Consider the following 128,620-nt stretch of genomic DNA (forward strand, 5'->3'; position numbering starts at 1 on the left):
CACAGGACAGGATTAGATACACAGCTCAGCAGACAGTATCACACTGGATAGGATTAGATACACAGCTCAGCAGACAGTATCACACAGGACAGGATTAGATACACAGCTCAGCAGACAGTATCACACAGGACAGGATTAGATACACAGCTCAGCAGACAGTATCACACAGGATAGGATTAGATACACAGCTCAGCAGGCAGTATCACACAGGAGAGGATTAGATACACAGCTCAGCAGACAGTATCACACTGGATAGGATTAGATACACAGCTCAGCAGACAGTATCACACAGGATAGGATTAGATACACAGCTCAGCAGGCAGTATCACACAGGAGAGGATTAGATACACAGCTCAGCAGACAGTATCACACAGGAGAGGATTAGATACACAGCTCAGCAGGCAGTATCACACAGGAGAGGATTAGATACACAGCTCAGCAGGCAGTATCACACAGGATAGGATTAGATACACAGCTCAGCAGACAGTATCACACAGGATAGGATTAGATACACAGCTCAGCAGACAGTATCACACAGGACAGGATTAGATACACGGCTCAGCAGCCAGTATCACACAGGATAGGATTAGATACACAGCTCAGCAGGGAGTATCACACATGATAGGATTAGATACACAGCTCAGCAGGCAGTATCACACAGGAGAGGATTAGATACACAGCTCAGCAGGCAGTATCACACAGGATAGGATTAGATACACAGCTCAGCAGACAGTATCACACAGGATAGGATTAGATACACAGCTCAGCAGGCAGTATCACACAGGAGAGGATTAGATACACAGCTCAGCAGGGAGTATCACACAGGATAGGATTAGATACACAGCTCAGCAGTCAGTATCACACAGGATAGGATTAGATACACAGCTCAGCAGGCAGTATCACACAGGAGAGGATTAGATACACAGCTCAGCAGGCAGTATCACACAGGAGAGGATTAGATACACAGCTCAGCAGACAGTATCACACAGGAGAGGATTAGATACACAGCTCAGCAGGCAGTATCACACAGGATAGAATTAGATACACAGCTCAGCATACAGTATCACACAGGATAGAATTAGATACACAGCTCAGCATACAGTATCACACAGGATAGGATTAGATACACACACCCTCCCCCCAGGATACAGAAGACAGACTCGTGTGTAGAGGTAACATAATCTCATGTTATTTCTAGATTTCTATAGAACAGATAAAATATTCACTTCTTATCAGTTACAAAATATTACAGGTGTCTGGGTGCTCGGTCTCGTGTCCTCACCCCCGGCGCGGATGAGTCTCTGGATCTGTGACGGGGAATGGGAACCTGTATTCCGGAGATTTCTATATAGAACAACAGTCAGGAGCGCGGGAGGAAGTCACAGAACATCACCTGATATATAGAAAGTGTAAAACATGGCAAATAATATACACAACCCTTCAAGGAGACCGCTCCCTGGACATCCCCTTTAAGAGGGACCATCACCTCCATGACTATTTTTCAATGCAATTTTCAATGGTCTCCTGTCCCATTGACAGACATGAGTTAAAGGGATATTGTACAGGTGGCAGTAGAACCACCCATGATACTTATCTACGGCTTTCATACAGTTTTCATTATTAAAATAGATTTATTTATTTATGTTTTTTCTAATTAAACACACAGAATTCATCAGATTTAAAAAAAAAAAATAAAATATTGCAGTACCACCTCCTGCCTACAGTACCACCTCCTGTTTGCGGAACGTAGATCGCTCCATAGAAAAGGCTGGAAACAGTGACACCTGCTGGCTAAAAAAAAATATTGGTTGTGTTTTAATATCTGAATATTTCCTTTAAATATGGAAACTTTTAGTTATTTCATGTGGATCCTTGATGTATATTGTAAAGTGGAAGGCCAGGATTGAAAAAACGTGGCTGGTTTCATCTAAAATCAACACAACGCATGTGTAATACTACAGCTTATCCCCCTTTACTTCAATGGGGCAGAGCTGCAATACCAGAAGCAAACTGCAGACTATGGTGGCGCTGTTTCCTGTAGTAGATGAGTGTAATGAGATACATAAACAGCCACAGTCACTGTTGTGGTGCACAACATATTCCCAGCTATTCTACAAGTGACTATAACCCTAAGGAAAAGTACTGACAACGCTCGTCTTAAGAGCCTAGTGATACAACAATACACTTGTGTTCAGAAAAAATAGACTTCTGTGAACTGTCGCTGCCATGGTAGCCCTTACAGTTAATGCTTTGATGGCGGGGGATTCACATCATGAGACATCAATGACTTAGGAAAACACTGTTTGGTTCATACCGAAGCTCATCAGTGAGGATAAGGCTCTTGATTTATCATCTAAGGTGCCATATAGCTCCTATAAATTACAGCATTCACCTTTAAGAGAGACTGTTCGGCTCATATCAGAGCTCATCAGTGATAAGGCTCTCAATTTATCAGGGAAAGTGACAAACAGCTCCTATAGACTACTGCGTTAACCTTTAAAAGAGACTGTTTGGTTCTTACTGGAACTCATCAGCGAAAAGTGGATTTTTGATTTAGCATGTAAAGCACAAGGCAATGACTAGTCTGCCTTCTAAATATCTATATTGTGGATTACCTATAAAAGATTTTTCCTTATTCAAAGAGTCTGTTTGGTCCTTACTAGTCCTCATTAGTGGGGATAGGTTTTTCAGTTCAGCTTCTAAAATCCTGTTTTTAGGTTATCTGTAGGAATGAAGATTCAATTCTATTGCCTAATGTCTATTGCAGACAGCACACTTCGGTACTAACTAGAGCTCATCAGTGCAAATTGTGGTTTTCGCTCTGTATATAAAATATTAAATTGTTATTAGTTAATCTCATAAATCAACCAAAAAGACTAGACTTATGCAAGATGTGTAATAGTTCTACCTTAAAAAAGGGCTGTTTCCACCTTAATAGAGCTTACAAGTAAAAGCCAGGCTATGCAAATCACCATGAGCTCATCAGTGGGAACTAAGGTTCCAATTTTGAGGGTAAAACCCTGTTTGGACTCTACCTGGATCTCATCAGTTGGGATGAGGTTTGTAACTTCACAAGTAGAAGACTGTTTGGTTGTAATTAGAGCTCATGAGTATGCAGATATTTTAATTTGACATGTAAAATACCATTTGGCTCTCGTTTATGCTCATCATTGGGAAGTGGGTTTTTCAATTCAATATGTAAATTTTAACTTGGTTTTTCTGGAGCTCATCAGTAATAATGGTATTTGAGGCATTAAATGAAAACACCTGTCAGATTAAAAAATACTCTTTGGGTCTAATCAGGTCTCATTTCAGAATATGGGTAGGACTAGGTGCTACAGATTAAAAATTCCACCTTAAAAATCTGTTTGGGCCTTAATGGAGCTCATCAGTGAGAATAGGCTTTCCACAAGGGGGCTTGAAGTGCTCTTTGATCCTAGCCAGGGATCATTTCAGAATATGCATAGGGCTAGAATTGCAAGCATCTGTGATGTCAAAAATTACATCGACTGTTTCGGTCTTAGTGGAGCTCATCAGTGAGAATAGGGTTTTCATTATTAATGTAAAATATAATTAATAATATAACTAACAAGTCTTTATATTGCAACACATCATTTACAACATGACATTTCTGACTTGGAAAAAACCTGTTTGGTTCATACTAGATCTCATCAGTAGGAAAGAGATTTTTCAGTTCTGCATGTAAGACCCTGTATGGCTCTACTTTAGGCTCATCAGTAGAAAATGTTTAACTGTCTTTGTAGCTTAATACTGTTTGTCCTTAGCAAGATTTCATTAGTAGAAATAGGTTCTTCTTTTCCTAAATTCTGGATATAATATACTTTTTGGTACTTATTGAAGCTCATCAGTGTGAATTATGTTTTAAATTCAACTGGTAAAACAACATTTTAGCCGTAACTAGAGCTCATTCATGGGAACAAGGGAAAGACTGTTCGGCACTAACTATAGCTCAGTAGTGAAAACAAAGCCCTAGGGATTCAAAGAACCTCATTCATGTAGATCTGTTTTCCATTACTGAGGCTACATGCAGTCAATACTACATGTTATTGTGGAAAAATCGTAAAAGGTCTGTAACCTCCTTTTCGAAGCTCATCAGTGTGAACAGTTTTACATAATGCACCATGCAGTTAATACAGTAACATGTGCTATTCATATTGTGCATCAGCAGTGATCACATGCAACTTCACCCGACAGACTGTTCGGCCCTTACTGGAGCTCATCAGCGAGATCTTATTATATTTTTTGGTATATAATGATTAGAATAGAATTTGCATACACAGGGGGATTTAAATATGGATTTATGTAAATGAACATCAAGATATATAACAAAGTAGTTCCAAGTTTTACATAAAGACTGTTCCATCCTTACTGGAGCTCATCAGCAGGAACAGGAAATTTTGGGAAACATTTTAAAATTCATCAATATATACCAAAAAATTCTAACAAATCTGGACAACTGGATGACTGTATGGCTCCCGCATCCTGGAAAAGCTGGGTTACCCATGGCAGCCATATTGGTTGTGATAAACATTAAGTGCTCTACGGAACATCACCGATCACATTGTAGTATCGTAATCTCTTGCGGATGAGGATTCCGTTTGAGGTACGCAGCTCCAGTGATCATGAGCAGTTCGGTTGTAGCTCCGAGTCTTGGAAAACGTTTTTCTTCAACAGTGCCGTGGTGCGGTGGGCGGGGCTGACTGTTGGGGGGCGCGGCGGGATTGTCTTGGACGTGCTGCTCGTTACAAAGGTTTCCTCCACGATAAAAAATATTGGTGATCAACCCTACTAAAAATTCACAAACTTTTTTTTTTTGGAAGCGGCGGAGGAGAGGGATGGGCTATTGTGCAAGGGGGCGTGGAAGAATATATGAGATAGATGGGGGCGGGATCGAGAGGGCGGGATTTCGGAAGGCGTGCAGGCAGCTGAGTCCTGGGATGGCCTACACCAGACTACGCGATCCGCTGGAATACCTGCGTTCTCTAAGAAGGACCCCCGGGGGGCAGTATTGGTGCGGGTGGTTGTAAGGAGGTGGTGGAGGGGGTAGAGGGGGCTGGTGGACGGCTCCTCCCACGCTGCGCAGGGGGGTAGAGGAGCAGGACCCAGACAGGTAGCGGGTGACAGTCTGGTCGATGGCCGGCAGAGCCCGCCCGGGTGTGTCCAGCACAATCACCTTGACAATCTGCTGACACTGCAGGAGCCGGTCGTAGGGGGCGGCCTGCAGCGCCTCCCGCTGCCCATTAGGAGCCGTGCTGCCCGGAGCTCCATTCTCTGGCCCCTGGGGGGCGCTGTGCTGGGACGTCTGAAGCCTGTTGTGAATTGACACCTAGTTTAGAAACAGCCAAAGAAGCATTAAATGTTACATGACTATCTCCCACGTGCTAATCCTGGCTGCCCTGTGCCCCCCCCAACAAGCTCGTATCTTAGACTCCGCCTCTGGGTGGGGGGGCTCCCAATAGGCCGTGACATGCCAGGGTGAGACTATAAGGGTTGATATCATCGCGTTTATATTACAGACCTGGCCGGCATTCAGCAACCCACTTAAAGGGGAACTTCAGTCAGCGTACAAGTGGGTGGGGTCTGACACATGTTTTCAGTCATGGGAAAATATGTGTCCAGGAGGCAGGAACACAAGACCGTGTGCAGGGAGTGGGAGGGGTTTAGAGGCGGAGTTCTCCTTTAAGGGGTCTTATATCGGTGCTGTTGCCTTTTGGACTTCCTTTATGATCCGAAATTAGGGAAGCGGCCGCGGTCCGCAAGATAAATGGGATAACGGTGATATACAGGGACCTGCCACCCGAACCGGGGAGAGGATGACCGGAAAATCGGGATGCAGCTCACTACATCCGCAGCCGGAGCTGCAATCGTAATTCAGCCAAGATCAGGACTGGGCGGTCCGGTATCCCCCCTCGTATTAGGGTGACAGGGCGATGTATAGGGGGTCGGGGGTGATGGGGTGACTGCCGCTACGAGGAGGATAACAGCAGACTAGGATGGAAGTGGCGGCACTGAGCTTGCGGATGGTGGAGCAGCGCAGGATGGAGCGTTGTGATTGGCCGAGCACAAGACAGCGCTACTCACCTCCACCGCGCTGTCGGTGTCCTTCTCAGGGGACTGGCGCTTACCTTCAAAATATGAGGTGAACTTAGGTGGAGGAGAGAGGAAGAGACACAGAAAGAGAGAAGAAGGAGAGGAGGAGATAGCAAAACGGAGAGAAAAGGGAGAAGGGTGAGGATGGGGGAACATCGGAAGAAGGGAACGTGATCAAAGAATGGAGGACAGAAAGAGAGAGGGCGGGGCTGGGGGCGGGGCAGAGATAAGGGGGGTATCATGTGGAAAACGGGGTCTGGACACGTCAGGATGGGCTAAGGTTGGGATTCTTCTACTACTTCCTGCATTTACGTGTTTAGGACTCCTATGCTGCTCCTCCCCCTGTGCACTTCTCAGCCTGTCTCCTCCTGTGCTGCTCCTCCCCCTGTGCAGTTCTCTGCCTGTCTCCTCCTGTGCTGCCCCTTCCTCTCTCCTCCCCCTGTGCATTACCCTTCCTCTCTCTCCTCCCCCTGTGCACTGCCCTTCCTCTCTCTCCTCCCCCTGTGCAGTGCCCTTCCTCTCTCCTCCTCCTGTGCACTGCCCTTCCTCTCTCCTCCTCCCCCTGTGCAGTGCCCTTCCTCTCTCCTCCTCCTGTGCACTGCCTTTCCTCTGTCTCCTCCCCCTGTGCACTGCCCTTCCTCTGTCTCCTCCTCCTGTGCACTGCCCTTCCTCTCTCTCCTCCTCCTGTGCACTGCCCTTCCTCTCTCTCCCCCTCCTGTGTACTGCCCTTCTTCTCTCTCTCTCCTCCTCCTGTGCACTGCCCTTCCTCTCTCTCTCCTCCTCCTGTGCACTGCCCTTCCACTCTCTCTCCTCCTCCTGTGTACTGCCCTTCTTCTCTCTCTCTCCTCCTCCTGTGCACTGCCCTTCCACTCTCTCTCTCCTCCTCCTGTGTACTGCCCTTCCTCTCTCTCTCCTCCTCCTGTGCACTGCCCTTCCACTCTCTCTCCTCCTGTGCACTGCCCTTCCACTCTCTCTCCTCCTCCTGTGCACTGCCCTTCCTCTCTCTCTCCTCCTCCTGTGCACTGCCTTTCCACTCTCTCTCCTCCTCCTGTGTACTGCCCTTCCTCTCTCTCTCTCCTCCTCCTGTGCACTGCCCTTCCACTCTCTCCTCCTCCTGTGTACTGCCCTTCCACTCTCTCTCCTCCTCCTGTGCACTGCCCTTCCATTCTCTCTCCTCCTCCTGTGTACTGCCCTTCCACTCTCTCTCCTCCTCCTGTGCACTGCCCTTCCATTCTCTCTCCTCCTCCTGTGTACTGCCCTTCCACTCTCTCTCCTCCTCCTGTGCACTGCCCTTCCTCTCTCTCTCTCCTCCTCCTGTGCACTGCCCTTCCTCTCTCTCTCTCCTCCTCCTGTGCACTGCCCTTCCACTCTCTCTCCTCCTCCTGTGTACTGCCCTTCCACTCTCTCTCCTCCTCCTGTGTACTGCCCTTCCACTCTCTCTCCTCCTCCTGTGTACTGCCCTTCCACTCTCTCTCCTCCTCCTGTGCACTGCCCTTCCTCTCTCTCTCCTCCTCCTCCTGTGCACTGCCCTTCCTCTCTCTCCTCCTCCTGTGCACTGCCCTTCCACTCTCTCTTCCTCCTTTGCACTGCCCTTCCACTCTCTCCTCCTCCTTTGCACTGCCCTTCCACTCTCTCCTCCTCCTTTGCACTGCCCTTCCACTCTCTCTCCTCCTCCTGTGCACTGCCCTTCCTCTCTCTCTCCTCCTCCTGTGCACTGCCCTTCCTCTCTCTCTCCTCCTCCTTTGCACTGCCCTTCCTCTATCTCCTCCCCCTGTGAACATCTTGGACTTATCACTGTCCTAGACCACCTGTATACTGATATTAAAGGGAACCTGTCAGCAGAAATGGACATAATAAACCACTCGCAGTATGTTGTCAGGCAGCTGAACACCTTCAGGATTGTGTTTCCATGACCCAGTGCAGTGGCTTTATCCAGAAAATCCACTGTGAAGTGAGGTGTACATTGGTTTTGTGAAGGCAAAGGAGGCGGAGATTATAACACTGAAGTCCAGCTCTCCCTCCTCACTGTAATTCTGCATCCAGTGACATCACTAAAGTCTGATGGATGATGTCAATCACAGAGGAGGAGGTGTCAGATCAGAGATCCCCCCCTGACTTCAGTGTTACACTCTCCGCCTCCGTGACTTCATAAAACCAATTTAACTCCAAAGATGATTTTCTGGATGACGCCACAGCACTGGGACATGAAAGAAACAAAAACTAGAAGGCGTTACACTGTAATAATAATATAATATACTGGTTTATTAGGCCAATTGCTTATGATAGGTTCCCTTCACTAGACCACCAGGGATCCTTACACCAACTTGTTTACTGCCCTAAACCATCACAGATACTGACAACAGCCCCTTTCACTGGCCCAGATCACCAGCAATACTGACAGGGATCCTTATAATAACCCATTCACTCTCCTAGACCACCAGGGATCCTTATACTAAACCATTCAATCTCCTAGACCACCAGGGATCCTTATAATAACCCATTCACTCTCCTAGACCACCAGGGATCCTTATACTAGCCCATTCACTCTCCTAGACCACCAGGGATCCTTATAATAACCCATTCACTCTCCTAGACCACCAGGGATCCTTATACTAGCCCATTCACTCTCCTAGACCACCAGGGATCCTTATAATAACCCATTCAATCTCCTAGACCACCAGGGATCCATATATCAACCCCTTCACTGCCCTGTACCTGCAGTGATACACTAACCCCATGTAATGTCCTAGACCACCAGGGATCCTTATAATAACCCATTCACTCTCCTAGACCACCAGGGATCCTTATAATAACCCATTCACTCTCCTAGACCACCAGGGATCCTTATAATAACCCATTCACTCTCCTAGACCACCAGGGATCCTTATAATAACCCATTCACTCTCCTAGACCACCAGGGATCCTTATAATAACCCATTCACTCTCCTAGACCACCAGGGATCCTTATACTAGCCCATTCACTCTCCTGGACCACCAGGGATCCTTATAATAACCCATTCACTCTCCTAGACCACCAGGGATCCTTATAATAACCCATTCACGCTCCTAGACCCCCAGGGATCCTTATAATAACCCATTCACTCTCCTAGACCACCAGGGATCCTTATACTAGCCCATTCACTCTCCTGGACCACCAGGGATCCTTATAATAACCCATTCACTCTCATAGACCACCAGGGATCCTTATAATAACCCATTCACTCTCCTAGACCACCAGGGATCCTTATAATAACCCATTCACTCTCCTAGACCACCAGGGATCCTTATAATAACCCATTCACTCTCCTAGACCACCAGGGATCATCATTTACCACTTAGCTGCCCTACACCAGCAGGCAAATTGACATTAACCCTTCTCTAGATCACAAGTTGTGCTGACAATGACCCCTCCACTGCCCCCAAACATGAACCCTGGACCACCCGGATTATTGAGATTAATCCTCTCATTGGCATGAACCACTCCCCACCAATCAATAAGTGTAATGGGTGAGACAGAGAGGATGAGAGGGGGAGGGGGAGGATCGGACAGGGAACGTCGCAGGCCGGAGCCAAACTGGATCGGGGTAGACTTGGGGTCATGAGGAGCGGGTCTGTGACACTGTAGGAATGCGCCACTCACCGATGGGGGACTCCTGCGTGGACCGAATGTCCAGCTGAGACCCGTTTGTCTTATTGGGGGTCGTCCGTACCCCGTGCTGCTTCTCCAGCTCCCCTGTAAAATAGAAGATGGATAAACTATGGATCATACAAGACAAAAAGATCTAAAAAATTCCGTATTACCGGGAAACTCCCAACTCTGGCACTCAAGGAACATGACAACTCACAAACGCTCACATTCAATGCGGATCTGTTCCATCTCCGTCACTTCACAAATCGACTCCTTCAGATCCTCCAGAAATTTCTGCAGCTCCTCGGCTCCAAGGGCACAAAAATGGAGAACTAACTTCTTCTCCGAACCCGAGAGCGGACTGACCAGCGTGATCCCGTGCGGGTAATCTGGAGGTGGGGTGACAGCACAGGTCACAATGGCGGACATCACAGGTCAGGGGACATCACAGGTCACAATGAGGGACAGCACAGGTCAGGGGACAAGAGCGCCACCCATGACTGTGACCTCGTCTGGAACCACTTACATTCATTCTCAAAAAGATGAAATTGCATCCCCAGGAGCGGCACCGCCCGGCAGAACGTGTAGGTGGAGGAAGTCTTCTTTTTTGGGCAAAGCTTCAAAATCTGAGCAAGAAATCATAAATACTAGTACAAATGCAACTGGAGGTGAATCGAAACGTGACCCTCTATGAAAAACAGTGTATACAGGCTGCGTTGCAGCTCAAAACAAGTCACTTGATGGAGCTGAGGGTGCAGTACCAGCCACAACCCACGGTCAGGTGTGGCGCTGTTACCCATACTCACCAAGAGAAGGTCATTAAAGAGGAAGACCTCTCGCTGGTGTGCTGCTTGTTTCTGCACTTTATTGACGTCGGTCACCTCAAAGAGACGGCTGCAGCAAACGAGACGCCTGTGAGGAACCGACAGCACCTGCCGCATAGAAGGTCAAAACTTAGTCACTGACTATTTACATGTAGATCCAGTCTAATGTATAGCACCAGCCTGTCACTAATTCTGTACATGTAGAGCCATCTGATGGTCGCCAAGACAGGCCTGGAGTATTAGATGGTGGTGGGTTACCTTGCCAGGTGTTGACCTGAAGTACCAAGTGGCAGTGGTCGCCAAGACAGAAGTTACCTGCAACCTGACTTACAAGTGGTGATGGTTCTCCACACAGGACTTGGAGAGCACCTGTAGTGTTATGGTGGTGGTCACCATACCAGGTGTCGATCATTCAAAGTGGCAGTGGTCACTAAGACAGAAATTACCCTGCAACCTTCGCATGGCTCTCCAGACAGGATTGAAGTATTAGATGGTGGTGGTCACCAAGAAAGGAGTTACCCTGCAAAATGACTTCTAATGGTTCTCCAGACAAGATGGAAGTATTAGATGGTGGTGATCTACCAAGTGGTGGTGGTCACCAAGAAAGGAGTTACCCTGCAAAATGACTTCTCATGGTTCTCCAGACAAGATGGAAGTATTAGATGGTGGTGATCTACCAAGTGGTGGTGGTTACCAAGACCGGAGTTGCCTGGCAAGCTGAAATACTAAGAGGTGATGTTCCTTAAAGCAGAGGATGCCCAGCAACCTACACTATCAAATGAAAACTGTAGCCACCACCAATTAGTACCTCGGTTGGTGATTTAATACTGGCTTAGTGACTAAGACAGAAACTGATGGCAACTTGACATAACAAGTGATGGTGGTCCCCAAAACTTGAGCAGCGACCTAAAGTATAAGCTGGTGTTCACCATGCCGGTTGTTGATTGGTAAGTGCAAGACAGGAGTTGATGGCACTCAAGTATCAGGTGCTAATTTTGGTCACCAAGAACGAAGTAAATCAGCAACCTGAGGTACCAAGATGTGTACTGATGGTCAACCATAGGTACCCAATTACAATACATATAGTGATTCCTAACCTTTTCCAGAAGGCCAGGTCAGCGTCTACCTGAGCATGGAGAGGCCATCTGTTGTCTACACATGATCATGGAACATTCCTTATGGCACCATCTACTACCAGGACACAATCCCACTGCACACTTACGCTCTTCATGCCAACAATGGATTTCTCCACCTTGGTAACATAGGTCACGTGATCCTCATTAGATTTAAGTTCCTTCTGTTGAATCCGCTCATAGATGCCCACCACCATTTCCCGTGGAATGTCGGCTCCATCGTCCACCCCTAAGGAGGAATTGGTAAATTATTTAGGTAAAAAACAAACACTCACTACACCAAGAAGATGACATCTAATGGACTTGGTCTACTGAGATTTTTTGAGGATATTTATGGAAATCCTGAAGAGTGGAGCTAAAACATGAGGAATCTGAGCCTACATGATCTCGATGAGGGTGAGTGGGCCTCATGGAGGTGGTGCTGACCTCTGAGGTTGCGGATGAAGTCTTCTAGCATCATCTTGCGGTCAGGTTTAATGCTGGGGCTGTACATGTCCGTGTTGAGAAGGATGACGGCAAACGCCAGGATGAAGATGGTGTCCGGGTTGTGGAACTGCTGCACAATGTCGGGGTTACACATACAGTACCGCTGGCTACAGCACGTGGGGGAAGAAAAACTTAAAAACATTAGATGTGTTCAAGGACCTGATACAGGTCCTGCATGGATCCTGATGGGAGGAAGTTCACAACAATATGGCAGGCGTAGGAGAAGGCCCACCTGAAGGCTTCAATCAAACGCTCCACCTTCTGCGCCTCGCCCTGCACCCGGATGTGGGCCTGGAACTTTCGCAACGCCTCGTCCAGCTCCATGCTGGAAAAGTCCATTTCGTCCACGACACAGCTGCGGGAGGAAAATAGAGAACTCGGATATAGGAACATTCGGAGAGTTCCATCAAACTCTATTCATGAACCAGTGGGATCAGGATGGACAAAGCTCATTTGAATGGAATGGGTGGAGCAGGCATCATGCTTCGCTTCATAGTCTGGTTATAGACAGACAACATGAATTATCCCGTGTCAGTCATTACTGCCGGTCTAGGATTCTATTCCAGAATGTAGTGAGCAAAAATACGAGATATTGCGGAATAATACTGGATTTAGTTTTTTTGGCTCGCTCTAAGGGGCACGTTTATAATACTGTCTGTAATATCCATACTGTACTAATTCCCTGGATTTTGGGTGCAGCGGGCGCTCGGAGCGTGTAATGTGTGTAGAATAGCAGAATGACCTAGTTTCACAATTCAGGTGAGGAGCGGAGACGGGGGAGGGGTGGTCAATCATGGCCTCCCGTCTATAGCGGTGGTCTTCGACCTGCGGATCCCTAGTGATAGACTGCGCTTCAGTAGTAGGAATGGTAGCCATTTTGGATGTCACCCAGCTTTCCCATGCCCCTGCATAGCGAAAAAGAGGTCATTTTGATAAAATAGCCTCAGTGTTTCAGTCCACTCACTCGAGGACATCGCGGTTGAATTGCCTCTTGCTATTTCCCAGGAACTCTCCGATCATTTGCCGGCTCAGGCCTTTCCGCTGTAGCAGGAAATGTGCGACCCCAATGGGGGTATCAGGGATGAAACCTCGTGAGATTAGGAACTGGGTGCCTTTATCGGGATTACTGCGAGGGGAAGAATACGAGAAAAACATGATAGAAAGTGCACGTAAGAACTAGGCCTCGTTCACCAAAACAGTCTGACAACAAGAGCAACCAATCAGAGCGTAGATTTCAATTTCCCAGAGCAGTCTAAGAAATGAGAGCTGATCTCTGGTTGGTTGCTACGGGCAAGCATTGTTTACCATATTCTTAATGGTAAAATTGGATTATTAAGGTCTCCCCCCAAACTGTCTGAGAATGTACAATGTTAGTTCAGAGGTTTCAGGTTAAGATAATTTGGATAATCCTGTCATATTAGGCATTTTAGCTTTGATGCTCCTGGTAACCAATCCCAGCTCAGCTTTTATTTTTTTCACAGCAGGCTAAGAAATGAATGGTGAGCTCTCATTGGTTGCTATGGGCAAGCCTAGTTACTAATATTAGGGCCTTTAGGCCTAAACAGTCTGGGAATGGCCACCATTGTAGAAATCCTAGAAAATTTGGATGTTTCAACAAAATACTTTCCGGAACAACATGTACCTGAGTAAGTAGCGCTCGATCAGAGATAGTTATTTATATTGAAAAATAAAATCTGGAAAAATTAAAGTTGTGCACCGATTGGCTGCTTTGGACATGAGGGCCACAGATTTTAATGGTGCCCTGTAATAGTCTAAGAACATGGCCCCATTTCAATATGACATACTAGGTTCGACTTCCCCTTTAATTACCTTATTTAAAGGGGAGTTCCATTTTTAAAAAACTACTGTACCAGCGTACAAGACCCTTTCTCTACATGAATAACAATCCATTGTCATGTTTTTTTCCTAACTGAAGCCATCAGACCCCTAGGAAATTTCTGATATATCACCTACAAGTAAGCTGCGTGCTGATTGGCTTAATATATGAATATATTCAGAGTGTATTCCTATTTTTGGGAATATAACCTCCATATTACTACACAGAGACCCTGCTCATGGGAAGTCCTCTACCCCGTAACCCCTCTCCCCCTTCTCACATATTGAACAGGTTGAGTCCGATGCGGTACAGCCTCTTCCTCATGGTGTCGGTGGAGAGGGTTGGCGAGCGGCAGCTGGCCGGGTTCTCACAATAGTACCGCGGGAGGCTGAGGATCATGGCTTGTAAGGCCTCCTTAGAAGACACCTCGGACACAGACTTGGCGGAGGTGGAGGTGCTGCTGCTGCTCAGCTGTTCCGAGAGGTCGGTAGGTTCGGTTTCAGTAGGAACTGGTCCAACCAGCTCCTTCCCGACGCCATCACCGTTGACCTCAGGGAAGGAGTTCTGGATGAGATGTGCCTCGTGAACGGAAGGTTCCTGTATTGGAAGATCCAATGTAACTTCTCCACCAGCCCTTTCCTCCTCTGGTTTTGGGTTCTGGCTCCCGGCCAAACAATTGGACATAGACAAGGAGGTGGAGGAGGAGACGGAGATGTTGTTATTGTCTATCTGAACGGTGACGTCTCGGAAGGCCATCATTAAGGTGCTGCTGCTCTTGGGTAAATTCCCCAGATGTCCATCCTCGCCTTGTCCTTCTTCTAGTTTGGGTGGCTCCAGTTCTGGGTTCTGCTGCATAAAGGCCTCCCGGATCTGGTATGAGCCTGCCTCGGGGAAGGCACACATGGTCTTCAGACTCCAAGTGCTGAGAGCATCATCAATGGATTTAGCCAGAGACTGAACCTGTTCGGTAAAGGAGTCTTCAAGCTCGGTGAGGGCCCCGCTGATGGTGGCTGGAAGGGATGGAGACCTCACCAGGGGTATGCCCATCAGGTTATAGCTCTCCAGCAGGGCCTTCTCAGCAGAGGGGAAACTCTCAGGGTTGTGGACCCGGACTTTCCGCAGGGAGATGCGTCGGGGGAGGCGGCTCTGTAGTAGAGAGTCTCGGATCTTTTCAAAATTCTTGCTGAGCTGGTATTGTCGGAAGGCGGTCTGGATGGTGCAGGCAGCTCGGCGGGATACCACGTGGCCTCCATACTTGTGCTCAAGCATCTCAATCTGGAAGAGAGAACATACGGCTCAAGAAGAAACACTGTGAAGGTCAATGTTATTGGGGGACTATGTGGAGGTCACCGTTATGGGGGGGCTGTGAAGGTCACTGTTATGGGGGGCTGTGATGCATCCGGCTGCCTGTGATAACATTAGTGAGGGCAGGACCCCTGAGATGGCGCGTCACTCACAGGCGCAGAGCACCCGCAGCCCCGGGCTCTGGATGTTCACTCATTTATTCCAGCAGAAAAAGCAAAAGGAAGGTCAGAGGAAAGGGCTGGGGGCTGCGCTGCCTCCCCCTCACCCCCCCACCAGGAGTCCTGTGTGCTGCACTGTAGACCCGGCATTACAGAGATTTACACTAAACCTCAGGAGGGGCCGGTACTGAAGGTTCTGATCCAGCTGTGGTTGTGGATACAGTTTATGGGGACACATTCGGGGGGCTCTGACCTGCTTGTTCTTGAGGTCCAGTGACAGCTCATAGTCGGAGCTGGTGGTCCCGTGGGAGCAGGTGGCGGTGGTCTTCCCCCGCTGTAGTCGGACCGGGGAGCCCGTGTGGTGCAGACTGGGCTTAGTCAGCGACTCCTCCTCTCCGGGATGTTTTGGGCCGATGCAGGACTGATCGTCACCTTCCCGCACGTCCCAGGCCGTACAGAGCAGCTTCTTACTACAGGAGTCATCACTGCAAGAGGACACATACAGCATCAATGTCATTCAGGCCGTGTTCACACTCACACTTAAAGGGGGTCTCCCAGCTCACAAATCGCTCCAAAAGTAGCCCCCGCATTGTGTAGGGCAGGTCATAAGCTTTCCAGAAATATCCTTCTTTTCCCCTAGAGATCAACCATTGCGGAGATATTGTACTTTTTATCTTTATGCAAATGAGCTTCTCAGTGCATTAGGGGAGTGGCCACGACTACCACTGCACTTGTAATTGCTACAATGTATATTTATCTATATGAGATATCAATCAATGTGTAAAGTGCTGATGGTATACTGCATAGACAACAAAAAATAGGTCCACCAGCAGTCATGGCCACGCCCACAGTGCACCGAAAACCCTCTCTACAAAGATAGATCGCTAGAAAACAGGGAAAGGTATTTCTGGAAAGCTTATGGCGTGCTATACACAATGATGGGATTACTTATGGGGTGGGTTGCCTTTAAGTGCTATAATGGTAGCCCCCAAGGTATGAAGGTAAACCAGATGCATTATGGGGAGATAAGAGGGGATGATTTTCCATCTCCACTGATGGTAGAAGTGTTAAGGTGATGGAATATTTTTAGAGAAGTCAGCGACTTGGATAAGCCGATTAAATATGTTCCGTGCCCCGATGGCGGGTGGCGAGCCGGAATATTTCATATCTATTAATATAAACGCCATCTGGAATCTCGCAATACGAGGCCGAGCCGCCGCTCACGGTTATCCCGGACGCAGACCATAAACTTAATGGCAGATCTGGTCTCGGCTCGTAGCCCTCAGCCTCACGTGGAGGTCAAACGGGTCAGACGTGAATCAGCCAGAACAATCACACAAGGAAGACACCGGGTGGCAGAGAGCCCGGCCCAGGGAGCCCAATGTGTCATCACTAACACCCCCAGCCCAGAGCAGTCACCCCCGCACTGAGGAGCGAGTATAGGGAGCAGTATTATAGTAGTTATATTCCTGTACATAGGGGGCAGTATTATAGTAGTTATATCCCTGTACATAGGGGCAGTATTATAGTAGTTATATTCTTGTACATAGGGGGCAGTATTATAGTAGTTATATTCCTGTACATAGGGGGCAGTATTATAGTAGTTATATCCCTGTACATAGGGGGCAGTATTATAGTAGTTATATTCTTGTACATAGGGGGCAGTATTATAGTAGTTATATTCCTGTACATAGGGGGCAGTATTATAGTAGTTATATCCCTGTACATAGGGGGCAGTATTATAGTAGTTATATTCCTGTACATAGGGGGCAGTATTATAGTAGTTATATTCCTGTACATAGGGGGCAGTATTATAGTAGTTATATTCCTGTACATAGGGGGCAGTATTATAGTAGTTATATTCCTGTACATAGGGGGCAGTATTATAGTAGTTATATTCTTGTACATAGGGGGCAGTATTATAGTAGTTATATTCCTGTACATAGGGGGCAGTATTATAGTAGTTATATTCTTGTACATAGGGGGCAGTATAATAGTAGTTATATTCCTGTACATAGGAGGCAGTATTATAGTAGTTATATTCTTGTACATAGGGGGCAGTATTATAGTAGTTATATTCCTGTACATAGGGGGTAGTATTATAGTAGTTATATTCCTGTACATAGGGGGCAGTATTATAGTAGTTATATTCCTGTACATAGGGGACAGTATTATAGTAGTTATATTCCTGTACATAGGAGGCAGTATTATAGTAGTTATATTCCTGTACATAGGGGGCAGTATTATAGTAGTTATATTCCTGTACATAGGGGGTAGTATTATAGTAGTTATATTCCTGTACATAGGGGGGCAGTATTATAGTAGTTATATTCCTGTACATAGGGGGCAGTATTATAGTAGTTATATTCCTGTACATAGGGGGTAGTATTATAGTAGTTATATTCCTGTACATAGGGGGTAGTATTATAGTAGTTATATTCCTGTACATAGGGGGTAGTATTATAGTAGTTATATTCCTGTACATAGGGGGGCAGTATTATAGTAGTTATATTCCTGTACATAGGGGGCAGTATTATAGTAGTTATATTCCTGTACATAGGGGGCAGTATTATAGTAGTTATATTCCTGTACATAGGGGGCAGTATTATAGTAGTTATATTCCTGTACATAGGGGGCAGTATTATAGTAGTTATATTCTTGTACATAGGGGGCAGTATTATAGTAGTTATATTCCTGTACATAGGGGGCAGTATTATAGTAGTTATATTCCTGTACATAGGGGGCAGTATTATAGTAGTTATATTCTTGTACATAGGGGGCAGTATTATAGTAGTTATATTCCTGTACATAGGGGGCAGTATTATAGTAGTTATATTCCTGTACATAGGGGGCAGTATTATAGTAGTTATATTCTTGTACATAGGGGGCAGTATTATAGTAGTTATATTCTTGTACATAGGGGGCAGTATTATAGTAGTTATATTCTTGTACATAGGGGGCAGTATTATAGTAGTTATATTCTTGTACATAGGGGGCAGTATTATAGTAGTTATATTCTTGTACATAGGGGGCAGTATTATAGTAGTTATATTCTTGTACATAGCGGGCAGTATTATAGTAGTTATATTCCTGTACATAGGGGGCAGTATTATAGTAGTTATATTCCTGTACATAGGGGGCAGTATTATAGTAGTTATATTCCTGTACATAGGGGGCAGTATTATAGTAGTTATATTCCTGTACATAGGGGGCAGTATTATAGTAGTTATATTCCTGTACATAGGGGCAGTATTATAGTAGTTATATTCTTGTACATAGGGAGCAGTATTATAGTAGTTATATTCTTGTACATAGGGAGCAGTATTATAGTAGTTATATTCCTGTACATAGGGGGCAGTATTATAGTAGTTATATTCTTGTACATAGGGGGCAGTATTATAGTAGTTATATTCCTGTACATAGGGGGCAGTATTATAGTAGTTATATTCTTATACATAGGGGGCAGTATTATAGTAGTTATATTCTTGCAAATAGGGGGCAGTATTATAGTAGTTATATTCTTGCAAATAGGGGGCAGTATTATAGTAGTTATATTCTTGTACATAGGGGGCAGTATTATAGTAGTTATATTCCTGTACATAGGGGGCAGTATTATAGTAGGTATATTCTTGTACATAGGGGGCAGTATTATAGTAGTTATATTCCTGTACATAGGGGGCAGTATTATAGTAGTTATATTCCTGTACGTAGGGGGCAGTATTATAGTAGTTATATTCTTGTACGTAGGGGGCAGTATTATAGTAGTTATATTCTTGTACATAGGGGGCAGGATTATAGTAGTTATATTCTTGTACATAGGGGGCAGGATTATAGTAGTTATATTCTTGTACATAGGGGGCAGTATTATAGTAGTTATATTCTTGTACATAGGGGGCAGTATTATAGTAGTTATATTCTTGTACATAGGGGGCAGTATTATAGTAGTTATATTCTTGTACATAGGGGGCAGTATTATAGTAGTTATATTCTTGTACATAGGGGGCAGTATTATAGTAGTTATATTCTTGTACATAGGGGGCAGTATTATAGTAGTTATATTCTTGTACATAGGGGCAGTATTATAGTAGTTATATTCTTGTACATAGGGGGCAGTATTATAGTAGTTATATTCTTGTACATAGGGGGCAGTATTATAGTAGTTATATTCCTGTACATAGGGGGCAGTATTATAGTAGTTATATTCTTGTACATAGGGGGCAGTATTATAGTAGTTATATTCTTGTACATAGGGGGCAGTATTATAGTAGTTATATTCTTGTACATAGGGGGCAGTATTATAGTAGTTATATTCTTGTACATAGGGGGCAGTATTATAGTAGTTATATTCCTGTACATAGGGGGCAGTATTATAGTAGTTATATCCTTGTACATAGGGGGCAGGATTATAGTAGATATATTCTTGTACATAGGGGACAGTATTATAGTAGTTATATCCCTGTACATAGGGGGCAGTATTATAGTAGTTATATTCCTGTACATAGAGGGCAGTATTATAATAGTTATATTCCTGTACATAGGGGGCAGTATTATAGTAGTTATATTCCTGTACATAGGGGGCAGTATTATAGTAGTTATATTCCTGTACATAGGGGGCAGTATTATAGTAGTTATATTCCTGTACATAGAGGGCAGTATTATAGTAGTTATATTCTTGTACATAGGGGGCAGTATTATAGTAGTTATATTCTTGTACATAGGGGGCAGTATTATAGTAGATATATTCCTGTACATAGGGGGCAGTATTATAGTAGTTATATTCCTGTACATAGGGGGCAGTATTATAGTAGTTATATCCCTGTACATAGGGGGCGGTATTATAGTAGTTATATTCCTGTACATAGGGGGCAGTATTATAGTAGTTATATTCCTGTACATAGGGGGCAGTATTATAGTAGATCTCTCTGATGTATAGGCCTCTATGTGATGAGTCCTGGCGTCCTGTACACAGCGGAGCAGCTGGCAGACTGTATTAGTGTTACATCCAGGAGCCTCAGGACACCAGGGCCGGGGAGAGGTCGGGTACAGAGGGAGAAGCTAAACGGTAACTCTGAAGTCCTTGCGTTTCTTGCGCCCGGGGACAGAGCAGGATGAGACGGATTTGGTGACAGGGCAATGAGGCGGAAGGTAAAAATGCTAAAGTGAGAACGAGAGAAGGAAAATAGGGAAGAGTCATCCAACGTCAGCAGCCGAGGGCAAGCCTGCAGTGTCATCCGGAATTATCACAGATCTGTATGTGCCAGACCTGGACCTTCTCCTGTAACTCTATTTATTTTATAGAAAAGTATAAAACGTAACATAAATCTCCACAAACAACAGAAATAATCGCTGTGTCCAGCCGACACCTCGCACCTCACACTGACACAATACACATAATAAGAACAGAACATTTTTTTTTATTATTTTTTTTTCTTCTCTTTTTTCTCCCCAGCACCCCCCCTTCACCCCCCAAGTCCCAGTGCCCATTGTCCATAGTCCATCATTCACTCCATCCCCCACTACCACATAAACAACATAATAATCACAATATAAAACACAACAATTCAAATATCGTTATTCCCAGAAAGCCCAAGTTCGGCGCCTCCAAGCCCCACATCTACCGGATCCTCAAAACAAAAATCTACTGTGCAGCATCAGCCCAACACCAGGAGAGGAGATGACAGACTAAGGGACACTAAAGGAGAACCCCCTCCAAAGGAGAGAGGCCCTCCCCGTGCCCAGCCTCTCATACTCCAGAGAGCGCACCTTCACCAGGGGGAGAGGACAGACTAAGGGACACTAAAGGAGAACCCCCTCCAAAGGAGAGAGGTCCTCCCCGTGCCCAGCCTCTCATACTCCAGAGAGCGCATCTTCACCAGGGGGGAGAGGACAGACTAAGGGGCACTAAGGAGAGAGGCCTTCCCTGTGCCCAGCCTCTCATACTCCAGAGAGCGCACCTTCACCAGGAGAGGACAGACTAAGGGACACTAAGGAGAGAGGTCCTCCCCGTGCCCAGCCTCTCATACTCCAGAGAGCGCACCTTCACCAGGAGGGAAGAGGACAGACTAAGGGACACTAAGGAGAGAGGCCCTCCCCGTGCCCAGCCTCTCATACTCCAGAGAGCGCACCTTCACCAGGAGGGAGAGGACAGACTAAGGGACACTAAGGAGAGAGGTCCTCCCTGTGCCCAGCCTCTCATACTCCAGAGAGTGCACCTTCACCAGTAGGGGAGAGGACAGACTAAGGGGCACTAAGGAGAGAGGCCCTCCCCGTGCCCAGCCTCTCATACTCCAGAGAGCGCACCTTCACCAGGAGGGGAGAGGACAGACTAAGGGGCACTAAACAGAGAGGCCCTCCCCGTGCCCAGCCTCTCATACTCCAGAGAGCGCACCTTCACCAGGAGGGGAGAGGACGGACTAAGGGACACTAAGGAGAGAGGTCCTCCCCGTGCCCAGCCTCTCATACTCCAGAGAGCGCACCTTCACCAGGGGGGAGAGGACAGACTAAGGGACACTAAGGAGAGAGGCCCTCCCCGTGCCCAGCCTCTCATACTCCAGAGAGCGCACCTTCACCAGGAGGGAGAGGACAGACTAAGGGACACTAAGGAGAGAGGTCCTCCCCGTGCCCAGCCTCTCATACTCCAGAGAGCGCACCTTCACCAGGAGGGAGAGGAGGGACTAAGGGACACTAAGGAGAGAGGCCCTCCCCGTGCCCAGCCTCTCATACTCCAGAGAGCGCACCTTCACCAGGAGGGAGAGGAGGGACTAAGGGACACTAAGGAGAGAGGCCCTCCCCGTGCCCAGCCTCTCATACTCCAGAGAGCGCACCTTCACCAGGAGGGAGAGGACAGACTAAGGGACACTAAGGAGAGAGGCCCTCCCCGTGCCCAGCCTCTCATACTCCAGAGAGCGCACCTTCACCAGGAGGGAGAGGACAGACTAAGGGACACTAAGGAGAGAGGTCCTCCCTGTGCCCAGCCTCTCATACTCCAGAGAGCGCACCTTCACCAGGAGGGAGAGGACAGACTAAGGGACACTAAGGAGAGAGGTCCTCCCCGTGCCCAGCCTCTCATACTCCAGAGAGCGCACCTTCACCAGGGGGGAGAGGACAGACTAAGGGACACTAAGGAGAGAGGCCCTCCCCGTGCCCAGCCTCTCATACTCCAGAGAGCGCACCTTCACCAGGTCACCCAGAATGTTCCTAACCACCTCATCCACCGGGAGAGTTTTACGCTGCGTCGATACTAAACACCGTGCGTTCCACGTGTGGTACCTGACCACTAGGCTAACTAGGAATAACTTGCAGCGGTCCCGGCCACCCAGGCCTCTGAATGCTCCATAGGCCCACTCCGCGTAGGAGAGACCGGCCAACCCGGGCCAATGGATGGAAGCGCCCACCCGGTTGTACACCTCTGTGTTAAAGGGGCACTGAAGCAGGAAGTGGTCCATGCTCTCCAGCAGGCCACTGCACTCCTCCCGGGGACAACCCCTTTCGTCAGAGCTCCTACACTTCAGATTGTCCCTCACACACAGCTTTCCATGGAAGCAGCGCCAAGTCACGTCCCAAAACTTCAAGGGGATCCGGATAGAATTCAATAAACTCAAACCCACCCCAAGATCCCGACTTGGGCAATCCCTGAGGGCCAGAGGCTTCTGGAAATGGGTCAACAGAACCCTCTTGTCAAGGAGTTTCCTCGACATGGTCCTGATCTCCCACATTCCCAGACCCCACCGCCTGCCGTCCCAGTTTTGCATGGGGTAATCCCCCTGGCCAAATTCGATGCCTAGAACTTTGGCGGAGTCCTGGGACCCTGGAAGAGTGTCCGGGAGATCAAAGCCTGGATCCCCCTCTCCCAGCCAGAGACTCTCACACTTATCCCGGTTGATCTTGGACCCAGAAGCCTCTGAGTAGCGGTCAACCTCCGACATCACCCATTGCGCCTCCCCTCGCGAGGACACATCATCAGCGTACGCTACCACCCTTAGAGTGGCTTCCGGTGCCTCCTGATCCATCCCAACTCTCACCAAAGGCCCACGATCAACCCTCTGAAGGAATGGGTCAATCGCGAACACGTATAGAAGTGGGCTCAGAGGACAACCCTGGCGAACACCAGACCCAACCTCAAAAGAGCGGCCAATCCAACCGTTCACAAGCGGAACACAGAGCACAGCACTAAATGTACTGCGGCCTGGAACAGAGCAGTGCTGGGCCACCAAAAGGAGCCGGGGCACAAATTGCACCAGCCGATTAAACAGCACCTTTGCCAAAACCTTTCTGTCCGTATTGAGAAGCGCTATGGGACGCCAGTTCTCAATACGAGATTGGTCCTTACCTTTTGACAGGATGATCAGTGCTGACCTCCTCATTGACTTCGGCAGAGCGCCCGAGGAAAGACACTCATTGAATACCTCAGTCAAGAGGGGAACCAAGGCGTCCTTAAAGGTCTTATAAAACTCAGATGTTAAGCCATCCGGGCCTGGCGATTTCTTGAGGGCGAGCCCCGGCTGACTGATCATCTCTGTCAAAACATCAAGAGAGGGGTCTACTCCTGGCTCAGGGACAGTTTCAGCCAGGAAAGCCGACATCACATCCCGATCTAGATCCTTCCTGCCCAAGAGGTGTGAGTAGAAGGATCTGACGACCGCCAGAATCCCTGATCTGGACCTTTTCAGGGATCCCGTACTGTCAACCAGTCCCGTGACAACTTTACCATTCACTGACAACCAAAGATGCGTGTCTATCGTACTGACACCTCTTCAGCAAGGATTTCACTCTGGAGATGTCCTCACGACTACCTCCAGTCGAGACGAGATGCTCGAGTTTCCTCCTCAGGCCCTGATACAGGCGGTACCTGTCCAGGCTCCTGAGGCTCGAGAGCTGGCGGAAGAATCTCGCCACCCTTTTCTTGAGCATCTCCCACCACTCTGACTTACTGCTACAAAGGCCCAGCAATGGTACCTGGCTCTGAAGAAAGTGCTCAAAGGATTGTCTGATCTCCGCTTCCTCCAGGAGAGACGAATTGAGCTTCCAGTAGCCTCTTCCCATCCGGGGGGTCTCTGTAACATTCAGAGAAAACAAAATTAGACAGTGATCGGAGAATTCCACTTCAACAACGGACACTGCTGAAGAAATGGCTTCCTCCTTTACATAAAACCTGTCTATTCTAGACCTGCAGCTACCCCTATAATAGGTGAACCCCGCGTGACATCCACCAGGCGAGCTTCACTGGCTATGCTATTAAGAGCGACGCTATCATAAGTCAGCTTGTCTCTGGAACCTCCCCTATCCTGGGACCTCGTGACAGCATTGAAGTCCCCTCCAAAGACCACCTGCCGACTTGTAAAAAGGTAGGGCTTGATCCTCATAAAGAGACACTTCCTGTCCCACTTGGACTGGGGACCATAGATGTTAATTAGGCGAAGTTCTTGTCCCTTCATGAGGACATCCAGGATCAGGCACCTCCCCATTTCTAACTCAATAACTCGTCGGCATTCTACCGGTGCGGTAAAAAGGACCGCCACTCCGCTATACGGCTCGGCCGCAAGAGACCAATAGGAAGGCCCGTGTCTCCATTCCCTTTTAGCTTTAAACACGGCCGCCAAATCTGGCAGCCTGGTCTCCTGCAAAAATAAAATGTCGGCTTCAACGCGACCGAGAAAATCAAAGGCCGCAAATCTAGCCGCATCAGACTTAATGCTGGCGACATTAATGGACGCCAACATCAACGGAGTGGGTGCCGCCATCATGAGTGATTGAGTTAGACGGCTTTCTTTTTCCCACCCCCCTCCTTACCACCGTCTGACGAGGAGCAACCTCTACGCTTTAGGGAGACAAACATATCCATTGCCCCCTTGGTCACCCCACCGTCAGACTCATCGTCCCCATCAGCAGACGCTGGGCCAGTTTCCCCCCTCGAGGACCCTTCATCCTCCGAGGAGGGAGACTCGGCGCCCCCCACAGGACCTACCGCCACTGACTCCGGATCCTTACCCCCCACCTCCTCTTCCGAAGAGGAGATATCCTTGAGGGCTTGGAAACGGTTAGAGAGAACAATCAAAGGGGAGGTGGTTTAGCCTTCCTTTGAAGCGGCTGCAGCTTTTACAGTTTTGCGGTTTTTCTTTTTGGCACCCTTCTTACGTTTTTCATTTAGCCACCTCCTATTGTCCTCATCGATACGCTCATAAAGAGAGGAACCAGTGGTGATGGCCTCTTCCTCTTTCTCCAGCCTCCTGACCTCTTCATCCAGGTCCTGTTACCCCAGGGCCTCAGCTGCGGCAGCACTTGTCTCAGGGACAGGGCTATGGCTCACCCCAAGCTCTCTGCTCCTTCGACGGCCTTCAAGTCACCTCAACTTAGAAGGCGGCATGGTTTTGCCTTTCTTCCTTGGCCTCTCTGCCCCTTCAGCCCTAGCAGAACCCTCCACAGCAGGAGCAACACCTCGGCTCTCTCCCACTGGGGCTCCGACTATATTGGCAAAGGAGCGAGGGCAGCAACTGAATGGGTGACCAAGCTCACCACACAGATGACACCTGATCTGCTCACAGTTTGCGGCAAGATGACCAACCCCACCGCACAATGCGCACTTCTGCACATGGCAGTTGGCGCTAAAGTGCGTGGGATCACCGCATCTGTGGCAGACCTTTGGCTGCCCCTGGTAAAAGATCAGGATTCTGTCCCTCCCCAAGAAAGCTGAGGAGGGAATGTGGGTGACCGTGCCTCCTGAACGCCTCAACTTAACCATGAAGGTCCAGGCTCCTGACCAGATGCCAAACTCATCCAAGTTCTTTTTAGGAACTGCCACCACTTCGCCTGTTCAGCCAGGTCATAATATCCATGCATGAAAGTGACTCATTACATGTTAAAACGGTCACTCTCTTGACCTCATTTTGACGGGACACTGCTTGCACAGCGAAATCCCACCAGCCGGGCTCATTGCGCTTCAGCTCATAATTTGACCAAAAGAGCTCAAGGCCCTCCGGCCGAACAAAGCTGATGTCAAAAATGGGGGTACCATAGGGAAGTATCAAGGCAAAGATGTCAACTGCCTTGAAGTTCATCTTCAGAAGGAGCTCTACTACTTTTGCCCTTGGAGGACACGCATCACTGCCCCTCCAGCGAAGACGGACCACATTCCTACGAGTCCCCACTGGCCCGGCTGTCGGGAGAGACCACACAGTGTCTCCCCCTCTTTCCTCTCGGAAGGCTGACAGGCCAAACCTGTCTATCCAGAAGGATAAATCAACCTCCTGCCCCTCTACATTCATTGTCCTCTCTCCCCTTCTTAGGGCCTCTAGGAGGCGCCGTTGCAACATGCCGTCCCCAAAGTCTGGTGATGTAGCTGCAGACTATCAGATGGACACTGCTGATGTTCTGGTGCAGTCTCTTCCACCTCTTCCTCATCCATCTGCGACTGGAGGCCCCTCAGTCTCCGGGTTTTCTCCTCCTCCATGGCCCGGAACCGGTCATCGTTCTCCATCTTCTCTCTGAAGGGGCCGCTGTGCTGCAGGATGATGGTCTTCCTTCCCTCCAGAGAGTTGATGCTTTTCTTTAGCCGCTTTGCAATCTCCGCTAGCTCCACCTTGCTGGTCCTGGTCGCTGTAGCCATCTTGGCCCGGGTCTCTCGCAGCTCCTCCCGGAGCCGCCACAAGGTCTTACTGGCTTCCTCATACTCACGGAGGTTCTCCACAATGCGGGTGCTGTAGCTGACATCGGGCTCCCGGGCTTTGCGCACCCACCAGTCCAGGTCACCCCCGTGAGTACTTAGCTGTGAGGCTGCTCCAGAAGGAGCGCTGCTGGGTCCTGCCACCTCACCTCCACCTGGGGCCTTTCGGCGTCCTCTGCTTTCTGGCTGCGACCCGCGTGGAGCTGCATTGCTGCGACTCCGCTCCGATCTTCTGACCGCTGCTGGCTTGGCCGGTTGTTGCGTCTCTCCAGCTCCCGCCGGCCTAGTCCGGGATCTGGAGGCCTTGGACTGGCGTCCGCTGCTCATTCCCAGGACCTGCACTCTCCCTGGGGAGAAAATACAGGCCCCGGCTGCTCTGTGATCTCCTGGATCTCACACAGAGCACCTGGAGCAATCAGAACCAGAACCACAGGCTGTATATATATACACTATATAGCGGGCGCAGCACACGTATAACACAATAACACAGACACGGTTGTGGATTTCATGCAGAAACTTGAGCAGATTTATTGAAGATTACAACAATAATGATAAATCATGTGATAATATATCAGACAGGAGGGGGAGGGGCAGGCAGCAGGCGCTATGGTATATGTGTCACACTGCGAGTCTCCCTGCAGTTATAGCGCCGCCATTACAGGGGATGGACCTTCCTTGTAACGATCCGTACTCCTTGCAGCGGCCACTACTGGAGAGATGGGGAATTACACGCGGCCAGACACATGACTGACTGACCATGTGCCGGCCGAGTCCTCCAGGAGGGGGCGCTCTATCCTAGTGACCCTCTCTGATCGGTAGAGGGAAATCGATATGTACTTAAAGGTGAAAGGTCAAGTACTCAAAACCTAATTGACTTTTTAGACTCCGCCTATCTTCAGAATAAAGGGGCGGTCCCTCTCCCTGCCAATGGATAAACGCCTGACGAGTCACATGACAATTCATACATTTTTTTAGCAGTTATTATTTTTACTGCACTTTTAAAAGTAATAATTAATAATTCATATTTTATGTTAATTAATGAAAAATTTATGTTAATTAATCATGAATATTTTGCGAAACAATATGGAATATTTTCATCGATGTATTTCGCCTATAGACACGTGATTTTTATATAATCTTTAGCTTTGCTGTAATAAGGGGGCGCTGCTGAGCGGCTGGGGGTCTCTACTACTACATTTATACTACTAGGACTATATTCTAGACATAATATATAACAGCACAGGGGCGCATGCACGTGGGGGGAGGGGCTTCACTACTCCCTCTGACCTGCAGGTGGAGCTCTTGAAGCACTATGCTGGTTGTTCTCTGCATTGTATTGTAGGCTACTCTAAGGCAGAGCATGTATATACACATACACCCCAGGGGGAGAGATTTGGATTTCAGCACCGAAATATCATCTGTCACATCACATCACACGACATAAAAGATCCTGGACTGACCAGGCGGCCGTAACACTCCCCGAGCAGGGTCAGACAGTAAATGGTTAACGACAACCTGAGTCTTAACAAAAACCTGAGAAATTCTGCAGGGAACGAGGCGTCCGAAGTTATCCTGCCCGACACTGCCGAACCTGCACCGGACTGGGGGGACATCGCATGGGAGGAGTCAGGAATCATGAGAGCGGAGAGATGACATCACTGCATACATGTGATGTCATCAATACTAAGATCAGTATCATAACCCAAGATCACACTGTATCCAGAGACTTGTATACAAAGAGCAAATCCAGGCACATGGGAGAAGAATAGGGACATCACATTACTAATAATCCAAAAATAACAGAAAATATTCCCAATGCTAATACTGCCCCTATGTACAGGAATATAACTACTATAATACTGCCTCCTATGTACAGGAATATAACTACTATAATACTGCCCCCTATGTACAAGAATATAACTACTATAATACTGCCCCCTATGTACAAGAATATAACTACTATAATACTGCCCCCTATGTACAGGAATATAACTACTATAATACTGCCCCCTATGTACAGGGATATAACTACTATAATACTGCCCCCTATGTACAGGAATATAACTACTATAATACTGCCCCCTATGTAAAGGAATATAACTACTATAATACTGCTCCCTATGTACAGGAATATAACTACTATAATACTGCCCCCTATGTACAGGAATATAACTACTATAATACTGCCTCCTATGTACAGGAATATAACTACTATAATACTGCCCCCTATGTACAAGAATATAACTACTATAATACTGCCCCCTATGTACAGGGATATAACTGCTATAATACTGCCCCCTATGTACAGGAATATAACTACTATGATACTGCCCCCTATGTACAAGAATATAACTACTATAATACTGCCCCTATGTACAGGAATATAACTACTATAATACTGCCCCCTATGTACAGGAATATAACTACTATAATACTGCCTCCTATGTACAGGAATATAACTACTATAATACTGCCCCCTATGTACAAGAATATAACTACTATAATACTGCCCCCTATGTACAAGAATATAACTACTATAATACTGCCCCCTATGTACAGGAATATAACTACTATAATACTGCCCCCTATGTACAGGGATATAACTACTATAATACTGCCCCCTATGTACAGGAATATAACTACTATAATACTGCCCCCTATGTAAAGGAATATAACTACTATAATACTGCTCCCTATGTACAGGAATATAACTACTATAATACTGCCCCCTATGTACAGGAATATAACTACTATAATACTGCCTCCTATGTACAGGAATATAACTACTATAATACTGCCCCCTATGTACAAGAATATAACTACTATAATACTGCCCCCTATGTACAGGGATATAACTGCTATAATACTGCCCCCTATGTACAGGAATATAACTACTATGATACTGCCCCCTATGTACAAGAATATAACTACTATAATACTGCCCCTATGTACAGGAATATAACTACTATAATACTGCCCCCTATGTACAGGAATATAACTACTATAATACTGCCTCCTATGTACAGGAATATAACTACTATTATACTGCCCCCTATGTACAGGAATATAACTACTATAATACTGCCCCTATGTACAGGAATATAACTACTATAATACTGCCCCCTATGTACAGGAATATAACTATTATAATACTGCCCCCTATGTACAAGAAAATATAACTACTATAATACTGCCCCCCTATGTACAGGAATATAACTACTATAATACTGCCCCCTATGTACAAGAATATAACTACTATAATACTGCCCCCTATGTACAGGAATATATCTACTATAATACCGCCCCCTATGTACAGGAATATAACTACTATAATACTGACCCCTATGTACAGGAATATAACTACTATAATACTGCCCCCTATGTACAGGAATATAACTACTATAATACTCCCCCCTATGTACAAGAATATAACTACTATAATACTGCCCTCTATGTACAAGAATATAACTACTATAATACTACCCCCTATGTACAAGAATATAACTACTATAATACTGCCCCCTATGTACAAGAATATAACTACTATAATACTGCCCCCTATGTACAAGAATATAACTACTATAATACTGCCCCCTATGTACAGGAATATAACTACTATAATACTGCCCCCTATGTACAGGAATATAACTACTATAATACTGCCCCCTATGTACAGGGATATAACTACTATAATACTGCCCCCTATGTACAGGAATATAACTACTATAATACTGCCCCCTATGTACAAGAATATAACTACTATAATACTGCCTCCTATGTACAGGAATATAACTGCTATAATACTGCCCCCATGTACAGGAATATAACTACTATAATACTGCCCCCTATGTACAGGAATATAACTACTATAATACTGCCCCCTATGTACAGGAATATAACTACTATAATACTGCCCCCTATGTACAAGAATATAACTACTATAATACTGCCCCCTATGTACAAGAATATAACTACTATAATACTGCCTCCTATGTACAGGAATATAACTGCTATAATACTGCCCCCATGTACAGGAATATAACTACTATAATACTGCCCCCTATGTACAGGAATATAACTACTATAATACTGCCCCCTATGTACAGGAATATAACTACTATAATACTGCCCCCTATGTACAGGAATATAACTACTATAATACTGCCCCCTATGTACAGGAATATAACTACTATAATACTGCCCCCTATGTACAGGAATATAACTACTATAATACTGCCCCCTATGTACAAGAATATAACTACTATAATACTGCCCCCTATGTACAGGGATATAACTGCTATAATACTACATGATGTATAGGGGATATATATATGTGCCTGGATTTGCCCTGTGCCGTGTGCAGTGTAATCACATGGCTACTGGTTGGTGACGCAGCGTCCGCCTTCCTTATGATGGTTTCCACCAGTCAGTCCAGTACAGCAGGGTCTGGTGTGTAGAAGGATGCGATGCTCTGCAGGTCTCAGTCCTAAGCTGGTGGATTAGTAAGCACTGCATGGGGTCCTGGTCCGGGGAGGGGGCTGTGTGGTGATGTTCCGCTCACACACTGGGGGGCGCTGCTTCCCTGGGGTGGGGGTCGTCACTGTCTGGGCCTGTGCAATGACAAACAGCAGCATGTTAGGGGAATTCAGAAGAAAGAAGGAAATAAAGCAGGGAATGAGGCAACCAATAACATGCTGTTGTTTGTCAGTCCATGTCAGGGTCAGGGGTCACCAGGGGTCAGAGACCCTGCAGTCTCATACAGAATGATTCATAGAACGGGGACCAGAATATCCAACACCATCAGGATCCAGAGCGGAAACCACAGGAAAGTGTTCACACCCCTTACATTTATCACTATGTTTCATTGCAGCCAATTGGAAAGATCAATAAAGTTCTATTTTCCTCATTAATGTTCCCTCCGCCCACAAAATGTAGATATTTTTTCTCATTTATTAAACGTCATCCCAAACTTCTTCCATGTAAGGATTATGGAGGCCACTGTGCTCTCAGGAACCTTGAGTGCTGCGGAAATTCTTTTGTAACCTTGGCCAGATCTGTGCCTTGCCACAATTCTGCTTCTGAGCTCCTTGGGCAGTTCCTTAGACCTCATGATTCTCATATGCTCTGACGTGCAGTGTGAAGCCTTTTATAGACAGGCGTCTATCCTAATTATGTCCCATCGTTTGAATTAAACACAGCTGGACACCAATGAAGGAGTAGAACCATCTCAAGGAGGATCAGAAGGAAATGGAGGGCATGTGAGTTACATATGAGAGTCACAGCAAAGGGGCTGAGTACTTATCACCAGGGGAGATTTCAGTTTTTTTTGTTTAATAAATTAGCAAAAATATCTACATCTGGGGGCAGAGGGGACATTACTGGGGGGGCAGAGTCCCCCAGCGGCTGTCTCTCACTACGGCGCGGCCCCAAGCGGCTGTCTCTCACTACGGCACGTCCCCCAGCGCCTGTCTCTCACTACGGCACGTCCCCCAGCGCCTGTCTCTCACTACGGCACGTCCCCCAGCGCCTGTCTCTCACTACGGCACGTCCCCCAGCGCCTGTCTCTCACTACGGCACGTCCCCCAGCGCCTGTCTCTCACTACGGCACGTCCCCCAGCGCCTGTCTCTCACTACGGCACGTCCCCCAGCGCCTGTCTCTCACTACGGCGCGGCCCCCAGCGGCTGTCTCTCACTACAGCACGTCCCCCAGCGCCTGTCTCTCACTACAGCACGTCCCCAAGCGGCTGTCTCTCACTACGGCGCGGCCCCAAGCGGCTGTCTCTCACTACGGCGCGGCCCCCAGCGGCTGTCTCTCACTACGGCGCGGCCCCCAGCGCCTGTCTCTCACTACGGCGCGTCCCCCAGCGCCTGTCTCTCACTACGGCGCGGCCCCCAGCGCCTGTCTCTCACTACGGCGCGGCCCCCAGCGCCTGTCTCTCACTACGACACGGCCCCCAGCGGCTGTCTCTCACTACGGCACGTCCCCCAGCGCCTGTCTCTCACTACGGCACGTCCCCCAGCGCCTGTCTCTCACTACGGCGCGGCCCCAAGCGGCTGTCTCTCACTACGGCGCGGCCCCCAGCGCCTGTCTCTCACTACGGCGCGTCCCCCAGCGCCTGTCTCTCACTACGGCGCGGCCCCCAGCGCCTGTCTCTCACTACGGCGCGGCCCCCAGCGGCTGTCTCTCACTACGGCACGTCCCCCAGCGCCTGTCTCTCACTACGGCACGTCCCCCAGCGCCTGTCTCTCACTACGGCGCGGCCCCAAGCGGCTGTCTCTCACTACGGCGCGGCCCCCAGCGGCTGTCTCTCACTACGGCGCGGCCCCCAGCGCCTGTCTCTCACTACGGCGCGGCCCCCAGCGCCTGTCTCTCACTACGGCGCGTCCCCCAGCGCCTGTCTCTCACTACGGCGCGTCCCCCAGCGCCTGTCTCTCACTACGGCGCGTCCCCCAGCAGCTGTCTCTCACTACGGCGCGGCCCCCAGCGGCTGTCTCTCACTACGGCGCGTCCCCCAGCAGCTGTCTCTCACTACGGCGCGTCCCCCAGCAGCTGTCTCTCACTACGGCGCGTCCCCCAGCAGCTGTCTCTCATTACGGCGCACCCCCAGCGGCTGTCTCTCACTACGGCGCGGCCCCCAGCGGCTGTCTCTCACTACGGCACGTCCCCCAGCGCCTGTCTCTTCCGCTGGCACGTCGTCCGGGGATGTCTCTTGGCTGCGGTCTCTCTGATCTCTCCAGGTGTTGTGGAGGAGTCTCGGGAGAATATTTGATGTTTTTCTCCTGCAGTTTTTTTCCAGGTTAATTACATGAGGAAAATCAAGTCTAATTTTATGCAAAAGGAAACGGCGGGCGATTAACCCCTTACTACACGCGCAGGATCCGAGACACCACAGGGCGGGATATACAGGGGACATACTGACAGCATCACAATGCTCTGACCTTATGGAAGTCCTAGGCCAAGACAATATAGCGGTAATTCCTGAGGTCAGGCCTGTAACATAGGACAAGGGTGGCCGCAGCACAGAGGGTTTCAGCAGAGACATCCACATATGCCTGGATCAATCAATTAGATTTTACCCACATTCAGTCATCGCTTACAAAGTCTGTACGGACGCTCAGGAACGTTGTACCTTGCCTTAAGGCATCTGCCGTTTCGAGTATGCAGCAGCCGTGCAGATCTTTGTGTATCCATAGCAACAGACTACAAAAAACCTCAAAGATCTGCACATGGCTGAACACGGGAATAGGGAGGAGTCATCACAGAGACGGGGGAGGAGTCATCACAGAGAGGTGGGGAGGAGTCATCACAGAGACGGGGGAGGAGTCATCACAGAGACGGGGGAGGAGTCATCACAGAGACGGGGGTCTTACCTGGGGGGAGATGGCTTCTGCTCTGCATCAGCGACAGGGCAGCAGAACTGGTGCAAAACGGTCTCATTTCTGGTAAAAGAGGAAAAAAAATATAATATAAAAAATAATATCAGCAGAGTATCAGCCCCGCCCCCGACCCTAATCACTAATATCATCTGCTTATCCTTAAATACTTTGTGCTGCTGTGAACAAGTTAAACAATGATAAAACATTTCTCCGCGTCCGAGAGGAGAAGAGAAATCCAGAAAATGCAAACAGACTGTTCCTGCGCGAGACGGCTCCCAGCGAGCGAGGACTAAACGGATTACCTGGAATATGAGAGCGGATACAGCTGCCCGCCCTCCAATGCTCCATCTCACTCTGACTTATTGCTTTATAGATTTATGCCGTCATTTCTCTGTTTATTGAAAAATGTCCTGATTCCAATAAAATTGTCCAAACCAGAGAAAGAACAAAGCAATCAACATCACTCTGTAATACCGCAACACCCCCACACAGACTAATACTGCCCCAATGTACAAGAATATAACTACTATGATACTGCCCCTATGTACAGGAATATAACTACTATAATACTGCCCCCTATGTACAAGAATATAACTACTATAATACTGCCCCCTATGTACAGGAATATAACTACTATAATACTGCCCCCTATGTACAAGAATATAACTACTATAATACTGCCCTCTATGTACAGGAATATAACTACTATAATACTGCCCCCTATGTACAGGAATATAACTACTATAATACTGCCCCCTATGTACAGGAATATAACTACTATAATACTGCCCACTATGTACAGGAATATAACTACTATAATACTGCCCCCTATGTACAGGAATATAACTACTATAATACTGCCCACTATGTACAGGAATATAACTACTATAATACTGCCCCCTATGTACAGGAATATAACTACTATAATACTGCCCACTATGTACAGCAATATAACTACTATAATACTGCCCCCTATGTACAGGAATATAACTACTATAATACTGCCCCCCTATGTACAAGAATATAACTACTATAATACTGCCCCCTATGTACAGGAATATAACTACTATAATACTGCCCCCTATGTACAAGAATATAACTACTATAATACTGCCCCCTATGTACAGGAATATAACTACTATAATACTACCCCCTATGTACAGGAATATAACTACTATAATACTGCCCCTATGTACAAGAATATAACTACTATAATACTGCCCCCTATGTACAGGAATATAACTACTATAATACTGCCCCCTATGTACAGGAATATAACTACTATAATACTGCCCCCTATGTACAGGAATATAACTACTATAATACTGCCCCCTATGTACAGGAATATAACTACTATAATACTGCCCCCTATGTACAGGAATATAACTACTATAATACTGCCCCCTATGTACAGGAATATAACTACTATAATATTGCCCCCTGTGTACAGGAATATAACTGGTATAATACTGCCCCCTATGTACAAGAATATAACTACTATAATACTGCCCCCTATGTACAGGAATATAACTACTATAATACTGTCTCTATGTACAGAAATATAACTACTATAATACTGCCCCCCTATGTACAGGAATATAACTACTATAATACTGCCCCCTATGTACAGGGATGTAACTACTATAATACTGCCCCCTATGTACAAGAATATAACTACTATAATACTGCCCCCTATGTACAGGAATATAACTACTATAATACCGCTCCCTGAGTACAAGAATATAACTACTATAATACTGCCCCCTATGTACAAGAATATAACTACTATAATACTGCCCCCTATGTACAAGAATATAACTACTATAATACTGCCCCCTATGTACAGGAATATAACTACTATAATACTGCCCCCTATGTACAGGAATATAACTACTATAATACTGCCCCTATGTACAGGAATATAACTACTATAATACTGCCCCTATGTACAGGAATATAACTACTATAATACTGCCCCCTATGTACAGGAATATAACTACTATAATACTGCCCCCTATGTACAAGAATATAACTACTATAATACTGCCCCCTATGTACAGGAATATAACTACTATAATACTGCCCCCTATGTACAGGAATATAACTACTATAATACTGCCCCCTATGTACAGGAATATAACTACTATAATACTGCCCCCTATGTACAGGAATATAACTACTATAATACTGCCCCCTATGTACAGGAATATAACTACTATAATACTGCCCCCTATGGTATGTATAGACATGTGTCTCCGCTCGGTTGTCACCTCTCTCTGGAGCTGCGCTCTATAATTAATCCCTTTCCGTGTGGCTGATTGTAATGAATAAATTGCAGGTCTCATCCTCTTCCTGGACGCACATGAGTCTCTTCAGTTAATCACTTTACAAATGTCACGGCCTCTCTCAGCGCTGCCCCCTATGGAGACCCGGGAGACTTCCATCCACCAGGGACAGACAATCATGAGAGTGATGGAGGAGACTTTGTGGCTCGGGGGCCCCACGTGGTGGGAGACGCAGGGACGTTATTAGTGGCTGTAATAAGTCTACGGTGGCCATCTTGACCTCTTTAGTCGGTAAGGACAACGCGGGGTTAATGTGTGACCTGCAGCTACTAACCCCTGCCTAGATGAAGAGGTCAGGCAGACCTGAGATCGACCCCCAACCTTCCTCCCATCTTGTCAATGTGACCCCGAGCGACGCACACACACAATATATTGGATGCAGGCCCTGTTGCCATGGAGACAGGCTGTACAATGTCATTATTCACACTCTGCCGGTGGATGCGCGGACGCGACGCCGTCCTCCGGGAATCACATCTGTACCGCCAGTAATATCTCAGGTCACCCCCCAGAGCCCAGACCTCCAGGTTGTGGGGTTACCCTTTAATTACTGAACCCAGTCATTAACACGTGGAGCCGCTGACCTCTGCTGCGCAGGTGGGACCGCCATCACGATGGAACGGATTCATTACCGAGTCGTGTTCACGTGTAGCAAAAAAAGTGGAAAAAAAAAAGATTATTCGCATTCACTGACAGCAAGCAGAGGAGCTGTTCAGTGAAACTTGTATGATGGCTGCGGAGTGACAGCCGAACCAGCCTGCGGCGCGATGTGCTGCGACTAGGCGAATGACCTCTAATCTCCAGATTATTACAGATCAGTCCCCCCCCTCCAAACCGCAGACACGGCGAGTAAAATAAAATCCAATATTCTCATCATGGAGCAGCTTTAAGGGGGCGCACACTCTAATCTGCAGAGCAAAAAATACCAAAGACAATTTGCATCCAATTTCCCGTCTCCCCGCAGCGTATCGATGCAAGGATTTCAGTTTTTTTCGGATGTAAATAATAGGAGGAGCATCGCATCACCGCTCCATATCACAAGTCTCCTCCACATCTCGATCCGCGTTCACACGTCGCAGTTTTCTCAGGGGCTGATATCAACAGAACCCTCAGAATTACAGCAACTATAACATGACCCAATTACCCGCACTAGTACTGCCACTGAGGGGTAGATTAGACACCACAAGGGACTTATGGGCCGCCATTTTCTTGGAGACTGTGGTTCAATTGTTTAGTGGTGTTTTGTGACTCCACTGAGCACAAGAGGTCTCTTAGTTATGGGGTCCTTACACCCATTATTTAACTTTAATTCAAAGGTCTAATCTCTTAAAGGGATCCTCTACCCAGAAAACTAAAAAATATGACTGCACATTAGGCAGGAATCATCCAAATAGCTGTTGCCCTCTGCGCTGCTTTGGGAGCCTGTATTACTTGAATCCCTGAATTATCTCCCCTAAAATGGCTGCTGACGTCATCAGGAAGAAGATTCTTAAATCTACTCAGGATAACAAAATAACACAGTCTCTAATTCAAGGTTATTAACAAAAATCCAGCATTTCACAGATATAATTCCAACCTGTACTAGTGTTATAATTTTGGTTGTCCCTGGATATGACCGTAAGTCTTCTGCCTATGGACGGATTCTTTTCATAGCTTCTCCTGTCTGCACATCGCAGTGCCTTCTCCCCTCCCCCTGCATTACAAGACCAGCTCAGACACAGGCACTTCCTGCTGGCAAGCAGCAGTGTGCGGAGCCATACACCACAACATCCAGACATATAAGTTCTTTACAGCAGAGCTGGCTCGGTGTTATACAGTTTAGGTAAGTTAGCAGAGCTGACAATGTCATTATGTGTTATACACATCTCATGGATCTCATAATTTCTGATCTGTCTTTTGTTTTTCTATGTGTCAGATACTAGTAGACTGTTCAGAAGATAAATAAAAGTGTATATAAACCTGTACCCTGATAATCTAAGCACATTGTCAGCACACAGCATCTAACAGCACAGAGGGATCTTACACTGATCATCACTGAGTGATAGGAGCCAAAACAGCAATAAAACTGAGTAAAATTGTAAAGTAAGGGGTTAAAAATGATCTTTATTGTGTAATCACTACTAGGGGGTTAAAATTTCGAGAACTTCCTTTCATGGGGAAAACCCCTTTAAATGAAGAATCATCAGCCATTTTAGGAGAGACCTGTCGATGAAGGTTAATAGGGAGGACATCAAGTTTGGTCAAATTTTGTTATCAGGACAAAGTCACTTTAATCCTCTATTGTTCCCTGATATCAGCCATTTCACTTAAATATGAGGCGAATTCTAATGATGACTATTTCACAGTTACTGGCCCTTTAAAAGAGACATCACTTATTGTCATAGGGGGGACAATGGATGTCACAGGTTCCCGCCACCGGCCTCCCCGCAGGATCCTCCTGCTGTTTGGACGCGTTTAGGCAGGAGCTCATCCCTCGCCGCTAATGAATCCGTCATTCGTTCACAACACAGATGTGCTGAGGGATTTCAGACGATATTGTAAATCCCACCGCTGATGCGTAAGCGGAGGACATCAATACCGTCACACTCATGGCGCCAGAAAGACGGAGAACACGGGTACGACGGTAGACGCCGGGTGAGTACCGCTGCCGCTGTGCTGGACGTAAGACACGAGCGTCACATACTCAATGCTGCATAAATAATACAGTATCTGCGTGCGTTATGTAATATTTATACAGTACCGTTCCATCATCGCAACGCACATTAACAGCGCTGATCTGTCTGTGCAGAAAAATGTACTCCAAGCATGAATCCACCACTCCTGAGAAAGTTTGGCATCACCCACCTTTTCTAGAATCCAAAATGGCAGAACAAGTCGGCATAAAAATGGCGCATATTTGATGTGGATTTCCATGCAGATTTTCCAGATCTATAATGTGTGCGGATAGTCGTAACATTCGAAGCCTGGGAAAGCTGGGTGACAACCACTCTAGAGGAGTTAGAACTGCCATTTACGTTTCCACAAAGGTGATCACTCAGCTTTCTCAGGCTCCTGAGATCATCCCAGGTGCCAGGAAGCTTTTACAGCGGCCCCATTAGACGGCAATGGGGTTTCCCAGGAAGAGATATAATTGATTATGGACAATAGAAAACTGAATGGCAAGTGTTCCCTAATAAATGGGCTCATTTGTCATTCAGGAGTCTGGAAAACCTGTGTGAGGACCATTGTTGGGGTCTTAATGTTCAGGAGTCTGGGAAAGCTGGGTGACACAACCTCTGTGGCGGTTTGATACAAAAGTTTGATACATGTACCTCAAAGAGCACAAGTTAAATCGTGAAATTCTGCCTAATTTGGTTTCATATAGAATTCATTATAATTTAGGCTTCAGGAATCCAGATAGGCCTCGTCGCTAGGTAGCAACCAATAGGAATGCAGCTTATATTGTGCAAACTGCAATTGAGAAATGAATTATAGCCTCTGATTGGTTGCATGGAGCCTTAACAACTTGAAGCCTTTAGTTGATATTTGGAGAGTCCCTAAAACATTTATTAAAGTTTTCTTTAAAGATTTTACATGTTCTTTTTAGTGTAAACTGCTTGCACATGTATTTATAAAGTGTCCGCAACATCTGTGTGTCCTGCTGCACTACACCCAACATGAAATTCTGGACCGAATGGGGCGTTCTGGTCGGACGTGCGGCACATTTATCATGGTGTGTCAGACAGAATAGTGTGCAGTTATCTCTATTTTTGATAAATGTGGGCCAATGGCCACCCCCCACAATGTGCAATCTACCCACTTTCAACCATACAGTAAAAACAAATGGGGCCCAGCACAGGGGCCACACATCTAGTGTATATGCTGCTCTAATGGCCATTTTCAAGATTCCCACTTGTTTTCAGTGAATGGAAACAGCTTAAAGTGAGATAATCTGTACTTCTCTCTCCCTGTCTTGTAAGGAACCTGCAGCTGTGTCAGGCAGACATGATCCCAGTTTCAGTATCTGAATGTTTCCATTCAATGACTGCAAGCAGGTGTCTATATGACAAGCATTAGTGTCCTAGAGCCATTCCTTTCACTATTTATTTGCACATATATGGACTGGCCCTTTAAGAGGCGCACTCGGATCTTCAGCACCATGGACAGGGGTGCATTTACAGTACATTATACATCTCTCCAGCATCCAGAGACCCCTAGGAGCAGACCCAAGTCCCCTGAAATACTCTGGTAACTTTATGAGGCCATGACCAATCAGTCCGGTACAAACTCTCCTAAAATACTCTGTGCTGCGCGGAGAGGAGCAGCTTCTGTCAGTCTATGTCTTTCCACAAAGTCAACCCACTTGTTTCATAAAATACTCTGTGCTGCTGGAAGGGTCCGGGACCTACATCAAAATACACACACATCTCCTGAAATACTCTGTGCTGCTGTAAGGGTCCGGGACCTACATCAAAATACACACACCCCTCCTGAAATACTCTGTGCTGCTGTAAGGGTCCGGGACCAACATCAAAATGCACACACATCTCCTGAAATACTCTGTGCTGCTAGAAGGGTCCAGGAGCTACATCAAAATGTGCACACCCCTCCTGAAATACTCTGTGCTGCTGTGGGAGCCTTCCGTTACATAACCCAGAAATGTGATTCTTCTATGTATCAAGTCGATGACCCGTCACAAGATCATTACACTCCTGAAATACTCTGTGCTGCTGTGGGATCCTAGTCCTTCTGCTATATAAGCCCGGAATGTGATACTTCCTTAAGATCTCCTCTCCTAAAACCCTTCTATGTATCACTCCTGAAATACTCTGTGCAGTAATTTGCTGTATTCTCAGTTTCTGGCAAGTGTCCCACATTTGACAGACTAAGCGCCTGCGCTCCCCACTGATGATCCCGCAGGAACCGGCTTCCCGCTGTGTTATAGATGATATTACACCATATAGTGCACACATACATACCGCCATATACACAGCCAGAGCATCTGCTCAATCACACGGCTCGGCCCTAATTACTCGAATATTTCCTCATTTGCGCTGCCTGCCGAGCGGCCGTCGGGAAGCCTCCAGGACCCCATAAATTGGTGCCATTCGTCACATAAATGCACAGTGCAGGCGCTATACGGGGAGCTGCGTACTTGGAACGAGCATTAGAGACTAAACACACTGTACAGGGTCGGATGCTGCGATAGAGCCATAGGGGGCATCCGAAAATGATGGGTGCCCCCTCCCGTGCAGGGTACAACTTCCGAGTCCTTCAAGGCTTTCAGCACCAAGGACAGATCCGCAGCAGCTGCGCCCCCCGGTCACACTCCCAGGATCTAACAAGAGCAGACAGGATCGGACCTGCGCCCCGGGGACAACGGACTCTGTGACATCCCAAATACCAAGAGTCTGGCGGATCATATCGGGGGGAGGATGAAGCAGGGTCCAGAAATTTTAGTAGCTAATGTCTCAATCACTTTACACAAAAATGAATGGCTCTTAAATAGGACTACAACCCCCATCATACAGTACACGATGCAAAGAGCTCCTCCGCAGAGTGGGAAGAGGCACGTTTCCTGCATCTCCAAAGCCTCGCAATTATGTGATTCCCCCCCCAGAGAAGAGAGGAGGGGGCGGACAGGTTATAACACTTCTCCCTCTTCCCTACATCCAGAAATAGACAAGAAGCAGCGAGCGGAAAGAGATGAATGCGGGAGAGACCCATCCCCTCACTGAGCAGAGGAGGAGGGGGACCCCAGAGGTACCCCAAAAGGATAATTCCATGGAAAGATCTACATCACCCACATCACCTCATTCTCTATCCTCCCATCTACTGCCATACACCACATCATCTATACTATACTGACAAATTAAGTATAGGGGAAGTATTATAGTAGTTATATTCCTGTACATAGGGAGAAGTATTATAGTAGTTATATTCCTCTACATAGGGGGCAGTATTATAGTAGTTATATTCCTGTACATAGGGGGCAGTATTATAGTAGTTATATTCTTGTACATAGGGGGCGGTATTATAGTAGTTATATTCCTGTACATAGGGGGCAGTATTATAGTAGTTATATTCCTATACATAGGGGCAGTATTATAGTAGTTATATTCTTGTACATAGGGAGCAGTATTATAGTAGTTATATTCTTGTACATAGGGGGCAGTATTATAGTAGTTATATTCTTGTACATAGGAGGCAGTATTATAGTAGTTATATTCTTGTACATAGGGGGCAGTATTATAGTAGTTATATTCCTGTACATAGGGGGCAGTATTATAGTAGTTATATTCCTGTACATAGGGGCCAGTATTATAGTAGTTATATTCCTGTAAATGGGGGGCAGTATTATAGTAGTTATATTCTTGTACATAGTGGGCAGTATTACAGTAGTTATATTCCTGTACATAGGGAGCAGTATTACAGTAGTTATATTCCTGTACATAGGGGGCAGTATTATAGTAGTTATATTCCTGTACATAGGGGGCAGTATTATAGTAGTTATATCCCTGTACATAGGGGGCAGTATTATAGTAGTTATATCCCTGTACATAGGGGGCAGTATTATAGTAGTTATATTCCTGTACATAGGGGGCAGTATTATAGTAGTTATATTCCTGTACATAGGGGGCAGTATTATAGTAGTTATATTCTTGTACATAGGGGGCAGTATTATAGTAGATATATTCCTGTACATAGGGGGCAGTATTATAGTAGTTATATTCCTGTACATAGGGGGCAGTATTATAGTAGTTATATTCCTGTACATAGGGGGCAGTATTATAGTAGTTATATTCCTGTACATAGGGGGAGTATTATAGTAGTTATATTCCTGTACATAGGGGGCAGTATTATAGTAGTTATATTCCTGTACATAGGGGGCAGTATTATAGTAGTTATATTCCTGTACATAGGGGGCAGTATTATAGTAGTTATATTCTTGTACATAGGGGGCGGTATTATAGTAGTTATATTCCTGTACATAGGGAGCGGTATTATAGTAGTTATATTCTTGTACATAGGGGGCGGTATTATAGTAGTTATATTCTTGTACATAGGGGGCAGTATTATAGTAGTTATATTCTTGTACATAGGGGGCAGTATTATAGTAGTTATATTCCTGTACATAGGGGGCAGTATTATAGTAGTTATATTCCTGTACATAGGGGCCAGTATTATAGTAGTTATATTCCTGTACATAGGGGCCAGTATTATAGTAGTTATATTCCTGTACATAGGGGGCAGTATTATAGTAGTTATATTCCTGTACATAGGGGGCAGTATTATAGTAGTTATATTCCTGTACATAGGGGCAGTATTATAGTAGTTATATTCCTGTACATAGGGGGCAGTATTATAGTAGTTATATTCCTGTACATAGGGGGCAGTATTATAGTAGTTATATTCCTGTACATAGGGGGAGTATTATAGTAGTTATATTCCTGTACATAGGGGGCAGTATTATAGTAGTTATATTCCTGTACATAGGGGGCAGTATTATAGTAGTTATATTCCTGTACATAGGGGGCAGTATTATAGTAGTTATATTCTTGTACATAGGGGGCAGTATTATAGTAGTTATGTTCCTGTACATAGGGGGCAGTAATATAGTAGTTATATTCTTGTACATAGGGGGCAGTATTATAGTAGTTATATTCCTGTACATAGGGAGCGGTATTATAGTAGTTATATTCTTGTACATAGGAGGCAGTATTATAGTAGTTATATTCTTGTACATAGGGGGCAGTATTATAGTAGTTATATTCCTGTACATAGGGGGCAGTATTATAGTAGTTATATTCCTGTACATAGGGGGCAGTGTTATAGTAGTTATATTCTTGTACATAGGGGGCAGTATTATAGTAGTTATATTCTTGTACATAGGGGGCAGTATTATAGTAGTTATATTCCTGTACATAGGGGGCAGTGTTATAGTAGTTATATTCTTGTACACAGTCCCCTGTGTACTGCACTATATACCCCCCATACACCCCCCTGTATACTGCACTATATACCCCCCATACACCCCCCTGTATACTGCACTATATACCCCATACACCTCTCTGTATACTGCCCTATATACCCCCCATACACCCCCCTGTATACTGCACTATATACCCCATACACCCCCTGTATACTGCACTATATACCCCATACACCCCTCTGTATACAGCACTATATACCCCATACACCCCTCTGTATACTGCACTATATACCCCATACACCCCCCTGTATACTGCACTATATACCCCATACACCCCCCTGTATACTGCACTATATACCCCATACACCCCCCTGTATACTGCACTATATACCCCATACACCCCCCTGTATACTGCACTATATACCCCCCTGTATACTGCACTATATACCCCCCTGTATACTGCACTATATATACCCCATACACCCCCCTGTATACTGCACTATATACCCCATACACCCCCCTGTATACTGCACTATATACCCCATACACCCCCCTCTATACTGCACTATACCCCCCATATACCTCTCTGTATACTGCACTATATACCCCCCATACACACCCCTGTATACTGCACTATATACCCCATACACCCCCCTGTATACTGCACTATATACCCCATACACCCCCCCCCTGTATACTGCACTATATACCCCCCCATACACCCCCCTGTATACTGCACTATATACCCCCCTGTATACTGCACTATATATACCCCATACACCCCCTTTATACTGCACTATATACCCCATACACCCCTCTGTATACTGCACTATATACCCCATACACCCCTCTGTATACTGCACTATATACCCCATACACCCCTCTGTATACTGCACTATATACCCCATACACCCCTCTGTATACTGCACTATACCCCCCATACACCCCTCTGTATACTGCACTATATACCCCATACACCCCCCTCTATACTGCACTATATATACCCCATACACCCCTCTGTATACTGCACTATATACCCCATACACCCCCCTGTATACTGCACTATACCCCCCATACACCTCTCTGTATACTGCACTATATACCCCATACACCCCTCTGTATACTGCACTATATACCCCATACACCCCCCTGTATACTGCACTATATACCCCATACACCCCCCTGTATACTGCACTATATACCCCATACACCCCCCTGTATACTGCACTATACCCCCCCATACACCCCCCTGTATACTGCACTATACCCCCCCATACACCTCTCTGTATACTGCACTATATACCCCATACACCCCTCTGTATACTGCACTATATACCCCATACACCCCTCTGTATACTGCACTATATACCCCATACACCCCCCTGTATACTGCACTATATACCCCATACACCCCCCTGTATACTGCACTATATACACCCCATACACCCCTCTGTATACTGCACTATATACCCCATACACCCCCCTGTATACTGCACTATACCCCCCCATACACCCCCCCCCTGTATACTGCACTATATACCCCATACACCCCCCTGTATACTGCACTATACCCCCCCATACACCCCTCTGTATACTGCACTATATACCCCGTTCCCTCCCGGCGCTCCTCATCCGTTCCCCTCACATCCGGATTCTCGGCATGTAGAGCTGCACCATCCCTCCCATCATCCGTCCCCCGATCCTGGTGCAGCGGCCGTACGCGCAGCGCGGGGACATTATATAGATGGGGGAGGGGGCCGAGGTCCATACATCACCCGCACACACTGATAGTATTGATGTGACCCCTGACCTCCCCATTATAAATGATCCCTCCTCCAATCAGAGACCTACAGTCTACCCCATGTATTGGGGGCTCAATACTCTGCAGAAGTAGTAGGGTCACCCCCTGTCCCATGTGCCGGAGCTGCTGGGGGTTGTGGTCCCGGATCCTGGTGATAATTGAAGGATTTCTTCAGAAGCAAAACTGCACCTCCCAGCATGCACTGCACCTGTGCCCCAACAGATGGAGGGCCCAGAGGGTGCCCGCTGCCGGGGCCCGGGCATATGCCACACACTACAGAGAGGAAGGAGGGCAGCCCCTATACATGGACCCTACAGAGAGTATAGAGGCTGCATTATATATGCTCCATACAGAGGAGCACACAGTACCTTCACCCTATAGAGTAGGGACCCTATAGAGAGCAGCTGCACCCAGAGACCTTATATAGAGAGCAGTGACATACATAAACCCTATAGAGAGCAGCTACATCCACGGACCCTATAGAGAGCAGCTACATCCACGGACCCTATAGAGAGCCGCTACATCCACGGACCCTATAGAGAGCCGCTGCACCCATGGGCCCTATAGAGAGCAGCTGAACCTATAGAGAGCCACTTCATCCATGGACCTTATAGAAAGCAGCTACATCCATGGACCCTATAGAGAGCAGCGACATCCATGGACCCTATAGAGAGCAGCGACATCCATGGACCCTATAGAGAGCAGCTACATCCATGGACCCTATAGAGAGCAGCTACAGCCATGGACCCTATAGAGAGCAGCTACATCCATGGACCCTATAGAGAGCAGCTACATCCATGGACCCTATAGAGAACAGCTACATCCATGGACCCTATAGAGAGCAGCTACAGCCATGGACCCTATAGAGAGCAGCTACAGCCATGGACCCTATAGAGAGCAGCTGCACCCAGAGACCTTATATAGAGAGCAGCTACATCCATGGACCCTATAGAGAGCAGCTACATCCATGGACCCTAAAGTGAGCAGCTACATCCATGGACCCTATAGAGAGAAGCAGATCCAGGGGAAGCAGGGCACGTGGGGTGCAGGGGGCCCCGGTACAGGGCAGGTGGGGTGAAGGGGGCCCCGGTACAGGGCAGGTGGGGTGAAGGGGGCCCCGGTACAGTACAGGTGGGGTGCAGGGGGCCCCGGTACAGGGCAGGTGGGGTGAAGGGGGCCCCGGTACAGGGCAGGTGGGGTGAAGGGGGCCCCGGTACAGTACAGGTGGGGTGCAGGGGGCCTGGCAGGTGGGGTGCAGTGGGGGGGGGGGGGGTGTACTCACTCGGCTTTCCTCCCCAGGACGGCCTTGCACAGGCTGGGGGGCTGCTGCTGTGGCTGGGGGGGCTCGGGCTCGCTGCTCGGGGGCTGGTGTGCGGGGCTCCCGGGGGCGCTGCGGCTCTGCTGCGGTACCGGAGCCGGGGTGTGCGGCTGGTGCAGGTCCCGCAGGTTCCGGTTCTCGGTGTCCAGCTGGTCCAGCCGCCGCTCCAGCTCGTCTATGCGCTGCCGCTGGGTGTGGATGAGGCTCTGCTGGTTCTGCACGATGGTCGTCAGCTCCCGCAGGTACAGAACCGCCCGGACCGGGTTCTCCAGGAGATTCTCCATCATCATCCCGGGACCGACACCGAGGACGAGGAGGCCGAGCACAGCCTTATATAACGGGGGAGGAGGCAGCGCTCTGCCCGCCCCCTGCACAGCTGCGGTACCGGAGCGGCACCGCCGGGGGGAGGACTGCGCGGTACCGGCTCCGTGTGCCCTGTACTAATGATATATACCCATATATACCTGTGCTACCGCTAGTATATACCCTCTACTGCTAGTATCTACCCCTATATACCTTGTACGGCTAGTATCTACCCCTATATACCCTGTACTGCTAGTATCTACCCCTATATACCCTGTACCGCTAGTATCTACCCCTATATACCCTGTACCGCTAGTATCTACCCCTATATACCCTGTACTGCTAGTATATACCCCTATATACCCTGTACCGCTAGTATCTACCCCTATATACCCTCTACTACTAGTATCTACCCCTATATACCCTGTACCGCTAGTATCTACCCCTATATACCCTGTACTGCTAGTATCTACCCCTATATACCTTGTACGGCTAGTATCTACCCCTATATACCCTGTACTGCTAGTATCTACCCCTATATACCTTGTACCGCTAGTATGTACCCCTATATGCCCTGTACTGCTAGTATCTACCCCTATATACCTTGTACGGCTAGTATCTACCCCTATATACCCTGTACTACTAGTATGTAACCCTATATACCCTGTACTGCTAGTATCTACCCCTATATACCTTGTACCGCTAGTATGTACCCCTATATACCCTGTACTGCTAGTATCTACCCCTATATACCCTGTACCGCTAGTATCTACCCCTATATACCCTGTACCGCTAGTATATACCTTGTACCGCTAGTATGTACCCCTATATACCCTGTACTGCTAGTATCTACCCCTATATACCCTGTACTGCTAGTATCTACCCCTATATACCCTGTACTGCTAGTATGTACCCCTATATACCCTGTACCGCTAGTATGTACCCCTATATACCCTGTACTGCTAGTATCTACCCCTATATACCTTGTACCGCTAGTATGTACCCCTATATACCCTGTACTGCTAGTATCTACCCCTATATACCTTGTACGGCTAGTATCTACCCCTATATACCCTGTACTGCTAGTATCTACCCCTATATACCTTGTACCGCTAGTATGTACCCCTATATACCCTGTACTGCTAGTATCTACCCCTATATACCTTGTACGGCTAGTATCTACCCCTATATACCCTGTACTGCTAGTATCTACCCCTATATACCTTGTACCGCTAGTATGTACCCCTATATACCCTGTACTGCTAGTATCTACCCCTATATACCTTGTACGGCTAGTATCTACCCCTATATACCCTGTACTGCTAGTATCTACCCCTATATACCCTGTACTGCTAGTATCTACCCCTATATACCCTGTACGGCTAGTATCTACCCCTATATACCTTGTACCGCTAGTATGTACCCCTATATACCCTGTACTGCTAGTATCTACCCCTATATACCTTGTACCGCTAGTATGTACCCCTATATACCCTGTACCGCTAGTATCTACCCCTATATACCCTGTACTGCTAGTATCTACCCCTATATACCCTGTACCACTAGTATCTACCCCTATATACCCTGTACTGCTAGTATCTACCTCTATATACCCTGTACCACTAGTATCTACCCCTATATACCCTCTACTGCTAGTATGTAACCCTATATACCCTGTACTACTAGTATGTAACCCTATATACCCTCTACTGCTAGTATCTACCCCTATATACCCTGTACTACTAGTATGTAACCCTATATACCCTCTACTGCTAGTATCTACCCCTATATACCCTGTACTACTAGTATGTAACCCTATATACCCTGTACCGCTAGGATAGGATTAGATACACAGCTCAGCAGGCAGTATCACACAGGAGAGGATTAGATACACAGCTCAGCAGACAGTATCACACAGGATAGGACTAGATACACAGCTCAGCAGACGGTATCACACAGGATAGGATTAGATACACAGCCCAGCAGGTAGTATCACACAGGATAGGATTAGATACACAGCTCAGCAGACGGTATCACACAGGATAGGATTAGATACACAGCTCAGCAGGCAGTATCACACAGGATAGGATTAGATACACAGCTCAGCAGGCAGTATCACACAGGATAAGATTAGATACACAGCTCAGCAGACTGTATCACACAGGATAGGATTAGATACACAGCAGGCAGTATCACACAGGGGAGGATTAGATACACAGCTCAGCAGACGGTATCACACAGGATAGGATTAGATACACAGCTCAGCAGGCAGTATCACACAGGATAGGATTAGATACACAGCTCAGCAGACGGTATCACACAGGATAGGATTAGATACACAGCTCAGCAGGCAGTATCACACAGGATAGGATTAGATACACAGCTCAGCAGACAGTATCACACAGGATGGGATTAGATACACAGCTCAGCAGGCAGTATCACACAGGATAGGATTAGATACACAGCTCAGCAGACTGTATCACACAGGATAGGATTAGATACACAGCAGGCAGTATCACACAGGGGAGGATTAGATACACAGCTCAGCAGGCAGTATCACACAGGATAGGATTAGATACACAGCTCAGCAGGCAGTATCACACATGATAGGATTAGATACACAGCTCAGCAGACTGTATCACACAGGAGAGGATTAGATACACAGCTCAGCAGACAGTATCACACAGGATGGGATTAGATACACAGCTCAGCAGGCAGTATCACACATAATAGGATTAGATACACAGCTCAGCAGGCAGTATCACACAGGAGAGGATTAGATACACAGCTCAGCAGGCAGTATCACACAGGATCGGATTAGATACACAGCTCAGCAGACAGTATCACACAGGATGGGATTAGATACACAGCTCAGCAGGCAGTATCACACATAATAGGATTAGATACACAGCTCAGCAGGCAGTATCACACAGGAGAGGATTAGATACACAGCTCAGCAGGCAGTATCACACAGGAGAGGATTAGATACACAGCTCAGCAGGCAGTATCACACCGGATAGGATTAGATACACAGCTCAGCAGGCAGTATCACACCGGATAGGATTAGATACACAGCTCAGCAGACAGTATCACACAGGAGAGGATTAGATACACAGCTCAGCAGGCAGTATCACACAGGATAGGATTAGATACACAGCTCAGCAGACAGTATCACACAGGATAGGATTAGATACACAGCTCAGCAGGCAGTATCACACAAGTCAGTATCCGCCGCTCAGACACTGATATAATAAGCTGGGAGTCACATGATCAGTCACATGACTCCGGCAAGGGGAGGAGCACGTGAGGCGTCACATGACAGGCGGGCAGACAGCGGCAGCCGCGGGAGGTGAGTGCGGGGCCGGTGCGGAGGAGGTTTAGGGCTTTGTACGTGTATAGGAGGCAGCAATGTGTAACCTGCGGCTGTAGGAAACTATAACTCCCAGCATGCCCCGCCAGCGTCACGTGTGCTCCCAGGATGGCAGATGTAAGGGGAACTTCCCATTGAAGTCCAGATAATGGAGGCCTATGACACCCAAGGGGTAAAGGCCAGAAGGGGCAACAGTGGAGGTGCAGATGCTGGGAGTAGTAGTCCCCGGGCTTCTGTGTGTATGTTACCCTATTATTGGGGGAGAGTCCCCGCTCTGCCCGCAAGGGGGCACTGTCACCCCCATGTCCTGTGCTCTTCCTGCAGGAGGCGCTGTCACCCCCATGTCCTGCGCTCTGCCTGCAGGAGGCGCTGTCACCTCCATGTCCTGTGCTCTGCCTGCAGGAGGCGCTGTCACCCCCATGTCCTGTGCTCTGCCTGCAGGAGGCGCTGTCACCCCCATGTCCTGTGCTCTGCCTGCAGGGGGCGCTGTCACCCCCATGTCCTGTGCTCTTCCTGCAGGAGGCGCTGTCACCCCCATGTCCTGTGCTCTGCCTGCAGGAGGCGCTGTCACCTCCATGTCCTGTGCTCTGCCTGCAGGGGGCGCTGTCACCCCCATGTCCTGTGCTCTGCCTGCAGGAGGCGCTGTCACCCCCATGTCCTGTGCTCTGCCTGCAGGGGGCGCTGTCTCCCCATGTCCTGTGCTCTGCCTGCAGGAGGCGCTGTCACCCCCATGTCCTGTGCTCTGCCTGCAGGAGGCGCTGTCACCCCCATGTCCTGTGCTCTGCCTGCAGGGGGCGCTGTCACCCCCATGTCCTGTGCTCTTCCTGCAGGAGGCGCTGTCACCTCCATGTCCTGTGCTCTGCCTGCAGGAGGCGCTGTCACCTCCATGTCCTGTGCTCTGCCTGCAGGGGGCGCTGTCACCCCCATGTCCTGTGCTCTTCCTGCAGGAGGCGCTGTCACCCCCATGTCCTGCGCTCTGCCTGCAGGAGGCGCTGTCACCCCCATGTCCTGTGCTCTGCCTGCAGGAGGCGCTGTCACCCCCATGTCCTGCGCTCTGCCTGCAGGGGGCGCTGTCTCCCCCATGTCCTGTGCTCTGCCTGCAGGAGGCGCTGTCACCCCCATGTCCTGCGCTCTGCCTGCAGGAGGCGCTGTCACCCCCATGTCCTGTGCTCTGCCTGCAGGAGGCGCTGTCACCCCCATGTCCTGTGCTCTTCCTGCAGGAGGCGCTGTCACCCCCATGTCCTGTGCTCTGCCTGCAGGAGGCGCTGTCACCCCCATGTCCTGCGCTCTGCCTGCAGGGGGCGCTGTCACCCCCATGTCCTGTGCTCTTCCTGCAGGAGGCGCTGTCACCCCCATGTCCTGTGCTCTGCCTGCAGGAGGCGCTGTCACCCCCATGTCCTGTGCTCTGCCTGCAGGAGGCGCTGTCACCCCCATGTCCTGTGCTCTGCCTGCAGGAGGCGCTGTCTCCCCATGTCCTGTGCTCTGCCTGTAGGGGGCGCTGTCACCCCCATGTCCTGTGCTCTGCCTGCAGGGGGCGCTGTCACCCCCATGTCCTGCGCTGTGCCTGCAGGAGGCGCTGTCACCCCCATGTCCTGTGCTCTGCCTGCAGGAGGCGCTGTCACCCCCATGTCCTGTGCTCTGTCTGCAGGAGGCGCTGTCACCCCATGTCCTGTGCTCTGCCTGCAGGAGGCGCTGTCACCTCCATGTCCTGTGCTCTGCCTGCAGGAGGCGCTGTCACCCCCATGTCCTGCGCTCTGCCTGCAGGAGGCGCTGTCACCCCCATGTCCTGTGCTCTGCCTGCAGGAGGCGCTGTCACCCCCATGTCCTGTGCTCTGCCTGCAGGAGGCGCTGTCACCCCCATGTCCTGTGCTCTTCCTGCAGGAGGCGCTGTCACCCCCATGTCCTGCGCTCTGCCTGCAGGGGGCGCTGTCTCCCCCATGTCCTGTGCTCTTCCTGCAGGAGGCGCTGTCACCCCCATGTCCTGTGCTCTGCCTGCAGGAGGCGCTGTCACCCCCATGTCCTGTGCTCTGCCTGCAGGAGGCGCTGTCACCCCCATGTCCTGTGCTCTTCCTGCAGGAGGCGCTGTCACCCCCATGTCCTGTGCTCTGCCTGCAGGGGGCGCTGTCACCTCCATGTCCTGTGCCCTGCCTGCAGGGGGCGCTGTCACCTCCATGTCCTGTGCTCTGCCTGCAGGAGGCGCTGTCACCCCCATGTCCTGCGCTCTGCCTGCAGGAGGCGCTGTCACCCCCATGTCCTGTGCTCTGCCTGCAGGAGGCGCTGTCACCCCCATGTCCTGTGCTCTGCCTGCAGGAGGCGCTGTCACCCCCATGTCCTGTGCTCTTCCTGCAGGAGGCGCTGTCACCCCCATGTCCTGCGCTCTGCCTGCAGGGGGCGCTGTCTCCCCCATGTCCTGTGCTCTTCCTGCAGGAGGCGCTGTCACCCCCATGTCCTGTGCTCTGCCTGCAGGAGGCGCTGTCACCCCCATGTCCTGTGCTCTGCCTGCAGGAGGCGCTGTCACCCCCATGTCCTGTGCTCTTCCTGCAGGAGGCGCTGTCACCCCCATGTCCTGTGCTCTTCCTGCAGGAGGCGCTGTCACCCCCATGTCCTGTGCTCTGCCTGCAGGAGGCGCTGTCACCCCCATGTCCTGTGCTCTGCCTGCAGGAGGCGCTGTCACCCCCATGTCCTGTGCTCTTCCTGCAGGAGGCGCTGTCACCCCCATGTCCTGTGCTCTGCCTGCAGGGGGCGCTGTCACCTCCATGTCCTGTGCCCTGCCTGCAGGGGGCGCTGTCACCTCCATGTCCTGTGCTCTGCCTGCAGGGGGCGCTGTCACCTCCATGTCCTGTGCTCTGCCTGCAGGGGGCGCTGTCATCCCCATGTCCTGCGCTCTGCCTGCAGGAGGCGCTGTCACCCCCATGTCCTGCGCTCTGCCTGCAGGGGGCGCTGTCACCTCCATGTCCTGCGCTCTGCCTGCAGGAGGCGCTGTCACCCCCATGTCCTGTGCTCTGCCTGCAGGGGGCGCTGTCACCTCCATGTCCTGCGCTCTGCCTGCAGGAGGCGCTGTCACCCCCATGTCCTGTGCTCTGCCTGCAGGAGGCGCTGTCACCTCCATGTCCTGCGCTCTGCCTGCAGGAGGCGCTGTCACCCCCATGTCCTGTGCTCTGCCTGCAGGGGGCGCTGTCACCTCCATGTCCTGCGCTCTGCCTGCAGGAGGCGCTGTCACCCCCATGTCCTGCGCTCTGCCTGCAGGAGGCGCTGTCACCCCCATGTCCTGCGCTCTGCCTGCAGGAGGCGCTGTCACCCCCATGTCCTGTGCTCTGCCTGCAGGAGGCGCTGTCACCCCCATGTCCTGTGCTCTGCCTGCAGGAGGCGCTGTCACCCCCGTGTCCTGTGCTCTGCCTGCAGGAGGCGCTGTCACCCCCGTGTCCTGTGCTCTGCCTGCAGGGGGCGCTGTCACCCCCATGTCCTGTGCTCTTCCTGCAGGAGGCGCTGTCACCCCCATGTCCTGTGCTCTGCCTGCAGGAGGCGCTGTCACCTCCATGTCCTGTGCTCTGCCTGCAGGGGGCGCTGTCACCCCCATGTCCTGTGCTCTGCCTGCAGGAGGCGCTGTCACCCCCATGTCCTGTGCTCTGCCTGCAGGGGGCGCTGTCTCCCCATGTCCTGTGCTCTGCCTGCAGGAGGCGCTGTCACCCCCATGTCCTGTGCTCTGCCTGCAGGAGGCGCTGTCACCCCCATGTCCTGTGCTCTGCCTGCAGGGGGCGCTGTCACCCCCATGTCCTGTGCTCTTCCTGCAGGAGGCGCTGTCACCTCCATGTCCTGTGCTCTGCCTGCAGGAGGCGCTGTCACCTCCATGTCCTGTGCTCTGCCTGCAGGGGGCGCTGTCACCCCCATGTCCTGTGCTCTTCCTGCAGGAGGCGCTGTCACCCCCATGTCCTGCGCTCTGCCTGCAGGAGGCGCTGTCACCCCCATGTCCTGTGCTCTGCCTGCAGGAGGCGCTGTCACCCCCATGTCCTGCGCTCTGCCTGCAGGGGGCGCTGTCTCCCCCATGTCCTGTGCTCTGCCTGCAGGAGGCGCTGTCACCCCCATGTCCTGCGCTCTGCCTGCAGGAGGCGCTGTCACCCCCATGTCCTGTGCTCTGCCTGCAGGAGGCGCTGTCACCCCCATGTCCTGTGCTCTTCCTGCAGGAGGCGCTGTCACCCCCATGTCCTGTGCTCTGCCTGCAGGAGGCGCTGTCACCCCCATGTCCTGCGCTCTGCCTGCAGGGGGCGCTGTCACCCCCATGTCCTGTGCTCTTCCTGCAGGAGGCGCTGTCACCCCCATGTCCTGTGCTCTGCCTGCAGGAGGCGCTGTCACCCCCATGTCCTGTGCTCTGCCTGCAGGAGGCGCTGTCACCCCCATGTCCTGTGCTCTGCCTGCAGGGGGCGCTGTCACCCCCATGTCCTGCGCTGTGCCTGCAGGAGGCGCTGTCACCCCCATGTCCTGTGCTCTGCCTGCAGGAGGCGCTGTCACCCCCATGTCCTGTGCTCTGTCTGCAGGAGGCGCTGTCACCCCATGTCCTGTGCTCTGCCTGCAGGAGGCGCTGTCACCTCCATGTCCTGTGCTCTGCCTGCAGGAGGCGCTGTCACCCCCATGTCCTGCGCTCTGCCTGCAGGAGGCGCTGTCACCCCCATGTCCTGTGCTCTGCCTGCAGGAGGCGCTGTCACCCCCATGTCCTGTGCTCTGCCTGCAGGAGGCGCTGTCACCCCCATGTCCTGTGCTCTGCCTGCAGGGGGCGCTGTCACCTCCATGTCCTGTGCCCTGCCTGCAGGGGGCGCTGTCACCTCCATGTCCTGTGCTCTGCCTGCAGGGGGCGCTGTCACCTCCATGTCCTGTGCTCTGCCTGCAGGGGGCGCTGTCATCCCCATGTCCTGCGCTCTGCCTGCAGGGGGCGCTGTCACCCCCATGTCCTGCGCTCTGCCTGCAGGGGGCGCTGTCACCTCCATGTCCTGCGCTCTGCCTGCAGGAGGCGCTGTCACCCCCATGTCCTGTGCTCTGCCTGCAGGAGGCGCTGTCACCCCCGTGTCCTGTGCTCTGCCTGCAGGAGGCGCTGTCACCCCCGTGTCCTGTGCTCTGCCTCCAGGAGGCGCTGTCACCCCCGTGTCCTGTGCTCTGCCTGCAGGAGGCGCTGTCACCCCCGTGTCCTGTGATCTGCCTGCAGGAGGCGCTGTCACCCCCGTGTCCTGTGCTCTGCCTGCAGGAGGCGCTGTCACCCCCATGTCCTGTGCTCTGCCTGCAGGAGGCGCTGTCACCCCCATGTCCTGTGCTCTGCCTGCAGGAGGCGCTGTCACCCCCGTGTCCTGTGCTCTGCCTGCAGGAGGCGCTGTCACCCCCGTGTCCTGTGCTCTGCCTGCAGGAGGCGCTGTCACCCCCGTGTCCTGTGCTCTGCCTGCAGGGGGCGCTGTCTCCCCATGTCCTGTGCTCTGCCTGCAGGAGGCGCTGTCACCCCCATGTCCTGTGCTCTGCCTGCAGGAGGCGCTGTCACCCCCATGTCCTGTGCTCTGCCTGCAGGGGGCGCTGTCACCCCCATGTCCTGTGCTCTGCCTGCAGGAGGCGCTGTCACCTCCATGTCCTGTGCTCTGCCTGCAGGAGGCGCTGTCACCCCCATGTCCTGTGCTCTGCCTGCAGGAGGCGCTGTCACCCCCGTGTCCTGTGCTCTGCCTGCAGGGGGCGCTGTCACCCCCATGTCCTGTGCTCTGCCTGCAGGGGGCGCTGTCACCCCCATGTCCTGTGCTCTGCCTGCAGGAGGCGCTGTCACCCCCATGTCCTGTGCTCTGCCTGCAGGGGGCGCTGTCACCCCCATGTCCTGTGCTCTTCCTGCAGGAGGCGCTGTCACCCCCGTGTCCTGTGCTCTGCCTGCAGGGGGCGCTGTCACCTCCATGTCCTGTGCTCTGCCTGCAGGGGGCGCTGTCTCCCCATGTCCTGTGCTCTGCCTGCAGGAGGCGCTGTCACCCCCATGTCCTGTGCTCTGCCTGCAGGAGGCGCTGTCACCCCCATGTCCTGTGCTCTGCCTGCAGGGGGCGCTGTCACCCCCATGTCCTGTGCTCTGCCTGCAGGGGGCGCTGTCACCCCCATGTCCTGTGCTCTGCCTGCAGGAGGCGCTGTCACCCCCATGTCCTGTGCTCTGCCTGCAGGAGGCGCTGTCACCCCCATGTCCTGCGCTCTGCCTGCAGGGGGCGCTGTCACCCCCGTGTCCTGCGCTCTGCCTGCAGGGGGCGCTGTCTCCCCATGTCCCAGGCTGATGTCCTGTGCTCTGCCTGCAGGGGGCGCTGTCTCCCCATGTCCTGTGCTCTGCCTGCAGGGGGCGCTGTCACCCCCATGTCCTGCGCTCTGCCTGCAGGGGGCGCTGTCACCCCCATGTCCTGCGCTCTGCCTGCAGGAGGCGCTGTCACCCCCATGTCCTGTGCTCTGCCTGCAGGAGGCGCTGTCACCCCCATGTCCTGTGCTCTGCCTGCAGGAGGCGCTGTCACCCCCATGTCCTGTGCTCTGCCTGCAGGAGGCGCTGTCTCCCCATGTCCCGGGCTGATGTCTGTGCTCTGCCTGCAGGGGGCGCTGTCTCCCCATGTCCCAGGCTGATGTCTGTGCTCTGCCTGCAGGGGGCGCTGTCTCCCCATGTCTCGGGCTGATGTCCTGTGCTCTGCCTGCAGGGGGCGCTGTCTCCCCATGTCCTGTGCTCTGCCTGCAGGGGGCGCTGTCTCCCCATGTCCCGGGCTGATGTCTGTGCTCTGCCTGCAGGGGGCGCTGTCTCTCCATGTCCCAAGCTGATGTCTGTGCTCTGCCTGCAGGAGGCGCTGTCTCCCCATGTCCCGGGCTGATGTCTGTGCTCTGCCTGCAGGGGGCGCTGTCTCCCCATGTCCCGGGCTGATGTCTGTGCTCTGCCTGCAGGGGGCGCTGTCTCCCCATGTCCCGGGCTGATGTCTGTGCTCTGCCTGCAGGGGGCGCTGTCTCCCCATGTCCCGGGCTGATGTCCTGTGCTCTGCCTGCAGGGGGCACTGTCTCCCCATGTCTCGGGCTGATGTCTGTGCTCTGCCTGCAGGGGGCGCTGTCTCCCCATGTCCCGGGCTGATGTCTGTGCTCTGCCTGCAGGGGGCGCTGTCTCCCCATGTCCTGTGCTCTGCCTGCAGGGGGCGCTGTCTCCCCATGTCCCGGGCTGATGTCTGTGCTCTGCCTGCAGGGGGCGCTGTCTCCCCATGTCTCGGGCTGATGTCTGTGCTCTGCCTGCAGGGGGCGCTGTCTCCCCATGTCCCGGGCTGATGTCTGTGCTCTGCCTGCAGGGGGCGCTGTCTCCCCATGTCCCGGGCTGATGTCTGTGCTCTGCCTGCAGGGGGCGCTGTCTCCCCATGTCCCGGGCTGATGTCCTGTGCTCTGCCTGCAGGGGGCGCTGTCTCCCCATGTCTCGGGCTGATGTCTGTGCTCTGCCTGCAGGGGGCGCTGTCTCCCCATGTCCCGGGCTGATGTCTGTGCTCTGCCTGCAGGGGGCGCTGTCTCCCCATGTCTCGGGCTGATGTCTGTGCTCTGCCTGCAGGGGGCGCTGTCTCCCCATGTCCCGGGCTGATGTCTGTGCTCTGCCTGCAGGGGGCGCTGTCTCCCCATGTCCCGGGCTGATGTCTGTGCTCTGCCTGCAGGGGGCGCTGTCTCCCCATGTCCCGGGCTGATGTCTGTGCTCTGCCTGCAGGAGGCGCTGTCTCCCCATGTCCCGGGCTGATGTCTGTGCTCTGCCTGCAGGGGGCGCTGTCTCCCCATGTCCCGGGCTGATGTCTGTGCTCTGCCTGCAGGGGGCGCTGTCTCCCCATGTCTCGGGCTGATGTCTGTGCTCTGCCTGCAGGGGGCGCTGTCTCCCCATGTCTCGGGCTGATGTCTTTGCTCTGCCTGCAGGGGGCGCTGTCTCCCCATGTCCCGGGCTGATGTCTGTGCTCTGCCTGCAGGGGGCGCTGTCTCCCCATGTCTCAGGCTGATGTCTGTGCTCTGCCTGCAGGGGGCGCTGTCTCCCCATGTCCTGTGCTCTGCCTGCAGGAGGCGCTGTCTCCCCATGTCCCGGGCTGATGTCCTGTGCTCTGCCTGCAGGGGGCGCTGTCTCCCCTTGTCTCGGGCTGATGTCCTGTGCTCTGCCTGCAGGGGGCGCTGTCTCCCCATGTCCCGGGCTGATGTCTGTGCTCTGCCTGCAGGGGGCGCTGTCTCCCCATGTCCCGGGCTGATGTCTGTGCTCTGCCTGCAGGAGGCGCTGTCTCCCCATGTCTCGGGCTGATGTCTGTGCTCTGCCTGCAGGGGGCGCTGTCTCCCCATGTCCCGGGCTGATGTCAGTGCTCTGCCTGCAGGGGGCGCTGTCTCCCCATGTCCCGGGCTGATGTCTGTGCTCTGCCTGCAGGGGGTGCTGTCACCCCCATGTCCTGTGCTCTGCCTGCAGGGGGCGCTGTCTCCCCATGTCTCGGGCTGATGTCTGTGCTCTGCCTGCAGGGGGCGCTGTCTCCCCATGTCCCAGGCTGATGTCTGTGCTCTGCCTGCAGGGGGCGCTGTCTCCCCATGTCTCGGGCTGATGTCTGTGCTCCGCCTGCAGGGGGCGCTGTCTCCCCATGTCCCAGGCTGATGTCTGTGCTCTGCCTGCAGGAGGCGCTGTCTCCCCATGTCCCGGGCTGATGTCTGTGCTCTGCCTGCAGGGGGCGCTGTCTCCCCATGTCTCGGGCTGATGTCTGTGCTCTGCCTGCAGGGGGCGCTGTCTCCCCCATGTCCCGGGCTGATGTCTGTGCTCTGCCTGCAGGGGGCGCTGTCTCCCCATGTCCCGGGCTGATGTCTGTGCTCTGCCTGCAGGGGGCGCTGTCTCCCCATGTCTCGGGCTGATGTCTGTGCTCCGCCTGCAGGGGGCGCTGTCTCCCCATGTCCCGGGCTGATGTCTGTGCTCCGCCTGCAGGGGGCGCTGTCTCCCCATGTCTCGGGCTGATGTCTGTGCTCCGCCTGCAGGGGGCGCTGTCTCCCCATGTCCCGGGCTGATGTCTGTGCTCCGCCTGCAGGGGGCGCTGTCTCCCCATGTCTCGGGCTGATGTCTGTGCTCTGCCTGCAGGGGGCGCTGTCTCCCCATGTCCCGGGCTGATGTCTGTGCTCTGCCTGCAGGGGGCGCTGTCTCCCCATGTCCCGGGCTGATGTCTGTGCTCTGCCTGCAGGGGGCGCTGTCTCCCCATGTCTCGGGCTGATGTCTGTGCTCTGCCTGCAGGGGGCACTGTCTCCCCATGTCTCGGGCTGATGTCTGTGCTCTGCCTGCAGGGGGCACTGTCTCCCCATGTCCCGGGCTGATGTCTGTGCTCTGCCTGCAGGGGGCGCTGTCTCCCCATGTCCCGGGCTGATGTCTGTGCTCTGCCTGCAGGGGGCGCTGTCTCCCCATGTCTCGGGCTGATGTCTGTGCTCTGCCTGCAGGGGGCGCTGTCTCCCCATGTCCCGGGCTGATGTCTGTGCTCTGCCTGCAGGGGGCGCTGTCTCCCCATGTCCCGGGCTGATGTCTGTGCTCTGCCTGCAGGGGGCGCTGTCTCCCCATGTCCCGGGCTGATGTCTGTGCTCTGCCTGCAGGGGGCGCTGTCTCCCCATGTCCCGGGCTGATGTCTGTGCTCTGCCTGCAGGGGGCGCTGTCTCCCCATGTCCCGGGCTGATGTCTGTGCTCTGCCTGCAGGGGGCGCTGTCTCCCCATGTCCCGGGCTGATGTCTGTGCTCTGCCTGCGGGGGGCGCTGTCTCCCCATGTCCCGGGCTGATGTCTGTGCTCTGCCTGCGGGGGGCGCTGTCTCCCCATGTCCCGGGCTGATGTCTGTGCTCTGCCTGCAGGGGGCGCTGTCTCCCCATGTCTCGGGCTGATGTCTGTGCTCTGCCTGCAGGGGGCGCTGTCTCCCCATGTCCCGGGCTGATGTCCTGTGCTCTGCCTGCAGGGGGCGCTGGCTCCCCATGTCCCGGGCTGATGTCTGTGCTCTGCCTGCAGGGGGCGCTGTCTCCCCATGTCCTGTGCTCTGCCTGCAGGGGGCGCTGTCTCCCCATGTCCTGTGCTCTGCCTGCAGGGGGCGCTGTCTCCCCATGTCTCGGGCTGATGTCTGTGCTCTGCCTGCAGGAGGCGCTGTCTCCCCATGTCCCGGGCTGATGTCTGTGCTCTGCCTGCAGGGGGCGCTGTCTCCCCATGTCTCGGGCTGATGTCTGTGCTCTGCCTGCAGGGGGCGCTGTCTCCCCATGTCCCGGGCTGATGTCTGTGCTCTGCCTGCAGGGGGCGCTGTCTCCCCATGTCCTGTGCTCTGCCTGCAGGGGGCGCTGTCTCCCCATGTCTCAGGCTGATGTCTGTGCTCTGCCTGCAGGGGGCGCTGTCTCCCCATGTCCCGGGCTGATGTCTGTGCTCTGCCTGCAGGGGGTGCTGTCTCCCCATGTCCCGGGCTGATGTCTGTGCTCTGCCTGCAGGAGGCGCTGTCTCCCCATGTCCCGGGCTGATGTCTGTGCTCTGCCTGCAGGGGGCGCTGTCTCCCCATGTCCCGGGCTGATGTCTGTGCTCTGCCTGCAGGGGGCGCTGTCTCCCCATGTCCCGGGCTGATGTCTGTGCTCTGCCTGCAGGGGGCGCTGTCTCCCCATGTCCCGGGCTGATGTCTGTGCTCTGCCTGCAGGGGGCGCTGTCTCCCCATGTCCCGGGCTGATGTCTGTGCTCTGCCTGCAGGGGGCGCTGTCTCCCCATGTCCCGGGCTGATGTCTGTGCTCTGCCTGCAGGGGGCGCTGTCTCCCCATGTCCTGTGCTCTGCCTGCAGGGGGCGCTGTCTCCCCATGTCTCGGGCTGATGTCTTTGCTCTGCCTGCAGGGGGCGCTGTCTCCCCATGTCCCGGGCTGATGTCTGTGCTCTGCCTGCAGGGGGCGCTGTCTCCCCATGTCCCGGGCTGATGTCTGTGCTCTGCCTGCAGGGGGCGCTGTCTCCCCATGTCTCGGGCTGATGTCCTGTGCTCTGCCTGCAGGGGGCGCTGTCTCCCCATGTCCCGGGCTGATGTCTGTGCTCTGCCTGCAGGGGGTGCTGTCTCCCCATGTCTCGGGCTGATGTCCTGTGCTCTGCCTGCAGGGGGCGCTGTCTCCCCATGTCCCGGGCTGATGTCTGTGCTCTGCCTGCAGGGGGTGCTGTCTCCCCATGTCCCGGGCTGATGTCTGTGCTCTGCCTGCAGGAGGCGCTGTCTCCCCATGTCCCGGGCTGATGTCTGTGCTCCGCCTGCAGGGGGCGCTGTCTCCCCATGTCCCGGGCTGATGTCTGTGCTCTGCCTGCAGGGGGCGCTGTCTCCCCATGTCCCGGGCTGATGTCTGTGCTCTGCCTGCAGGGGGCGCTGTCTCCCCATGTCCCGGGCTGATGTCTGTGCTCTGCCTGCAGGGGGCGCTGTCTCCCCATGTCCCGGGCTGATGTCTGTGCTCTGCCTGCAGGGGGCGCTGTCTCCCCATGTCCCGGGCTGATGTCTGTGCTCTGCCTGCAGGGGGCGCTGTCTCCCCATGTCCCGGGCTGATGTCTGTGCTCTGCCTGCAGGGGGCGCTGTCTCCCCATGTCCCGGGCTGATGTCTGTGCTCTGCCTGCAGGGGGCGCTGTCTCCCCATGTCCCGGGCTGATGTCTGTGCTCTGCCTGCAGGGGGCGCTGTCTCCCCATGTCCCGGGCTGATGTCTGTGCTCTGCCTGCAGGGGGCGCTGTCTCCCCATGTCCCGGGCTGATGTCTGTGCTCTGCCTGCAGGGGGCGCTGTCTCCCCATGTCCCGGGCTGATGTCTGTGCTCTGCCTGCAGGGGGCGCTGTCTCCCCATGTCCCGGGCTGATGTCTGTGCTCTGCCTGCAGGGGGCGCTGTCTCCCCATGTCCCGGGCTGATGTCTGTGCTCTGCCTGCAGGGGGCGCTGTCTCCCCATGTCCCGGGCTGATGTCTGTGCTCTGCCTGCAGGGGGCGCTGTCTCCCCATGTCCCGGGCTGATGTCTGTGCTCTGCCTGCAGGGGGCGCTGTGGTGATGCCTCAGAGGATGTCCATGGAGCGCCAGGCCTACTCTGTGCCGCTCATCCAGCCGGACCTGCGCAGGGAAGAGACCATCCAGCAGATCAGCCTCACCCTGCAGCAGCTCCAGAGCGTCTCCAACGACATCTTCAACAGGTAAGGACTGCGGGAGCGCTGCGTACTGGGAACGGGGCCTCACGTGACATAAGGGCTCAGGGGGGGCGCCATGCGCGGGGGAAGGGAGAGGGGGGGCGCCATGCACGGGGGAGGGGGAGAGGGGCGCCATGCGCGGGGGAAGGGAGAGAGGGGGCGCCATGCGCGGGGGGAGGGGGAGAGGGGGCGCCATGCGCGGGGAAGGGAGAGAGGGGGCGCCATGCGCGGGGGAGGGAGAGAGAGGGGGGCGCCATGCGCGGGGGAGGGAGAGAGAGGGGGGGCGCCATGCGCGGGGGAGGGAGAGAGAGGGGGGGCGCCATGCGCGGGGGAAGGGGGAGAGAGGGGGGCGCCATGCGCGGGGGAGGGAGAGAGAGGGGGGGCGCCATGCGCGGGGGAAGGGGGAGAGAGGGGGGCGCCATGCGCGGGGGAAGGGGGAGAGAGGGGGGGCGCCATGCGCGGGGGAAGGGAGAGGGGGGGGCGCCATGCGCGGGGGAAGGGAGAGGGGGGGCGCCATGCGCGGGGGAGGGGTTGAGGGGGGGCGCCATGCGCGGGGGAGGGGGGGAGGGGGAGAGGGGGCGCCATGCGCGGGGGAAGGGAGAGAGAGGGGGGGCGCCATGCGCGGGGGAAGGGAGAGAGAGGGGGGGCGCCATGCGCGGGGGAGGGAGAGAGAGGGGGGGCGCCATGCGCGGGGGAAGGGGGAGAGAGGGGGGGCGCCATGCGCGGGGGAAGGGGGAGAGAGGGGGGGCGCCATGCGCGGGGGAAGGGGGAGAGAGGGGGGGCGCCATGCGCGGGGGAAGGGAGAGGGGGGGGCGCCATGCGCGGGGGAAGGGAGAGGGGGGGCGCCATGCGCAGGGGAGGGGGGGAGGGGTTGAGGGGGGGCGCCATGCGCGGGGGAGGGGGAGAGGGGGCGCCATGCGCGGGGGAAGGGAGAGAGAGGGGGGGCGCCATGCGCGGGGGAAGGGAGAGAGAGGGGGGCGCCATGCGCGGGGGAGGGAGAGAGAGGGGGGGCGCCATGCGCGGGGGAGGGAGAGGGGGGCGTCTTCCCTGCATCCAGAGCTGCATCCACAAGCTTAATGGCTGACTAGGTGCAGCTTTGGATGTAACTAGAGAATAAAACATGTTGTGTTAACCCTTTCCCCTTTGCTCAGGATCCTTCAACGAGTGGAGACCAACCGGTCCCAACTGAAGAACATCAATGACCGGGTCACCCTGGCGCAGGCCAAGATAGAGAAGGTCAAGGGCAGCAAAAAGGCCATAAAGGTGAGCGCCCTCAACTGCCCCTTACCCCCTGCAGGGGTCACACCTGGCCCCCTCCTGCCCCTCACCCCCTGCAGGGGTCACACCTGGCCCCCTCCTGCCCCTCACCCCCTGCAGGGGTCACACCTGGCCCCCTCCTGCCCCTCACCCCCTGCAGGGGTCACACCTGGCCCCCTCCTGCCCCTCACCCCCTGCAGGGGTCACACCTGGCCCCCTCCTGCCCCTCACCTGCCCCTCACCCCCTGCAGGGGTCACACCTGGCCCCCTCCTGCCCCTCACCCCCTGCAGGGGTCACACCTGGCCCCCTCCTGCCCCTCACCCCCTGCAGGGGTCACACCTGGCCCCCTCCTGCCCCTCACCCCCTGCAGGGGTCACACCTGGCCCCCTCCTGCCCCTCACCCCCTGCAGGGGTCACACCCGGCCCCCTCCTGCCCCTCACCCCTCCCTGCAGGGATCACACCTGGCCCCCTCCTGCCCCCCACCCCCTGCAGGGGTCACACCTGGCCCCCTCCTGCCCCCCACCCCCTGCAGGGGTCACACCTGGCCCCCTCCTGCCCCCCACCCCCTGCAGGGGTCACACATGGCCCGCCCCCTCCTGCCCCTCACCCCCTGCAGGGGTCACACCTGGCCCCCTCTCACCCCCTGCAGGGGTCACACCTGGCCCCCTCTCACCCCCTGCAGGGGTCACACCTGGCCCCCTCTCACCCCCTGCAGGGGTCACACCTGGCCCCCTCTCACCCCTCCCCTCCTGTGTGCAGGTGTTCTCTAGCGCCAAGTACCCGGCCCCGGAGCGTCTCCAGGAGTTCTGCTCCATCTTCTCCGGAGCCGATGACTCGTGGGCAGAGAAGAGGACGAGGCACAAGATCCAGAGCAAGCACCGGGCGCTGGACGAGCAGGCGCTGCAGGTAAGTGCCCGCACCTACAGGTACTACACCACACACCGCACTCTGCTACATCTGTGTCTCCCCCTACAGGAGAAACTCAAGTACTACCCCGTATACGTCAGCCCCAGGGGGCAAGAAGAGGAGGCGGCGGAGGAGGGGCTGGGGAGTCTGCCCCCCAATATTAACTCCGTCAGCTCCCTGCTCCTCTTCAACACCACAGAGAACCTGTAAGTGATTGCAGCTTTGGCAGTGACTAGAGTATAAGAAGTGGGATGCAGATATCCCACAATGCATCACGGCAGAGGATGTGTGTGATAGTAAATGCAGCTTTGGCAGTGATTGGAGTATAAGCAGCGGCTCCCTGCAGGTATAAGAAGTACGTGTTCCTGGACCCTCTGGCCGGGGTGGTGACCCGCACTAACCAGCCACTAGAGGGCGACGATGAGGACCGGCTGTTTGATGCCCCCCTGTCCATCTCTAAGCGGGAGCAGCTGGAGAGGCAGGTGAGTGCAGACGACTTGTGTTCTTGCTCCCCCCTCTGGTTTCGGACCTCTCTCCCTCCATGACTTGTGTTCTTGCTCCCCCCTCTGGTTTTGGACCTCTCTCCCCCCCATGACTTGTGTTCTTCTTCCCCTCTGGTTTCGGACCTCTCTCCCCCCATGACTTGTGTTCTTACCCCCCTCTGGTTTCGGACCTCTCCCCCCCATGACTTGTGTTCTTGTTCCCCCCTCTGGTTTCGGACCTCTCTCCCCCCATGACTTGTGTTCTTGCTCCCCCCTCTGGTTTCGGACCTCTCTCCCCCCATGACTTGTGTTCTTCTTCCCCTCTGGTTTCGGACCTCTCCCCCCCATGACTTGTGTTCTTCTTCCCCTCTGGTTTCGGACCTCTCTCCCCCCCCCCATGCCTTGTGTTCTTGCTCCCCCCTCTGGTTTCGGACCTCTCTCCCCCCATGACTTGTGTTCTTGTTCCCCCCTCTGGTTTCGGACCTCTCTCCCCCCATGACTTGTGTTCTTCTTCCCCTCTGGTTTCGGACCTCTCTCCCCCCCCATGACTTGTGTTCTTGCTCCCCCCTCTGGTTTCGGACCTCTCTCCCCCCATGACTTGTGTTCTTCTTCCCCTCTTGTTTCGGACCTCTCTCCCCCCATGACTTGTGTTCTTCTTCCCCTCTGGTTTCGGACCTCTCTCCCCCCATGACTTGTGTTCTTCTTCCCCTCTGGTTTCGGACCTCTCTCCCCCCATGACTTGTGTTCTTCTTCCCCTCTGGTTTCGGACCTCTCCCCCCCCCCCCCCATGACTTGTGTTCTTGCTCCCCCCTCTGGTTTCGGACCTCTCCCCCCCCATGACTTGTGTTCTTGTTCCCCCCTCTGGTTTCGGACCTCTCTCCCCCCATGACTTGTGTTCTTCTTCCCCTCTGGTTTCGGACCTCTCCCCCCCCCATGACTTGTGTTCTTGCTCCCCTTTCTGGTTTCGGACCTCTCTCCCCCCATGACTTGTGTTCTTGTTCCCCCCTCTGGTTTCGGACCTCTCTCCCCCCATGACTTGTGTTCTTCTTCCCCCTCTGGTTTCGGACCTCTCTCCCCCCATGACTTGTGTTCTTCTTCCCCTCTGGTTTCAGACCTCTCCCCCCCATGACTTGTGTTCTTCTTCCCCTCTGGTTTCGGACCGCTCCCCCCCCCCCCCCCATGCCTTGTGTTCTTGCTCCCCCCTCTGGTTTCGGACCTCTCTCCCCCCATGCCTTGTGTTCTTCTTCCCCTCTGGTTTCGGACCTCTCTCCCCCCCATGACTTGTGTTCTTCTTCCCCTCTGGTTTCGGACCTCTCCCCCCCCCCATGACTTGTGTTCTTGCTCCCCCCTCTGGTTTCGGAACTCTCTCCCCCCATGCCTTGTGTTCTTCTTCCCCTCTGGTTTCGGACCTCTCCCCCCCCCATGACTTGTGTTCTTGCTCCCCTTTCTGGTTTCGGACCTCTCTCCCCCCATGACTTGTGTTCTTGTTCCCCCCTCTGGTTTCGGACCTCTCTCCCCCCATGACTTGTGTTCTTCTTCCCCCTCTGGTTTCGGACCTCTCTCCCCCCATGACTTGTGTTCTTCTTCCCCTCTGGTTTCAGACCTCTCCCCCCCATGACTTGTGTTCTTCTTCCCCTCTGGTTTCGGACCTCTCCCCCCCCCCCCCCCCATGCCTTGTGTTCTTGCTCCCCCCTCTGGTTTCGGACCTCTCTCCCCCCATGCCTTGTGTTCTTCTTCCCCTCTGGTTTCGGACCTCTCTCCCCCCCATGACTTGTGTTCTTCTTCCCCTCTGGTTTCGGACCTCTCCCCCCCCCCATGACTTGTGTTCTTGCTCCCCCCTCTGGTTTCGGAACTCTCTCCCCCCATGCCTTGTGTTCTTGTTCCCCCCTCTGGTTTCGGACCTCTCCCCCCCCATGACTTGTGTTCTTGCTCCCCCCTCTGGTTTCGGACCTCTCTCCCCCCATGCCTTGTGTTCTTCTTCCCCTCTGGTTTCGGACCTCTCTCCCCCCATGCCTTGTGTTCTTGTTCCCCCCTCTGGTTTCGGACCTCTCTCCCCCCATGACTTGTGTTCTTGCTCCCCTTTCTGGTTTCGGACCTCTCTCCCCCCATGACTTGTGTTCTTGTTCCCCCCTCTGGTTTCGGACCTCTCTCCCCCCATGCCTTGTGTTCTTCTTCCCCTCTGGTTTCGGACCTCTCTCCCCCCATGACTTGTGTTCTTCTTCCCCTCTGGTTTCGGACCTCTCTCCCCCCATGACTTGTGTTCTTCTTCCCCTCTGGTTTCGGACCTCTCTCCCCCCATGACTTGTGTTCTTCTTCCCCTCTGGTTTCGGAACTCTCTCCCCCCCATGACTTGTGTTCTTGTTCCCCCCTCTGGTTTCGGACCTCTCTCCCCCCATGCCTTGTGTTCTTGCTCCCCCCTCTGGTTTCGGACCTCTCTCCCCCCCATGCCTTGTGTTCTTCTTCCCCTCTGGTTTCGGAACTCGCTCCCCCCTCTGGTTTCGGAACTCTCTCCCCCCATGCCTTGTGTTCTTGCTCCCCCCTCTGGTTTCGGAACTCTCTCCCCCCATGCCTTGTGTTCTTGCTCCCCCCTCTGGTTTCGGACCTCTCTCCCCCCATGCCTTGTGTTCTTGTTCCCCCCTCTGGTTTCGGACCTCTCTCCCCCCATGCCTTGTGTTCTTGCTCCCCCCTCTGGTTTCGGAACTCTCTCCCCCCATGACTTGTGTTCTTCTTCCCCTCTGGTTTCGGAACTCGCTCCCCCCTCTGGTTTCGGACCTCTCTCCCCCCATGCCTTGTGTTCTTGCTCCCCCCTCTGGTTTCGGAACTCTCTCCCCCCATGACTTGTGTTCTTCTTCCCCTCTGGTTTCGGACCTCTCTTCCCCCATGACTTGTGTTCTTGCTCCCCCCATGACTTGTGTTCTTGCTCCCCCCTCTGGTTTCGGACCTCTCTCCCCCCATGACTTGTGTTCTTGCTCCCCCCTCTGGTTTCGGAACTCTCTCCCCCCCCATGACTTGTGTTCTTGCTCCCCCCTCTGGTTTCGGACCTCTCTTCCCCCATGCCTTGTGTTCTTGCTCCCCCCTCTGGTTTCGGACCTCTCTCCCCCCATGACTTGTGTTCTTGTTCCCCCCTCTGGTTTCGGACCTCTCTCCCCCCATGACTTGTGTTCTTACCCCCCTCTGGTTTCGGACCTCTCTCCCCTTATGACTTGTGTTCTTGCTCCCCCCTCTGGTTTCGGACCTCTCTTCCCCCATGCCTTGTGTTCTTGCTCCCCCCTCTGGTTTCGGACCTCTCTCCCCCCCATGACTTGTGTTCTTACCCCCCTCTGGTTTCGGACCTCTCTCCCCCCATGACTTGTGTTCTTACCCCCCAGACGGCAGAGAATTACTTCTACGTTCCGGATTTGGGTGAAGTCCCTGAGATTGATGTTCCTTATTACCTTCCGGATCTTCCCGGAGTGGCGGACGACCTCATGTACAGCGCTGACCTGGGCCCGGGTATCGCCCCATCTGCCCCCGGGGGTCCGATCCCGGAGCTGCCCACCTTCAGCACCGAGGAGGTGCCGGAGCCCATGAGAGCAGGTACTGCCCTTCCTGCACTGGGGGGACACAATCCTACACTCACCTCAATACATAATCAACTTTATTTAACATTTCAGATGCACAAGATGGCCGCCTCCTGCCTCCCCCGCCGCCTCCTCCCCCTCCCCCACCGCCTCCTCCACCCCCCATGTCCCCCCCTGCCCCTCCGCTGCCTCCATCACAGCCCAGTGCCCCGGTGCCGGACCAGACTGGTGATACTGGTGAGGATTCGCCCCTCCCCCCTCCCCAATTGTACATTTGGCTCCTGTGCTCAGACGTCTCCCCTTTATCTCCCAGCCCCCGTCCAAGGAGCCCCCAAAGAGGTGGTGAACCCCTCGGACGGGCGCGCGTCTCTGCTGGAGTCCATCCGCCAGGCGGGAGGCATCGGGAAAGCCAAACTGCGCAGCGTGAAGGAGAAGAAGCTGGAGAAGAAGAAGATGAAGGAGCAGGAACAAGGTGCCAAGAGGTTACGCAGCAGCGGGTACTTGGCAGACGCCCGGGCTCTGGGCACAGCTGCCAGTCAGTGATAATGTGCAGCCAGCAGGGGGCGCTCCGCTCCACTGGGGTAACACATAATGATGGGCTGGAGGGTGACAGCTGCTGACACCACGATGGCTCTTAAAGGGATGGAGCTTTGATTCTACAGACAATCCCTTTAACCTGCCCAGTGACTAATGTACATGAGGGTCTCCTGATGATGGAGAGGAGAAGGAGCGGACATGTTGGATTTCCACTTGTCCGATCCTTTTCTTCTTGTTGAGGTAAGTGAGGACTTTAGGTCACTCCCCGCTCTCTACTGCAAACACACGAATGCTCAGCCACGATGCGTCTATCATTGTGCTTAGGATGATGGGGGAAGTAGTACCATGACCTTTGTTCTATCCTACAGTGAGGGCGACCGCAGGAGGAGGAGATCTCATGTCCGACCTGTTCAACAAGCTGGCCATGAGAAGGAAAGGTGAGTGCCCGGACGATGGGGGTTGTACTGCTACTTCTCACTACACTAGACGGGACAAAGCCTCCGCTCCCTGCTAGAGCAGCGTTTATTCTACAACTCCCAGCGTGACTGTACACTAGATGCAGCTTTAGCAGGTACTGGAGTCCAGCGCTTCCCTCTTTCCTCCTAGGAATCTCCGGGAAGGGTCCGGCTGCCGGGAGCAGAGATTCTCCTGCCGGAGCGTTTGCCAGGATCTCGGATACTATCCCGCCCCTCCCCCCACCGCAGGCCACGCCGGGAGAAGCCGACGAGGATGAATGGGAGTCCTAGATCTCGTATAACCCCTTGTACTCAGTCATGTAATAAAACTCTACAGATCCTAAAGGGTTAACAGGCTGATAATTTATACAGAAAGGTAAAAAAAAATGCACTTTATTGTAATAAATAACTTATCCCACGGCAACGGAGGAGGGGGGTGGGCGTCTCAGGACTGCGACTTCTTCATGTGAAAGAACTGGGGAGACACAAAGGGTTAATGACAGTGTGTACCTGGTGGGCGGAGCATGAAGCTTATTGAGGTCTAGCTCCGCCCTCTCCATGTTCCGTCTGATCCGTCTTACAGGGGGGGCTGCAGGATAACGGGGGTGTCCGGGTTGTTACCTTTCTAATTGATGCAAATGCGGGTCCAAAATTCTGCTTGACCTCGGTGCTGGTGCGGATCCAGTGCGGTAACTTGGCGAGGACTGAGGGTCTGGAGTAGCGGTGGTCCAGGAGGAGGACGCTGGCGTAGTCTCCCTGGTGCCGGATGGCTCGTCCTGCCGGGAGAACAGCGTCACATGGTAAACGGGAGTCACACGCACCGCCACGTGGTACACGGGGGTCACACACACCGCCACGTGGTACACGGGGGTCACACACACCGCCACACCCTCACAATATACCGGCCTCCTCATTACCTATGGACTGGTTGACGGCTTTCATGCACAGGTTCTCTATCAGTACCTTCCCCGCGGACACGCCGTGCGTCTTGGGCTACGAAAGTAAAACGTGACACGTTATATATAAAGGTCACCCCCCCCCCCCCAACAGGATCCACGTGGTATAACCCACAGCAATGCCAACATGGTATAATCCCATTACCAGAGTGTGATCCAAGTATGACATCTTCTCCTGGAGCTCAGGGGATCGGATATTAGGGTACGGCATTCCCACCATCACCACACACCTGCAAACAGCAAGAGTTATGTATTGTCCCTGGAGAGATGTGTAATCAGACCTCACACTGCTGTGCTCTGTGCTCTCTGCAGCCAGTGTTATGTATTGTCCCTGGAGAGATGTGTAATCAGACCTCACACTGCTGTGCTCTGTGCAGCCAGTGTTATGTATTGTCCCTGGAGAGATGTGTAATCAGACCTCACACTGCTGTGCTCTGTGCTCTCTGCAGCCAGTGTTATGTACTGTCCCTGGAGAGATGTGTAATCAGACCTCACACTGCTGTGCTCTGTGCTCTCTGCTGCCAGTGTTATGTATTGTCCCTGGAGAGATGTGTAATCAGACCTCACACTGCTGTGCTCTGTGCTCTGTGCAGCCAGTGTTATGTATTGTCCCTGGAGAGATGTGTAATCAGACCTCACACTGCTTTGCTCTGTGCTCTCTGCAGCCAGTGTTATGTACTGTCCCTGGAGAGATGTGTAATCAGACCTCACACTGCTGTGCTCTGTGCTCTCTGCACCCAGTGTTATGTATTGTCCCTGGAGAGATGTGTAATCAGACCTCACACTGCTGTGCTCTGTGCTCTCTGCAGCCAGTGTTATGTACTGTCCCTGGAGAGATGTGTAATCAGACCTCACACTGCTGTGCTCTGTGCTCTCTGCAGCCAGTGTTATGTATTGTCCCTGGAGAGATGTGTAATCAGCCCTCACACTGCTGTGCTCTGTGGTCTCTGCAGCCAGTGTTATGTATTGTCCCTGGAGAGATGTGTAATCAGACCTCACACTGCTGTGCTCTGTGCTCTCTGCAGCCAGTGTCATGTATTGTCCCTGGAGAGATGTGTAATCAGACCTCACACTGCTGTGCTCTGTGCTCTCTGCAGCCAGTGTTATGTATTGTCCCTGGAGAGATGTGTAATCAGACCTCACACTGCTGTGCTCTGTGCTCTCTGCAGCCAGTGTTATGTACTGTCCCTGGAGAGATGTGTAATCAGAACTCACACTGCTGTGCTCTGTGCTCTCTGCAGCCAGTGTTATGTACTGTCCCTGGAGAGATGTGTAATCAGACCTCACACTGCTGTGCTCTGTGCTCTCTGCAGCCAGTGTTATGTATTGTCCCTGGAGAGATGTGTAATCAGACCTCACACTGCTGTGCTCTGTGCTCTCTGCAGCCAGTGTTATGTATTGTCCCTGGAGAGATGTGTAATCAGACCTCACACTGCTGTGCTCTGTGCTCTCTGCAGCCAGTGTTATGTATTGTCCCTGGAGAGATGTGTAATCATACCTCACACTGCTGTGCTCTGTGCTCTCTGCAGCCAGTGTTATGTATTGTCCCTGGAGAGATGTGTAATCAGACCTCACACTGCTGTGCTCTGTGCTCTCTGCAGCCAGTGTTATGTACTGTCCCTGGAGAGATGTGTAATCAGACCTCACACTGCTGTGCTCTGTGCTCTCTGCAGCCAGTGTTATGTATTGTCCCTGGAGAGATGTGTAATCAGACCTCACACTGCTGTGCTCTGTGCTCTCTGCAGCCAGTGTTATGTATTGTCCCTGGAGAGAAGTGTAATCAGACCTCTCACTGCTGTGCTCTGTGCTCTCTACAGCCAGTGTTATGTACTGTCCCTGGAGAGATGTGTAATCAGACCTCACACTGCTTTGCTCTGTGCTCTCTGCAGCCAGTGTTATGTACTGTCCCTGGAGAGATGTGTAATCAGACCTCACACTGCTGTGCTCTGTGCTCTCTGCAGCCAGTGTTCTGTATTGTCCCTGGAGAGATGTGTAACCAGACCTCACACTGCTGTGCTCTGTGCTCTCTGCAGTCAGTGTTATGTATTGTCCCTGGAGAGATGTGTAATCAGACCTCACACTGCTGTGCTCTGTGCTCTCTGCAGCCAGTGTTATATATTGTCCCTGGAGAGATGTGTAATCAGACCTCACACTGCTGTGCTCTGTGCTCTCTGCAGCCAGTGTTATGTATTGTCCCTGGAGAGATGTGTTATCAGACCTCACACTGCTGTGCTCTGTGCTCTCTGCAGCCAGTGTTATGTATTGTCCCTGGAGAGATGTGTAATCAGACCTCACACTGCTGTGCTCTGTGCTCTCTGCAGCCAGTGTTATGTATTGTCCCTGGAGAGATGTGTAATCAGACCTCACACTGCTGTGCTCTGTGCAGCCAGTGTTATGTATTATCCGTGGAGAGATGTGTAATCAGACCTCACACTGCTGTGCTCTGTGCTCTCTGCAGCCAGTGTTATGTATTGTCCCTGGAGAGATGTGTAATCAGACCTCACACTGCTGTGCTCTGTGCTCTCTGCAGCCAGTGTTATGTACTGTCCCTGGAGAGATGTGTAATCAGACCTCACACTGCTGTGCTCTGTGCAGCCAGTGTTATGTATTATCCGTGGAGAGATGTGTAATCAGACCTCACACTGCTGTGCTCTCTGCAGCCAGTGTTATGTACTGTCCCTGGAGAGATGTGTAATCACACCTCACACTGCTGTGCTCTGTGCTCTCTGCAGCCAGTATTATGTATTGTCCCTGGAGAGAACACTAGCTGCACAGAGCACAGCAGTGTGAGGACACACCTGTGCTCTCTGCAGCCAGTGTTATGTATTGTCCCTGGAGAGATGTGTAATCAGACCTCACACTGCTGTGCTCTGTGCAGCCAGTGTTATGTACTGATCCTGGAGAGATGTGTAATCAGACCTCACACTGCTGTGCTCTGTGCTCTCTGCAGCCAGTGTTATGTACTGATCCTGGAGAGATGTGTAATCAGACCTTACACTGCTTTGCTCTGTGCTCTCTGCGGCCAGTGTTATGTATTGTCCCTGGAGAGATGTGTAATCAGACGTCACACTGCTGTGCTCTGTGCTCTCTGCAGCCAGTGTTATGTATTGTCCCTGGAGAGATGTGTAATCAGACCTCACACTGCTGTGCTCTGTGCTCTCTGCAGCCAGTGTTATGTATTGTCCCTGGAGAGATGTGTAATCAGACCTCACACTGCTGTGCTCTGTGCTCTCTGCAGCCAGTGTTATGTATTGTCCCTGGAGAGATGTGTAATCAGACCTCACACTGCTGTGCTCTGTGCTCTCTGCAGCCAGTGTTATGTATTGTCCCTGGAGAGATGTGTAATCAGACCTCACACTGCTGTGCTCTGTGCTCTCTGCAGCCAGTGTTATGTATAGTCCCTGGAGAGATGTGTAATCAGACCTCACACTGCTGTACTCTGTGCTCTCTGCAGCCAGTGTTATGTATTGTCCCTGGAGAGATGTGTAATCAGACCTCACACTGCTGTGCTCTGTGCTCTCTGCAGCCAGTGTTATGTACTGTCCCTGGAGAGATGTGTAATCAGACCTCACACTGCTGTGCTCTCTGCAGCCAGTGCTATGTAATGTCCCTGGAGAGATGTGTAATCAGACCTCACACTGCTGTGCTCTCTGCAGCCAGTGTTATGTATTGTCCCTGGAGAGATGTATAATCACACCTCACACTGCTGTGCTCTGTGCTCTCTGCAGCCAGTGTTATGTATTGTCCCTGGAGAGATGTGTAATCAGACCTCACACTGCTGTGCTCTGTGCTCTCTGCAGCCAGTGTTATGTATAGTCCCTGGAGAGATGTGTAATCAGACCTCACACTGCTGTGCTCTGTGCTCTCTGCAGTCAGTGTTATGTATTGTCCCTGGAGAGATGTGTAATCAGACCTCACACTGCTGTGCTCTGTGCTCTCTGCAGCCAGTGTTATGTAATGTCCCTGGAGAGATGTGTAATCACACCTTACACTGCTGTGCTCTGTGCTCTCTGCAGCCAGTGTTATGTACTGTCCCTGGAGAGATGTGTAATCATACCTCACACTGCTGTGCTCTGTGCAGCCAGTGTTATGTAATGTCCCTGGAGAGATGTGTAATCAGACCTCACACTGCTGTGCTCTGTGCTCTCTGCAGCCAGTGTTATGTATTGTCCCTGGAGAGATGTGTAATCAGACCTCACACTGCTGTGCTCTGTGCTCTCTGCAGCCAGTGTTATGTATAGTCCCTGGAGAGATGTGTAATCAGACCTCACACTGCTGTGCTCTGTGCTCTCTGCAGTCAGTGTTATGTATTGTCCCTGGAGAGATGTGTAATCAGACCTCACACTGCTGTGCTCTCTGCAGCCAGTATTATGTATTGTCCCTGGAGAGAACACTAGCTGCACAGAGCACAGCAGTGTGAGGACACACCTCCAGTTGATTCTGTGTCTTTCTGCAGGGGGAACAGCTCATATATTAGTAGGAAGAGAATGACACTGTCCTCCCAGCAGGCTCTGTCATACGTACCGGCCTAAGTCATCGGAGAAGTTTATTCCTTCGCTCATCTTCCCTCCGACCACGGAGAAGAGCAGCGCACCGGTCAGGGCTCCGGAGTTCTGACCCGAGAACTGCAGGGAGAACACACACAACTCCTCACATCCGCAGCTCCAGGGGGTAATGAGATGCAATCTGTGACTAATGAACCCTGACAATTAGCGCTGATGACTGATTGTAATTAATGCTCGTTATTAACGAGAGGAGGAGGGGGGAGGGGGGCTCCGGCTGTCACCCTAATCCTCACCTTGATGCACCTCGAGTACTCGGACAGCACCTGCTCCACGTGACTCGCCCGCTTCGGCTCCTGGAATATCTGTACAAGGAGAAAGTTATATCATATTACACCCCAGAGCTGCACTCACTATTCTGCTGCTGGTGCAGTCACCGTGTACATACATGACATTACTTATCTTGTACTGATCCTGAGTTACATCCTGTATTATACCCCAGAGCTGCACTCACTATTCTGCTGCTGGTGCAGTCACTGTGTACATACATGACATTACTTATCTTGTACTGATCCTGAGTTACATCCTGTATTATACCCCAGAGCTGCACTCACTATTCTGCTGCTGGTGCAGTCACTGTGTACATACATGACATTACTTATCCTGTACTGATCCTGAGTTACATCCTGTATTATACTCCAGAGCTGCACTCACTATTCTGCTGCTGGTGCAGTCACTGTGTACATACATGACATTACTTATCCTGTACTGATCCTGAGTTACCTCCTGTATTATACTCCAGAGCTGCACTCACTATTCTGCTGCTGGTGCAGTCACTGTGTACATACATGACATTACTTATCCTGTACGGATCCTGAGTTACATCCTGTATTATACCCCAGAGCTGCACTCACTATTCTGCTGCTGGTGCAGTCACTGTGTACATACATGACATTACTTATCCTGTACTGATCCTGAGTTACATCCTGTATTATACTCCAGAGCTGCACTCACTATTCTGCTGCTGGTGCAGTCACCGTGTACATACATGACATTACTTATCCTGTACTGATCCTGAGTTACATCCTGTATTATACTCCAGAGCTGCACTCACTATTCTGCTGCTGGTGCAGTCACTGTGTGCATACATGACATTACTTATCCTGTACTGATCCTGAGTTACATCCTGTATTATACCCCAGAGCTGCACTCACTATTCTGCTGCTGGTGCAGTCACTGTACATACATGACATTACTTATCCTGTACTGATCCTGAGTTACATCCTGTATTATACCCCAGAGCTGCACTCACTATTCTGCTGCTGGTGCAGTCACTGTGTACATACATGACATTACTTATCCTGTACTGATCCTGAGTTACATCCTGTATTATACCCCAGAGCTGTACTCACTATTCTGCTGCTGGTGCAGTCACTGTGTACATACATAACATTACTTATCCTGTACTGATCCTGAGTTACATCCTGTATTATACCCCAGAGCTGCACTCACTATTCTGCTGCTGGTGCAGTCACTGTGTACATACATAACATTACTTATCCTGTACTGATCCTGAGTTACATCCTGTATTATACCCCAGAGCTGCACTCACTATTCTGCTGCTGGTGCAGTCACTGTGTACATACATGACATTACTTATCCTGTACTGATCCTGAGTTACATCCTGTATTATACCCCAGAGCTGCACTCACTATTCTGCTGCTGGTGCAGTCACTGTACATACATGACATTACTTATCCTGTACTGATCCTGAGTTACATCCTGTATTATACTCCAGAGCTGCACTCACTATTCTGCTGGTGCAGTCACTGTGTACATACATGACATTACTTATCCTGTACTGATCCTGAGTTACATCCTGTATTATACCCCAGAGCTGCACTCACTATTCTGCTGCTGGTGCAGTCACTGTGTACATACATGACATTACTTATCCGGTACTGATCCTGAGTTACATCCTGTATTATACTCCAGAGCTGCACTCACTATTCTGCTGCTGGTGCAGTCACTGTGTACATACATGACATTACTTATCCTGTACTGATCCTGAGTTACATCCTGTATTATACCCCAGAGCTGCACTCACTATTCTGCTGCTGGTGCAGTCACTGTGTACATACATGACATTACTTATCCTGTACAGATCCTGAGTTACATCCTGTATTATACCCCAGAGCTGCACTCACTATTCTGCTGCTGGTGCAGTCACTGTGTACATACATGACATTACTTATCCTGTACTGATCCTGAGTTACATCCTGTATTATACTCCAGAGCTGCACTCACTATTCTGCTGCTGGTGCAGTCACTGTGTACATACATGACATTACTTATCCTGTACTGATCCTGAGTTACATCCTGTATTATACTCCAGAGCTGCACTCACTATTCTGCTGGTGCAGTCACTGTGTACATACATGACATTACTTATCCTGTACTGATCCTGAGTTACATCCTGTATTATACTCCAGAGCTGCACTCACTATTCTGCTGCTGGTGCAGTCACTGTGTACATACATGACATTACTTATCCTGTACTGATCCTGAGTTACATCCTGTATTATACTCCAGAGCTGCACTCACTATTCTGCTGGTGCAGTCACTGTGTACATACATGACATTACTTATCCTGTACTGATCCTGAGTTACATCCTGTATTATACTCCAGAGCTGCACTCACTATTCTACTGCTGGTGCAGTCACTGTGTACATACATGACATTACTTATCCTGTACTGATCCTGAGTTACATCCTGTATTATACTCCAGAGCTGCACTCACTATTCTGCTGGTGCAGTCACTGTGTACATACATGACATTACTTATCCTGTACTGATCCTGAGTTACATCCTGTATTATACCCCAGAGCTGCACTCACTATTCTACTGCTGGTGCAGTCACTGTGTACATACATGACATTACTTATCCTGTACTGATCCTGAGTTACATCCTGTATTATACTCCAGAGCTGCACTCACTATTCTGCTGGTGCAGTCACTGTGTACATACATGACATTACTTATCCTGTACTGATCCTGAGTTACATCCTGTATTATACTCCAGAGCTGCACTCACTATTCTGCTGCTGGTGCAGTCACTGTGTACATACATGACATTACTTATCCTGTACTGATCCTGAGTTACATCCTGTATTATACCCCAGAGCTGCACTCACTATACTGCTGCTGGTGCAGTCACTGTGTACATACATGACATTACTTATCCTGTACTGATCCTGAGTTACATCCTGTATTATACTCCAGAGCTGCACTCACTATTCTGCTGCTGGTGCAGTCACTGTGTACATACATGACATTACTTATCCTGTACTGATCCTGAGTTACATCCTGTATTATACCCCAGAGCTGCACTCACTATTCTGCTGCTGGGGCAGTCACTGTGTACATACATGACATTACTTATCCTGTACTGATCCTGAGTTACATCCTGTATTATACTCCAGAGCTGCACTCACTATTCTGCTGCTGGTGCAGTCACTGTGTACATACATGACATTACTTATCCTGTACTGATCCTGAGTTACATCCTGTATTATACTCCAGAGCTGCACTCACTATTCTGCTGCTGGTGCAGTCACTGTGTACATACATGACATTACTTATCCTATACTGATCCTGAGTTACATCCTGTATTATACCCCAGAGCTGCACTCACTATTCTGCTGCTGGTGCAGTCACTGTGTACATACATGACATTACTTATCCTGTACTGATCCTGAGTTACATCCTGTATTATACCCCAGAGCTGCACTCACTATTCTGCTGCTGGTGCAGTCACTGTGTATATACATGACATTACTTATCCTGTACTGATCCTGAGTTACATCCTGTATTATACCCCAGAGCTGCACTCACTATTCTGCTGCTGGTGCAGTCACTGTGTACATACATGACATTACTTATCCTGTACTGATCCTGAGTTACATCCTGTATTATACTCCAGAGCTGCACTCACTATTCTGCTGCTGGTGGTGCAGTCACTGTGTACATACATGACATAACTTATCCTGTACTGATCCTGAGTTACATCCTGTATTATACTCCAGAGCTGCACTCACTATTCTGCTGCTGGTGCAGTCACTGTGTACATACATGACATTACTTATCCTGTACTGATCCTGAGTTACATCCTGTATTATACTCCAGAGCTGCACTCACTATTCTGCTGCTGGTGCAGTCACTGTGTACATACATGACATTACTTATCCTGTACTGATCCTGAGTTACATCCTGTATTATACCCCAGAGCTGCACTCACTATTCTGCTGCTGGTGCAGTCACTGTGTACATACATGACATTACTTATCCTGTACTGATCCTGAGTTACATCCTGTATTATACTCCAGAGCTGCACTCACTATTCTGCTGCTGGTGCAGTCACTGTGTACATACATGACATTACTTATCCTGTACTGATCCTGAGTTACATCCTGTTTCCCCCTCTCACCACGACAGCACCCAACCAGAGAGAGGGATCCGCCTCCAGGGACAGGAAACCCAGACTTCAAATTCTGCGGTACGCCCTACCTCCTTCAGTGGTTTCCTGTCCCTGACGGGGGATCCAGTGAGTCTCGGTGAGGCTCAGGAGTCGCGGTGAAAGGGGGGAATGGGAGTCCCAGGTACCCCCAGGTGGATGCACAGGTCCCCCGCCGAGGCTTACCGGAGGGTGGTCACTCGGCGGCGGTGGAGAGGTGAATGCTGCGAGGTGCAGTGCAGTCTGTGGGTGCGGGCGGACTCCGGCACGCCTCCGATCCGGAGTGGAGGCGTGTGTGGAAGGGCGGCTGAGCGCTGGCTTCTTCCTCCCCGCGGTGGTCTTCTCCAAAATGGCACTGAATCCACTTCCGGTGAGGACCGGAAGTGACGCGCCGCCCAGCGTCCACATGGGAAATGACGTCAGAGGCGGGAATTTTAAAAGGAGATCCCACACAGGAGTCCTGTGTGTTGTTTCTAGCACCCACAGCCAGCCACAGGAGTTGCTCCAGTCGTGGATGAAACGGAGCTGTATCCTCACCACTGAATAAGATGAGTTCTAATGAAGGTGGTAGAGAGTCGGTGGACACCGCTACGGTAAAGTTTGAGTAGGGGGATAGTCCGCTGATTGGTGAGTGTGGCCTTACCATGCCTTTAAACTGGTTCTGATGATGTCTTATGTGATTCTTATTTTAGAGGGAAGAATCTCGTAAGGGGAAAGCCACTGTAAAGTCTAAGCATCGTGCATGTAGAATCTGTGGAGATAATCTGCCTGACTCTTATTTAAAACCTAACTGTGACCAGTGTGTTCAGTGCCTGTTAGCACAAGAGCAGTCGACCTTGTTTGAATCCATGCGTATGCTAATCCAGCAGGAGGTGCGTAGTTCTGTGCAAGAAATAAGGAGATCCCTCAGGTCAGAGAATTCCCCAGGCACTTCCAGGCAGCTTGAAGATTCTGGCCCTAGTTCGGGAGAATCATCTGAGTCAGAAGAGGAGGACAGGTCAGGCAGACCCCTGTTTCCTATAGAGGATATTGATCATCTGGTGAAATTAGTAAGATCAACTATGGAGTTAGAAGATGAAAAGGAAGAACGCTCTGTAACAGACGTTATGTTCCAGGGTCTAGGAGAAAAGAAGAGAAAGGTTTTTCCTATCCATGAGAATATTTCCTCCCTTATCCAGGCAGAATGGCGCAAAGCGGACAAGAAGGTTTTTATCCCTAGAGCTATGAAGCGGAAGTATCCCTTTCCTGAGAAGGAGACAGAGATTTGGGACAAGGCGCCGAAGGTAGATGTTGCCGTTTCTAAAGTGTCTAGAAAGAGTGCGCTTCCAGTTGAGGATTCAGGTGTGCTTAAAGATCCTATGGATAAAAAGGCAGATGGCTTCTTAAGGCGTTCCTGGGAAGCAGCAGCGGGCGCATTCAAACCCAACGTCGCGGCTACATGCGTCTCTAGGTCTCTTTTTGTTTGGCTTTCCCAGCTGGAGGAGAAGATTAAGGCTGGTGCATCCAGGTCACATCTTATCTCGGAGGTTACCACTGCACAGAAAGCCTCTGCCTTCTTAGCTGATGCCTCGGTGGACGCCTTAAGGTTATCAGCAAGATCGGTAGCCTTATCTAATTCTGCCAGAAGGGCCTTATGGCTGAAAAACTGGACAGGTGACCTTCCATCTAAAAGTCATCTGTGTAGTATTCCCTGTGAGGGGGAATTCTTGTTTGGGTCTGCACTAGACAACATCTTGGAAAAGGCAGCTGACAGGAAGAGAGGTTTTCCTAGTACAAGGCCTCAAGAGAGGAAGTTTTTTCGCCCCTCAAGGCGATTTAGATCTCCTCAGAGATCCGGAGACAAGAAAGAGGGGTGGTGACCCTCTAGGACAGTGATGGCTAACCTATGGCACTGGTGCCAGAGGTGGCACTCGGAGCCCTTTCTGTGGGCACTCAGGCCATCACCAGAGAGGACTCCAGGTATCTTCCTACAGTCCCAGACAGCCCAGGACTTGCTGTGCACAGAGCTATGTTAAAGTGACAACTGTACCTGGGACTATTTTCTGCTTTATTGGTGTCCTCAGGTGCTGGTATCGATGAAAACTGTGACAGAGCAGGGAGTATAAATCACAAATTAAATTTCTGTGTTTGCACTTTGCGATAAATAAGCAGGTCTTTGTTGTAGTTTGGGCACTCGGCCTCTAAAAGGTTTGCCATCACTGGTCTAGGAGGTCTAAGGGATTCATGTTTTCCCGGCCTCAGGATTCCAGTAAACATCCCGGTCAGCAATGACGCCAGGGGTCCTGTGGGGGGAAGGCTCTCCCTGTTCAAGGAGGAGTGGAGCAAGATTTCAGGGAGCAAATGGATTTTGGGGATCATACAAGATGGCCTAAAATTACCTTTTCTATCCCCTCCCCCACAGCGTTTCAAGATAACCTCAGTGGCCGGAAGAGCAGAAAGACAGGTTCTGGAGACCGAAGTAAGATCCTTACTGAGAAAGGAGGTGCTACGGCGGGTGCCACTGCAGGATCGAGGGACAGGATTTTATTCAACCCTGTTCCTTATAAAGAAACCGGACGGCACATTCCGGACCATTATAAATTTAAGACCACTAAACTGCTACCTACAGGTGGAAAAATTCAAGATGGAATCGATAAAGTCAACCGTAAACCTGCTCTTTCAGGATTGTTTTATGGCTTCCATAGACTTAGCGGATGCATATTACCACGTCCCTATTCATCCGGACAGTCAGAGATTCCTGAGAGTGGCGGTGATGATGGAGGGCAAGATAGAGCACCTCCAATTCAGGGCTCTACCCTTTGGAGTGGCGATAGCACCGAGAGTTTTCACAAAACTAATATCAGAAGTGGGAGCCTACATACGAAGATATCAGGGCACCTTTGTGCCATATCTAGACGACTTCCTGCTGATCGCAGGTTCGGCAGAGAAGTTGCAGACCTTCATAAGGGTGGTGATGAAGATCCTACATCGCCTGGGCTGGATGATAAATTTGAAGAAGTCCTCCCTTACTCCGGCCAGATCAAAGATATTTCTCGGCATCACATTAGATTCCACTCAGCAGAAATCTTTTCTTCCTCAGGACAAGGTGGTGAAGATTGTAGCCTCAGTGGAAAAGCTGTACAGACAGCCATCCCCTACCATAAGGGACATTATGAGGACTCTAGGTCTCTTTACAGCGGCAATTCCAGCGGTGCTCTGGGCGATGTATCACGCAAGGCCCTAACAGCTCTTCATGTTGGAAAACTGGAGGGGGGACCAGTCCTCCTTGGACCAGAGGATTACACTTCCCCAACAGATCCTGGATTCCCTGAGATGGTGGCTAAGAGAAGAGAACCTCCAGGCAGGCAGGCCTTGGAGAGAGGAGAACCCCCTATCCATGATTACGGATGCGAGCTCTACGGGTTGGGGAGCTCAGGTCAGGGGACTCTTGTTCCAGGGGGCATGGAACGAGGAATCCAGGAAGAAGTCCTCAAATTACAGAGAATTAGAAGCCATCCTGCAGGCAATCAGACGGGCTCTGCCGATGATTCGGGGGACAGACCTGAAGATTGCCTCGGACAATGTCACAGCGGTGGCGTTCGTGAATCGCCAGGGGGGTACCCGAAGCGGGTCCTTAATGAACCTCTCGCATCAGATTCTAGACCTGGCGGAAGCCAATCTAAGATCAATATCGGCGGTTCATATAAGGGGCAAGGACAATCTGCAGGCAGACTTCCTAAGCCGTCATCTCTTACGTCAGGGAGAGTGGTCCCTGAATCGGAGGGTGTTCTCCAAGATAACCAGACTCTGGGGTCAACCAGAGGTAGATTTATTCGCCACAAGAAAGAACAGACAGGTCAGGCTCTTCTGCTCCCTAGACCCGAGGGACCAATCCTTAAGTTTGGATTCCTTCTCAATCAAGTGGAACTTCAGCCTAGCCTATGCATTTCCACCCCTGTCTATTCTCCCAAGGGTTCTGAAGAAAATACATACATGACATTACTTATCCTGTACTGATCCTGAGTTACATCCTGTATTATACCCCAGAGCTGCACTCACTATTCTGCTGCTGGTGCAGTCACTGTACATACATGACATTACTTATCCTGTACTGATCCTGAGTTACATCCTGTATTATACCCCAGAGCTGCTCTCACTATTCTGCTGCTGGTGCAGTCACTGTGTACATACATGACATTACTTATCCTGTACTGATCCTGAGTTACATCCTGTATTATACCCCAGAGCTGCACTCACTATTCTGCTGCTGGTGCAGTCACTGTGTACATACATGACATTACTTATCCTGTACTGATCCTGAGTTACATCCTGTATTATACCCCAGAGCTGCACTCACTATTCTGCTGCTGGTGCAGTCACTGTACATACATGACATTACTTATCCTGTACTGATCCTGAGTTACATCCTGTATTATACTCCAGAGCTGCACTCACTATTCTGCTGCTGGAGCAGTCACTGTGTACATACATGACATTACTTATCCTGTACTGATCCTGAGTTACATCCTGTATTATACCCCAGAGCTGCACTCACTATTCTGCTGCTGGTGCAGTCACTGTGTACATACATGACATTACTTATCCTGTACTGATCCTGAGTTACATCCTGTATTATACTCCAGAGCTGCACTCACTACTCTGCTGCTGGTGCAGTCACTGTGTACATACATGACATTACTTATCCTGTACTGATCCTGAGTTACATCCTGTATTATATGCCAGAGCTGCACTCACTATTCTGCTGCTGGTGCAGTCACTGTGTACATACATGACATTACTTATCCTGTACTGATCCTGAGTTACATCCTGTATTATACCCCAGAGGTGCACTCACTATTCTGCTGCTGGTGCAGTCACTGTGTACATACATGACATTACTTATCCTGTACTGATCCTGAGTTACATCCTGTATTATACTCCAGAGCTGCACTCACTATTCTGCTGCTGGTGCAGTCACTGTGTACATACATGACATTACTTATCCTGTACTGATCCTGAGTTACATCCTGTATTATACTCCAGAGCTGCACTCACTATTCTGCTGCTGGTGCAGTCACTGTGTACATACATGACATTACTTATCCTGTACTGATCCTGAGTTACATCCTGTATTATACTCCAGAGCTGCACTCACTATTCTGCTGCTGGTGCAGTCACTGTGTACATACATGACATTACTTATCCTGTACTGATCCTGAGTTACATCCTGTATTATACTCCAGAGCTGCACTCACTATTCTGCTGCTGGTGCAGTCACTGTGTACATACATGACATTACTTATCCTGTACTGATCCTGAGTTACATCCTGTATTATACCCCAGAGCTGCACTCACTATTCTGCTGCTGGTGCAGTCACTGTGTACATACATGACATTACTTATCCTGTACTGATCCTGAGTTACATCCTGTATTATACTCCAGAGCTGCACTCACTATTCTGCTGCTGGTGCAGTCACTGTGTACATACATGACATTACTTATCCTATACTGATCCTGAGTTACATCCTGTATTATACCCCAGAGCTGCACTCACTATTCTGCTGCTGGTGCAGTCACTGTGTACATACATGACATTACTTATCCTGTACTGATCCTGAGTTACATCCTGTATTATACACCAGAGCTGCACTCACTATTCTGCTGCTGGTGCAGTCACTGTGTACATACATGACATTACTTATCCTGTACTGATCCTGAGTTACATCCTGTATTATACCCCAGAGCTGCACTCACTATTCTGCTGCTGGTGCAGTCACTGTACATACATGACATTACTTATCCTGTACTGATCCTGAGTTACATCCTGTATTATACTCCAGAGCTGCACTCACTATTCTGCTGCTGGAGCAGTCACTGTGTACATACATGACATTACTTATCCTGTACTGATCCTGAGTTACATCCTGTATTATACCCCAGAGCTGCACTCACTATTCTGCTGCTGGTGCAGTCACTGTGTACATACATGACATTACTTATCCTGTACTGATCCTGAGTTACATCCTGTATTATACTCCAGAGCTGCACTCACTATTCTGCTGCTGGTGCAGTCACTGTGTACATACATGACATTACTTATCCTGTACTGATCCTGAGTTACATCCTGTATTATACCCCAGAGCTGCACTCACTATTCTGCTGCTGGTGCAGTCACTGTGTACATACATGACATTACTTATCCTGTACTGATCCTGAGTTACATCCTGTATTATACCCCAGAGCTGCACTCACTATTCTGCTGCTGGTGCAGTCACTGTACATACATGACATTACTTATCCTGTACTGATCCTGAGTTACATCCTGTATTATACTCCAGAGCTGCACTCACTATTCTGCTGCTGGAGCAGTCACTGTGTACATACATGACATTACTTATCCTGTACTGATCCTGAGTTACATCCTGTATTATACCCCAGAGCTGCACTCACTATTCTGCTGCTGGTGCAGTCACTGTGTACATACATGACATTACTTATCCTGTACTGATCCTGAGTTACATCCTGTATTATACTCCAGAGCTGCACTCACTACTCTGCTGCTGGTGCAGTCACTGTGTACATACATGACATTACTTATCCTGTACTGATCCTGAGTTACATCCTGTATTATACTCCAGAGCTGCACTCACTATTCTGCTGCTGGTGCAGTCACTGTGTACATACATGACATTACTTATCCTGTACTGATCCTGAGTTACATCCTGTATTATACCCCAGAGCTGCACTCACTATTCTGCTGCTGGTGCAGTCACTGTGTACATACATGACATTACTTATCCTGTACTGATCCTGAGTTACATCCTGTATTATACTCCAGAGCTGCACTCACTATTCTGCTGCTGGTGCAGTCACTGTGTACATACATGACATTACTTATCCTGTACTGATCCTGAGTTACATCCTGTATTATACCCCAGAGCTGCACTCACTATTCTGCTGCTGGTGCAGTCACTGTGTACATACATGACATTACTTATCCTGTACTGATCCTGAGTTACATCCTGTATTATACCCCAGAGCTGCACTCACTATTCTGCTGCTGGTGCAGTCACTGTGTACATACATGACATTACTTATCCTGTACTGATCCTGAGTTACATCCTGTATTATACTCCAGAGCTGCACTCACTATTCTGCTGCTGGTGCAGTCACTGTGTACATACATGACATTACTTATCCTGTACTGATCCTGAGTTACATCCTGTATTATACTCCAGAGCTGCACTCACTATTCTGCTGCTGGTGCAGTTACTGTGTACATACATGACATTACTTATCCTGTACTGATCCTGAGTTACATCCTGTATTATACCCCAGAGCTGCACTCACTATTCTGCTGCTGGTGCAGTCACTGTGTACATACATGACATTACTTATCCTGTACTGATCCTGAGTTACATCCTGTATTATACTCCAGAGCTGCACTCACTATTCTGCTGCTGGTGCAGTCACTGTGTACATACATGACATTACTTATCCTGTACTGATCCGGAGTTACATCCTGTATTATACTCCAGAGCTGCACTCACTATTCTGCTGCTGGTGCACTCACTGTGTACATACATGACATTACTTATCCTGTACTGATCCTGAGTTACATCATGTATTATACTCCAGAGCTGCACTCACTATTCTGCTGCTGGTGCAGTCACTGTGTACATACATGACATTACTTATCCTGTACTGATCCTGAGTTACATCCTGTATTATACTCCAGAGCTGCACTCACTATTCTGCTGCTGGTGCAGTTACTGTGTACATACATGACATTACTTATCCTGTACTGATCCTGAGTTACATCATGTATTATACTCCAGAGCTGCACTCACTATTCTGCTGCTGGCGCAGTCACTGTACATACATGACATTACTTATCCTGTACTGATCCTGAGTTACATCCTGTATTATACCCCAGAGCTGCACTCACTATTCTGCTGCTGGTGCAGTCACTGTGTACATACATGACATTACTTATCCTGTACTGATCCTGAGTTACATCCTGTATTATACTCCAGAGCTGCACTCACTATTCTGCTGCTGGTGCAGTCACTGTGTACATACATGACATTACTTATCCTGTACTGATCCTGAGTTACATCCTGTATTATACCCCAGAGCTGCACTCACTATTCTGCTGCTGGTGCAGTCACTGTGTACATACATGACATTACTTATCCTGTACTGATCCTGAGTTACATCCTGTATTATACCCCAGAGCTGCACTCACTATTCTGCTGCTGGTGCAGTCACTGTGTACATACATGACATTACTTATCCTGTACTGATCCTGAGTTACATCCTGTATTATACCCCAGAGCTGCACTCACTATTCTACTGCTGGTGCAGTCACTGTGTACATACATGACATTACTTATCCTGTACTGATCCTGAGTTACATCCTGTATTATACTCCAGAGCTGCACGCACTATTCTGCTGCTGGTGCAGTCACTGTGTACATACATGACATTACTTATCCTGTACTGATCCTGAGTTACATCCTGTATTATACCCCAGAGCTGCACTCACTATTCTGCTGCTGGTGCAGTCACTGTGTACATACATGACATTACTTATCCTGTACTGATCCTGAGTTACATCCTGTATTATACCCCAGAGCTGCACTCACTATTCTGCTGCTGGTGCAGTCACTGTGTACATACATGACATTACTTATCCTGTACTGATCCTGAGTTACATCCTGTATTATACCCCAGAGCTGCACTCACTATTCTACTGCTGGTGCAGTCACTGTGTACATACATGACATTACTTATCCTGTACTGATCCTGAGTTACATCCTGTATTATACCCCAGAGCTGCACTCACTATTCTGCTGCTGGTGCAGTCACTGTGTACATACATGACATTACTTATCCTGTACTGATCCTGAGTTACATCCTGTATTATACTCCAGAGCTGCACTCACTATTCTGCTGCAGGTGCAGTCACTGTGTACATACATGACATTACTTATCCTGTACTGATCCTGAGTTACATCCTGTATTATACTCCAGAGCTGCACTCACTATTCTGCTGCTGGTGTATATATACTCACCTTCTTCTTGGCGGTGATGCGTGGCAGCAGTCCGCTCTTCTCCCAGTGATCCAGTATCAGCTTCTCGTACTCATAGGAGGGGAAGAAGCAGACGAGACCCCCGGGGACCACGTTACATAAATTTACAAGAATGCGTCCGGTTTCGTCCATCTGTCATAAACACAACATTATTCTCGGTGCATTGTGGGCGGGCACTATACAGACCCCAGTGGGTGCTGGGCCGGTGATTACCATATCAGGACGGCCTCTCTTCTCGTAGGTGAACTCCAGCTGCTGATTGGTGGGGCCGCTGCAGAGCACTATGGGTAGGATGTTCTCTGGTGGGATCACATGGCCTGTAGATGGATGTGCATGAGGACAGGTCATACAGGACGGGCGCAGGACACGTATGACAGAGAGGGGGCGCCACTCACCACACGAGAACTCCACGATCCGCTCCGGGAGGAGTCCGGCCGCTATCAGTAACTGCTGCTTAAAGTCAGAGACCTGCGGAGAGATGACATGACCTCCATTATACCGGATGTACGGATGGGGGGGGGGGCTAGGAGGAGCGGGGGCAGGGTCTCACCGGCTGCATGGTCCCCCCAGCAATGATCACCGAGCGACAGTCCTGCAGGACCTCACAGAAGTGCACCGCCGGGTTCAGCATCAGGAACTTCAGGCTGCACTGCGCTAGTGTACCTGCAGGGGGAGACATACACATATGTCAGGACATGGGGGTCATCCACTACAGCTCTGACACCCTGCATCGTGACCTACCCATAATGCATCACACCCACAGGGAGGGGCGCCACCTACCCTGCTGCTGCACCACCACGCGCCCGTCCTGGTTGGCATTGGTCAGTGCAAACAGGAAGCTCTCAATCTGCATGAGAGGAGAGGCCGAGCGCACCGGAGCCTCCTCACCCACCTCCACAGCGACCGCTGCAGGAAGACACCGGCATTACACCACCACCAGGGGGAGCTCACTACATATATATCATACACCACCACTAGGGGGAGCTCACAACATATATATCATACACCACCACTAGGGGGAGATCACTACATACAGATTATACACCACCACTAGGAGGAGATCACTACATACAGATTATACACCACCACTAGGAGGAGATCACTACATACACATTATACACCACCACTAGGGGGAGATCACTACATACACATTATACACCACCACTAGGAGGAGATCACTACATACACATTATACACCACCACTAGGGGGAGCTCACTACATACAGATTATACACCACCACTAGGGGGAGATCACTACATACATATTATACACCACCACTAGGGGGAGCTCATTACATACACATTATACACCACCACTAGGGGGAGCTCACTACATACACATTATACACCACCACTAGGAGGAGATCACTACATACAGATTATACACCACCACTAGGGGGGGGGGTCACTACATATATATCATACACCACCACTAGGGGGAGCTCACAACATATATATCATACACCACCACTAGGGGGAGATCACTACATACACATTATACACCACCACTAGGAGGAGATCACTACATACAGATTATACACCACCACTAGGAGGAGATCACTACATACAGATTATACACCACCACTAGGGGGAGCTCACTACATATATATCATACACCACCACTAGGAGGAGCTCACTACATACACATTATACACCACCACTAGGGGGAGATCACTACATACACATTATACACCACCACTAGGGGGAGATCACTACATACACATTATACACCACCACTAGGGGGAGCTCACTACATACACATTATACACCACCACTAGGGGGAGATCACTACATACAGATTATACACCACCACTAGGGGGAGATCACTACATACACATTATACACCACCACTAGGGGGAGATCACTACATACAGATTATACACCACCACTAGGGGGAGCTCACTACATACACATTATACACCACCACTAGGAGGAGATCACTACATACACATTATACACCACCACTAGGGGGAGATCACTACATACAGATTATACACCACCACTAGGGGGAGATCACTACATACACATACACCACCACTAGGAGGAGATCACTACATACACATTATACACCACCACTAGGAGGAGATCACTACATACACATTATACACCACCACTAGGGGGGATCACTACATACAGATTATACACCACCACTAGGAGGAGCTCACTACATACAGATTATACATCACCACTAGGAGGAGCTCACTACATACACATTATACACCACCACTAGGAGGAGCTCACTACATACACATTATACACCACCACTAGGGGGAGATCACTACATACACATTATACACCACCACTAGGGGAGATAACTACATACACATTATACACCACCACTAGGGGAGATCACTACATACACATTATACACCACCACTAGGGGAGATAACTACATACACATTATACACCACCACTAGGGGGAGATCACTACATACACATTATACACCACCACTAGGGGGAGATCACTACATACAGATTATACACCACCACTAGGGGGAGATCACTACATACAGATTATACACCACCACTAGGGGAGATAACTACATACACATTATACACCACCACTAGGGGAGATAACTACATACACATTATACACCACCACTAGGGGGAGATCACTACATACACATTATACACCACCACTAGGGGGAGATCACTACATACAGATTATACACCACCACTAGGGGAGATAACTACATACACATTATACACCACCACTAGGGGAGATAACTACATACACATTATACACCACCACTAGGGGAGATAACTACATACAGATTATACACCACCACTAGGGGGAGCTCACTACATACACATTATACACCACCACTAGGGGGAGATAACTACATACACATTATACACCACCACTAGGGGAGATCACTACATACACATTATACACCACCACTAGGAGGAGCTCACTACATACAGATTATACACCACCACTAGGAGGAGCTCACTACATACACATTATACACCACCACTAGGGGGAGATCACTACATACACATTATACACCACCACTAGGGGGAGCTCACTACATACAGATTATACACCACCACTAGGAGGAGATCACTACATACACATTATACACCACCACTAGGGGGAGCTCACTACATACACATTATACACCACCACTAGGAGGAGATCACTACATAGACATTATACACCACCACTAGGGGGAGATCACTACATACAGATTATACACCACCACTAGGGGGAGATCACTACATACACATTATACACCACCACTAGGAGGAGATCACTACATACAGATTATACACCACCACTAGGGGGAGATCACTACATACACATTATACACCACCACTAGGGGGAGATCACTACATACACATTATACACCACCACTAGGAGGAGATCACTACATACAGATTATACACCACCACTAGGGGGAGCTCACTACATATATATCATACACCACCACTAGGGGGAGCTCACAACATATATATCATACACCACCACCAGGGGGAGCTCACTACATATATATCATACACCACCACCAGGGGGAGCTCTCTTCATATATATCATACACCACCACTAGGGGGAGCTCACTACATATATATCATACACCACCACCAGGAGGAGCTCTCTACATACACATTATACACCACCACTAGGAGGAGATCACTACATACAGATTATACACCACCACTAGGAGGAGATCACTACATACACATTATACACCACCACTAGGGGGAGATCACTACATACACATTATACACCACCACTAGGAGGAGATCACTACATACACATTATACACCACCACTAGGGGGAGATCACTACATACACATTATACACCACCACTAGGGGGAGATCACTACATACACATTATACACCACCACTAGGGGGAGATCACTACATACACATTATACACCACCACTAGGAGGAGATCACTACATACAGATTATACACCACCACTAGCAGGAGATCACTACATACACATTACACTACATACACATTATACACCACCACTAGGAGGAGATCACTACATACACATTATACACCACCACTAGGGGGAGATCACTACATACACATTATACACCACCACTAGGGGGAGATCACTACATACACATTATACACCACCACTAGGGGGAGATCACTACATACACATTATACACCACCACTAGGAGGAGATCACTACATACACATTATACACCACCACTAGGGGGAGATCACTACATACACATTATACACCACCACTAGGAGGAGATCACTACATACACATTATACACCACCACTAGGGGGAGATCACTACATACACATTATACACCACCACTAGGGGGAGATCACTACATACACATTATACACCACCACTAGGGGGAGATCACTACATACACATTATACACCACCACTAGGGGGAGCTCACTACATACACATTATACACCACCACTAGGAGGAGATCACTACATACACATTATACACCACCACTAGGGGGAGATCACTACATACACATTATACACCACCACTAGGAGGAGATCACTACATACACATTATACACCACCACTAGGGGGAGATCACTACATACACATTATACACCACCACTAGGAGGAGATCACTACATACAGATTATACACCACCACTAGGAGGAGATCACTACATACAGATTATACACCACCACTAGGGGGAGATCACTACATACACATTATACACCACCACTAGGAGGAGATCACTACATACAGATTATACACCACCACTAGGAGGAGATCACTACATACACATTATACACCACCACTAGGGGGAGATCACTACATACACATTATACACCACCACTAGGGGGAGATCACTACATACAGATTATACACCACCACTAGGAGGAGATCACTACATACAGATTATACACCACCACTAGGGGGAGATCACTACATACACATTATACACCACCACTAGGAGGAGATCACTACATACAGATTATACACCACCACTAGGAGGAGATCACTACATACACATTATACACCACCACTAGGGGGAGATCACTACATACACATTATACACCACCACTAGGGGGAGATCACTACATACAGATTATACACCACCACTAGGGGGAGATCACTACATACACATTATACACCACCACTAGGGGGAGATCACTACATACAGATTATACACCACCACTAGGGGGAGCTCACTACATACACATTATACACCACCACTAGGGGGAGATCACTACATACACATTATACAACACCACTAGGGGGAGATCACTACATACAGATTATACACCACCACTAGGGGGAGCTCACTACATACACATTATACACCACCACTAGGAGGAGATCACTACATACAGATTATACACCACCACTAGGGGGAGCTCACTACATACAGATTATACACCACCACTAGGGGGAGATCACTACATACACATTATACACCACCACTAGGGGGGGGGGTCACTACATACACATTATACACCACCACTAGGGGGAGGTCACTACATACACATTATACACCACCACTAGGGGGAGCTCACTACATACAGATTATACACCACCACTAGGGGGAGATCACTACATACAGATTATACACCACCACTAGGGGGAGATCACTACATACACATTATACACCACCACTAGGGGGAGATCACTACATACACATTATACACCACCACTAGGAGGAGATCACTACATACACATTATACAGCACCACTAGGGGGAGATCACTACATACACATTATACACCACCACTAGGGGGAGCTCACTACATACACATTATACACCACCACTAGGGGGAGATCACTACATACACATTATACACCACCACTAGGGGGAGCTCTCACTACATACACATTATACACCACCACTAGGGGGAGATCACTACATACACATTATACACCACCACTAGGGGGAGATCACTACATACACATTATACACCACCACTAGGGGGAGATCACTACATACAGATTATACACCACCACTAGGGGGAGATCACTACATACAGATTATACACCACCACTAGGAGGAGATCACTACATACACATTATACACCACCACTAGGGGGAGATCACTACATACACATTATACACCACCACTAGAGGGAGATCACTACATACACATTATACACCACCACTAGGAGGAGATCACTACATACACATTATACATCACCACTAGGGAGAGATCACTACATACACATTATACACCACCACTAGGGGGAGATCACTACATACACATTATACACCACCACTAGGGGGAGATCACTATATACACATTATACACCACCACTAGGGGGAGATCACTACATACACATTATACACCACCACTAGGGGGAGATCACTACATACACATTATACACCACCACTAGGAGGAGATCACTACATACACATTATACACCACCACTAGGGGGAGCTCTCACTACATACAGATTATACACCACCACTAGGGGGAGATCACTACATACACATTATACACCACCACTAGGAGGAGATCACTACATACACATTATACACCACTACTAGGAGGAGATCACTACATACACATTATACACCACCACTAGGGGGAGATCACTACATACACATTATACACCACCACTAGGGGGAGATCACTACATACAGATTATACACCACCACTAGGGGGAGATCACTACATACACATTATACACCACCACTAGGGGGAGATCACTACATACAGATTATACACCACCACTAGGGGGAGATCACTACATACACATTATACACCACCACTAGGGGGAGATCACTACATACACATTATACACCACCACTAGGAGGAGATCACTACATACAGATTATACACCACCACTAGGGGGAGATCACTACATACACATTATACACCACCACTAGGAGGAGATCACTACATACACATTATACACCACCACTAGGGGGAGCTCACTACATACAGATTATACACCAACACTAGGAGGAGATCACTACATACACATTATACACCACCACTAGGAGGAGATCACTACATACACATTATACACCACCACTAGGGGGAGATCACTACATACACATTATACACCACCACTAGGGGGAGATCACTACATACACATTATACACCACCACTAGGAGGAGATCACTACATACAGATTATACACCACCACTAGGGGGAGATCACTACATACAGATTATACACCACCACTAGGGGGAGCTCACTACATACACATTATACACCACCACTAGGAGGAGATCACTACATACACATTATACACCACCACTAGGAGGAGATCACTACATACACATTATACACCACCACTAGGGGGAGATCACTACATACACATTATACACCACCACTAGGGGGAGCTCACTATATACACATTATACACCACCACTAGGAGGAGATCACTACATACACATTATACACCACCACTAGGGGGAGATCACTACATACACATTATACATCACCACTAGGGGGAGCTCACTACATACAGATTATACACCACCACTAGGAGGAGATCACTACATACACATTATACACCACCACTAGGGGGAGATCACTATATACACATTATACACCACCACTAGGGGGAGATCACTACATACACATTATACACCACCACTAGGGGGAGATCACTACATACACATTATACATCACCACTAGGGGGAGATCACTACATACACATTATACACCACCACTAGGGGGAGCTCACTACATACACATTATACACCACCACTAGGGGGAGATCACTACATACACATTATACACCACCACCAGGGGGAGCTCACTACATACACATTATACACCACCACTAGGGGGAGATCACTACATACACATTATACACCACCACTAGGGGGAGATCACTACATACACATTATACACCACCACTAGTAGGAGATCACTACATACACATTACACACCACCACTAGGGGGAGATCACTACATACACATTATACACCACCACTAGGGGGAGATCACTACATACAGATTATACACCACCACTAGGGGGAGATCACTACATACACATTATACACCACCACCAGGGGGAGCTCTCTACATATATATCATACACCACCACCAGGGGGAGCTCACTACATATATATCATACACCACCACTAGGGGGAGCTATGTAGCTCAGGGACCCTCTAGTGGTGTCCATAGATCTCCTGACCTTCTCCTTGGCCTTTATGATTAAGGTTCTGTAGAAACTGCTGCAGTCCTCCGGTTCTGGGTCTGTCTCTCACAGGGTTAACAACAGTCGCTCCTCGAAATTTTTCAGTGAAGCCGAACAACTTGTAAGTATAAGAAGAAGTCATGAATAATAGAGACGACAGATTCTCCTCCGTGTCATATCCTGCACCACCCCAGGAGCTATAGAACACATCGTATCTACAAGGGCAGCTACTACTGACAGAGGAGCAAATACTGAGAGTATCTATGTATGGCAACCAGAGGGGGAAGGAGACTGACTGGGAGCCTAATGGTAGCTCTATGTATGGTAACCAGAGGGGGAAGGAGACTGACTGGGAGCCTAATGGTAGCTCTATGTATGGTAACCAGAGGGGGAAGGAGACTGACTGGGAGCCTAATGGTAGCTCTATGTATGGTAACCAGAGGGGGAAGGGGACTGACTGGGAGCCTAATGGTAGCTCTATGTATGGTAACCAGAGGGGGAAGGAGACTGACTGGGAGCCTAATGGTAGCTCTATGTATGGTAACCAGAGGGGGAAGGAGACTGACTGGGAGCCTAATGGTAGCTCTATGTATGGTAACCAGAGGGGGAAGGAGACTGACTGGGAGCCTAATGGTAGCTCTATGTATGGTAACCAGAGGGGGAAGGAGACTGACTGGGAGCCTAATGGTAGCTCTATGTATGGTAACCAGAGGGGGAAGGGGACTGACTGGGAGCCTAATGGTAGCTCTATGTATGGTAACCAGAGGGGGAAGGAGACTGACTGGGAGCCTAATGATAGCTATATGTATGGTAACCAGAGGGGGGAGGAGACTGACTGGGAGCCTAATGGTAGCTCTATGTATGGCAACCAGAGGGGGAAGGAGACTGACTGGGAGCCTAATGGTAGCTCTATGTATGGCAACCAGAGGGGGAAGGAGACTGACTGGGAGCCTAATGGTAGCTCTATGTATGGCAACCAGAGGGGGGAGGAGACTGACTGGGAGCCTAATGGTAGCTATATGTATGGTAACCAGAGGGGGAAGGAGACTGACTGGGAGCCTAATGGTAGCTCTATGTATGGCAACCAGAGGGGAGAGGAGACTGACTGGGAGCTTAACGGTAGCTCTATGCACAGGAAGGATTTTTGCAAATTTATTAAACTTGAAAAACTGAAATCTCTGGTGATAAGTACTCAGCCCCTTTGCTGTGACTCTCATATGGAACTCACATGCCGTCCATTTCCTTCTGATCCTCCTTTAGATGGTTCTACTCTTTCTTTGGAGTCCAGCTGTGTTTAATTAAACTGCTTGGAATTGATTAGGAAAGGCGCACACCTGTCTATATAAGACCTCACAGCTCACGTCAGAGCACATGAGAATCATGAGGTCTAAGGAACTGCCCAAGGAGCTCAGACACAGAATTGAGGCAAAGCACAGATCTGGCCAAGGTTACAAAAGAATATCTGCAGCACCCAAGGTTCCTAAGAGCACAGAGGCCTCCATAATACTTACATGGAAGAAGTTTGGGACGACCACAACTCTTCCACGACCCGGACGTCCAGCCAAACTAAGCAATCGTGGGAGAAGACCCTTGGTGAGAGGTAAAGAAGACCCCAATATCACTGTGGCTGAGCTCCAGGGATGCAGGAGGGAGATGGGAGTCACCTATCACTGCAGCCTCCAGCAGGCTATGGGGGTAGGAATACTCATCACCGGGGGCTGAATACTCATCACCGGGGGCTCGAATACTCATCACCGGGGGGCCCGAATACTCATCACCGGGGGGCCGAGTACTCATCACCGGGGGGCCGAGTACTCATCACCGGGGGGCCGAGTACTCATCACCGGGGGGCCGAGTACTCATCACCGGGGGGCCGAGTACTCATCACCGGGGGGCCGAGTACTCATCACCGGGGGGCCGAGTACTCATCACCGGGGGGCCGAGTACTCATCACCGGGGGGCCGAGTACTCATCACCGGGGGCCGAGTACTCATCACCGGGGGGCCGAGTACTCATCACCGGGGGGCCGAGTACTCATCACCGGGGGCCGAGTACTCATCACCGGGGGGCCGAGTACTCATCACCGGGGGCCGAGTACTCATCACCGGGGGCCGAGTACTCATAACCGGGGGCCGAGTACTCATAACCGGGGGCTGAGTACTCATCACCGGGGGATATTTCAGGTTTTCGTGTTTAATAAATTAGCAAAAATATCAGGATGTCAGGATGGGGTCAGAGGTCACATTACTGGGGTCAGAGGTCACATTACTGGGGGCAGAGGTCACAATAATGAGGGGAAAAAAATAACTTTTTTGATCTCCCCAATTGGCTGCAATGAAACAAAGAGTGAAAAATTTTAATGGGTCTGATTACTTTCATATCCACTTCACGGCCCCCAGAGGGGGCAGGAGACTGACTGGGAGCCTAGTGGTACCTATATGTATGGTAACCAGAGGGGGAGGAGAATGACTGGGAGCCTAATGGTAGCTATATGTATGGTAACCAGAGGGGGAAGGAGACTGACTGGGAGCCTAGTGGTACCTATATGTATGGTAACCAGAGGGGGAGGAGAATGACTGGGAGCCTAATGGTAGCTATATGTATGGTAACCATAGGGGGAAGCAGACTGACTGGGAGCCTAATGGTAGCTATATGTATGGTAACCAGAGGGGGAAGGAGACTGACTGGGAGCCTAATGGTAGCTATATGTATGGTAACCAGAGGGGGAAGGAGACTGACTGGGAGCCTAATGGTAGCTATATGTATGGTAACCAGAGGGGGAAGGAGACTGACTGGGAGCCTAATGGTAGCTATATGTATGGTAACCAGAGGGGGCAGGAGACTGACTGGGAGCCTAGTGGTACCTATATGTATGGTAACCAGAGGGGGAAGGAGACTGAGTTTAAGGGGGGTTTAGTGACATAGCCCTATAGCGGCGCTGCTGTATAGAGAATTATATATATTGAGATCGAAATGCTGCACAGTAGTCACAGGCAACAGAGGAAATGGAAATGGGGGTCATGCCAGCAACACCCCAAATATCAGACACTGGCCTTGTGTTTATAACCCGGACCTGTGGCCACTTACCTTCCTGCTGATCATACTTTTCATACAATACTTCTGGACCTGTGCAGGAGAGAAGATGAGATGACATTAGGCAGCCCCTCGCTGGTGCCCCCCAGAGGAGAGGTAATATCCTGCTCACAAGTTCTAGATCTAGGTCGGGTATCAAATCGTCCTTTCCAGAATTCCCTCTTTTAGGTGAAACTCCTAAAAAACTCCTCCAAAGTCAAGTGACAATGAGCAGAGAAGAGTCAAATTTTACCAGAGATGAGTCAAATGTAGAGGCTGCAGGAAAGGGGCTTTTCAGACCTACCCTACCTTCAGTTCTACAGCACCTCGAACCATGGTTATTGTGTCATACTAAAGAGAAGAACCTCATCTTTCCAGCTACAGAACTGGAGATACAGGAAGTTAAATACGTAGTTGGGTATAAAAATCCGAATTCCCTGCAACTCTGATTCTGTAGATCACAGAACCACAAGCCTGATGTGACCTGAAAGATGTGATACTCATTTGCAAAAGGACACCAGCATCATGTCTGTAGGTGCTACAGAGCGCAAGATAGGGGCGTCTGAATGACCTTCCACCTGCAGCATCTGAGCATGACTCATCTCTGGCAAAATCTGACTCGTCTCTGCTCATCATAAAAACATGACTTTGTTAGGAGAGTTTTCACATAAAAGTGGAAGTGATGGAAGTAGTAGTAAAGCAGACTCACTACTGATCACAGGGGGTCTTCCAGGGTGGTCACTGACCTCATGAAGACCCCCAGGTCTGGTGTTACCCTGGCCTTCCCAGCTCTGGAGAGTCAGGGTAGAGATAACTAGGCCGGGAGCGGAGTCCTAGAGTCTTCTCCTACATCCGGATAACTTTGGCCTAGTTCTGGGATCTCACTTGTATCCGGATCTCATGACTGCTCTGCGTGTGCGGCAGCGTCTCCAGAGATGATCCACGTGCCAGCGCCTGGATCAGCGCCAGCCATGAAACATGCAGGAGGGGAGGAGACCACAGCGCAGAGCTCAGCACTCACACTACTCATGTGCAGCACACGGGGGGCGCTGGTGAGGGCAGAGACATGTACCTTGAAGAGATTGATGTTATCCACCTGACTGCAGAAGAGGAAATCATTGATGGATCTCAGAGATGTTCCTGCAGGATATACAAAGTATCACTCACATCCCCCAATGTTATATCACCAGAACCAGAACCAGAACCAACCCAGAATAAGCCAATGACCTCCTCAACAAGACATCTACATATCTATTATCTACCATCTCATAATGACCAACTATCTCTCTCCTATCTCATATCTATATATCTGTATCTATGCTATCCTTCTATCTATCTCCTATCTATCTATCTCCTATCTATCTATCTCCTATCTATCTATCTCCTATCTATCTATCTCCTATCTATCTATCTCCTATCTATCTATCTCCTATCTATCTCCTATCTATCTCCTATCTATCTCCTATCTATCTATCTATCTCATATCTATCTATATATCTATCTCATATCTATCTATCTATCTCTCTCCTATCTCTCTCCTATCTATCTCATATATATCTATCTATCTCCTATCTATCTATCTCCTATCTATCTATCTCCTATCTATCTATCTCCTATCTATCTATCTCCTATCTATCTATCTATCTCCTATCTATCTATCTATCTATCTCTCATCTCTCTCTCTCCTATCTATCTCATATCTATCTATCTCATATCTATCTATCTCATATCTATATATCTCTCTCATATCTATCTATCTCTCTCATATCTATCTATCTCCTATCTATCTCTCTCATATCTATCTATCTCTCTCATATCTATCTATCTCTCTCATATCTATCTCCTATCTATCTATCTATCTATCTATCTATCTCCTATCTATCTATCTATCTATCTATCTCCTATCTATCTATCTATCTATCTATCTATCTCCTATCTATCTATCTATCTCCTATCTATCTATCTATCTATCTATCTATCTCCTATCTATCTATCTATCTCCTATCTATCTATCTCTCTATCTATCTCCTATCTATCTATCTCCTATCTATCTATCGATCTATCTCATATCTATCTATCTCCCTTTCTATCTATCTATTTCCGATCTATCTCATATCTATCTATCTATCTCATATCTATCTATCTATCTCATATCTATCTATCTATCTATCTCATATCTATCTATCTATCTCCTATCTATCTATCTCCTATCTATCTATCTATCTATCTCCTATCTATCTATCTATCTATCTCCTATCTATCTATCTATCTATCTATCTATCTCCTATCTATCTATCTATCTATCTCCTATCTATCTATCTATCTATCTATCTCCTATCTATCTATCTATCTATCTCCTATCTATCTCCTATCTATCTATCTATCTCCTATCTATCTCCTATCTATCTATCTCCTATCTATCTATCTATCTATCTCCTATCTATCTCCTATCTATCTCCTATCTATCTCCTATCTATCTATCTCCTATCTATCTATCTATCTCCTATCTATCTATCGATCTATCTCATATCTATCTATCTATCTATCTATCTATCTATCTCATATCTATCTATCTATCTATCTCTCTATCTATCTCCTATCTATCTATCTCTCTATCTATCTCCTATCTATCTATCTCCTATCTATCTATCTATCTCCTATCTATCTATCGATCTATCTCATATCTATCTATCTCCCTTTCTATCTATCTATTTCCGATCTATCTCCTATCTATCTATCTATCTCATATCTATCTATCTATCTCCTATCTATCTATCTCCTATCTATCTATCTATCTATCTCCTATCTATCTATCTATCTCCTATCTATCTATCTATCTCCTATCTATCTATCTATCTCATATCTATCTATCTATCTCCTATCTATCTATCTCCTATCTATCTATCTCCGATCTATCTCCTATCTATCTATCTCATATCTATCTATCTATCTATCTCCTATCTATCTATCTCCTATCTATCTATCTCCGATCTATCTCCTATCTATCTATCTCATATCTATCTATCTATCTATCTCATATCTATCTATCTCCTATCTATCTATCTCATATCTATCTATCTATCTCATATCTATCTATCTATCTATCTCCTATCTATCTATCTATCTATCTATCTATCTATCTATCTCCTATCTATCTATCTATCTCATATCTATCTATCTATCTATCTATCTATCTCATATCTATCTATCTATCTATCTATCTCATATCTATCTATCTATCTCCTATCTATCTCCTATCTATCTATCTCCTATCTATCTCCTATCTATCTATCTCCTATCTATCTATCTATCTATCTCCTATCTATCTATCTATCTCCTATCTATCTATCTATCTCCTATCTATCTATCTATCTATCTATCTATCTATCTATCTATCTATCTATCTATCTATCTCCTATCTATCTATCTATCTCCTATCTCCTATCTATCTCCTATCTATCTATCTATCTATCTCCTATCTATCTCCTATCTATCTATCTATCTATCTATCTACGATCAAGCTTGATAAAGACTCTGTGCGAGTCGAAACGTTGCTTTTGCTGTATCTTTTAAAAAACATGGAATAAAGAAAACCACTTTTTGCACGATACTCCCGGAGTGCTGCCCAATTTCTCATCGTATTTCATCATAGGATCCGTGGCCCGATCCCAGTGTGCCTGCACCCACCACCATTTGCTCATTTTGGTGTGCTGTCTTCATTTTCTTGAAGTATCTATCTATCTCCTATCTATCTATCTATCTATCTCCTATCTATCTATCTATCTATCTCCTATCTATCTATCTATCTCCTATCTATCTATCTATCTATCTCATATCTATCTATCTCCTATCTATCTATCTATCTATCTCCTATCTATCTATCTATCTATCTCCTATCTATCTATCTATCTATCTCCTATCTATCTATCTCCTATCTCTCTATCTATCTCATATCTATCTCCTATCTATCTATCTATCTATCTATCATCTATCTCCTATCTATCTATCTATCTATCTATCTATCTATCTCCTATCTATCTATCTCCTATCTATCTCCTATCTATCTCCTATCTATCTATCTATCTCATATCTATCTATCTATCTCCTATCTATCTATCTATCTCCTATCTATCTATCTATCTCCTATCTATCTATCTATCTCCTATCTATCTATCTATCTCCTATCTATCTATCTATCTCTCTCTCTCTCTCCTATCTATCTCTCTCCTATCTATCTCTCTCCTATCTATCTCTCTCCTATCTATCTCATATCTATCTATCTATCTATCTCATATCTATCTATCTATCTATCTCATATCTCTCTCCTATCTATCTATCTCTCTCCTATCTATCTATCTCTCTCCTATCTATCTATCTCTCTCCTATCTATCTATCTCTCTCCTATCTATCTATCTCTCTCCTATCTATCTATCTATCTATCTCTCTCCTATCTATCTATCTATCTCTCTCCTATCTATCTATCTATCTCTCTCCTATCTATCTATCTATCTCTCTCCTATCTATCTATCTATCTCTCTCCTATCTATCTATCTATCTCTCTCCTATCTATCTATCTATCTATCTATCTATCTATCTATCTATCTATCTCCTATCTATCTATCTATCTATCTCCTATCTATCTATCTATCTATCTCCTATCTATCTATCTATCTCCTATCTCCTATCTCCTATCTCCTATCTATCTATCTATCTATCTCCTATCTATCTATCTCTCTCCTATCTATCTATCTATCTATCTATCTATCTCTCTCCTATCTATCTATCTATCTCTCTCCTATCTATCTATCTATCTCCTATCTATCTATCTATCTATCTATCTATCTATCTATCTCTCTCCTATCTATCTATCTATCTATCTATCTCCTATCTATCTCCTATCTATCTATCTATCTATCTATCTCCTATCTATCTATCTATCTCCTATCTATCTCCTATCTATCTATCTCCTATCTATCTATCTCCTATCTATCTATCTCTCTCCTATCTATCTATCTCTCTCCTATCTATCTATCTCTCTCCTATCTATCTATCTCTCTCCTATCTATCTATCTCTCTCCTATCTATCTCTCTCCTATCTATCTCCTATCTATCTATCTATCTCCTATCTATCTATCTATCTATCTCCTATCTATCTATCTATCTATCTATCTCCTATCTATCTATCTATCTCCTATCTATCTATCTATCTATCTATCTATCTATCTATCTCCTATCTATCTAACTCCTATCTATCTAACTATCTATCTCCTATCTATCTCCTATCTATCTATCTATCTCCTATCTATCTATCTATCTCCTATCTATCTATCTATCTCCTATCTATCTATCTATCTATCTCCTATCTATCTATCTATCTATCTCCTATCTATCTATCTATCTCCTATCTATCTATCTATCTCCTATCTATCTCCTATCTATCTCCTATCTATCTATCTATCTATCTCCTATCTATCTATCTATCTACCTATCTATCTATCTATCTATCTATCATCTATCTATCTATCTATCTCCTATCTATCTATCTATCTATCTCCTATCTATCTATCTATCTATCTATCTATCTATCTCCTATCTATCTATCTATCTATCTATCTATCTATCTCCTATCTATCTCCTATCTATCTATCTATCTATCTATCTATCTATCTCCTATCTATCTCCTATCTATCTATCTATCTATCTCCTATCTATCTCCTATCTATCTATCTATCTATCTATCTATCCATCTATCTCCTATCTATCTATCTATCTATCTATCTATCTATCTATCTCCTATCTATCTATCTATCTATCTATCTATCTATCTATCTCCTATCTATCTATCTATCTATCTCCTATCTATCTATCTATCTATCTCCTATCTATCTATCTATCTATCTCCTATCTATCTATCTATCTATCTCCTATCTATCTATCTATCTCCTATCTATCTCCTATCTATCTCCTATCTATCTATCTATCTCCTATCTATCTATCTATCTATCTATCTATCTATCATCTATCTATCTATCTATCTCCTATCTATCTATCTATCTATCTCCTATCTATCTATCTATCTATCTATCTATCTATCTCCTATCTATCTCCTATCTATCTATCTATCTATCTCCTATCTATCTCCTATCTATCTATCTATCTATCTATCTATCCATCTATCTCCTATCTATCTATCTATCTATCTATCTATCTATCTCCTATCTATCTATCTATCTATCTATCTCCTATCTATCTATCTATCTATCTATCTATCTATCTCCTATCTATCTTCTTTCTATCTATCTATCTATCTATCTAATATCTATCTATCTCCTATCTATCTCATATCTATCTATCTATCTATCTATCTATCTATCTATCTATCTCCTATCTATCTATCTATCTATCTCCTTATCTATCTATCATCTATCTATCTATCTATCTATCTATCTCCTATCTATCTATCTCCTATCTATCTATCTATCTATCTATCTATCTATCATCTATCTATCTATCTATCTCCTATCTATCTATCTATCTCATATCTATCTATCTCCTATCTATCTCCTATCTACCTACCTATCTATGTTGTTGCAGTACTCCTGTAGATCACTTACCTTGCTGTGACACTTTCTGCATGTTTGGGTTCTGCCTGGCGTTCCCTGTAGACATGAGATCCATTAGACGTGTCAGATATTTTACTGCACACAACTCATCTGTTACAGGGTTTTCAGGACGTCCTGGTCAACTTCAAACAAATCAGTGCAAGATCGTGGCACCGCGTTATACAGCAGAGAACGTGGCACCGCGTTACGCAGCAGAGAACGTGGCACCGCGTTACACAGCAGAGAACGTGGCACCGCGTTACACAGCACAGAACGTGGCACCGCGTTACACAGCACAGAACGTGGCACCGCGTTACACAGCACAGAACGTGGCACCGCGTTACACAGCACAGAACGTGGCACCGCGTTACACAGCACAGAACGTGGCACCGCGTTACACAGCACAGAACGTGGCACCGCGTTACACAGCACAGAACGTGGCACCGCGTTACACAGCACAGAACGTGGCACCGCGTTACACAGCACAGAACGTGGCACCGCGTTACACAGCACAGAACGTGGCACCGCGTTACACAGCACAGAACGTAACGCGTTACACAGCACAGAACGTGGCACCGCGTTACGCAGCAGAGAACGTGGCACCGCGTTACGCAGCACAGAACGTGGCACCGCGTTACACAGCAGAGAACGTGGCACCGCGTTACACAGCAGAGAACGTGGCACCGCGTTACGCAGCACAGAACGTGGCACCGCGTTACACAGCAGAGAACGTGGCACCGCGTTACGCAGCACAGAACGTGGCACCGCGTTACGCAGCACAGAACGTGGCACCGCGTTACGCAGCACAGAACGTGGCACCGCGTTACGCAGCACAGAACGTGGCACCGCGTTACGCAGCAGAGAACGTGGCACCGCGTTACGCAGCACAGAACGTGGCACCGCGTTACGCAGCACAGAACATGGCACCGCGTTACGCAGCACAGAACGTGGCACCGCGTTACGCAGCACAGAACGTGGCACCGCATTACGCAGCAGAGAACGTGGCCCAGCGTTACACAGCAGAGATCGTGGCACCGCGTTACACAGCAGAGAACGTGGCACCGCGTTACGCAGCACAGAACGTGGCACCGCGTTACACAGCAGAGAACGTGGCACCGCGTTACGCAGCACAGAACGTGGCACAGCGTTACGCAGCACAGAACGTGGCACCGCGTTACGCAGCACAGAACGTGGCACCGCGTTACGCAGCACAGAACGTGGCACCGCGTTACGCAGCAGAGAACGTGGCACCGCGTTACGCAGCACAGAACGTGGCACCGCGTTACGCAGCACAGAACATGGCACCGCGTTACGCAGCACAGAACGTGGCACCGCGTTACGCAGCACAGAACGTGGCACCGCATTACGCAGCAGAGAACGTGGCCCAGCGTTACACAGCAGAGATCGTGGCACCGTGTTACACAGCAGAGATCGTGGCACCGCGTTACGCAGCACAGAACGTGGCACCGCATTACGCAGCAGAGAACGTGGCCCAGCGTTACACAGCAGAGATCGTGGCACCGTGTTACACAGCAGAGATCGTGGCACCGCATTACGCAGCAGAGAACGTGGCACCGCGTTACACAGCAGAGAACGTGGCACCGCATTACGCAGCACAGAACGTGGCACCGCATTACGCAGCAGAGAACGTGGCACCGCGTTACACAGCAGAGAACAGGGCAGCACCAGGTTATTTTGGATACGGGAGGGCACCGTCTGTACATGTCAGGACTGGTGCTGATGAGCAATGTACTGGACCCTGCCAGAATCTCTGCAGCGCTGGTGCCAGGCGGATCCCTGCCAGGATCATTACTGACAAATGTGTATCAGAGGGAGGATAATAACTTCCTAATGAGCAGCAGGAAACCGTATGGTGGAGACCCCGACCATCACAGCACCAGCCACACAGTCCACAACACTACTGAGCTCAGCCACGAGAGGAGACTTACCTCCAAGGACACCCACAAACTTCTCCAGCAGGAACAGGATCTGCTTTATGTACATCAGGTTTTTTGCCTTCAGTCGACTCCTGGAAATGAGAGGAAAAATATCAGTCACAATCTCAGTACAGGATAAGTAATGTCATGTGTGTACACAGTGACTGCACCAGCAGCAGAATAGTGAGTGCAGCTCTGGGGTATAATACAGGATGTAACTCAGGATCAGTACAGGATAAGTAATGTCATGTATGTACACAGTGACTGCACCAGCAGCAGAATAGTGAGTGCAGCTCTGGGGTATAATACAGGATGTAACTCAGGATCAGTACAGGATAAGTAATGTCATGTACACATTGGCTGCACCAGCAGCAGAATAGTGAGTGCAGCTCTGGGGTATAATACAGGATGTAACTCAGGATCAGTACAGGATAAGTAATGTCATGTATGTACACAGTGACTGCACCAGCAGCAGAATAGTGAGTGCAGCTCTGGAGTATAATACAGGATGTAACTCAGGATCAGTACAGGATAAGTAATGTCATGTATGTACACAGTGACTGCACCAGCAGCAGAATAGTGAGTGCAGCTCTGGAGTATAATACAGGATGTAACTCAGGATCAGTACAGGATAAGTAATGTCATGTATGTACACAGTGACTGCACCAGCAGCAGAATAGTGAGTGCAGCTCTGGGGTATAATACAGGATGTAACTCAGGATCAGTACAGGATAAGTAATGTCATGTACACATTGGCTGCACCAGCAGCAGAATAGTGAGTGCAGCTCTGGGGTATAATACAGGATGTAACTCAGGATCAGTACAGGATAAGTAATGTCATGTATGTACACAGTGACTGCACCAGCAGCAGAATAGTGAGTGCAGCTCTGGAGTATAATACAGGATGTAACTCAGGATCAGTACAGGATAAGTAATGTCATGTATGTACACAGTGACTGCACCAGCAGCAGAATAGTGAGTGCAGCTCTGGAGTATAATACAGGATGTAACTCAGGATCAGTACAGGATAAGTAATGTCATGTATGTACACAGTGACTGCACCAGCAGCAGAATAGTGAGTGCAGCTCTGGGGTATAATACAGGATGTAACTCAGGATCAGTACAGGATAAGTAATGTCATGTACACATTGGCTGCACCAGCAGCAGAATAGTGAGTGCAGCTCTGGGGTATAATACAGGATGTAACTCAGGATCAGTACAGGATAAGTAATGTCATGTATGTACACAGTGACTGCACCAGCAGCAGAATAGTGAGTGCAGCTCTGGAGTATAATACAGGATGTAACTCAGGATCAGTACAGGATAAGTAATGTCATGTATGTACACAGTGACTGCACCAGCAGCAGAATAGTGAGTGCAGCTCTGGGGTATAATACAGGATGTAACTCAGGATCAGTACAGGATAAGTAATGTCATGTATGTACACAGTGACTGCACCAGCAGCAGAATAGTGAGTGCAGCTCTGGGGTATAATACAGGATGTAACTCAGGATCAGTACAGGATAAGTAATGTCATGTACACATTGGCTGCACCAGCAGCAGAATAGTGAGTGCAGCTCTGGGGTATAATACAGGATGTAACTCAGGATCAGTACAGGATAAGTAATGTCATGTATGTACACAGTGACTGCACCAGCAGCAGAATAGTGAGTGCAGCTCTGGAGTATAATACAGGATGTAACTCAGGATCAGTACAGGATAAGTAATGTCATGTATGTACACAGTGACTGCACCAGCAGCAGAATAGTGAGTGCAGCTCTGGGGTATAATACAGGATGTAACTCAGGATCAGTACAGGATAAGTAATGTCATGTATGTACACAGTGACTGCACCAGCAGCAGAATAGTGAGTGCAGCTCTGGGGTATAATACAGGATGTAACTCAGGATCAGTACAGGATAAGTAATGTCATGTATGTACACAGTGACTACACCAGCAGCAGAATAGTGAGTGGAGCTCTGGAGTATAATACAGGATGTAACTCAGGATCAGTACAGGATAAGTAATGTCGTGTATGTACACAGTGACTGCACCAGCAGCAGAATAGTGAGTGCAGCTCTGGAGTATAATACAGGATGTAACTCAGGATCAGTACAGGATAAGTAATGTCATGTATGTACACAGTGACTGCACCAGCAGCAGAATAGTGAGTGCAGCTCTGGAGTATAATACAGGATGTAACTCAGGATCAGTACAGGATAAGTAATGTCATGTATGTACACAGTGACTGCACCAGCAGCAGAATAGTGAGTGCAGCTCTGGGGTATAATACAGGATGTAACTCAGGATCAGTACAGGATAAGTAATGTCATGTACACAGTGGCTGCACCAGCAGCAGAATAGTGAGTGCAGCTCTGGGGTATAATACAGGATGTAACTCAGGATCAGTACAGGATAAGTAATGTCATGTATGTACACAGTGACTGCACCAGCAGCAGAATAGTGAGTGCAGCTCTGGGGTATAATACAGGATGTAACTCAGGATCAGTACAGGATAAGTAATGTCATGTATGTACACAGTGGCTGCACCAGCAGCAGAATAGTGAGTGCAGCTCTGGAGTATAATACAGGATGTAACTCAGGATCCGTACAGGATAGGTAATGTCATGTACACAGTGGCTGCACCAGCAGCAGAATAGTGAGTGCAGCTCTGGAGTATAATACAGGATGTAACTCAGGATCCGTACAGGATAAGTAATGTCATGTATGTACAGTGACTGCTCCAGCAGCAGAATAGTGAGTGCAGCTCTGGGGTATAATACAGGATGTAACTCAGGATCAGTACAGGATAAGTAATGTCATGTATGTACACAGTGACTGCACCAGCAGCAGAATAGTGAGTGCAGCTCTGGGGTATAATACAGGATGTAACTCAGGATCAGTACAGGATAAGTAATGTCATGTATGTACACAGTGACTGCACCAGCAGCAGAATAGTGAGTGCAGCTCTGGGGTATAATACAGGATGTAACTCAGGATCAGTACAGGATAAGTAATGTCATGTATGTACACAGTGACTGCACCAGCAGCAGAATAGTGAGTGCAGCTCTGGGGTATAATACAGGATGTAACTCAGGATCAGTACAGGATAAGTAATGTCATGTATGTACACAGTGACTGCACCAGCAGCAGAATAGTGAGTGCAGCTCTGGGGTATAATACAGAATGTAACTCAGGATCAGTACAGGATAAGTAATGTCATGTACACAGTGGCTGCACCAGCAGCAGAATAGTGAGTGCAGCTCTGGGGTATAATACAGGATGTAACTCAGGATCAGTACAGGATAAGTAATGTCATGTATGTACACAGTGACTGCACCAGCAGCAGAATAGTGAGTGCAGCTCTGGGGTATAATACAGGATGTAACTCAGGATCAGTACAGGATAAGTAATGTCATGTATGTACACAGTGACTGCACTAGCAGCAGAATAGTGAGTGTAGCTCTGGGGTATAATACAGGATGTAACTCAGGATCAGTACAGGATAAGTAATGTCATGTATGTACACAGTGACTGCACCAGCAGCAGAATAGTGAGTGCAGCTCTGGAGTATAATACAGGATGTAACTCAGGATCAGTACAGGATAAGTAATGTCATGTATGTACACAGTGACTGCACCAGCAGCAGAATAGTGAGTGCAGCTCTAGGGTATAATACAGGATGTAACTCAGGATCAGTACAGGATAAGTAATGTCATGTATGTACACAGTGACTGCACCAGCAGCAGAATAGTGAGTGCAGCTCTGGAGTATAATACAGGATGTAACTCAGGATCAGTACAGGATAAGTAATGTCATGTATGTACACAGTGACTGCACCAGCAGCAGAATAGTGAGTGCAGCTCTGGAGTATAATACAGGATGTAACTCAGGATCAGTACAGGATAAGTAATGTCATGTATGTACACAGTGACTGCACCAGCAGCAGAATAGTGAGTGCAGCTCTGGGTATAATACAGGATGTAACTCAGGATCAGTACAGGATAAGTAATGTCATGTATGTACAGTGACTGCACCAGCAGCAGAATAGTGAGTGCAGCTCTGGGGTATAATACAGGATGTAACTCAGGATCAGTACAGGATAAGTAATGTCATGTATGTACACAGTGACTGCACCAGCAGCAGAATAGTGAGTGCAGCTCTGGAGTATAATACAGGATGTAACTCAGGATCAGTACAGGATAAGTAATGTCATGTATGTACACAGTGACTGCACCAGCAGCAGAATAGTGAGTGCAGCTCTGGGGTATAATACAGGATGTAACTCAGGATCAGTACAGGATAAGTAATGTCATGTATGTACACAGTGACTGCACCAGCAGCAGAATAGTGAGTGCAGCTCTGGGGTATAATACAGGATGTAACTCAGGATCAGTACAGGATAAGTAATGTCATGTATGTACACAGTGACTGCACCAGCAGCAGAAAAGTGAGTGCAGCTCTGGGGTATAATACAGGATGTAACTCAGGATCAGTACAGGATAAGTAATGTCATGTATGTACACAGTGACTGCTCCAGCAGCAGAATAGTGAGTGCAGCTCTGGGGTATAATACAGGATGTAACTCAGGATCAGTACAGGATAAGTAATGTCATGTATGTACACAGTGACTGCTCCAGCAGCAGAATAGTGAGTGCAGCTCTGGGGTATAATACAGGATGTAACTCAGGATCAGTACAGGATAAGTAATGTCATGTATGTACACAGTGACTGCACCAGCAGCAGAATAGTGAGTGCAGCTCTGGGGTATAATACAGGATGTAACTCAGGATCCGTACAGGATAAGTAATGTCATGTATGTACACAGTGACTGCACCAGCAGCAGAATAGTGAGTGCAGCTCTGGGGTATAATACAGGATGTAACTCAGGATCAGTACAGGATAAGTAATGTCATGTATGTACACAGTGACTGCACCAGCAGCAGAATAGTGAGTGCAGCTCTGGAGTATAATACAGGATGTAACTCAGGATCAGTACAGGATAAGTAATGTCATGTATGTACACAGTGACTGCACCAGCAGCAGAATACTGAGTGCAGCTCTGGGGTATAATACAGGATGTAACTCAGGATCAGTACAGGATAAGTAATGTCATGTATGTACACAGTGACTGCACCAGCAGCAGAATAGTGAGTGCAGCTCTGCAGTATAATACAGGATGTAACTCAGGATCAGTACAGGATAAGTAATGTCATGTATGTACACAGTGACTGCACCAGCAGCAGAATAGTGAGTGCAGCTCTGGGGTATAATACAGGATGTAACTCAGGATCAGTACAGGATAAGTAATGTCATGTATGTACACAGTGACTGCACCAGCAGCAGAATAGTGAGTGCAGCTCTGGAGTATAATACAGGATGTAACTCAGGATCAGTACAGGATAAGTAATGTCATGTATGTACACAGTGACTGCACCAGCAGCAGAATAGTGAGTGCAGCTCTGGAGTATAATACAGGATGTAACTCAGGATCAGTACAGGATAAGTAATGTCATGTATGTACACAGTGACTGCACCAGCAGCAGAATACTGAGTGCAGCTCTGGGGTATAATACAGGATGTAACTCAGGATCAGTACAGGATAAGTAATGTCATGTATGTACACAGTGACTGCACCAGCAGCAGAATAGTGAGTGCAGCTCTGGGGTATAATACAGGATGTAACTCAGGATCAGTACAGGATAAGTAATGTCATGTATGTACACAGTGACTGCACCAGCAGCAGAATAGTGAGTGCAGCTCTGGGGTATAATACAGGATGTAACTCAGGATCAGTACAGGATAAGTAATGTCATGTATGTACAGTGACTGCACCAGCAGCAGAATAGTGAGTGCAGCTCTGGGGTATAATACAGGATGTAACTCAGGATCAGTACAGGATAAGTAATGTCATGTATGTACACAGTGACTGCACCAGCAGCAGAATAGTGAGTGCAGCTCTGGGGTATAATACAGGATGTAACTCAGGATCAGTACAGGATAAGTAATGTCATGTATGTACAGTGACTGCACCAGCAGCAGAATAGTGAGTGCAGCTCTGGAGTATAATACAGGATGTAACTCAGGATCAGTACAGGATAAGTAATGTCATGTATGTACACAGTGACTGCACCAGCAGCAGAATAGTGAGTGCAGCTCTGGGGTATATTACAGGAGCTGGTTCTGGAGCTGAGTTCAGTAGAGGATAAGTAATGAGTACATACAAGGGTTAATGTGCGGGGGCTGGGGAGGGAGCAGGGAGCCGAAGCTGTCATCTCCAGTAATGGAGGAAAATTACCAGGGAAATGAACATGTGAGAGAGAACAGATTACAGAATGATTACAGTAAGTACCTGTATCGCTCCGTGTACTGCGCCAGCTGGGAGTGCGCCTGACACAACTGCAACGAGAGAGACAGAGAGTCAGCGTAGTCCCGGGCCATAAACTCAGCGTAGGGGCCGCAAACACAGCGCAGGGGCCCGGGGAGGACATGGAGATTACTCGGAGACTCTGACAATCACTGACAAGATGCGGCTATGAGGACGGACCTGCAGAACATCGCACGTGCAGTAATTAGCCGCGATTTCGGACGCCCTGATGAGCGATATAACAGCCCGGCGTGGGGCGAGAGCGCGGCCATTATGTGCTGCAATATTCACACAACCAATGTGGACCGAAAAACACACCAATAAAAATCCTATTCCTTTATACACAGTCCTGCTTATCACAGCTGAGGGTTTGTTGCAATTGTATCCAGATCCCTCTACTAGTTAGTTTGTTACATTGTATCGGCGCAGAGCTGTATCATCGCACGTACAACATTATCCAAGGTGGATGCGATGGTAGCAAACCCTCTGCTGCGAGACACATGATGGTCAGTAATGTTTTCTGGCGGATTCCTGGCGTTCGTTTGTGAAGCACCGGCCTGGTAAGGAGCCCCTGAGGCTCTGTTCACCTGAGTGAAGTTGCTCCCCCCCCCCCCACCACCTTATTCAAAACTAACAAAACTAACAAATTGGTTTGTGCTGGTTTGTGCAGCAGATAATAATAAAAGTTTCCAGAGGTCATCAGAGGTCAACCAGGCCCCCCCCCCCCCCCCACACATTTCCCAAATCAAACAAAACTGGTGCCAATCAATCCTGCTACATTTGTGCTGTTCAAATTTTTCTTTGTGCCGCTTTTGTTGTGAAGATATTAACGAATTTGTAAGGTCAAAAGGTCAACGCCCCCCCCCCCCCGACATTAACCGAATCAAACAAAAGTGGCGTCAAACGTTTGTGCCGCTATCATTCCTTCCAAAGTAAAACGTGTTCGCTCGCTCCCCCTGGTGATCAAACCAGAGAAGTGTCACTAGGTTGCTTATTTTTAACTTAAGTAAACAGCTAAACATACAATAAAAACCGATGGCGGCACAAACGAAAATTATTGCTGCACAAACGTTTGACGCCACTTTTGTTTGATTCGGTTAATGTGGGGGAGGGGGGGGGGGCTGGGCGACCTTTAGAACTTTACAAATTAGTTAATATCTTCAAAACAAAAACAGCAAAAAGCTAAATTTGAGCAGCACAAGCGTAGCAAAATTGATTGGCACCAGTTTTGTTTGATTTGGGTAAAGTTGGGGGCGGAGGGGGGGGGGGTTGGTTGACCTTTGATGACCTCTGGAAACTTTTATTAATTTCTTAAAAAGCGATAACGGCACAAACGAAAATTTATGCTGCACAAACTTTGACACCAATTTTTGATTTGAACAAGGTGGGGGCGGGCGGGGGGGGGGGGGCAACTTCCCTCAGGGGCTCTATTCACACGATGCATTTGCTGTACGCATCCATTGTGTTTGCACAGGCGCATTGTAAACGGGACGCACACGCAGTGTAATGCACATACGTCAAGGTTATGCTACAGCGCTGTAAACACAACGTTAACCTGCTGTAAACATATAGTATTGCGTTTACAAGGTGTTAGACGCTGCGTGTGATTACATTGATCTCCATCCACTCAGCGTCTCCGGCTCCGGACGCGTCACCTGCAGGTAAGTGATATGACGGGTAGTATCTACCCGCAGCCAATCCGGGGCAGGTCCGAGCACGCGACCTTATTATGAGGCGTCATGGCCGCCCAGATGCGCGAGATGATATAAATGGAAATGAAAGACGCGAGGCCGCGATGGGGAGAGAACAAACACAATTGGTCAAGGAGAATGGCGCTATTTGTTCACTCAGCCGGAAAACCAATTACAGCTTCATCACAAATCTATTGCTTTTCCCGCCGGCTTCACGGGAAGGACTCAGCATAACGGGGGCGCCATCTACACCCCGGAAATAATCTATTTATAGAAGAATCTAATTTACTAATCTATAGAGTGAGGTCATTAGAGGTCAGGCTCCCCCCCAATCCTTATCATACGCACAATACTGCCCTGTACTGCTGCGTATTGTACCTCTAACAGCATTATAACCTTGTGTAGGTGTGTAATGGGACCTTTGTGTATGTTATTAGTAGCAGCAGGACTGTGATATAAGGATTTATATTCTAGGAGTGTCCTCACACTGCTGTGCTCTGTGCTCTCTGCAGCCAGTGTTATGTATTGTCCCTGGTGAGATGTGTAATCAGACCTCACACTGCTGTGCTCTGTGCTCTCTGCAGCCAGTGTTATGTATTGTCCCTGGAGAGATGTGTAATCAGACCTCACACTGCTGTGCTCTGTGCTCTCTGCAGCCAGTGTTATGTATTGTCCCTGGAGAGATGTGTAATCAGACCTCACACTGCTGTGCTCTGTGCTCTCTGCAGCCAGTGTTATGTACTGTCCCTGGAGAGATGTGTAATCAGACCTCACACTGCTGTGCTCTGTGCTCTCTGCTGCCAGTGTTATGTATTGTCCCTGGAGAGATGTGTAATCAGACCTCACACTGCTGTGCTCTGTGTTCTCTGCACCCAGTGTTATGTACTGTCCCTGGAGAGATGTGTAATCAGACCTCACACTGCTGTGCTCTGTGCTCTCTGCAGCCAGTGTTATGTATTGCCCCTGGAGAGATGTGTAATCATACCTCACACTGCTGTGCTCTGTGCTCTCTGCAGCCAGTGTTATGTATTGTCCCTGGAGAAATGTGTAATCATACCTCACACTGCTGTGCTCTGTGCTCTCTGCAGCCAGTGTTATGTATTGTCCCTGGAGAGATGTGTAATCAGACCTCACACTGCTGTGCTCTGTGCTCTCTGCAGCCAGTGTTATGTATTGTCCCTGGAGAGATGTGTAATCAGATCTCACACTGCTGTGCTCTGTGCTCTCTGCAGCCAGTGTTATGTATTGTCCCTGGAGAGATGTGTAATCAGACCTCACACTGCTGTGCTCTGTGCTCTCTGCAGCCAGTGTTATGTATTGTCCCTGGAGAGATGTGTAATCAGACCTCACACTGCTGTGCTCTCTGCTGCCAGTGTTATGTACTGTCCCTGGAGAGATGTGTAATCATACCTCACACTGCTGTGCTCTGTGCTCTCTGCTGCCAGTGTTAGGTATTGTCCCTGTAGAGATGTGTAATCAGACCTTTGTGTATGTTATTAGTAGCAGCAGGACTGTGATAAATGGATTTATGTTGCAGGATTGTAGTGGGAGCATGACCTCACACTGCTGTGCACTGTGCACACAGCTCCACAGCATCTCCCCTCTGCTCTAAATCACTGCTACAGCTTTCCTTAGAGAAGAGTGAGGAAGATTTGAAGCAACTGAGAGCACAGCAGTGTGAGGACACACCTCCAGTACAATCCTGGAATATAAATCCATATATCACTGTCCTGCTGCTACTAACAGCATAACCAAAGGTCTGATTACACATCTCTACAGAGACAATATCTAACACTGGCTGCAGAGAGCACAGAGCACAGCAGTGTGAGGTCCTATTACACATCTCTCCAGGGACAATACATAACACTGGCTGCAGACAGCACAGAGCACAGCAGTGTGAGGTCTGATTACACATCTCTCCAGGGACAGTACATAACACTGGCTGCAGAGAGCACAGAGCACAGCAGTGTGAGGTCTGATTACACATCTCTCCAGGGACAATACATAACACTGGCTGCAGAGAGCATAGAGCACAGCAGTGTGAGGTCTGATTACACATCTCTCCAGGGACAATACATAACACTGGCTGCAGAGAGCACAGAGCACAGCAGTGTGAGGTCTGATTACACATCTCTCCAGGGACTATACATAACACTGGCTGCAGAGAGCACAGAGCACAGCAGTGTGAGGTGTGATTACACATCTCTCCAGGGACAATACATAACACTGGCTGCAGAGAGCACAGAGCACAGCAGTGTGAGGTCTGATTACACATCTCTCCAGGGACAGTACATAACACGGGCTGCAGAGAGCACAGAGCACAGCAGTGTGAGGTCTGATTACACATCTCTCCAGGGACAATACATAACACTGGCTGCAGAGAGCACAGAGCACAGCAGTGTGAGGTCTGATTACACATCTCTCCAGGGACAATACATAACACTGGCTGCAGAGAGCACAGAGCACAGCAGTGTGAGGTCTGATTACACATCTCTCCAGGGACAATACATAACACTGGCTGCAGAGAGCACAGAGCACAGCAGTGTGAGGTCTGATTACACATCTCTCCAGGGACAATACATAACACAGGATGCAGAGAGCACAGAGCACAGCAGTGTGAGGTCTGATTACACATCTCTCCAGGGACAATACATAACACTGGCTGCAGAGAGCACAGAGCACAGCAGTGTGAGGACACTCTCCAGTATAATCCTGGAATATAAATTCATATATCACAGTCCTACTGCTACTAACTACATACACAGAGGTCTGATTACACATCTGTGCAGGGACAGTACACGCCTGTATTCTGCAGGGTCACGCCTGCTGACAGGTTCCCTATAAAGTTTCTCTCACAGAACCTTTTTGCCCATAAGAAGACACAGAGGTGACATATGTATAGGTGACCCCGGGACCACGCCCTGCAGGGGGCGACACCTCCTCTCTGCACCTGGAGGGTAATAATAGCTATTACACTACACAAAGCTGCAGAGCTGATAATAATAATTCTATTATCTCCCCCTTCTATTCAGTCACACCACAGCAGCGAGCGGCGGCCTCCCCCGGGACATCTCCCGGCAGACGCTTCCATTTTCTACCTTAATTAATATTTTCCTTTTATCTGAAATTTGAAGAAAAAAAAAAATGACCCAAAGGGAGAAAGAATTTCATTAAAACTAAATTATTACTGCCATCTCCACCTTAAAGGGGACAGCGCCACACGCAGGAAGCGCAGGGTCGGTGCAGGCTGAACCTGATGTTTGGATGATGAAAAACATGGCTGCTTTATTTCAAAACACAGCGCCACACCTGAGCCTGGCCAGTGCTGGTATTACAGCTCAGAGTCATTCATCTCTATGCAGCTGCAATACCGGCACAAACCATGGTCAGGGGTGGCGCATAGATGATACAACCAGAGGGGGGCGCTAGTAGTAACACACCTCTACAAGTCTCACTGTGAACCTCTGACCCCAGGACTGCATCAGAGATGACCTGCAGTAACATGTAGGTAGGACATGGGTGTAGAGGGTGTGAGACTCACCTGGGCCCCGGTCACCTGGGAGCTGTACATGCCGGTGATGGTGTCTATCAGGTTATGAGCCTCGTCTATGATCACGACCTGGTCCTTCAGTTTGATGCCGGACGCCCGACGGGTGGAGTCATGGAGCAGCGTCTGGTACGGTAGGACGACCAGCTGCAAGACAAATGTCACGTCCTACAATTACTCACACATCAGGGATCACACCCCCCTATATCACTGGATGAGGGATCACACCCCCCTATATCACTGGATGAGAGATCACACCCCCCTATATCACTGGATGAGGGATCACACCCCCCTATATCACTGGATGAGGGATCACACCCCCTATATCACTGGATGAGAGATCACACCCCCCTATATCACTGGATGAGGGATCACACACCCCTATATCACTGGATGAGAGATCACACACCCCTATATCACTGGATGAGAGATCACACCCCCTATATCACTGGATGAGAGATCACACCCCCCTATATCACTGGATGAGGGATCACACACCCCTATATCACTGGATGAGAGATCACACCCCCTATATCACTGGATGAGGGATCACACCCCCCTATATCACTGGATGAGGGATCACACCCCCCTATATCACTGGATGAGAGATCACACCCCCCTATATCACTGGATGAGGGATCACACCCCCCTATATCACTGGATGAGGGATCACACCCCCCTATATCACTGGATGAGAGATCACACCCCCTATATCACTGGATGAGAGATCACACCGCCCTATATCACTGGATGAGGGATCACACCCCCTATATCACTGGATGAGGAATCACACCCCCTATATCACTGGATGAGGGATCACACCCCCGTATATCACTGGATGAGAGATCACACCCCCCTATATCACTGGATGAGAGATCACACCCCCTATATCACTGGATGAGAGATCACCCCCCTATATCACTGGATGAGAGATCACCCCCCTATATCACTGGATGAGAGATCACACCCCCCTATATCACTGGATGAGGGATCACCCCCCTATATCACTGGATGAGAGATCACACCCCCTATATCACTGGATGAGAGATCACACCCCCTATATCACTGGATGAGGGATCACACCCCCCTATATCACTGGATGAGAGATCACACCCCCCTATATCACTGGATGAGGGATCACACCCCCCTATATCACTGGATGAGGGATCACACCCCCTATATCACTGGATGAGGGATCACAACCCCCTATATCACTGGATGAGGGATCACACACCCCCTATATCACTGGATGAGAGATCACACCCCCCTATATCACTGGATGAGAGATCACACCCCCTATATCACTGGATGAGGGATCACACCCCCGTATATCACTGGATGAGAGATCACACCCCCCTATATCACTGGATGAGGGATCACCCCCCTATATCACTGGATGAGGAATCACACCCCCTATATCACTGGATGAGAGATCACACCCCCCTATATCACTGGATGAGAGATCACACACCCCTATATCACTGGATGAGAGATCACACCCCCTATATCACTGGATGAGGGATCACACCCCCCTATATCACTGGATGAGGGATCACACACCCCTATATCACTGGATGAGAGATCACACCCCCTATATCACTGGATGAGGGATCACACCCCCCTATATCACTGGATGAGGGATCACACCCCCCTATATCACTGGATGAGAGATCACACCCCCCTATATCACTGGATGAGGGATCACACCCCCCTATATCACTGGATGAGGGATCACACCCCCCTATATCACTGGATGAGAGATCACACCCCCTATATCACTGGATGAGAGATCACACCGCCCTATATCACTGGATGAGGGATCACACCCCCTATATCACTGGATGAGGAATCACACCCCCTATATCACTGGATGAGGGATCACACCCCCGTATATCACTGGATGAGAGATCACACCCCCCTATATCACTGGATGAGAGATCACACCCCCTATATCACTGGATGAGAGATCACCCCCCTATATCACTGGATGAGAGATCACCCCCCTATATCACTGGATGAGAGATCACACCCCCCTATATCACTGGATGAGGGATCACCCCCCTATATCACTGGATGAGAGATCACACCCCCTATATCACTGGATGAGAGATCACACCCCCTATATCACTGGATGAGGGATCACACCCCCCTATATCACTGGATGAGAGATCACACCCCCCTATATCACTGGATGAGGGATCACACCCCCCTATATCACTGGATGAGGGATCACACCCCCTATATCACTGGATGAGGGATCACAACCCCCTATATCACTGGATGAGGGATCACACACCCCCTATATCACTGGATGAGAGATCACACCCCCCTATATCACTGGATGAGAGATCACACCCCCTATATCACTGGATGAGGGATCACACCCCCGTATATCACTGGATGAGAGATCACACCCCCCTATATCACTGGATGAGGGATCACCCCCCTATATCACTGGATGAGGAATCACACCCCCTATATCACTGGATGAGGGATCACACCCCCGTATATCACTGGATGAGAGATCACACCCCCCTATATCACTGGATGAGGGATCACCCCCCTATATCACTGGATGAGAGATCACACCCCCTATATCACTGGATGAGAGATCACACCCCCTATATCACTGGATGAGGGATCACACCCCCTATATCACTGGATGAGGGATCACAACCCCCTATATCACTGGATGAGGGATCACACCCCCCTATATCACTGGATGAGGGATCACACCCCCCTATATCACTGGATGAGGGATCACACCCCCTATATCACTGGATGAGGGATCACACCCCCCTATATCACTGGATGAGAGATCACACCCCCCTATATCACTGGATGAGGGATCACACCCCCCTATATCACTGGATGAGGGATCACACCCCCTATATCACTGGATGAGGGATCACACCCCCCTATATCACTGGATGAGAGATCACACCCCCCTATATCACTGGATGAGAGATCACACCCCCCTATATCACTGGATGAGAGATCACACCCCCCTATATCACTGGATGAGGGATCACACCCCATATATCACTGGATGAGAGATCACACCCCCCTATATCACTGGATGAGGGATCACACCCCCTATATCACTGGATGAGAGATCACCCCCCCTATATCACTGGATGAGGGATCACACCCCCCTATATCACTGGATGAGGGATCACACCCCCTATATCACTGGATGAGAGATCACACCCCCTATATCACTGGATGAGAGATCACACCCCCCTATATCACTGGATGAGGGATCACACCCCCCTATATCACTGGATGAGGGATCACACACCCCTATATCACTGGATGAGGGATCACACCCCCTATATCACTGGATGAGAGATCCCACCCCCCTATATCACTGGATGAGGGATCACACCCCCCTATGTCACTGGATGAGGGATCACACACCCCTATATCACTGGATGAGGGATCACACACCCCTATATCACTGGATGAGGGATCACACCCCCCTATATCACTGGATGAGAGATCACACCCCCCTATATCACTGGATGAGGGATCACACCCCCCTATATCACTGGATGAGGGATCACACCCCCCTATATCACTGGATGAGAGATCACACCCCCCTATATCACTGGATGAGGGATCACACCCCCCTATATCACTGGATGAGGGATCACAACCCCCTATATCACTGGATGAGAGATCACACCCCCCTATATCACTGGATGAGGGTCCCCCCCTATATCACTGGATGAGGGATCACACCCCCCTATATCACTGGATGAGGGATCACACACCCCCCTATATCACTGGATGAGGATTCACACCCCTTTATATCACTGGATGAGAGATCACACCCCCCTATATCACTGGATGAGGGATCACACACCCCTATATCACTGGATGAGGGATCACACACCCCTATATCACTGGATGAGAGATCACACCCCCCTATATCACTTGATGAGGGATCACACACCCCTATATCACTGGATGAGGGATCACACCCCCCTATATCACTGGATGAGGGATCACACCCCCCTATATCACTGGATGAGGGATCACACCCCCCTATATCACTGGATGAGAGATCACACCCCCCTATATCACTGGATGAGAGATCACACCCCCCTATATCACTGGATGAGAGATCACACCCCCCTATATCACTGGATGAGCGATCACACCCCCCTATATCACTGGATGAGAGATCACACCCCCCTATATCACTGGATGAGAGATCACACCCCCCTATATCACTGGATGAGGGTCCCCCCCTATATCACTGGATGAGAGATCACACCCCCCTATATCACTGGATGAGGGATCACACCCCCCTATATCACTGGATGAGGGATCACCCCCCCGTATATCACTGGATGAGAGATCACACCCCCCTATATCACTGGATGAGGGATCACACCCCCCTATATCACTGGATGAGAGATCACACCCCCTATATCACTGGATGAGAGATCACACCCCCTATATCACTGGATGAGGGATCACACCCCCCTATATCACTGGATGAGAGTTCACAACCCCCTATATCACTGGATGAGGGATCACACCCCCCTATATCACTGGATGAGGGATCACACCCCCCTATATCACTGGATGAGAGATCACACCCCCTATATCACTGGATGAGAGATCACACCCCCCTATATCACTGGATGAGAGATCACACCCCCCTATATCACTGGATGAGAGATCACACCCCCTATATCACTGGATGAGAGATCACACCCCCCTATATCACTGGATGAGGGATCACACCCCCCTATATCACTGGATGAGGGATCGCACCCCCCTATTTCACTGGATGAGGGATCGCACCCCCCTATATCACTGGATGAGAGATCACACCCCCCTATATCACTGGATGAGAGATCACACCCCCTATATCACTGGATGAGAGATCACACCCCCCTATATCACTGGATGAGAGATCACACCCCCCTACATCACTGGATGAGGGATCACACACCCCTATATCACTGGATGAGGGATCACACCCCCCTATATCACTGGATGAGAGATCACACCCCCTATATCACTGGATGAGGGATCACACCCCCCTATATCACTGGATGAGGGATCACACACCCCTATATCACTGGATGAGGGATCACACCCCCCTATATCACTGGATGAGAGATCACACCCCCCTATATCACTGGATGAGGGATCACACCCCCCTATATCACTGGATGAGGGATCACCCCCCTATATCACTGGATGAGAGATCACACCCCCCTATATCACTGGATGAGGGATCACACCCCCTATATCACTGGATGAGAGATCACACCCCCCTATATCACTGGATGAGAGATCACACCCCCCTATATCACTGGATGAGAGATCACACCCCCCTATATCACTGGATGAGAGATCACACCCCCCTATATCACTGGATGAGGGATCACACCCCCCTATATCACTGGATGAGGGATCACACCCCCCTATATCACTGGATGAGAGATCACACCCCCCTATATCACTGGATGAGAGATCACACCCCCCTACATCACTGGATGAGGGATCACACACCCCTATATCACTGGATGAGGGATCACACACCCCTATATCACTGGATGAGAGATCACACCCCCCTATATCACTGGATGAGAGATCACACCCCCTATATCACTGGATGAGGGATCACACCCCCCTATATCACTGGATGAGAGATCACACCCCCTATATCACTGGATGAGGGATCACACCCCCTATATCACTGGATGAGAGATCACACCCCCTATATCACTGGATGAGGGATCACACCCCCTATATCACTGGATGAGGGATCACACCCCCTATATCACTGGATGAGGGATCACACCCCCTATATCACTGGATGAGGGATCACACCCCCCTATATCACTGGATGAGGGATCACCCCCCTATATCACTGGATGAGGGATCACACCCCCTATATCACTGGATGAGGGATCACACCCCCCTATATCACTGGATGAGAAATCACACCCCCCTATATCACTGGATGAGAGATCACACCCCCCTATATCACTGGATGAGGGATCACACCCCCTATATCACTGGATGAGAGATCACACCCCCTATATCACTGGATGAGAGATCACACCCCCTATATCACTGGATGAGAGATCACACCCCCTATATCACTGGATGAGAGATCACACCCCCTATATCACTGGATGAGAGATCACACCCCCCTATATCACTGGATGAGAGATCACACCCCCCTATATCACTGGATGAGAGATCACACCCCCCTATATCACTGGATGAGGGATCACCCCCCTATATCACTGGATGAGGGATCACACCCCCTATATCACTGGATGAGGGATCAAGCCCCCCTATATCACTGGATGAGGGATCACACCCCCCTATATCACTGGATGAGGGATCACACCCCCCTATATCACTGGATGAGGGATCACACCCCCCTATATCACTGGATGAGAGATCACACCCCCCTATATCACTGGATGAGAGATCACCCCCCCCTACATCACTGGATGAGGGATCACACCCCCCTACATCACTGGATGAGGGTCCCCCCTATATCACTGGATGAGGGATTACACCCCCCTATATCACTGGATGAGGGTCCCCCCTATATCACTGGATGAGGGATCACACCCCTATATCACTGGATGAGGGATCACACCCCCCTATATCACTGGATGAGGGATCACACCCCCCTATATCACTGGATGAGGGATCACACACCCCTATATCACTGGATGAGGGATCACACCCCCCTATATCACTGGATGAGGGTCCCCCCCTATATCACTGGATGAGGGTCCCCCCCTATATCACTGGATGAGGGTCCCCCCCTATATCACTGGATGAGGGATCACACCCCCCTATATCACTGGATGAGGGATCACACACCCCTATATCACTGGATGAGGGATCACACCCCCCTATATCACTGGATGAGGGATCACACCCCCTATATCACTGGATGAGGGATCACACCCCCCTATATCACTGGATGAGGGTCCCCCCCTACATCACTGGATGAGAGATCACACCCCCCTATATCACTGGATGAGGGATCACACACCCCTATATCACTGGATGAGAGATCACACCCCCCTATATCACTGGATGAGGGTCCCCCCCCCTATATCACTGGATGAGGGATCACACCCCCCTATATCACTGGATGAGAGATCACACCCCCCTATATCACTGGATGAGGGATCACACCCCCTATATCACTGGATGAGGGATCACACCCCCCTATATCACTGGATGAGAGATCACACCCCCCTATATCACTGGATGAGGGATCACACCCCCCTATATCACTGGATGAGGGATCACACACCCCTATATCACTGGATGAGGGATCACACCCCCCTATATCACTGGATGAGGGTCCCCCCCTATAT

General features: G+C 49.6%; 3 protein-coding genes across 14 annotated transcripts; 1 reads left to right on the forward strand and 2 right to left on the reverse strand.

Moving 5' to 3' along the window:
• Positions 1-1,167: 1,167 nt before the first annotated feature.
• Positions 1,168-48,222, reverse strand: LOC140108671 (IQ motif and SEC7 domain-containing protein 3-like). Of its 10 annotated transcripts, none has more exons than XM_072131893.1 (14): positions 47,856-48,222; positions 34,513-34,581; positions 15,736-15,967; positions 14,300-15,294; positions 13,147-13,308; positions 12,415-12,537; positions 12,123-12,289; positions 11,786-11,925; positions 10,546-10,671; positions 10,266-10,365; positions 9,967-10,128; positions 9,752-9,844; positions 6,103-6,146; positions 1,168-5,347 (listed from the first exon to the last, which is right to left on the reverse strand). In XM_072131893.1, the coding sequence occupies exons 1-14, from the start codon at positions 48,179-48,181 to the stop codon at positions 4,964-4,966; spliced, it is 3,123 nt and encodes a 1,040-aa protein (XP_071987994.1). In that variant the 5' UTR covers positions 48,182-48,222; the 3' UTR covers positions 1,168-4,963. The 10 variants fall into 10 exon arrangements, 6 of the variants coding, with proteins under 6 accessions (XP_071987994.1, XP_071987995.1, XP_071987996.1 ...); XM_072131895.1 differs by having other exon boundaries at positions 5,128-5,330; XM_072131897.1 differs by having other exon boundaries at positions 5,229-5,330; positions 6,103-6,165.
• A 3,264-nt stretch (positions 48,223-51,486) lies between these two features.
• Positions 51,487-71,249, forward strand: LOC140108666 (WASH complex subunit 1-like). 3 transcript variants are annotated; one of them, XM_072131888.1, is made up of 11 exons: positions 51,487-51,543; positions 63,558-63,711; positions 64,857-64,968; positions 65,724-65,870; positions 65,940-66,076; positions 66,217-66,352; positions 69,721-69,928; positions 70,006-70,149; positions 70,226-70,409; positions 70,818-70,886; positions 71,056-71,249. In XM_072131888.1, the coding sequence occupies exons 1-11, from the start codon at positions 51,510-51,512 to the stop codon at positions 71,180-71,182; spliced, it is 1,452 nt and encodes a 483-aa protein (XP_071987989.1). In that variant the 5' UTR covers positions 51,487-51,509; the 3' UTR covers positions 71,183-71,249. The 3 variants fall into 3 exon arrangements, with proteins under 3 accessions (XP_071987989.1, XP_071987988.1, XP_071987990.1); XM_072131887.1 differs by lacking the exon at positions 51,487-51,543 and adding an exon at positions 51,574-51,681; XM_072131889.1 differs by lacking the exon at positions 51,487-51,543 and adding an exon at positions 51,576-51,681 and having other exon boundaries at positions 70,226-70,384.
• Positions 71,250-71,261: 12 nt separating this feature from the next.
• Positions 71,262-121,388, reverse strand: DDX11 (DEAD/H-box helicase 11; the record flags this gene model as incomplete). Its single annotated transcript, XM_072131890.1, has 18 exons — positions 71,262-71,379; positions 71,526-71,680; positions 71,822-71,897; positions 72,006-72,090; positions 76,385-76,485; positions 76,659-76,727; positions 89,934-90,083; positions 90,165-90,268; positions 90,347-90,419; positions 90,502-90,614; positions 90,732-90,857; positions 98,023-98,143; positions 101,113-101,151; positions 102,170-102,237; positions 107,712-107,756; positions 109,649-109,728; positions 115,989-116,035; positions 121,236-121,388. Coding segments are annotated over 18 exons (1,635 nt in total), but the record flags the coding sequence as incomplete, so codon positions are not given.
• Positions 121,389-128,620: the final 7,232 nt, after the last annotated feature.

This window comes from Engystomops pustulosus, unplaced genomic scaffold, assembly GCF_040894005.1.
Source record: "Engystomops pustulosus unplaced genomic scaffold, aEngPut4.maternal MAT_SCAFFOLD_169, whole genome shotgun sequence".
NCBI lineage: Eukaryota > Metazoa > Chordata > Amphibia > Anura > Leptodactylidae > Engystomops > Engystomops pustulosus.

Coding starts and splice junctions, on each gene's coding strand:
- LOC140108671 (XM_072131893.1), bottom strand. CDS start 48,181: ATGATGATGGAGAATCTCCTGGAGAACCCGGTCCGGGCGGTTCTGTAC. Junction 10,366..10,545: donor TCTTTAATGACCTTCTCTTG/GTGAGTATGGGT, acceptor TTTCTTGCTCAG/ATTTTGAAGCTTTGCCCAAA. Junction 6,147..9,751: donor CACGCAGGAGTCCCCCATCG/GTGAGTGGCGCA, acceptor CATATTTTGAAG/GTAAGCGCCAGTCCCCTGAG.
- LOC140108666 (XM_072131887.1), top strand. CDS start 51,642: ATGCCCCGCCAGCGTCACGTGTGCTCCCAGGATGGCAGAT. Junction 65,871..65,939: donor TGGACGAGCAGGCGCTGCAG/GTAAGTGCCCGC, acceptor CTCCCCCTACAG/GAGAAACTCAAGTACTACCC. Junction 70,887..71,055: donor GCTGGCCATGAGAAGGAAAG/GTGAGTGCCCGG, acceptor CTTTCCTCCTAG/GAATCTCCGGGAAGGGTCCG.